Genomic DNA, 128,505 nt, shown 5'->3' with positions numbered 1-128,505 from the left:
CAGCCAAGGGAGGGTGAGTGCGTTCTCCTCGCCACCCACGTCGATCGCGGGTTTTCTCTGCCTCCCCATCCTTTCTTTCGGGGCTTTTTGAACTTCTTTGGGGCTCAACTCCACCACTTCACTCCAAACACCATAGTCTATCTGGCTGCTTTCATGTCAATGTGTGAAAATTTCTTGGGCTGTCGACCGCACTGGGGTCTTTTCAAACACATCTTCACCTGCCGCTCCCAGTCAGTCAAAAAGGCCAATCCGAGTGATGAGAGGACGCATGTGATCCAGATGTGCGGGGGCCTGGGGATCCAGATGAGGAACAAGAGTGCCTTCCCAGCAATGATCCTTCCCGACTCGGTTCGGGGCTGGCAGTCGACTTGGTTTTACTGTAAGGACCAGCCGACCCCGGGTCAGTCGACTGGACTTCCTCCCTTTTCTCTGGCTCGAGTGGAGAAGCCCTCCTCCCTGAAGGTGGTCCCAGAAGAGAAGGCGCAGGTCAAGGTGCTGGTCGAGCGGGTCGTCCAACTCGTCCGCGACGGGGTGACTGGGATGGACCTGCTGGAGGTCTTTCTCGGTCGATGCATCCAACCACTTCAGGCTCGTAATCATCCGATGTGGATGTACTCTGGACTCGAGGACTCCACTCGGATCCACCCGGAGGACGTCGGCGCGGACATCTTGGAGAAGTGCTGATGGGAATCACCAGCAACAAAGACAACCCCGGGGGTCTAGAAGGGTGATTCCATTCGACCACTCGCGCCAGCCGGAGCAGGTATGATTCTGTTTTACCAAGTATCTTTCCGATTCACTGTGTGACATCTTGTTGATGGTCGACTGAATTTCTTCTGATCGTTGTCTTTTCAGGCCCTCATTAACATGTACTTGATGCCCAATGGAGTGCAGGAGAAAGACGTCGAGGAAGGAGCGAGTGGGGGCGAGAGCGGCGAGTGGCGCTCGGATGCCGAGGAGGACGAGGAGAGCGACAAATCGACTGAAGACGAAGAGGCCGACTCGCCTCCTCGCAGGGAGAGGTGATCCAAACACGCTCACGACCCGGTGAGCACTCCGGACCTGGTGACTGCGCCGACTGGGCAGTCTTCGAAGCGTCCTAGGACGTCTTCCCCAGCGCCGATTGAGAAGGCTCCGAAGCAGCCCAAGGTTGTGCCGCCTCCAGCGCCAAAAGCACCGAAAGCCACCTCCTCCAAACTGCCAAAAGCTCTGCCCAGGATCAAAGTGACCATCCCTACCATCTCCGGGTAATCATCTGACTTGTTTTTTTTGTGTCGACTCGAACAACAGAACATAACCAACTGGGTGCGGGTCTTTGCAGTGCTGCTACATCAGGAACCTCTTCTCTCCAGTACCGAGACGAGGAGATCGAAGACGCGGTCACCTCCAACCCAGGTAAGAACTCTTATGATCTTGCTCTTGGCTACTCGGTCGATTGAATTCTAGCTGTTTACTTTAGAGTCGACTGATCTTCTCCGCAGCTCCGGCCAACGTCATCAATCTCCCAGATGACAATGAAGATGTGGCTCTTAGGCCCAGGAAGAATAAAAAGGAGACGGTTGGTAAGGCGTCTCAGCAGGGACCAACGACAACACCAACCATCTATCAATCTGAAGACGCGGGCGGGGCCTCTGTAACCTTCGCTGTACCCTTGTCGAGTGAGCGCCCCGCACCGTCGACTGTACCGGTGATTCCTTCAGTCGTCCCATCTCACGCCTCGGAGGTCCAAGCTGCTGCACCTGGGTCGTCTGCTCTCTTCTTCACCAGCTACCCCGTTCCGGACAACCAGTCGGAAGCGGCCGCGGAAGCCATCCGACAGGCTGACGTGATGATGGAGCGGATGAAGACAGTGCATGAGAATAGCCAGGCTGCCTATGACGCCAGTGCTGCTCTCTGGGCCAATGTCCAGGTAAGTAGACTTCTCGACTGCCCTTATTCTATCAGGATATGCTATCCGAAATTTTTTCTTCTATACAATCTCCCGTTGTTTGCGTCGAATCAGTGCACCCACTGGGTGTTTTGTTGTCTTTGGTAGTTGCGTTCTTCCACTCGGTCTGGGCGAGTAGGATCTGAACCGGTGGGGGCACGCTAAGTACACCCACTGGGTATAGTCCCCGAGACCGCAGTCGACTGCTAGCAGTCGACTGGGGTCTGAGTTCTACCTTCCTTTCTTTTCTTCCACTCGACTCGAGCGTACCGGTCGAGTAGGATCTGAAACGGTGGGGGCACGCTAAGTGCACCCACTAGGTGTAGTCCCCGAGAGGGCAGTCGACTGCTGGCAGTCGACTGGGGTCTGAACAGTGTTTTTTTATACGCGATCCGAGCGGACCGATCGAGTGGGGTCTGAATCAGCGGGGGCACGCCAAGTGCACCCGCTGGGTGTAGCCCCCGAGACCGCAGTCGACTGCGTGCGGTCGGCTAGGGTCTAAGCGAACTTCTTTAAGTTTTATCCACTCGGAAGTGAACAACCTTTGATCTTGTCTATTGACACGTCTTTTGCCTTCTGCAGAAGTCTTGTACTCTCATTTCCAAGTTTGTTGAACTTGAGGAGAAGCAGAGGCAACTCAACCTCGACTTGGAGTTGGCCCAGCAGAATCTGAAGAAAGCTCAAGACGAAGCTGCTGGTATGGAAGGTAATTGCCTGTCGACTGTTTTTTTTAAACATTTCTTCGAGCTCTTGTCTGATCCGATTGCTTCTTTTGCAGAGAAAATGAAGTTGGCTCTGGAGAAGAAGGACTCGGACCTCGCCGCTGCACAGAAAGAAGCCCAAGACAAAACTGCCCTCGCAGACCGGAAGCTGGCTTTAGTCGAAACACTGGAAGAGGAGGTGACCAAGCTGAAGTCCTGTCTCAACAAGTCTAACCGAGAGGTGACTCGTCTGAAGAAGGACAAAATTACTCTGAACGAAAAGCTGGAGTCTGCGGTCCACAGTAGGAATGACACGGAGGCTTATTTGAGAACTCTCGCCAAGAAGCTTTATCTTATGCTAGAAGGTATTTCTTTTAGACCGACTGTGTTGATGCTTGCGAACGGATCCTATCCGGTCGAATCACTAATTTTCGGCTGCAGAATTATGCCAAGACTTTGACGAGGAAACTGGAAAGGTTGAGACGGGTCTGGACCCTATCGCTTCTCCAGTTTGCGACGAAACTGCAATGAACATGCTCCGACTGGAGTCTCGTGTCGCCAGCGTCACAAGCTACCTCGCACGCCTGAAGGAGGCGGTCTCACGAGTCGACTCATTGCTCTAGCCAAGGGCGACGCTTCAAAATGACCTGGAATCCCTGATGGCTCGACTCAACGAGATTCCTGACCGAGTGCAGGAATGGAAGAAGTCCTCCGCCCGGTGTGGTGCTGACGTGGCGTTGTCTTTGGTGCGAGTCCACTGTAAGGAAGCCCGTGAAGACAAGCTGGCGGCGATCAAGGTCGCTAACACCAAAAAGCATGACTTCCAGTCATTCATGGAGACCTTCATCGCTGCTGCCACTCGGATCGCGGATGGGATCGACCTGGAAGAATTCGTCGAGGCTGCCAGCCCTCCTCCTGCCGAGTGAACAAACTTATGAGACTTGAATCTGCTTTAAATTTGCCTCGGAATGCCGAGTGGTTGCTGTAACCGTTAAACTCCTTCGGGCTTGATGCTCGGATACTTTTGGTTTGCTGCTTGGAACCTTAGGATTTATCCGAATTTGGTTTATTTCCGAGCAATGTTGGGGATATCGCTTATCGGGAACTTTTCGGTCGACCCATGATAAGGGGTAAATCGACAAGTTTATTGGCATATTGGCCGATTTATCGCCATATTGGCTGATTTATCGGCCGATTTATCTTATCGGCCAGACAACGATAAGCGATAAATCGGCCGATTTATCGGAATATCGGAAGATATCTTAAACAGTGTTTCCGAGTATGCTTGCGTTTTGCCTTCAAGTGAACTTTGTTCTCTGCTCGGAATAGTCTTTGCGCCGGAGACGCAGTTCTGAGATGGCGACTCCAGTCGACCTGCGCTTCGTCACCCTTGCGGATAGGGATGGAGCGCACATTGTACTTGTGGCGTAGTCCCGAAGGAGGAGGTTGCAGTCGACCTGCACCTCGTCATCCTTACGGATAGGGATGGAGCTCACGTTGTACTTGTGGCGTAGCTCCGAAGGGGAAGGTTGCAGTCGACCTGCACCTCGTCATCCTTGCGGATAGGGACGGAGCGCACGTTGTACTTGTGCCGTAGCTTCGAAGGAGAAGGTTGCAGTCGACCTGCACCTCGTCATCCTTGCGGATAGGGATATGTTTCGAACTTAGGCGAGTACTGGACTACAGCTAAGCCTCCGAGTGGGAGGGCTGCTCTCCACTTGGTAGGATTTTACAAACTTAGGCGAGTACTGGACCACAGCTAAGCCTCCGAGTGGGAGAACTTAGGCGAGTACTGGACTGCAGCTAAGCCCCCGAGTGGGAGGGCTGCTCTCCACTCGGTAGGATTTTACAAACTTAGGCGAGTACTGAACCGCAGCTAAGCCTCCGAGTGGGAGAACGGCGAGCACTGGACTGTAGCTAAGCCCCCCGAGTGGGAGGATTGCTCTCCACTCGGTAGGATTTTTTCAAACTTAGGCGAGTGCCGGACTGCAGCTAAGTCTCCGAGTGAGAGAACTTAGGCGAGTACTGGACTGCAGCTAAGCCCCCGAGTGGGAGGATTGCTCTCCACTCGGTAGGATTTCTTCAAACTTATGCGAGTGCCGGACTGCAGCTAAGTCTCCGAGTGAGAGAACTTGGGCGAGTACTGGACTGCAGCTAAGCCCCCGAGTGGGAGGATTGCTCTCCACTCGGTAGGATTTTTTCAAACTTAGGCGAGTGTCGGACTGCAGCTAAGTCTCCGAGTGAGAGAACTTAGGCAAGTACTGGACTGCAACTAAGCCCCCGAGTGGAAGGATTGCTCACCACTCGGTAGGGTTTTCTTTCGAACTTAGGCGAAACGGATTCGCAGCTAAGCCTCCCGAACGAGAGGCTTGCTCGTCACTCGGTAGGATTTTCTTTCGAACTTAGGCGAAACAGATTCGCGGCTAAGCCCACCCACTGGGGGATTTCAGAGGTAAATAAGAACAACAACAATTGTATGAGAGGACTGTAAAGCTCTTGTCTTTGGTAAACAAATTACAAAGGTGTTTCTTATTACATTTTATTCGAACGAGTGCTTAAGTATAAAAGGGGCAGAGCAGCTCCGCGTTCCAGGCTCGTGGCTTGTCCTTCTGATGCTCAACACTGTAAAGATGGTATGCTCCATTGTGGAGAACTTTGGTGACGATGAAGGGGCCTTCCCAAGCCGGGGCGAGCTTGTGTGGTTTCTGTTGATCCACTCGAAGAACCAGGTCTCCTTCTTGGAAGGCTCGACCTCTCACATTTCTGGCGTGGAATCGACGCAAGTCTTACTGATAGATGGTCGATCGGATCAAGGCCATCTCTCTTTCCTCCTCTAGGAGATCGACTGAATCTTGTCGGGCCTGCTCTGCTTCTTCTTCGGAGAAAAGCTCGACTCGGGGTGCGTTGTGGAGCAGGTCACTTGGTAGAACAGCTTCGGCTCCATAGACCAAAAAGAAAGGAGTTCGTCCAATCGACCGGTTAGGAGTTGTCCTCAAACCCCGCTGAACTGACAGAAGTTCATCGACCCAAGCGCATGCTGCGTGTTTGAGATCACGGATCAGTCGGGGTTTCAATCCTTTGAGAATTAGGCCATTGGCTCTTTCTGCTTGTCCATTCGAGTGCGGGTGAGCGACTGAAGCATAGTCGACTCGTGTGCCTTGAGAAGCGCAGAAAGCTCTAAACTCATCAGAATCGAAATTCGATCCGTTGTCAGTGATGATGCTGTGGGGGACTCCATATCTGAATGCCAATTCTCTGATAAAACTGACAGTGGTGCTGGCTTCAAGATTCTTGATAGGTTTAGCTTCGATCCATTTGGTAAACTTGTCGACTGCAACGAGCACATGAGTGAAGCCGCTCCTACCAGTTCTCAGTGGTCCAACCATATCTAGTCCCCAAACAACAAAGGGCTAGACGAGGGGAATGGTCTTCAGGGCTGATGCTGGCTTGTGAGACATGTCGGAGTAAAACTGGCAGCCTTCGCATCTGTCGACTATATCTTTCGCCATTTCATTTGCTCGTGGCCAATAGAATCCGGCTCGGTATGCTTTAGCCACGATGGCCCGAGAGGATGCATGGTGACCACAGGTCCCCGAGTTGATGTCATTGAGGATCATTCGACCTTCTTCTGGCGTTATGCATTTCTGACCGACTCCAGTCACGCTTTCCCAGAACAACTGTCCCCTTATCACAGTAAAGGCCTTGGATCGATGGACGATCTGCCGAGCCTCTTCTTCGTCTTCTGGGAGTTCTTTTCTAAGGATGTACGCAATGTACGACACTGTCTAGTCGGGTGTGATGACCAGAACCTCCATGATCAGGTCGACCACTGCTGGGACTTCGACTTCAGTCGGATCTGTGGTGCTCTTAGGTTGCGGGGGCTCTTCAGTAAAAGGATCTTCTTGGACGGTCGGTGGGTGAATATGTTCCAAACACACATTGCTGGGAATGGCTTCTCTCTTGGAACCTATCTTTGCCAAGTCATCGGCTGCTTGATTTTTCAGTCGGGGTATGTGATGGAGCTCTAACCCCTCAAACTTCTTTTCTAACTTCCTCACCGTGTTGCAGTAACCAGTCATGGCTGGGCTTCTAACGTCCCACTCCCTCATCACTTGATTGACTACCAAATCTGAGTCGCCGTAGACCATAAGGCGATGGACGCCGAGTGAGATAGCCATACACAACCCATACAGGAGTGCTTCATATTCAGCTTCATTATTGGAGGAATCAAAGTGAATCTGGAGGATATATCTGAGCTTGTCTCCTTGGGGGGATACCAGAACCACCCCAGCACCGAAACCATTCAGCATTTTGGATCCATCAAAGAACATGGTCCAGTGCTCCGAGTGAACTTGAGTCGGCAGTTGTAGTTCAATCCACTCGGCGAGGAAATCTTCTATTGCTTGGGACTTAATAGCTTTCTTTGCCTCGAACTTGATATCTAAGGGAAGAAGTTCAATCGCCATTTTGCCACTCGACCAGTTGCATCTCTGTTGTGCAGAATCTTTGACAATGGAGCGTCGCTGACGACTATAATAGAGTGATAAGAGAAATAGTGTGCAACCTTCTTCTTGGTCATGTAAATTCCATAAATAAGCTTCTGATAGTGCGGATATCTCTGCTTTGACGGAGTCAGAACTTCAGAAATATAATAAACTGGGCGCTGAACTTTGTAGGTTTTTCCCTCTTCTTCCCGCTCGATCGTAAGTACTGTACTGACGAATTGTCCAGTGGATGCTATATAAAGCAGTAAAGGCTCTTTGCTGATTGGGGCAGCAAGCACCGGCTGGGTGGAAAGCAGGGCTTTTAGCTCTGCAAATGTTGCATCAGCTTCAGGAGTCCACTCGAACTTATCTAATTTCTTCATCGGTCGGTAAAGAGGCAGTGCCTTTTCACCGAGGTGAGAAATGAATTGACTTAGGGCGGCCAAGCAACCAGTAAGCTTCTGGACATCATGCACACGCACAGGGCATTTCATTCGGAGTATAGCACCCACTTTCTCTGGGTTAGCATCGATCCCTCGTTCGGAAACAAGAAAACCGAGTAATTTTCTGCCCGGAACTCCAAACGTGCACTTTGATGGATTAAGCTTGATATCATACCCTCTAAGGTTGGCAAAGGTTTCAACAAGGTCAGTCAGTAGGTCGGAACCTTTACGTGACTTGAACACGATGTCATCCATGTATGCTTCCACATTCCGACTGATCTGAGTGAGCAGACACTTTTGAATCATCCGCATGAATGTGGCTCCATCATTCTTCAAACCGAATGGCATTGTGACATAATAGAAGCACCCAAACGGGATGATGAAAGTTGTCTTTATATCGTCGGGTCCTTACAGACGGATCTGGTGGTACCCGGAGTAGGCGTCCAAAAAGGACAAATGCTCGCACCCCGCAGTCGAGTCGACTATCTGGTCGATGCGAGGGAGAGGAAAGTGATCTTTCGGGCATGCTTGATTGATATGCTTGAAGTCAATGCACATGCGAAGTGAGTCATCCTTCTTTGGGACCATGACAACATTGGCTAACCACTCGGAGTGGTAAATCTCTCGGATAAACTCAGCTGCCAAAAGCCGAGCCACCTCTTCACCGATTGCCTTTCTCTTCTGTACGGCGGACCGTCGAAGATGTTCTTTGACTGGTTTCACTTTTGGGTCGACTCGCAAACGATGCTCAGCCAGTCCCTTGGGAACACCCGGCATGTCCGAAGGTTTCCACGCAAAGATGTCCCAGTTCTCACGGAGGAACTGGATGAGCGCTTCTTCCTATTTGGAGTCGAGTGTGGCTAAAATGTGAGTCAGAGCAGCATTGGGGTCTGTCGAGTGAATGTGAATCGACTTCGTTTCACCAGACGACTGGAATGCTGAATCTGTGGCTGACTTCTTTGCTCGCAACAAATCACTCGGATCTGCATTTTTCTGGTATTCTTACAATTCTGCCACGACCATCTGTGCATCGGCGATCTTTGAACCCTTCTGGAAGCACTCTTCTGCCTTCTTGCGATTACCAGTGATAGTGATCACCCCTTTGGGACCAGGCATCTTCAATTTGAGGTATACACAACATGGTCGAGCCATAAAACGTGCATAAGCTGGCCTGCCCAGAATGGCATGATAGGCACTCTGGAAATCCACAACTTCAAATGTCAACTTTTCTTTGCGGTAATTCTTGGAATCACCGAAAACCACGCCGAGAGCAATCCGACCGAGTGATGCAGCCTTCTTGCCTGGAATGACCCCATGGAAACTCATATTGCTTTCACTGAGTCCGGACATCGGAATGCCCATTCCCTTCAACGTCTTTGCATACAATATGTTCAGGCCACTGCCATCATCCATCAGGACCTTTGTCAGTCGAGTGCCTTCGACCACCGAGTCGACCACCAGTGCTTGCCTCCCAGGAGTGGCTATGTGTGTTGGATGATCAGACTAGTCGAATGTAATGGCAGTCTGCGACCACTTCAAATAACTGGGTGTCACAGGAGCGACCATGTTCACTTCTCTGTTGATGACTTTCAATCGACTTTTGCTCTCAACGTCAGCAAAAATCATCAGAGTGGAATTCACGTGGGGATAACCATCATCATCTTCTTCCTCATCCTCAGCCTTGTCTGCTTCCTTCTCCTTTTCCTTGGGATGTTTCTCTCGGAATTGCTGGATTAGGAGTCGACACTGCCGAGTGGTGTGCTTCGGATAAATGAAATTACCCTCTTCATCTTCTTTGGTGTGGATGTGGCACGGCAGATCCAGCACGTCATTTCCATCTTAATCTTTTACTTTCTTGGGGTTCCACGGCCCTTTGGGCTTCCCTTAAACTTGCCTTGAACCACAGCTAAGGCTTCACTAGGAGCAGCTGGCTCGGCCTTGCGCTTCTGTTTCTGACCGGAGTTTCCTCCTCCGGCTTCATGGGCGACTGTTTTGTGCTTGCCACTCCGGAGTCGTTCTTCTTCTTCACCATTGGTATACTTGGTGGAAATCTCAATCATCCGAGTCAGAGTCATATTTCCTGTCCGACCGAATTTCAGATTCAACTCCCGATACCTGACACCTTCCGTAAAGGCACAAATTGCCTGATGATCAGACACATCCTCCACTGTGTGGTGCAGGGTGATCCATCTCTGGATATAATCCCTCAAAGTTTCATTCGGTTTCTGAACACAACACTGTAATTCTGTCAATCCTGCCGGCCGTTTGCAAGTGCCCTCGAATGTTCTGACAAACACTCGGGCGAGATCTTCCCAAGTATAAATACTGCTAGGTGCCAATTGATTCAGCCATGCACTAGACGAGCCCTCCAACATCAGAGGAAGGTGTTTCATGGCCACATTGAAGGAAATATGCCCTAGAGGCAATAATAATGTTATTATTTTATTTCCTTATATCATGATAAATGTTTATTATTCATGCTAGAATTGTATTATCCGGAAACATAATACTTGTGTGAATACATAGACAAACCAAACGTCACTAGTATGCCTCTACTTGACTAGCTCGTTTATCGAAGATGGTTATGTTTCCTAACCATAGACATGTGTTGTCATTTGATTAATGGGATCACATCATTAGGAGAATGATGTGATTGACATGACCCATTCCATTAGCTTAGCACCCGATCGTTTAGTATGTTGCTATTGCTTTCTTCATGACTTATACATGTTCCTATGACTATGAGATTATGCAACTCCCGTTTACCGGAGGAACACTTTGTGTGCTACCAAACGTCACAACGTAACTGGGTGATTATAAAGGAGCTCTACAGGTGTCTCCAAAGGTGAATGTTGGGTTGGCGTATTTCGAGATTAGGATTTGTCACTCCGATTGTCGGAGAGGTATCTCTGGGCCCACCCGATAATGCACATCACATAAGCCTTGCAAGCATTACAACTAATGAGTTAGTTGCAAGATGATGTATTACGAAACAAGTAAAGTGACTTGCCAGTAACGAGATTGAACTAGGTATTGAGATACCGACGATCGAATCTCGGGCAAGTAACATACCGATGACAAAGGGAACAACGTATGTTGTTATGCGGTCTGACCGATAAAGATCTTCGTAGAATATGTAGGAGCCAATATGAGCATCCAGGTTCCGCTATTGGTTATTGACCGGAGACGTGTCTCGGTCATGTCTACATTGTTCTCGAACCCGTAGGGTCCGCACGCTTAAGGTTTCGATGACAGTTATATTATGAGTTTATGAGTTTTGATGTACCGAAGTTAGTTCGGAGTCCCGGATGTGATCACGAACATGACGAGGAGTCTCGAAATGGTCGAGATATAAAGATTGATATATTGGACGGCTATATTCGGACACCGGAAGTGTTCCGGGTGATTTCGGAGAAAACCGGAGAGCCGGAGGGTTACCGGAACCCCCCGGGAGAAGTAATGGGCCATATGGGCCTTAGTGGAGAGAGAGAGGGGCAGCCAAAGGTGGGCCGCGTGCCTCCTCCCCCCTGGTCCGAATTGGACTAGGAGAGGGGGGGGGGGCGGCGCCCCCCTTTCCTTCTCCCTCCCCACTTCTTTCCCCCTCCTAGTAGGAGTCCTACTCCTACTAGGAGGAGGACTCCTCCTTGGCGCGCCATAGAGGCCGGCCGGCCTCCTCCCCTTGATCCTTTATATACGGGGGTAGGGGCACCCCTAGACACACAAGTTGATCCACGTGATCATATTCTTAGCCGTGTGCGGTGCCCCCCTTCCACCATAATCCTCGATAATATTGTAGCGGTGCTTAGACGAAGCCCTGCGACGGTAGTACATCAAGATTGTTACCACGCCGTCGTGCTGACGGAACTCTTCCCTGACACTTTGCTGGATCGGAGTCCGGGGATCGTCATCGAGCTGAACGTGTGCTAGAACTCGGAGGTGTCGTAGTTTCGGTGCTTGATCGGTCGGGCCGTGAAGACGTACGACTACATCAACCGCGTTGTGCTAACGCTTCCGCTGTCGGTCTACAAGGGTACGTAGATCACACTCTTCCCTCGTTGCTATGCATCACCATGATCTTGTGTGTGCGTAGGAATTTTTTTGAAATTACTACGTTCCCCAGCACACTTCATCATTGCCGCCACCAATCTGGACAGCCACTCGGTAGTCTTCAAGCCAGGTGTCAGGCTTGAACTCACCTTGAACTTACTGACTCCAGTCGCCAACCTGAAGTAGGGGGGAATCACTGCAGCCCTGATGGCTCTGCTGAAGCACTCTGGACCTGAGATATGCACCCTACTGCTGGTTTGCGGATCCCTGTCATGGCCCTCTCGGTGAGCTCTGTTTCTGTCGACCAAGCCCTGAACGAGAATAGATCTCGCATCAAAGCCTGGCTCCCTGGGGTCGACTGGAATCCTTCGCCCAACGCTGTGAGGGCGCCTGTCTTCATGCTGTCGAGGCACGTACGACCCACTCCTTGGGGGAGGCGTGGGCACTCGACGACGATCATCGCGATCGACTCGGCGATCATACTGCTCACGGTTTCTGTACTGATCTCGTCGATCTCCATGTCCCTCACACCTCGGGGGCGATCTTGGGCTGTGGGCCGACTGAACTGTGTCTGCAACCACAGATCTACTATGGATCATATTCCGCGACTGAGATACGGCTGTGTTCTGTTCTCCCGCCGCTCGGAGCAAAGCTCGGATCTGCACCAAACCTCGGCCAGCTTCTGACTGGGAAGGTTGGATCGACTTTGCTATCCGTGCAGCAGCTGCTAGATTCTGGATCGGGGTTCGGTATACCTGAGTCGGAGGTGGAAAAAGCTGGCGTCGACTGGATTTGGGAGCACGTTGCCGAGCGCGATCGTCGAGTGCACGCTGGAGGTTCTCCAGTCGAGTGCGCTCAGCCAAGTTGGCCAAGCGCGCCTGCTCCAAGGCCTGGGCCTCAGGGGTTTCTCCAACTATAGGAGTGTGCAGTGCATCCATGTTCCGGTGGCGAAGATCCTCCCTCTGCTGCGAAGAGAGGGGTTCGGGGCGGTACTCTTCATGAACGCGCGACGGATCACCGTCCCCATCACCTCCGTCTTCACGGGTGAAGCCAGGAGGACCACGTGGTCCATTGACCATCAAAACCTCTGCCGCTGGGTCGCTGCTGTCGCAATCGGATGCAGTCTCTACGGAGCCAGTCGACAGATCGAACAAGCCGTAGAGAGTTTCGTCGGGCTCGATTGCCGTGACTTGAGGGGTGGCCGACTGGCGGGCCACCGCATGCCTCACCCACCGCTGAAGCCTCGACCGACCGGAACGTTTGCTCCGGCGGGCCGCAGGAAGGGGGAAAGCTGCTGGAGCCGACTGATACTGGGTCGACGGCTGCCGCAGGAGGACGCCGCGTACGCACGCGCGAAAGTGCGTCGCCCCGCGGACGGGGAGCGCGTCGACGTCGAGTGGAGCCTCCTGAAGCCAAGCGGAGTCATCGGCGATAAACATGAGCGCGCCGAGACGGATCTCGCGGCCCTCAGCCAAACCTCCGCCTGAGACCATGATGACAGGGATCGGAAAACTTGCAACTTCTCCAAAAAATCGCTAAGACACCTGCCCCATGGTGGGCGCCAACTGTCGTGGTTCTAAGCCTGACAGTAGAATAGGGGGGTAGGTATGTAGAGGCAAGATCCTAGCTATGGAGGAGTTGTACACGCGAGTTTTACGAGTTCAGGCCCTTCTCAGAGGAAGTAACAGCCCTACGTCTCGGAGCTCGGAGGCGGTCGACTGGATATATGCGTATGAATTACAAAAGGTGCGAACCTTCGTCCCAGAGGAGGGGGTGGCTTATATAGAGTGCGCCAGGACCCCAGCTCCCCTCCGTTACACAGGGTTCAATGTTCATAAAGGAGGAGCGTTACTGGTAACGTCTGGAGTAAAGTGCTATAAATGATTATTAAAGCTATGACTTAAATCCTGACCATTGCGGAGTGAGTGGCTTCACATCTTCTGGTGGTCGAGTGGTTGTTCGCATGGTCGAGTGTCTTCAAAGCTGTCGAGTGGAACATAACTTCATAGTCGAGTGGATGATGATCTCTCTTCGACTGCTTCTAGTTCTTTTAGAGATGTCCTTGGGGAGGGTATCTTGGACAGATCCATGACCCTACCCTAGGTACATAGCTTCGTCAGCGGCGGCCTAAGGAGGCGGCGGCGGCTAGGTCAGAAGCACAGCGACGTTGCTTGACGTAGGCGAGGAAGAACCCGACAGCTTGACGAGGACCTGCCCGGACAATGGCGTTCCCGCACTTAGGAAGGCGGCGTGACGCATACCACGTAAAAGTCGACGCGCGGGGACGGCGGAGCGGACCGCGCGCCGCGACGCTACGGCCCGAAGGGGCGACGCAGCGGCAGCGCGTGGGTCGGGGCGACGGCGAGGAAGACCTCAGGGCGGTTACAGGGACCGCGTGCCACGCTCGCTATGGCCCGACGGGACGACGTAGCGGCAGCGCGAGGGTCAGTGCAGCCTCGGGGATGGCCTGGAGCGGACGGCCTCGGGGCGGCGGGTGACCCCGGGCCGCGGCACTACGGCCCGAAGAGGTGACGCAGCGGCAGCGCGCGGGTTGGTGCAACCACGGGAACGACCTCAGGGTGACGGCGGGGACCACGTGCCGTGGCGCTACGGCTCGAAGAAACGACGCAGTAACGGCGCGGATCGATGCAGCCATGGAGAGAACCATAGGGCGATGGCGCTGTGACCCGACGGGACGACACAGCGACAACCCGTTGCTCGATCGATGTAGAAACGTGTAAACTTAAACGTTGATCTTCATGTATCCTGCAAAGCCCACATGAAACGAAACAGGTGCAAACAAACGCATGCACGCAATGCGTGAGCCATCATGTACACTGTGAGTCGTTGAAGCAGTGCAGGCACGCCATGTGGGCACGCGAGCGTCTGTCCACGTCCGCGCGGGACGTGAGTGCGGCCACAGGCCTCACGGCTTGCGACGACGGGCCAGCGCAGGAAGGTGCGCCCGGCTGCCGCTGAAGCGTTGGACGTGGCAGCGGCGTAGATGCTTGATGAAGATGACGACGGAGTAGACACGTGTTGTAGATCACAGACGACGGCGGACGACGCAAATTGATCGTAGACCAGAAAACCAAAAAAGAACACCGATCAATTGATCGGCGAGAGAGAAAAACCTCAATCAATGGATCAAGAAAAAGACTCTCTAAGGTAGTCGATCGACCGAATCGGCGGATGAACCCTAAGTACGGGTCGCGCAGCCCCCGATGACGATCATGAAGATCGACCGCCCCCGGGGCGGTGGTGGCTAGGGTTTTGGATCGAGATTATGCTGATACCATGTTAGAAGTGAGAGAGGGATTGATGGAATAGTTTGATGTATTGTTTGAGCCTCGTAGGCATATATATAGGAGTACATGATCATCTTGGAGTACAAGACAAGATAGAGTAATATCCTACGCTATCCCAGCTTTCCTAATACAATCAAGTTACTCAACACCGAGGGCGGCACAGAGCGGAAGCGGCGGGCGACGGCTAGAGTTTGGATCCCCATCATAAGATTATCAAAACTTTCGTCTCTCTCATGAGATCTGGAGAAGTACTCTCTCTCAATAACTACCTGTGTATCTTTATTTTTCTTGTTGTTATTGGATCTTGATGCATCCATGTACTGTTAGTGATCTGAGGAGTACTTGTTGCGGACCTTATTCAATAAAGTGTTTCTCCTTTGATTTCTACATGTTTTTTCCATGTTCTTTCCCGTATCCACCTCAAATTCGTGAGGTCAGGCAGACAAGGGTTGGGTCCTACATCGCAATGCCTTCAAGAAGAAATACACTCATGCATGTTGATGTCGCCACGTCCATCCGACGATAACAAGGATAAGAATTTTCATTCTGATTGCCGAGTGCAACCAATAAAGCCAGCATAATTAGAAAGACACAAAGCCTTCAACAAAATAACTACGCATGTTCGCCGCTGCTAAGCCCGATCAATAACGTGCAGAACACTAATTTTTACGTGGGCTTGGAACGGGTGCTGCAATCACCACCTCGATTAAGCTTTTTCACTTTATCACAGAACATATGACAGATCTAGGTGACTACTGACTAGGATTTAGATTTGATGCTCTTATAAATTCAATATCTTATTACTATCGACAAACGGACAATGTACCAGAATGGAAAAGACATACTATATTGTTTTTTAGGAATGGATGCATATATAGTACCCCTCCGTCTTAAAATAATTTATTTTGGGACCGAGGGAGTAGTAGGTATTAAGTAACTGCAGACACATAAAATTAAGTAGTAGCACTGTAGAACTATTGATTGTGTTGTAGCAACACATATACCTATAATGTATCTAGCGAACGTCGGGAGTCTTGTTTTTTTTTTTTTGGGTGTCGGGAGTCGGGAGTCTTGTTACAACTAAACAACTCGCCGCTTGATCCACATCTTGTAGCCGTGTAGCGCTCGATCCGATCTATTTCCTCCTTTTCAGAATATAAGATGTATTGATCTTTATGCAAGTAAAATTTATGTATGTTTGATTAAGATTATAGAATAAAACATTGACATCCACAGTACACAAATAAAAATAATAATTTTCATGATGGATCTAATTATACAAATTTGGTATAGTAGATATTGGTATTTTTTTTTCTAAAACCTGGTCAAACATGCACATTTTTTATCTATACCAATACTTCCCCTAATAATAAAGCAGCCATCGCTTCTGGTCGTACGTCATCGGCATTTTTACAGAAAAGCCCCCCTGTTTCTGAGAATTCAACCCGCAAACCATGTTTAAGTGAATCTGGAAAAACGATTCATTTTTACGAAACAGACCCTAGGTTTGTAACAATTCAGCCCGCGATCCTTTGTTCTATCATATCCAAACGCTTTCTTCCGAGAGCGGTGGGCCGACGCCCTTCACGGTGGCGACAGCTCCGGGTGGGCTCGTGGGCGAGCATGCTGTAGGAGGCTTCGCGGCGGCCGGCGGACGTGTCGCAACTTGCCTCCATCCCCGGCCTCTTTCGTCGTCAGCCCGCAAGATCCCCTGGTCGTAGTCGCGTCGGGAAGAGGTGGAGCGAGGCAGGGGCGGAGATGGCAGCGCCAGAGGCAGTCTGGCGCGGACGGCGGCGGCCATGGTGCTGGTCTTCGGCGGAGAGGAAGCGGAGGTCCGGCGCATGGGGCTCCCGCTCCTCTCTGTGTGCGTGTGTGAATGGCTAATTTGAGCCAGTGTTTCGTTTTTTTGCAGGGGCGGCCATGGCAGGGAGGTGGGATTGCGCTGGGCAACGGCTGGGCGCCCATTACACAGACGAGACCGGCGGCGGCCTTGCGGTGGTGCGGGCGGCGAGGACCTGCCGGATCTCCTTGGATCCGGTGGAAAATGGCGCTCGGGCGGCGGATCTAGAAGGAAAGCGACATGAGCTTGGAGCACGACAGCTGGCGGGCGCGGCACGGCGCCGGGTACAGAGCAAGATGAGCGGGAGAGAAGGGAGGACGGAGGAAGGAGATGGGATGCCGGAGGGCGAGAGAAGGGAGCGGTGAGGTGCAGCGTCCTCCTCCTCCTGCTGCTCGCCGGTGACTCACTGGCCATCGGCGTGAGGTGGGGCTCGGGTGTGCGGAGGAGTGGGGGATCGAGGGAGCTCTCCATCCTCGCGGCTGGAGGCGCGCCAGCCAGTGGAATATCTGGTGGTTGTGCCCGGCGCAACCGGTGCCTCGCTCGACTTTGTCGCCTCAGTGTCGTGCATCGGCACCGGCCTGACCGTGCTCGCCGGTCCCCGGCACCCTCCTGGTGCGGCACCGATAGGGGGGGTATTTTGTTGGGCCATCGCGGCTGCGCACTCCAGGAGTGGAGTGCATCGTCGGCTCGAAGAGGTCGCCAACAGGAGATCAGGGGCAGGGGAGGGCGGCTGTTGTGGCTCTGCGGTGGAGCACGGCCAGGAGGAGTGAACTTGGGGCGGGGCGACGCCAAGCCGCCCTCGTGGGCTGGATAGAAGAGAAGAGCAGCGAGTGGTTAGGTGGATGGAGCAGAGGAGGAGAGGAGCGGGTGGAGCAGAGGAGGAGGAAGATGGAGCCATGGATGGAGGCGGAGCGCCCGCGCTAGGTGAGGCGATGCGTGTGGATAAGGAGCGTTGAGATAGCTCCTCGATGGGGACTTGTGCTTTTTTTAATGATGAAATTGTTGCTGCTACCGACTAGAAGTTGCTGAAGTTTTATTTATATTTGATAGAGATGGATGTTGCTATGCGTGCTAACCATGCTAGGCTGCTAGCATCGGCTACAATTTTTTTTTTCCGGATAAGCACCAAATCAATTAGGAAGGATCCTGGGAATTCCTAGCTGATTGTCGCGTGCATTTACACTAGTTAAAGGTTTGTCCAAAGATTTAATTTTTTTAATAGACAAAAGCCCCTAGTTTCATGAAGAATGCGTATTTGACCTTTTAAAAATTATTTCTATAGTGTTACTCAGGTTAAGTGTCTATATATATATATATATATATATATATATATATATATATATATATATATATATATATATATATATATATATGCTCCCTCCGTTATTGTTGGTGGTTTTACCTTACTTATGACAAAAGTAGCATGTTTTTGCAAAATAAAGTATTACTTCATCAGCAAGAATTACATGCTCCCTCCGTTAATGTTGTTTATTTAATGGTTGACAAAATGATGGTTTAACTAAGTCTCGAGGGAGAAGGTAGTATTATTACTCCCTCTGTTTCAAAATAGATGACTCAACTTTAGACTAACTTTAGTACAACGTTGGGTCATCTATTTTGGGACGGAGAGAGTAGCTTTTAAGTTACACGTTTTGTGCTTATATCAAATTGTGGATCTTCTCTTGGTTGCCAACACTAACTCCCTACCTTTGCCAACAAAAAATTGAGTCCAATATGTCCAATAGAATATCACATCACTCTTTTCTTTGGAGTGCCAAGTACAAGACAACAGCGTGCCAAAATTGCAGTGTAGCAACATGGAGGGCAGAGTAGCTCAAATGTTTACCAGATGCATTACTTTATTTTCCGCAAACTCTAATTTTGGCCATTGCATGTTAATGATACACCATCTTCAGTAGTCTTTGCAAATCTAAATAAAAAGCAAAGGGAATTAATCTAGCCCACATGGATAGCAAGCAGATGCATATCGTCGTATCTCAATATTTAGATCGACTGCCACTACAATAAAAGATGATGAGCTTTCTATACATTTTCTTATGCCTTATTGTGGATCTGACATTCTATGGTTTAAGCATATGTAATATTTTTGTAGCACGTATTTGTCTCCTATAATGCTATAGTTTAAAATTCAAGCCCAGCCAGCACACGAAGAGTAGCGGTGAAGGAGAAGGAGGAAGAGAAGAAGAAAAGTAGTTTATAATGGTAAAAAGAATTTAACAATGCCACCTGAGATAGATGAGGATCTATATGATGTTTTTTTCAGAGGATCCATATAGTGTTATATCATTTAAATATGTATGCCCCGTTGCAACGTGCGGGCACCTTTACTAATATCAATATAAAAAGACTCAAATAAGCAGATCCAATTAATCTCGGTCATCAAATCATATCAATTCAACGATCTAGACTGCTTCAATGTTGAGCGCTCAACATGTTTAGCGTGCAGTTAATTTCATATCAAATATAGTGTTAATCACACAATAATACGTAAATAATATCATACTTAATATCCGCATGCACTAAATATACTTTAAAATTAACGTGTATTGTACGTATACATTGACTAGTTTCTTAAAAGACTAATACACCTTATGTTTTAAAAAGGAGGGAGTATTTCCCTTGCTGATTTTCTACCCGCTTCGCTTCTTTTTTTGTCTCGCAATGTTTCTCCCGCACAATTTTTCCGCCCCGCATCACTTCTCCCTTCTTGGTCTTTTTTCTGTCTCACACCGCTTCTCTCGTCCGGTTTTCTCTATCTTTTTTTCTGACACATGTGCTCCCTCCCTCTAGTTCTACTTGTGCTATGCTTTAGTGGAAAAATATGCCAAATTAATAAACCTCGCTCCATCACACACTTTTGCTATCAGGTGTAATGTGTGCGGTAAACCGACCTATCGCATACTATCCTCTATCGTATGCGATGCACCCCTATGCACACCGTCGATCAGAAATTGTGTTTGGGATAGGAGGTTCTAGCCGTGTGCGAGGATCCAATCTGCACTGGTGCAACTTCAACTCCTCCTCTTCGGTCTTTGATAATTAACCAACTTGCATTGGCACGTTTGACACATATAGTAAGTGTTAATTAATCTCAAACTCCTAAATTAAATAACACTGTAGAACTATAGATTGTGGTGTATTAATGTATGGATTGTATTAAGGTATGTGCTATGTGTTTGCAGTTAGAGCAACTCCAACGGGCCGACCCAAACGGACGGCGATTTCGTCCGCTTTTTGTCCGTTTGGGTCGGCCGCCCACCCGGCGTCCGTCCTATTTTTGATACGGGTCGACGGCGCGCCCAACGCGCTGACTCATATGTGCAGGCATGGCCGGCTGGCCGTCCAATTTTACATTGATTTTGCATTCAAACATATTATGAAATGAAAATGTTTAACAAGCCAAATAGTCTGGCCGCCCAAATAAATAGTATAGTTTTACAAACCAAATACAAATAAAAATATTTCACATAGTTTTGCAAACGAATAAAAGAAGATACATCTATTGGTTGCCAACATGAGTCCACATATGCTTAACCAAATCATTTTGCAGTTGTATGTAAGTTTCTCAATCACGCATATTTTCATGAAACTGAGTGAACTGCTCAAATGTTGCCGCTATTCCATGCTGAGGCACAACATTCTCACCCTGAAACTGAAAGTCTTGATTGTACAGACGTTCCGGGCGCTCGTCTTCTACGATCATATTGTGCATGATCACACAAGCAGTCATCACCTCTCATAGTTTCTGCGTGCTCCAAGTATTAGTAGGATACCGAACGATGCCTCATCGAGATTGCAAAACACCAAAGGCACGCTCGACATCCTTCCTAGCACTCTCTTGCTCTTGGGCAAATCTTTTCCTTTTTTCTCCGACAGGGTTGGCTATTGTCTTGACAATAGTGGTCCACTTAGGATAGATACCGTCACCCAAATAGTACCCTTTGTCGTAGTTGTGGCCGTTGACAGTAAAGTTCACCGGTGGGCTATTGCCTTCGGCAAGCCTAGCAAACACCGGCGAGCGCTGAAGCACGTTGATATCATTGTGTGATCCAGCCATGCCAAAGAAAGAGTGCCAGATGCAGAGATCTTGAGACGCCACGGCCTCTAGTATGACAGTGCAAGCCCTGACATGTCCCTTATACTGCCCTTGCCAAGCAGAAGGACATTTCTTCCACTCCCAGTGCATGCAGTCTATGCTGCCAAGCATCCCCGGGAAGCCCCTGCTGACATTCATCGCCAACAAAACGGGTTGTATCTTCAACTGCCGGCTCTCTCAAGTATTCAGGGCCAAACGCAGCAATCACAGCCTTACAGAACTTATACAGGGACTCTAGGCATGTAGACTCGCTCATACGGACATACTCGTCAATGAGATCACCGGGCACTCCGTATGCAAGCATTCGGATGGCGGCAGTGCATTTCTGATAAGAGGAGAAACCAATCTTGCCGACGGCATCCTCTTTGCACTCGAAGTAGTCATCATAGCCGACCACTCCCTCTCTAATACGGTTGAAAACATACCTACTCATACGGAACCGGCGGCGAAATTTGTGATGTTTGAACAACGGGTTTGTTGTATCAAAGTAGTCCTTTCAGAGAAGAAAATGCCCGCTCTCTCGGTTGCGATTCAACGCCGGAAGGTGGCCCGGAATGGGGCCATGAAACAACGGCCGCTGGCTGTTGAGGTGGTGATGGACCAACACGGCAGTCAATATCTTCTCCTCGTCGTCGGACGACAAATCGTCAGAGTCACAAAGGAAATTGTGGAAAAAGAACTTGTCGGCGGAGTCCATTTCGTACCTTGGCAAACTGTCGAACCGCTTGCGGGCGTCGATGAAGGAGACGGCCGGCGAGGGGAGTCGCGGCGCCCACAGACCAGCTAGCTGTTGGGGAACGTAGTAATAATTCAAAATTTTCTACGTATCACCAAGATCAATCTATGGAGTCATCTAGCAACGAGGGAGGAGTGGATCTATATACCCTTGTAGATCGCGCACGGAAGCGTTCAAGAGAACGGGGTTGATGGAGTCGTACTCGTCGTGATCCAAATCACCGATGATCCTAGCGCCGAACGGATGGCACCTCCGCGTTCAACACACGTACGGAGCAGCGACGTCTCCTCCTTCTTGATCCAGCAAGGGGGGAGGAGAGGTTGATGGAGATCCAACAGCACGACGGCGTGGTGGTGGAAGTAGCGGGATTCCAACAGGGCTTCGCCAAGCGCTGCGGGAGGAGGGAGATGTGTCATGGGAGGGAGAGGGAGGCACCAGGGCTTAGGTATGGTTGCCCTCCCTTCCCCCCACTATATATAGGGCCAAGGGAGAGGGGGGCGCAGCCTTGGCCCTTCCTCCAAGGAAGGGTGCGGCCAAGGGAGGAGTCCCTCCTCCCCAAGGCACCTCGGAGGTGCCTTCCCCCTTTAGGACTCTTCCTCTCCCTTGATTCTTGGCGCATGGGCCTCTTGGGGCTGGTGCCCTTGGCCCATATAGGCCAAGGCGCACCCCTACAGCCCATGTGGCCCCCCGGGGTAGGTGGCCCCACCCGGTGGACCCCCGGAACCCTTTCGGTGGTCCCGGTACAATACCGGTGACCCCGAAACTTGTCCCGATGGCCGAAATAGCACTTCCTATATATAATTCTTTACCTCCGGACCATTCCGGAACTCCTCATGACATCCGGGATCTCATCCGGGACTCCAAACAACTTTCGGGTTACCGCATACTAATATCTCTATAACCCTAGCGTCATCGAACCTTAAGTGTGTAGACCCTACGGGTTCAGGAGACATGCAGACATGACCGAGATGTTCTCCGGTCAATAACCAACAGCGGTATCTGGATACCCATGTTGGCTCCCACATGTTCCACGATGATCTCATCGGATGAACCACGATGTCAAGGACTTAATCAATCCCGTATACAATTCCCTTTGTCTAGCGGTACGATACTTGCCCGAGATTCGATCGTCGGTATCCTGATACCTTGTTCAATCTCGTTACCGGCAAGTCTCTTTACTCGTTTCGTAACACATCATCCCGTGATCAACTCCTTGATCACATTGTGCACATTATGATGATGTCCTACCGAGTGGGCCCAGAGATACCTCTCCGTTTACACGGAGTGACAAATCCCAGTCTCGATTCGTGCCAACCCAACAGACACTTTCGGAGATACCTGTAGTGTACCTTTATAGTCACCCAGTTACGTTGTGACGTTTGGCACACCCAAGTATTCCTACGGTATCCGGGAGTTGCACAATCTCATGGTCTAAGGAAATGATACTTGACATTAGAAAAGCTTTAGCATACGAACTACATGATCTTGTGCTAGGCTTAGGATTGGGTCTTTGTCCATCACATCATTCTTCTAATGATGTGATCCCGTTATCAATGACATCCAATGTCCATGGTCAGGAAACCGTAACCATCTATTGATCAACGAGCTAGTCAACTAGAGGCTTACTAGGGACATGGTGTTGTCTATGTATCCACACATGTATCTGAGTTTCCTATCAATACAATTCTAGCATGGATAATAAATGATTATCATGAACAAGGAAATACAATAATAACTAATTTATTATTGCCTCTAGGGCATATTTCCAACACTAGCTGCCCTGCCAGCGTCTGACGAGCGTACCGGTCGGATGTGGCAGGGGCGGCGAGGCGGCTTCTTGGAGACGGGCGGCTGTGCGGTGGGGGAAGCGGCGGTGGGAAGCAGTTTGCTCCCCGGCGGCAAAAACGGCGGCGGAGGACGACAGGGGGGGAGGGGGCGGCGTTGCTGGGCGGATGTGGAGGCGGCGGCAGCTGGAAGAGTCGCCGAAAAAATGGACGGCGACGTCGGCGACGGAGGAGGCGGGAGGGTTGCTTTGTTGGCCACAGGATGAGACGGGAGGCCAATGTGCCACAGACTAGTGGGCCCAAGGACAGGAGCAGACGAGCGTGTGCGCGTCCGTCGCGTGTCCGCACCGACGCAAATCAGGCTAAAAAATGAGTCGGGAATGAATCGCCCGCGGACGAAAAACGGACGCGCGTTCATTTGAGTCGGTTTTTGTGCCGCGCCGATTCAAACGGACGGTCACGAATAAAATGGGTCGTCTCATTGAAGTTGCTCTTACAGTGTGAATGAATCCAATCACAAATTGGAAGTAGTTTATCCAGAAGGGAAAATCCCACCTATACCCATATGAATTTGTGTACAAACAAGCCTAGAAGTAATATTTTGCATCCCCATTATAGCGGATGACGATTCACTCCATGCCTGGCCACGAGCGTGCCTTCCTCACGAACTCATGCCTGGCCACGAGCGTGCCTGAAAACTATCTGAGACTTGTTTGGATAAGACTTGTTTGAATAGTAACCTGAGCGTTTGACAGCATGCCTGGCCTGGAAAAGTTTGTCGTCGTCATTAGCCTGGGTAAATCCAGGCACCACCATTAGCTTGAGGCCAGGCCATCGATTTTACAAGCCTGGTGCGTGCCTGGATATGAATTAGGGTTAAAATATTCTGATGAGCCAGTGGGCTCCATAATGGTACGTGTTCTTGCTCCTATAAAATATTCCCCAATGCTTTTCCAGGTCAGGGCATCAACCAAACGACATTCCCTCAGGCCAGCCTGAACAGGCCTGGAGTAGGTGCTCGTGCTCTCAGTCTCAGGCCTGTTTCAGGCATTGACGTTTTCCAGGCACCGTGGACAGGACACAAACCAAACAGGCCCTTAAAGTTGTCAAAAGGCAGACATGTCCCAAGCACGAAGCGTTGGGGTACACGTACTAGTACTAGCTCTGAAAGAAACTAGTCGGCGGAGATTCGATTAAACAAAAGGTGCCGCTGGGCCTGCCTCTGCCCTGCACTAGGCCGTGTCCTCACGTTCCGGTGCCCTATGCGTGCGCGTGCCGACCTGCTCGGCTCCAGGGCAGTCAGGCTACAGACATTGCAGTGCACAGATCTGCACGCTCATCTTGCACAGTGTCGATGAACAGTACATTTTTAAAAGTTTTATGGCGCCACCTACGTATTCTGCAGTACAGATGGAACTGGTAAATCCATGCAACGGAGTACGGCGAAAGGGTGGAGGCTGGGAGGTTGATCTTCATCGAGGTATGAGCTTGTCCAGCCGCGCCCCTAATAGATCCTTTAGACAATTTTTTAGTGTCGGCGAGTGAAAATCGGCCCAATAACACCCCATGAGTCCGTTTTTCATCGGGTTGGGACGAAATATCAGCCGGCGCACCCGAGCCGAACCCGGCATGCTGGGGGAGCGACTCGGAGTGCCGGCACAAGCGAAAAGGGGCATGGGACCGCTCTGTCGGCGAGTTGAGACCCTTTTCCCGCCGTTTCTTCCCGCTTTCCCCTGGCTTCTCTCTCATTCTCTCCATTCCTCGCGCCAATCTCCTCCTCCTTCCCTCCTAGCCAGCCGCCATGCCGCCGAAGAAGTACATGCTCCCCCGCGCCACGACGGCTGCGACCGCCGCCGCCGTCCAGCCGAAGCAGAGGAAGCCGAGGGCGCCGCTGTCCAAGCCCCCGGGCATGTTCAACGCCGACTGGAAGGCGGAAGTTCGCTGTCAGGAGGCTGTCACCACCGACCGGTGGAACAGGGCCAACGCCAAGAAGGCCCGGGACAGCGCGGCGCTCGCGGCTGCGGCGGCGGCGGATCAGGCGGAGCGCTCGGTCGAACAAGCCGAGGCGGCTCACGTGGGGATGATGAATCCACCTGGCGGCCACGCCCAGTACGCGCCCTGGAGCCAGCCAAGCGTCGGTCCTCCGGCCGGCTTCTCGTCGTCACCGCAACCCTGGGGCTGCACGCCATCGCCGGGCTACGCCGACGGGAACGCGCACGGCGGGTTCAACCCCAACATCACCTTCCCCCATGGTCACTCGGCCCAGCGCACGACCTCGCCCGCCTTCGCCGGCGTGCAGTACCCTCCGTACACCTCACCGCCGGCCTACGCGTCCTCCCGACGCCTCCTCTCCGCCGTGGCGCGCTGCCCTTCTCACAAGCTTCCACATCGCATCTCGACGACACTGATGCGGCCGAAGCCGACATGGACGACATCATCACGACAGGCTCGGCCGCCGCCGCCGCGTCCCCCGGGTTCACTACCCAAGACGGCACGATGGACCACAACGGCGACATGGACGGCGAGCTCGAGTACGGCGAGGAGGAGCCGGAGGAGGAGGAGGATCCGGCGCCAGTTTCGGCGAGGAAACCCAAGAAGAAGAAGGGAGCCGCTAGGACCGGCGAGCCGCGCATCAAGTGGGCGTCCAAGGAGTAGGAGTGCCTCGCCGAAGCGTGGAAAGTCGTCTGCTTCGACCCGATCACCGGCACGAACCAGAGCATCGAGGCGTATTGGGAGCGCATCAAGGCCGAGTTCGACGAGCGCATGCTCGTCGACCCCTACTTCGAAGGCATCTACATGCAGCGTGGGTCGAATGCAATGGCGAACCACTGGGGGCTCATCCAATCGGCGTGCAACAAATGACATGGGATCGTCGAGGAGATCGCGGCCTGCCCGGAGAGCAGCGCCAGCATTGAGGATCAGGTATGGCACGCCGGTCTCCCACTTATTTTCGCCGTGCGCGTTCACCAACTATTTGTTCCTCGGCGCAGCTGCTGCGGATGTTTGCCATGTATCGCCAGGACAGCAGCGACCAAGACTTCAAGTACCTTCACGTCTTCAAGCGGATCGAGAAGTGCAAGAAGTTGGCCGATATCCGGCGCACCCTCGCCAAGGCCAAGGAGACCTACAAGCCGGACGCGCCGGCATCGGGCGCCCCGAAGGCAACAAAGGGACCAAGAAGGGGAAACACGCCGACTCGGCTACCGCGCGAGTGCAGGAGTCCATCGAGCATTGCCTCGCCGATGCACATGCCCGGGCCGCCCTGCATGAAGAGAAGACCGAGGCGCGGTGTGATAACCCACAAGTATAGGGGATCGCAATAGTTTTTAAGGATAGAGTATTCAACCCAAATTTATAGATTCGACACAAGGGGAGCCAAGGAATATTTGAAGATATTAGCAGCTGAGTTGTTAATTCAATCACACATGGAGATTAATTATCTGCATCAATATGATCAGTAGCAAAATAGTTTGATAGTTTTGATAGTAGTGACAGCAGCAACGGTAACAGTAACAATGATAGCAGTAATTTGTAACAAGTGTAACAGTGATGATAGCGGTAGTAACTTAGCAGAAACAATAAAGATAAATTCGTAGGCATTGGATCGATGACTTGTTGGATGATATTCGTCACGAGACAGTTATAACCTAGGGCGATATGGCACTAGCTCCAGTTCATCGATATAATGTAGGCATGCATTCCGTAAATAGTCATACGTGCTTTATTAAAAGAACTTGCATGGCATCTTTTGTCCTACCCCCCTGTGCCAGCGGGGTCCATATTGGAAACTAAGGGATATTAAGGCCTCCTTTTAATAGAGAACCAGAACAAAGCATTAACACATAGTGAATACATGAACTCCTCAAACTACGGTCATCACTGGGAGTGGGCCCGGTTGTTGTCACTCCGGGGTTACCGGATCATAACCGTAGTAGGTGACTATAACTTGCAAGATCGGATCTAAAACATGGATATAATGATGAATTCATAAACGGTTCAGATCTAAATCATGGCACCCGGGCCCAAAGTTACAAGCATTAAGCATGGCAAAGTCATAGCAACATCAATCTAAGAACATAGTGGATACTAGGGATCAGCCGTAACAAAACTAACTCGATTCCATGATGAATCTCATCCAACTCCTCACCGACCAGCGGGCCTACGAAGGAATTACTCACTCTCGGTGGAGAGCATAATGGAATTGCCGATGGAGAAGGGTTGGTGATGACGAAGAACAAAGACCCCCCTCCCCGGAGCCCCAAACGGACTCCAGATCTGCCCTCCCGAGAAAGAACAGGGCTTGGCGGCGGCTCCGTCTCGTGGATCGTGATAATTCTTTCTCCCTGATTTTTTCTAGAATAATGTGAATTTATAGTATCAGGGGGGTCATCAGCGGGGCCACCAGGTGGGTACAACCCACATGGGCGCGCCAGGAGAGGGAGGCGCGCCCTGGTGGGTTGTGCCCACCCAGGGGCCCCTCTCCGGTGGGTATTGGTTCCAGAAATTCTTATTATTGGTATAAAAAATCCTCAGAAAGTTTCGTTCCATTCTGAGAATTTTATTTCTGCACAAAAACAACACCATGGTAGTTCTGCTGAGAACAGCGTCAGTCCGGGGTTAGTTTCATTCAAATCATGCAAATTAGAGTCCAAAACAAGAGTAAAAGCGTGAGAAAAAGTAGATACGTTGGAGACGTATCAACTCCCCAAGCTTAAACCTTTGCTTGTCCTCAAGCAATTCAGTTGATAAACTGAAAGTGAGAAAGAAAAACTTTTACGTACTCTTTTGCTCTTGTTTGCATAAATGAGCTTAAACAACACACATGTTTTCAGCCAACATTATAACTAATCATGTCAACAATAACTCTTAAAGATTATAATTATTCATATCAATGACATAATCAGCTAGTGAGCAATAATAAGATATCTTAAACAACAACACGTTGTCGAAAAAACATGATATAATATGACAATAATGGTATCTCGCTAGCCCTTTCTGAGACCGCAAAACATAAATGCAGAGCACCTCCAAAGTTCAAGCAGCGACTAAACATTGTAATTCATGGTAGAAAAGATCCAGTCATGATGCATCCAACATTAGCTATACACAATGCATAAATCATGGCCGCTGTGCTCTACTCAGTTTCTGACGCTTGTTTATAGAAGGTGATGACACAACATAAAAGTAAATAGAAAGTCCCTTTGCAGAGGGAAGCAGTGATTTGCAGAGGTGTTAGAGCTCAAGTTTTAAAATAGAGATAAATGATTATTTTGAGACATGCACCCTTCTTATTCACTTCACGACCACCAGTTATCAACATCTTCCATGCTAAGCACGCTAGTGGCGGTCCCCAAGCGGAAAGTAAAGGTCTTGACTCCATTGGGAGTTTTTGTTTGATTATGTAAGAGATGAACTTTTTTTGTATTTTATAGTTTGGGACTGGGCATCCCTATCACTGCCCATTTCCTCGTGCGGTAGTGAGTGAATAGACACTCGACCTGAGGATAAATGCTTAGCACGGAAGATATCGACCACCTCCTGTCATTCCGTGAACGATCTAGGCACACAAAATAAATAATTTTTTTAGAAGTTTTTAGAGGTGACACATGCAAATTTACTTAGGACGGCAGGGTAATACCGTATATAGGTAGGTATGGTGGACTAATCTGGAATAACTTTGGGTTCAAGGTTTTTGATGTACAAGCAGAATTCCCACATAGTACAGGCAAAGGCTAGCAATTTAAGATTGGGAAGCGGCCAGCTAGAGAGCAACAACGATCATAACCAGGCATTATGCATAAGTAACATTGGACACTAGCATGAGTAGGATATGAACACCATGAACATAAATATTATAGAGGCTATGTTGGTTTTGATTCAACTACATGCATGAACATGTACCAAGTCAAGCCACTTGAACATTCAGAGGAGGATACCATATCATCATACTACATCATAATCATTTTAATGCTATGTTGATATCCAAGATAAATCATTAACTACCAGCTAATGATGCATGGCATGAGAAACTATAATCTCTAATTGTCATTGCAAACATGTTTAATCATAATGGGCTGAAGCATTGGCACTAGGTTAAACATATTTACACAGACAGGACAAGTCGAGTTCATACCAGTTTCTCTTTGCCCGGCCTGTTCATCAAATGTCATCATTATTGCCTTTCACTTGCACGACCAAATGATAGGAAAATAATAATAGTGCAAGAGTGCCATGACTAAGCTGGAATCTGCAAACATTTTATTCAACAGGAGAAGACAAGGTAAAAAGGGTTCTTATTAGTTCAACAGTTATTCATATGAGAGCCACTCAACATTTTCATCGTGGTCTTCTCCTCGGTACAACTCGAATAAAAAGAAAAGAAATTCAGAGAAACACACTGAAATATTTTTGGAGTTTTTGGTTTTCTTCAACAAGCAAATAAAAAGCAAAAACGAGAAAAACTATTTACACGGGAAAGCTCCCAACAAGCAAAAGAAGAACAAGGAAATCTTTTTGGGTTTTCTTTTTAGTACTACTACTAAGCATGCATAGAAAGTAAATTACTATAACTATTTTTTTTGTTTTTTCTAAAGTTTTTCAAACACACAAGAAGAAAGCAAGAAAATAAATGCAAGCATGGATGATACAATGAAAAAGTGTGAACACCGACAAATAGAATTGTATGTATGAATGTAAAATCGGTGGAAAACACGTACTCCCCCAAGCTTAGGCTTTTGGCCTAACTTGGTAGTCGATTAGTAGCCTGGAGGGTAGTAGTCGGCGTGGTAGCTCACGGAGGCTCTCGGGGCGGAGGCCTTAGCAGGCCGTGCCGCTAACACTACTGCGTTGTGAGCTCGGGCCTCGCTCTCAAGAACAAAATATCTTTCCTTGCTGTGATAATCAAAAAGAGTAGGCGCAGGCAAATATGTGTCCACAATATTTGATTGGTTAAACAACAAATTATAAGTGAAGTTATCAGCCCCCCCCCCCTTGAGAATCTTATGCTCCTTAAAGGCATCAAAATCTAAATAACGAGTGGGTAGGATAGGGTCAAAGGGCAAAGGTGAAACACCAAGTCCTCGTGCTAAACGTTTGGCATAAATTCCACCATAGAACCAGCCACTTCTGGCGTTATGCTGAAGTCTACGTGCAACAATCGCTCCAAGGTTGTAATTCCTTTCACCAGTGAGAGCGGTGTGAATGAGGCTCAAGTCTGGTGAACAAAGTATGCTATAGTCTTGCTTGCCTACTATGCATTTCCCATTAAATAATGCAAGGTACTGAATTGCGGGAAAGTGAATGCTCTTTATTCTTCCTTGCCTTACTCCCCTATTTTCATCGTAACAAAGGCTAGTCAAGAAGGTCTCATACTCAACCTTTACTGGCTCATCAAGCGAACCCCAAAATGGAAGTTTGCAATGGTAAGCAAAATTTTCTAGTGGAATAGTAAATGGTTCGTCATAAAGCATAAACAACACCCTAGACTCACGTGAAAAATATTTAAATCCTTTGACAAATGATTCAGTGAGAAGATGGCACTGTTCACACTTATCTGAGAGGCAGGGACCGATACCGGCATTATGAACATATTGCTCAAATTCCTCTTTGATGCCCACCTGCATCATATACTCATCACAAGGCCATAAGCATGTTTTGATGGCTGCATCTCGTGTGGAACTTTCACTTGGTTCAATGTAAGACCGGCGGGCAGAACTGTCACTAGAGGATGCCCCCGAGGATCGTCTCCTCAAAGAACTCCTTTCAAATAGGTTCATTATGTCTGCCTACAATTTTCTGAAAATAAAAGTTTTGGAGTGACAAAAATTTGTCAACAAAACCTTGTAAGATTGATAGCAACTCACTACAAAAAAATACACTTCCGTGATAATACGTGTTTGTCACAGTAGGTCGCATTTTGTGTCATGCATGTACATCCATGAAGATTTTATGACAGAATCAAGATAGTCATACCTGTGCTGTCGTAGAAGTGTTCCATGACATTACCAAAATTATCATCACGGAAGTGTCCACTTCCATGACGATAAATCCTGCGTCACAGAAGTGCTTTCGTCAAGGGTGACTGACACGTGGCATCCATCGTAACGGAACATCGTTAAGCTACCGGGTCGGGTTTTGGATCCGATAACCCATTAACAGCCCCGACCAATGGGGATTTTCCACGTGTAAAATCATCATTGGCTGGAGGAAACACGTGTCGGCTCATCGTTGGGACAGATGTCATCCACTCATTGGACAGAAGGCGCCTATGATACGTCGACACATGGCACGACCCAACAGAGGTCCATTCCTGTGAAAAGGCCGGCCCATTTGACTTGGTCAAAAGGTGGCGGGCCGGCCCATGTAAAGCCTGTTAATGGTCTGTTCGCATATAGCCCATTTACAGCCCGCTAACCCAAGGCCCGTTACGCCCTATCCGAATTAGGCCCAGTAGCGTCATCTGGGCCACCCAATATGATTCCAGCCCATTTTCACTTCTGGCCCATGTATGGCCCATGATATCTTTCAGCCCATATGAGGCCCTATGTAACTCTTGGCCTGTTAACGGCCCGTGGTGAAACTGGCCCGTAATGAATAGTGTATCACTTTACACCCATTAACGGCCCGTGGTGAAACTGGCCCGTAATGAACAATGTTATTCCGTTGGGCCGTTTCCAGCCCATGTTATCTTTCGGCCTTCTCAGAGCCCATTTATTCTTGGGCTCATTTCCAGCATTCGTTTACTTACGGCCCGTTACTGTCATTTTCTGCTTGTGGGCCAAATTCAGCCCGTGGTTACAGTCGGCCCGTTTATGGTCCGTTAATACATTGGGCCATTTTCATAGCGTCATCAAATACGGCCTATTAACAATGGCCCGTTATGGTCGGCCCATGAACGGACGATTCCAACTCTATCCTGTTTACGGCCATAACGCGGCCTGTTTGGCCCATGTTTGGCCAATCGATCATTTGGCCTGTATAAGGCCCATTGATGATACGGCCCGCAAAAGGCCCATTGTTTCTACGGCCCGTAGAAGGCCCATTGTTTCTACGGCCCGTAGAAGGCCCACTGTTTCTATGGCCAGTAGGAGGCCTAGTGTCACTACAGTAAATATTAGCCCATGGTTATTGTGGCCTAGTTTTAAAAAATAGGTTATTGCAGCCACTAGCTAACCCCGGAAAAAGAACTGCAATGACTACAAGTAAACAAATAAACAAGACAACAAGGAAATAAATAAGCAAGCAACTAACGCTAGGCTATCACGGCTATTACACATATTACATCCACTTGGCATCAAAGTTCGCCACCAGTGCAAATATAGGGAACAAAGTAGCATATCATATACACTGGTTGTCAAAGTTGGCGACCAGCGCAAATAAATGCCGCAGCAAAACAAATCCAGAACTGAAACCACTTCAGAATATCTCAAGAAACAATATCCTGGGTACCCATAATGCTGGCAAGATGCTTAGCAAGCTTATTAACTTTCTCTTGTTTGGCGCTTAAATCCTCCAGCGCTTGCTGTTGCACCAGAAAATATGCATCTGAATTCTGCAGGGACTTCCTCAGTCCTTCAGCTTCCTGTCACAGCACATCTGATCGATGTCTTTCAACTTGAAGTTGAGACTCAAGAAGACAAACTGATTCAGGCAACGAGTACGAAGAGCTTGTGCCAGCAGTAGTGGCCAGTAACTCAAACACTACATCAAGACAGGACTTTCGGGTTCCCTCACTGTCGTCAAGATAGTTTTTATCAGCCTTCTTGGAGACCAACAAGGTTGTCTCACTATCTTAAACCTTATCTGCATTACTTCCTTTACCATTGGATAACGCGGTACTGTTCTCCAATATTTTGTCCGCATTCTAAAAGAGAAACAAGCAGACACATCACATGTTTACCATGTTGTATATGAAACTCATTTTGGTAAATGAGTTCAGTAGTAAAGTGGATAGGATAACATCATGAAACAAACATATATCTATGTACCATGGTCACTTATGGTCTATATCATTCTAGTTTTTGTTGCCAAATCAAGATAGAGACACAGTTCAAATAATATTTGTTGAAGACAAAGCAGAATAGACAAAATATAAGTGTGGGTAACTATAGAGCAATAACAACACTTGTAATGTGCATGACATGAGAACATAACTATTTATTCAATTGAAACTGAAATCAACATAGAGCAGGTTACAACAGCAAACCAGTTAAGGAAACAGGTTTAAAACATACCTATTGCGCCATTGGAGTTTCAATTCCATCCTTCAAATTTGAAAATAGTTGGTATGAGTAAATATAGTAATGTAAGAGCAAAGGAGTATGAACCATAGCTACAGAACCTGACCTGAGAACAAATCTTATTCTCCTTTAAGCGTTGACTTGGGATTCGGAGTGGTGGTCCTCGTGCTTTGGGCGCTGCAGTTCCCTTACTAACTGCTCGTGTTTGGGTGCTCTGTGGTGGAGACGGTGCTGTGTCAACTGGAACTGGGTTACTATCTGCCGGGGTTGGGGTTAGAAGGGGTGTAGCTGGTTCTCTGTCCAACTGGGTAGGGGTACAATCTGCGAGAGTCTGGGTTATGTGTGGTGGATCTAGTCCTTGGGCAAGTACAACCGTGGTTCTATCTGCATCAACTGGTAGCACTATCTTTTCTGAAGACCGTGTTGTTACTCCCTTAGATACTGCCATCACGCTCTTCAATTCAAATGGCTGATAAACAACAAAAGTAATTGAAAGTATAGACATTGTATGATAGACAGGTGCAATGGATAGTGGGGAATAAAAGAGGGCATGAAATAATTCATATTTATGTTGTCTAACCAAACAGGATAGCATGACACAATTTCACATATATGATGGCTAACTAAACAGGATAGCATGACACAATTTCACATTATGATGGCTAACTAAAAAAGATGGAAAGACATAGTTCAAAATATGAGACTATGTAAACAGGATGACATGACATAACTATATAATGTGTTTATTAAATAGGTTGGCATGCCATAATTCACATACATTCACGGATAGAATGCCATAATTCAAAATATGATGATTGTAAACACTAAATAGGATGAGATGATATAACTATATGATGTCTTTATTAAATGGGTTGCCATGCCATAATTCAGATAGATGATGTGTATGTACTATGTAAACATGATGGCATGATATAATTCAAATATATGATTTATATAGTAAGCAAGTAAGCAGATGGCAATCCATATATGATGTAAAAACTAAGCAATGCAAGACAACATGCATGACATGGGTAATATAACCCTGCCAAGTTTGAGCATAGACCTCAGGGGGGAAATAGGACTGGTCATCAGTCTCTGAATCCTCCTCTGAGGAGCTCTCTGTAACCAGCAAGATGTCTGCTTTAGCAGGTAGCATTGTCTGCTCTGAATACCTTGTTTTCACTCCAGATACTTGCATCACCGCTTCAAATGGCTGATGCACAGGAAGAGTAGTTGAATATACAAACGTTGTCGACAAATGGAACACGTAATACAAAAAAATGATCGCATGATATAATTCACATACATGATGATTGGCTAAACAACATGGCATTGCATAATTCACATATATAATGCCTTTGCAACAAGATAGCATTGTATAATTCACATATATAATGTCTTGCAACAAGATGGCAATGCATAATTCACATATATGGTAATTAGACACTGAACAGGTGGCATTCACACAAAGCATGTCTAAACTAATCAAATGACATAGCAATGCGAGACACCATACGCATCATATGAGCAACATAACCCTGCCAAGTTAGAGCATACACCTCGGGGGGGGGGAGGAATAGGACTGGTCATCTGTCTCTGAATCCTCCTCTGAGGAGCTATCCGTAACCAGTGAGATATGCGCTTCGTCAGATAGCATAGTCTGCTCTGAAGACCTTGTTTTCACTCCAGAATTTGCCATCACCGTGTCAAATGGATGATGCACACGGAGAGCAGTTGAATGTACTAACATTGTTAACAAATGTAATATGTAACGAAAAAAAGGATGGCCTGATATAATTTACATATAAGATGACTGGCTAAGCAGGATGGCATTGCAAAATTCACATATATGATGCCTGGCTAAACAATATGGTGTTGCATAATTCACATAAATGATGAATAAACTAAACAGATGGCATTCGCACAAAGGATGTCTAAACTAAGCAGATGACATATTTGATGTATAAAGTAAGCAATGCAAGACACCATATGCATGATATAACCAACATCAGCATGCCAAGTTAGAGCAAACACCTCAGGGGGTAAATAGGAGTTGTCTTCTCCTTCTGAACCCCCCTCAGAACATATATCTTCCTCCCGATTACAATCTGAAATGCATGGAGGGGGGGCTGCCTTTGCGCCTACCATGGAGCGACGTCTGCATGAAATTTTATTGCCACGCAAGGCTCGTCTCTTTTGCTCTACATGTTCAGTTCCATTGTTTACAATAACTGTCATGCATAGGAATAAAACATAGTGAGATTATGTAAGGAGTGCATGCAGAAATCCAGAGTGATGGTAGCAACCTGTGGATAGACCCAAAACCAATAATAGGAGGCAGATAATGGTTTTAGTTAAAAAATACAGATAATGGCTTCTTTACCATTTGTTTCCCACCCAACATGAAACTCATAGTAGACACCGGAGATTAACTAGATAGTAGATAGATACTATTGATAGCGGCCCCGATATGTACCCCACAACCATTTAAAAACTCAAGTTTGACCATTAGTTTGGAGTTGACTCAGAGTCTAATCGGTGAATAGGATGATAAAGTAGCATGTAATATTAAGCGGTGCATAACATAAGCAGACACGAAAGAGTGCGACCTCTCTTGCGGACCCGTGTAGTCCTCGAGGTCATCTGCTCGGTTGATGATGGTAATGCAGTTTTCATGGCTGCCAGTGGCGGGGAAGAAGATCTGAGGCGGTGAAAGACAGTCTGGAGGTCGGATCCCTGCTGTGCTGGACCCTTCTCTCGTTGGAGCAGCTGAGCTGGGGTGGACGACGGCGCAGCAGGAGCGGGATGATACGTCCATTTTGCATCATGCTTTTATATCAATATTTAGTGCATTATGGGTTGTTATTACACATTATGTCACAATACTTATGCCAATTCTCTCTTATTTTACAATGTTTACATAAAGAGGGAGAATGCCGACAGCTGGGATTCTGGGCTGGAAAAGGAGAAACTATTAGAGACCTACACTGCACAGCTCCAAAAGTCCTGAAACTTCACGGAAGATGTTTTTCAAATATATAAAAAATACTCAGCGAAATAAACTCACCCGGGAGGCCACAGCCTACCCACGAGGGTGGGGGCGCGCCCTACCCCCCTGGGCGCGCCCCCTACCTCGTGGCCCCCCTGGTGGCCCTCCGGTGGCCATCTTCTGCTATATGGAGTCTCTCGATGAAAAAAAATCATAAGCCATCTTCTCGGACGAAACTCCGCCGCCACAAGGCGGAACCTTGGCGGAACCAATCTAGGGCTCTGGTGGAGCTGTTCTGCCAGGGAAACTTCCCTCTCGGAGGGGGAAATCATCGCCATCATCATCATCAACGCTCCTCTCATAGGGAGAGGACAATCTCCATCAACATCTTCATCAGCACCATCTCACCTCAAAACCCTAGTTCATTTCTTGTATCCAATTCTTGTCTCTAAGTACAGGATTGGTGCTAGTAGGTTGCTAGTAGTGTTAATTACTCCTTGTAGTTGATGCTAGTTGGTTTAATTGGTGGAAGATCATATGTTCATATCCTATATGCATATTAATACCCCTCTGATTATGAACATGTTTATGCTTTGTGAGTAGTTACTTTTGTTCCCGAGGACATGGGAGAAGTCTTGCTATTAGTAGTCATGTGAATTTGGTATTCGTTCGATATTTTGATGAGATGTATGTTGTCTTTCCTCTAGTGGTGTTATGTGAACGTCGACTATATGACACTTCACCATTATTTGGGCCTAGAGGAAGGCATTGGGAAGTAATAAGTAGATGATGGGTTGCTAGAGTGACAGAAGCTTAAACCCTAGTTTATGCGTTGCTTCGTAAGGGGCTGACTTGGATCCATATGTTTCATGCTATGGTTAGGTTTACCTTAATACTTTTGTTGTAGTTGCGGATGCTTGCAATAGAGGTTAATCATAAGTGGGATGCTTGTCCAAGTAAGGGCATCACCCAAGCACCGGTCCACCCACATACCAAATTATCAAAGTACCGAACGCGAACCATATGAACGTGATGAAACATAGCTTGACGATATTCTCATGTGTCCTCGGGGGCGCTTTACATCATATAAGAGCTTGTCCAGGCTTGTCCTTTGCTACAAAAGGATTGGGACACCTTGCTGCACTTTATTTACTTTTGTTACTTGTTGCTCATTACAAATTATCCTATCACAAAACTATCTGTTACCACTTATTTCAGTACTTGCAGAGAATACCTTGCTGGAAACCGCTTATCATTTCCTTCTGCTCCTCGTTGGGTTCGACACTCTTACTTATCGAAAGGACTACGATAGATCCCCTATATTTGTGGGTCATCAAGACTCTTTTCTGGCGCCGTTGCCGGGGAGTGAAGCGCCCTTGGTAGGTGGAATTTGGTAAGGAAAAATTTATATAGTGTGCTGAAATTTACTGTCACTTGTTACTATGGAAAGTAATCCTCTGAGGGGCTTGTTCGGGGTATCTTCACCTCGACCAGTAGAGCAAAGAGTTGCTCCTCAACCTACTGAACCTACTGAAAATGAAAATGAAAATGAAAATGCTTGCTTTGAAGTTCCTGCGGGTATGATAGGAAAACTGCTAGCTAATCCTTTTTTAGGAGATGGAACAAAACACCCTGATGAACATTTGATATATGTGGATGAAGTTTGTGGATTATTTAAGCTTGCAGGTGTACCCGTAGATGTTGTTAAGAAGAAGGTCTTCCTTTTATCTTTGAGGGGAGATGCATCGACATGGTATAGGCTATGTGATGATATGAGGTCTTGGAATTACAACGATTGAAATTGGAATTTCATCAGAAGTTTAATCCTATGCATCTTGTTTATCATGATCGCAATTATACATATAATTTTTGGCCTCGCGAAGGAGAAAGCATCGCTCAAGCTTGGGGGAGGCTTAAATCAATGTTATATTCATGCCCCAAACATGAGCTCTCAAGAGAAATGATTATTCAAATTTTTTATGCTCGGCTTTCTGGTAACAATCGTACCATGCTTGATACTTCTTGTGCTAGCTCTTTTATGATGAAGACTATTGAATTCAAATGGGATTTATTGGAAAGAATTAAACGCAACTCTGAAGATTGGGACCTCGACAATGGTAAGGAGTCAGGTATGACACCTAGTTTTGATTGTGTTAAATCTTTTATGGATACCGATATTTTTTGTAAATTTAGCACTAAATATAGACTTGACTCTGAGATAGTAGCTTCTTTCTATGAATCTTTTGCTACCTATGTTGATCTCCCCAAGGAGAAGTGGTTTAAATATCATCCTCCCCATAGAAGTAAAAGTAGTTGCACCTATTAAAGTTGAAGAAAAGACTATCACTTATAATGATCCTATTGTTCCTACTTCTTATGTTGAGAAACCACCTTTCCCTGTTAGGATAAAGGATCATGCTAAAGCTTCAACTGTAGTTCGTAAAAGCCATATTAAAACATATACACCTCCTGAGCAAGTTAAAGTTGAACCTAATATTGCTATTGTTAAAGATCTCTTGTCTCATGATATAGATGGGCATGTTATTTATTTCTGTAATGAAACTGCTAGAATTGCTAAACCCTGTGATAAAGATAAACCTAGACCTGTGGTAGGCATGCCTGTTATTTCTGTTAAAATAGGAGATCATTGTTATCATGGCTTATGTGATATGGGTGCTAGTGCTAGTGCAATACCTATTAGCCTTTATAGAGAAATTATGCATGATATTGCACCTGTTGAGTTAGACGAAATTGATGTTACAATTAAACTTGCCAATAGAGATACTATTTCACCGATGGGAATTGTTAGAGATGTTGAAGTCTTGTGTGGGAAAACTAAATATCCTGCTGATTTTCTTGTTCTTGGTTCCCCACAAGATAGCTTTTGTCCCATTATATTTGGTAGACCCTTCTTGAACACTGTTAATGCTACCATAGATTGCAAAAGAGATGTTGTTACTATCGGTTTACATGATATGACTCATGAATTTAATTTTTCTAAATTTAGTAGACAACACCGTGAAGAAGAATTACCTAGTAAAGATGAAATTATTGGTCTTGCTTCTATTGCCGTACCTCCTAGTGATCCTTTAGAACAATATTTGCTAGACCATGAAAATGACATGTTTATGAATGAAAGAAGGGAATTAGATGAAGTATTCTTTAAACATGAACCTATTCTGAAAAACAATTTACCTGTTGAAATCCTAGGGGATCCTCCTCCACCCAAGGGCGATCCCGTGTTTGAGCTTAAACCGTTACCTGATACTCTTAAATATGCTTATCTTGATGAGAAAAAGATATATCCTGTTATTATTAGTGCTAACCTTTCAGAGCATGAGGAAGAGAGATTATTGAAAACTCCGAAGAAGCACCGCGCAGCTATTGGGTATACTCTTGATGATCTTAAGGGCATCAATCCCACTCTATGTCAACATAAAATTAATTTGGAAGAAGATGCTAAACCAGTTCGTGATCATCAACGCCGACTGAATGCTAAAATGAAAGAAGTGGTAAGAAAGGAGATACTAAAGCTCCTTGAGGCAGGTATAATTTATCCCGTTGCTGATAGTCAGTGGGTAAGCCCTGTCCATTGTGTCCCTAAGAAAGGAGGTATTACTGTTGTTCCTAATGATAAAGATGAATTGATTCCTCAAAGAATTATTACAGGTTATAGGATGGTAATTGATTTCCGCAAATTAAATAAGGCTACTAAAAAGGATCATTACCCCTTACCTTTTATCGATCAAATGCTAGAAAGATTGTCCAAACATACACATTTTTGCTTTCTAGATGGTTATCTGGTTTCTCTCAAATAGCTGTGTGAGCCAAAGATCAATCAAGGACTACTTTTACATGCCCTTTTGGTACTTTTGCTTATAGACGTATGCCTTTTGGTTTATGTAATGCACCTGCTACCTTTCAAAGATGCATGATGGCTATATTTTCTAACTTTTGTGAAAAGATTTGTGAGGTTTTCATGGACGACTTTTCTGCCTATGGATCTTCTTTTGATGATTGCTTGAGCAACCTTGATCGAGTTTTGCAGAGATGTGAAGAAACTAATCTTGTCTTGAATTGGGAAAAGTGCCACTTTATGGTTAATGAAGGTATTGTCTTGGGGCATAAAGTTTCTGAAAGAGGTATTGAAGTTGATAAAGCCAAGGTTGATGCTATTGAAAAGATGCCATGTCCCAAGGACATCAAAGGTATAAGAAGTTTCCTTGGTCATGCCAGTTTTTATAGGAGGTTCATTAAGGACTTCTCAAAAATTTCTCGACCTCTGACTAATTTATTACAAAAAGATATACCATTTGTTTTTGATGATGATTGTGTAGAAGCATTTGAAATACTTAAGAAAGCATTGATCTCTGCACCTATTGTCCAGCCACCTGATTGGAATTTACCCTTTGAAATTATGTGTGATGCTAGCGATTATGTTGTAGGTGCTGTTCAAGGACAAATAGTTGATAAGAAACTAAATGTTATTCAATATGCTAGTAAAACTCTAGACAATGCTCAATGAAATTATGCTACTACTGAAAAAGAATTCTTAGCAGTTGTATTTGCTTGTGATAAGTTTAGACCTTATATTGTTGATTCTAAAGTAACTATTCACACTGATCATGCTGCTATTAAATATCTTATGGAAAAGAAAGATGCTAAACCTAGACTTATTAGATGGGTTCTCTTGCTACAAGAATTTGATTTGCATATTGTTGATAGAAAAGGAGCTGAGAACCCCGTTGCAGACAACTTGTCTAGGTTAGAAAATGTGCTGATGACCCACTACCTATTGATGATAGCTTTCCTGATAAGCAATTAAATGTCATAAATGCTTCTCATACTGCTCCATGGTATGCTGATTATGCTAATTACATTGTTGCTAAGTTTATACCACCTAATTTCACATACCAGCAAAAGAAAAAGTTCTTCTATGATTTGAGGCATTACTTTTGGGATGACCCACATCTTTATAAAGAAGGAGTGGATGGTGTTATTAGACGTTGTGTACCTGAGCATGAAGGGGAACAGATCCTACGCAAGTGTCACTCCGAAGCTTATGGAGGACACCATGCTGGAGATAGAACTGCACATAAGGTACTGCAATCTGGATTTTATTAGCCTACTCTCTTCAAGGATGCCCGTAAGTTTGTCTTATCTTGTGATGAATGACAAATAATTGGTAATATTAGTAGACATCAAGAAATGCCTATGAATTATTCACTTGTTATTGAACCATTTGATGTTTGGGGTTTTGACTATATGGGAGCCTTTCCTTCCTCTAATGGATATACACATATTTTAGTTGCTGTTGATTACGTTACTAAGTGGGTAGAAGCTATTCCAACTAGTAGTGTTGATCATAACACTTCTATTAAAATGCTTAAGGAAGTTATTTTTTCCAAGATTTGGAGTCCCTAGATATTTAATGACTGATGGTGGTTCACATTTTATTCATGGTGCTTTCCGTAAAATGCTTGCTAAACATGATGTTAATCATAGAATTGCATCTCCTTATCACCCTCAGTCTAGTGGTCATGTAGAATTGAGTAATAGAGAACTCAAATTAATTTTGCAAAAGACTGTTAATAGGTCTAGAAAGAATTGGTCCAAGAAACTTGATGATGCATTATGGGCCTATAGAACTGCATACAAAATCCTATGGGTATGTCTCCGTATAAAATGGTTTATGGAAAAGCATGTCACTTACCTCTCGAACTAGAACACAAAGCATATTGGGCTATTAAAGAACTCAATTATGATTTCAAACTTGCGGGTGAGAAGAGGTTATTTTATATTAGCTCACTTGATGAATGGAGAACCCAAGCCTACGAAAATGCCAAGTTGTTTAAAGAAAAAGTTAAAAGATGGCATGACAAAAGGATACAAAAGCGTGAGTTTAATGTAGGTGATTATGTACAGCTATAGAACTCTCGTTTAAGATTTTTTGCAGGAAAACTTCTCTCTAAATGGGAAGGTCCTTACATTATCGAGGAGGTCTACCGTTCCGGTGCCATAAAAATTAACAACTTCGAAGGCACAAATCCGAAGGTGGTGAACGGTCAAAGAATCAAACATTATATCTCAGGTAATCCCATAAATGTTGAAACCAATGTTATTGAAACCGTAACCCCGGAGGAATACATAAGGGACACTTTCCGGAACATTTCAGACTCCGAAAAGGAATAGGTATGTGGTACGGTAAGTAAACCGACTCCAAAACAGTTTTAAGGCAATATTTCTCCGTTTTGGAATATTTAGAAAAATAGAAAAATAAGCAGCAGTCCGGGAAGGACACGAGGGCTCCATGAGGGTGGAGGGCGTGCCCTACCCTACTGGGTGCGCCCCTACCTCGTGGGCACCTCTTGTGCTCTCCGGACTCCGTTTTCGTACACAATATGTATTTTGGTCGATAAAAATTCATTATATAATCTCCCGGGGGTTTTGACTCCCGTATCACGCAACTATATCCTGTTTGTGTTTCGAGCTGTTGCTGCTGCAGATTTGAGTAGGATGTCTTCGCAAGAGTCAGTCGGGGAGAGCCGGGTGTCTCATCCGGCACCGAGATCAACGACAAACAATCATGTTGACCCCTTTGTGCCAGCAACGGAGGAAGAGATGGAGGCTGATTTGAAGAGGATAAATGCCATGGAAGAGGATCAAGAAGTCACTTCCCACCTCCAAGCTGGATTCACAATGGGAGAATTGCAGAGCTCAGCTATTCCAAACTCGGTTATCCCTTCCAATGTTAGATTTCTTTCTTATGAGAATATGAAAAAGAGTGTCACTGGTTCTCCCGCAGCTATGCAGCACCCTTGGATGTAGGGAGCTTTGGCTGTTATAGGAAAACTCCGAAAGGAAATAATGGACCTCAAGAAGCAAGTCAACAAGCTTGAGGAGGAGAATCGTATCTTGAGGGGCATCATCGCCAAGAACATCACATCACCATCCCCGAAAGGAGAGACATAATCACATGGGTATGGGCACTCCACTTGGCAACTGCCAAGCTTGGGGGAGTGCCCCGGTATCTTATCACCATCACTTTTATCTTTACCGTTTTTCTTAGTTCGATCCTTTTGGTAATATCTTGATCTAGTAGAATAAAAGTTCTTAATGTGATCTAGTTGTGAGTTCTGCTTTATTATCCTTCTATGTAATCGAGTCCGTGAGCTATATAATAAAGATTAGTGTTGAGTCAAGGGCTTGATTATTTTGCCATGATTCTAAGTGAATAAAAGAAAAAGAGGAAGAAATAAAAAGAAACAAAGAGATCATGTGAATCTTATGGAGAGTAGTGAGCTCACATAGAAAGAGTATTATGAATAAAAGTTGTTGAGGGTTGACGAACACAGTTTTGGTCATCGTTGCAATTAATAGGAAGTAATAAAGAAAGAGAGGTCTTCACATATAAATATACTATCTTGGACATCTTTTATGATTGTGAGCACTCATTAAAATATGACATGCTAAAGAGTTGACATTGGACAAGGAAGACAACGTAGTGGGTTATGTTTTCTTACATCTGAGATGAATTATATTATATTGGATCTTCCAACATGATGAGCTTGCCTTTCCCCCTCATGCTAGCCAAATTCATTGCACCAAGTAGAGATACTACTTGTGCTTCCAAATACCCTTAAACCAGTCTTGCCATAAGAGTCCACCATATCTACCTATGGATTGAGCAAGATCCGTCAAGTAAGTTGTCATCGGTGCAAGCAATAAAAATTGCTCTCTAAATATGTATGGTTGATTGGTGTGGAGGAAATAAGCTTTATACGATCATGTGATATGTAAGTAATAAAAGCGACAGACTGCATAATAAAGGTCCATATCACAAGTGGCAATATAAAGTGACGTTCTTTCGCATTAAGATTTTGTGCATCCAACCATAAAAGCGCATGACAACCTCTGCTTCCCTCTGCGAAGGGCCTATCTTTTACTTTTATCTCCTACATTACATAAGAGTCATGGTGATCTTCACCCTTCCTTTTTACATTTTATCCTTTGGCAAGCAAAATATGTTGGAAAGAACCTGATATATATAGCTAATTGGACGTGGGTTTTCATAAACTATTATTGTTGACATTACCCTTGAGGTAAAAGGTTGGGAGGCAAAACTATAAACCCCTATCTTTCTCTATGTCTGATTAAAACTCCATACCCATAAGTATTGCGTGAGTGTTAGCAATTGTGAAAGACTATATGATAGTTGAGTATGTGGACTTGCAGAAAAGCTCTTATACATTGACTCTTCCCTATGTTACAATAAATTGCAATTGCTTCAATGACTGAGATTGTAGTTTGTTAGTTTTCAATGAAGTTTACAATTTATACTTGATATTGTGATTGAATTATTACTCTAGCATTAGAGATTATATGACAAAGAATTATATGAGTTGCTTTTCTAAGAATGATCATGATGCCCTCATGTCCGTATTTTATTTTTATCGACACCTCTATCTCTAAACATGTGGACATATTTTTCGATTTCAGCTTTTCGCTTGAGGACAAGCGAGGTCTAAGCTTGGGGGAGTTTTTACGTCCATTTTGCATCATGCTTTTATATCAATATTTATTGCATTATGGGCTGTTATTACACATTATGTCACAATACTTATGCCTATTCTCTCTTATTTTACAAGGTTTACATAAAGAGGGAGAATGCCGGCAGCTGGGATTCTGGGCTGGAAAAGGAGCAAATATTAGAGACCTATTCTGCACAGCTCCAAAAGTCCCGAAACTTCACGGAAGATGTTTTCCAAATATATAAAAAATACTCAGCGGAAGAAACTCACCAGGGGGGCCACACCCTTCCCACAAGGGTGGGGGCGCGCCCTAGCCCCCTGGGGCGCTCCCTACCTCGTGGGCCCCCTGGTGGCCCTCCGGTGGCCATCTTCTGCTATATGGAGTCTCTCGATGCGGAAAAAAATCATAAGCCATCTTCTCGGACGAAACTCCGCCGCCACGAGGCAGAACCTTGGCGGAACCAATCTAGGGATCTGGCGGAGCTGTTCTGCCAAGGAAACTTCCCTCCCGGAGGGGGAAATCATTGCCATCATCATCATCAACGCTCCTCTCATCAGGAGAGGGCAATCTCCATCAACATCATCATCAGCACCATCTCACCTCAAAACCCTAGTTTATCTCTTGTATCCAATTCTTGTCTCTAAGTACGGGATTGGTGCTAGTAGGTTGCTAGTAGTGTTAATTACTCCTTGTAGTTGATGCTAGTTGGTTTAATTGGTGGAAGATCATATGTTCAGATCCTATATGCATATTAATACCCCTCTGATTATGAACATGTTTATGCTTTGTGAGTAGTTACTTTTGTTCCTGAGGACATGGGAGAAGTCTTGCTATTAGTAGTCATGTGCATTTGGTATTCGTTCGATATTTTGATGAGATGTATGTTGTCTTTCCTCTAGTGGTGTTATGTGAATGTCGACTACATGACACTTCACCATTATTTGGGCCTAGAGGAAGGCATTGGGAAGTAATAAGTAGATGATGGGTTGCTAGAGTGACAGAAGCTTAAACCCTAGTTTATGCGTTGCTTCGTAAGGGGCTGATTTGGATCCATATGTTTCATGCTATGGTTAGGTTTACCTTAATACTTTTGTTGTATTTGCGGATGCTTGCAATAGAGGTTAATCATAAGTGCGATGCTTGTCCAAGTAAGGGCAGCACCCAAGCACCGGTCCACCCACATACCAAATTATCAAAGTACCGAACGCGAGTCATATGAACGTGATGAAACCTAGCTTGGCGATATTCCTATGTGTCCTCGGGAGCGCTGTACATCATATAAGAGCTTGTCTAGGCTTGTCCTTTGCTACAAAAGGATTGGGCCACCTTGCTGCACTTTATTTACTTTTGTTACTTGTTGCTCGTTACAAATTATCCTATCACAAAACTATCGGTTACCACTTATTTCAGTACTTGTAGAGAATACCTTGCTGGAAACCGCTTATCATTTCCTTTTGCTCCTCGTTGGGTTCGACACTCTTACTTATCGATAGGACTATGATAGATCCCCTATACTTGTGGGTCATCACGGGACAAACCACGCAAGGTTTTCTTTGACAACTATCTGTAAGAGAAGTAATTCTGTAAGGGCTCGTTTGAATTGGAGGATTCCAACAATGAAGGGATAGGAAATAGACAGGAATAGGATAGGAATGCACGTGCAAAACAGAGAATTTAAAAACAAAGGATTTCCGCCAATCTGGGTGTTTGATTCACAGCAATTGGAAGATCACAGGATGCAAAGAAGCATGGTGAGATTAAGTCAAACCACAAGAAAATGTACGGTTATAATGCTATTATGCTACTATCTCTTAGTCTTGTGCTTCATGAATAGGAATTTGAAAAGGAGGACAAGTGAAAATTAAAATTCCTACGTTTTTTCTTTCAAGGATACACTAAAGGAACAAATCCGTGTGCTCAGTGGACAATATATATAACAAGTGTACAACCTCTTTGGCGAAGCCATGTCGATCTCAGCATGATTGGGTTGGCCGGTGAGGATGCTTTGGCTGACTTTGCTGTCGGAGGAGGGGAAGAAGATCTTAGGCGTATGGAGATGGAGCCCGAGGTACTACTCCGCTGTGATGGAGGGTTTCGTCATTGGAGCAGCTCCGGTGAGTTGTACGACGCCGAGGCTGAAGCAGGACAAGAGAGACAACGAACAACGTTAACATGAGTGGAATTCTAATAGCATCTCCAATACATGACGTAAAATACATAACCACAAACTGCTAGATGTAAAATACATCAGCCGCTCATCTCCGAACTTAATTGTCGAAACTGAACTTAACTGTCGAAACTGAATTTTGCTGTCGAAACTGAACGCAATAGCAAGGTGAGACTACATGTCGGTCGACTGACTTTTTCATTTCTGGTCAGTCGATTTTGTAGCCGTTGGATACGACATCAAGGGCCTGCGGTTCATTTTCAACCTCCACCCCCTGAGCCGCCAGCCACCACCGGCCAAACAACAGCCCCCCGCCGCCCGCGGCCGTCGGTGCGCCGCCCCGCCCGCCCCAAAAACACTCCCCACCGCCGGTCCGCCACCGCCCCGGGCATCCCTCTAGCCCCCCCCATGCCGAGATTTTTCTCCGGCGATCCCCACGCCACCGCCCCGCCAACGCCCCGCCACCGCCGGCGACCACCACCCCCATCCTGAACCCTAAGATAGATAGTGGGGTACTTCTCCGGCGAGCCCCCTCCCCGCTGCGGCTGGTTCTTCCTTCACCCCGGCGAGCCCCCCCACCCCCTGAAAATCGATTGACCCAAAAGTCGATTCAGTCGACTGAAGTGTAGCTAAATCGGAGCAGCATCGCAAGCAAGAGCAAGAGCGAGAGCAGCAGCGCGAGCAAGAGCAATAGTAAGAGCAGACCAGGCAGGGGACCGAGAGCAAGAGTAGAGCAGCAGCGCGAGCGAGAGCTAAAGCAGCAGCAGCTCCTACTGATGTGGACGTCATCGCCGAGGGAGCGACGCCGTGGAGGAAGTGGTCGGCGATGCCGCCGTGGATGGAGACGTGCCGTGTCGGCTCGGGACCGAGCGCCGACAGCACCGTGAGATCGAATCAAGAAGAAAATGCGGTGATTAGTGTACAACCTCTTTGGTGGCGCCGATTAGGCCGCAGCTTCATCCGAGGAAATGGTGATGATGATGCTCTTCCGATGGTGCAGGTGAAGACGACGGTGTGGGATTGGAGGTGGCACGAAAGACGAGGGGAACGTCGGGGCAGCTCCTTGGAGGTGGAGGACGGGGTGGCTGAACCGGCGGGACGATGAGATCGACGACGGATCCTCATCCGGTACGGTGGATGAGGGACGTCGAGGTGTTGCTGTGGACGACGTCGTCGGGGAAGAGGCTCCGGCTGGGTGGCGGACGAAGCAGGGTGTGGGGTTTCGTCACGGGTTTTTGCGGCCTCGGTGTACGAATGGGTGGGCGGATGGGATGGCAGTGGGGAACCATTTTTTAGAGACGTGCTTGTCCGAAATGTGGGGTAAGTTACGAAAGTACCCCCACCGATTTGAGGCGGTTCTTTCGGTTCAGGGGTACCACGGGCATTTCACGTGTTGGGATTTCACAGGAGGTGGGAGTTTTCGCGCGCGTTGTAGTTTCGGAATAGCAAGGCGCGGGTTGAGATGGAGGGAGTTGTCGGAGCACAACGAGACAAAGATATATCTTAAATATTTCGGGCTAACAAGGTGCGGGTTGAAATTTCCGGACAAGCCTGACGTGTATTGTACCAAATCAATGCGCACTACAAATGTCATTCAAAACTTTGAATTCATGCTATGTTCAATTAAAATATTTCGCTACGTGTATAATGCATGCAACCTACTACTCAAATGAACGTTTTAGTGCATTCCAAACGTATATACTACCGCTTCAATATGAACTAAATTTGAATTCTTTTCTCTATTTGAATAAGATCTACAGTAACGATTGTTGTGAACTCAAAGCATTTTAATTCGTTTCTCTGTTTTAATAAGATCTACAATCATCATTATTGTCAAGTTAAACCATCGTTTGTGTATTATCTTCATAGCACACCACATGATTAGTCTCGAGTTACATATGAACTATGTGTACTATATGAACTCGAACTAGATTTTTTGAATCCACTTTATTTTGATTTCAAATCACATTACATTTCTAGCTCTAGCTAGATCTTCATAATCTAAACCATGTCTCATATGTATAATGTGTTTATCACATTATGTATGGTGCCCCGCCCCCTACGCCTACAAGTATTTAGATGTGAGTTGCAAACACCACACATTAGCACAAATTCAAATAAAATGTGAGAATGTTCGATATATAGTATTGTTTAGATTGTTCGATATTTAGTTGTAAGCTGCAAACGCCACACATTATCACAAATTCAAATAAAATGTGAGATTGTTTGATGTATAGTATGGTTTAGATTGTTCGGCATTTAGCTGTGAGTTGCAAACGCCATGCATTATCACATTATGGTATAACATGTGCACAACACGTGTATCACCGCTATATTCATGCATGCAATGTTTAAAACACTATGATCTCCTATTCAAATATATGAATCCACTTTCATATCAAATTATGATCTTTGTTAGTCTCTTACACCCACACAATCCTCTAACCTTTGTAGCTACCACTAACTTTCTCTCGTGCATGCACACTCCCTCCTCGCCCTGCCCCTCCCTCGGCATTCTATCCACTGGGCACATTCATTTTTTTCTTTAGGTCGTTCTCCCAGAGTCTCCACAACTCCTTTCCGACACGCACCGATCGATAAACCTCTCCAGCGATGCCTGCCTACAACATACACACACACCTTCAATCTCCTCCTTTATGTGTCCTCGCCTCGTGTCTCTCATATGGTCAGACACACGTGTAAACTCTCGCCCCTATTTTCATCGATCTCACAACCGCACACTCCTCCCCCTATCTAGCTAGTAGTTGGGCCTCTCGCACCACCTCCTAGCTCCATTCTCTCTGTCTATCCGTCTCGCTGGGCCTTATTTGCCTCTAACAAATGGACGTGCACCGACCGATCTCTCTCTATACATATAGCTAGCTAGGTCCTTATAACTCGTTTTTACCCACACGTCAATCGATCTACCTCATCAGTTGTGTCTCTCCCTTCCTCCGACAAACAACAATTGATCTACCGATCTAGTTAGGTTTGCTTACCAAACACATGGTTCCCCTTCATCATCCATGGATGCGTCCCGACAGATGTATCACGCACAGGCACACACATAAACACATCCCCACTCTTATCAATAACATTGCAGTTCCACCCTCAGTTTGTCTAGTAGGCCTCTCCCACCATCTTCGAGAAGCAACTCCATCACCCATCCAGCACTCTACCCCTCTCCCTCCCTCCCCTCCCTCCCTCTCTCTCTCCTCTCTCTCTGTCCCATCATATTTCCCGTCCTTCAGTTATGTATGGATGTCGACCGATCTCCCTCAAGACATAGCTGGGTCTCTCCTTCTCAACACATATACGAGTCGTTCTACCTCTATAGTTAGGCCTCTGCCTACCCCTCCCCCACCCCCTCCCCCCCACACACCAATACATCGAGCGCTCTAGTCATGTCTCCCTGCCACACACAAACTTGACATGTGCCCTCTAACGTTCCGGTAGGCCAGTCGCCCTATATCTTTGACTTGCACACACACACAATTTTGATGGCTCTCTTCATCGATCTCGCACCCACCCACTTGATCCTCTCTTCGACTCTATCGATAGCTATGACCCCTCCCTCTCTTCTCGTGGATTGCCCGACCCTCTATGTATGATATGGATAGGCCTCCATTTTACACACATTGCATGCAAAATTTTGTTTGAGATGTCATCGACACATATTACCACAAATAATTCACGAAATCAACCCCCACCCCAAAACAAAAAACACTCACGAACGCGGTTTGTATCTCTCACACACACCCACGTAGGTGGGGGACGTGCATGAAGAGAAGAGGTGCATGCACGACGCACGTGCTCCCGTCTTCCCAACCACACCCGCGCGGGTACACGGTGGAGCTCATTTCTGTACGAAAAAGGTAGCCCACATGGTAATTTGGCACCTGTACTGGTTGTCCACTTGGTGGAGGGATGATCATCTACCACGGGTGAACAAACAAATTGCGACTTGACGTGTTATGTTAAAAAAAGAGGCAAACCATGTGGGGCCTACCTTAGAGGCAAGGCTCTATACACTGGAGTACTTTTGATGTGTCCCGTCAACTCGCAGAATGAGGAGAAGCTTGCTTAGTACGCCGTCTCCCCCGTTCATAAATATAAGTCTTTGTAGAGATTTCACCATGAACCACATGCAGATGTATATAGATGCATTTTAAGTGTAGATTCATTCATTTTGTTCCGTATGTAGTGGAATCTCTACAAAGACTTATCTACTAGTAATAGCTAGCCCCCACTACTAGGAATTCTCTATCCTCTCCTTGAGCCACATCATCAAAATTGATGTAGCCATTAGATGAAGTAAATCAGTCCATAATAGCCGTCTGATCTAGACGTTGAGAGGCTCCGCACTAAGCCACATGCAAGCATGCAGAAATACCATGGCACATGCATGTGAGTGGGTTTTAAATCACATCAACATGTCTGCATGCAAGCATGCACCGGTAGCATGCATGTAAGTGAGGTTTTAAGTCCCATTAACATGTCAAAAAGAAAAATATAATCCCATTATGCAGTAGGAGTTGGCTGATCTTTTTTCCTTACGTGGGATGATCTAAATGATGATGGGAGTTTATTTAGTTTGGCTACCACATTTGTCATGCGGTTATAGAGTTTTTTTAGTTCTATGAAATCGATAATTTTGCGCAGAGAGATATACCGCTGTTCCGCAGCAATGCACGGGGACTCATCTAGTAATATTTAGGAACGGAGGGAGTACTATGTAAAGAGTTAGGTGTCGCACGGTGATAGTGTGAGGTGGGCCATGTAATCACTGAGCCTCGTGTTTTCACTGCTCTTGCATGCCTCCGCTGTAAGAATGGAGAAAATTGTAATCTAGTAGTAGTACCTCCTTTCGCCGAAAGCGTGGGACATCCAGAAGTCCTACCACCTCAGTAATAAAGACCAATGAGCCGTCAAATCACATAGACCCAACAGTAAGTTGGACGGACGAAGCAACCATCACTCTTGCGCCAGTGAGAGGTCGCGTCTGCTCTGCCCGGGCATGAATGCGGCACCGATTCTTTGGAGCGGCGCTGTCCGTTTCGGGCGGGAAGGGCGCGCGGGCGATGGAGGGGCTTTGGGTGGGCCAGGCTGGTCAGGAGCGGGCGTGGCAGCTGTCCGCATGTCCTTACCGGACACGCCCGGAAACGAGAGGATGCACCGACTCTCGCGGCTAAAATCATACACTACACAACATCTCTCTGCAGGAGTAGGTCGATCTGTCGCTCTCTCTAACACACACACACGCACGCACCTTGGTCCAGTTGCACCTTCTAACATGACTTATTACACCTAGATGGAGGGAGTAGTAAGTATACGAGATACGGTGGCACACTGACTTAAGTCGAATACAAGTGCCCAAAATTTGTGTGCATGTTATAATGAGGATTCACTTAAAATAGTACGTGAGCGAACAGAGGGATCAATTGGACAGTGTTCCCGAGCAGTAGCGAGATGTGTGAGGTAAGAAACACCGCCGGCGCTTTTAATTTTTCTTATTAATTTGTTTGTTTCACCCTCTGACTGGTGGGACCCAACGTACTACATGGAGAGAGGTAAGGTGACTAAGGCTGCTTTATTTCTGCACCACTGTGGATAGTCTTACCACCAAAGCCACATGACATGATTATGATGGAAATCCCAATGACTCCCACACACACACACACACACACAAATACGACATGCTTGTCACACGAATGCAGGAATGTATAAAAGGTTATTTCCCTCTCGTTCAACATAACGGGAGGGTTGTGTAGCTGGTTAGCCTGTTCGCTCATCAAACTTGAGGTCTCGGGTTCGATAACTACACTTGAGCATAATTTGTGCCAGGAGAATTCTTTGACTGGTCAAAATGTGTTCTAGGGTTTGCACGCTTCACTCTCTCTCTCCAGTATATATATACATGCTGGAGCCTCAGCGCTTGTAGTTGCTCTCTTCACACTCTCTCGCCCTCTCCCGCTGGAGCCTCAGCGCTTGTAGTTGATCTCTTCACACTCTCTCGCCCTCTCCAGATCTAAACAAGACTTCGTTGGCCTCTCTCTCCCCTCACTGTTGCTCAAAGAGCCCGCAGGATCCGTCCGCCGGGAAGGGAAGGAGGCTTAACGCTGTCGCCATCGGCGAGGGACTACTGGCACAGCTGTTCACTTTCCACCCAGCGGCGGCGCGGGAGGGCCTCCGACCCCTTCTTCTTCGCCGCCGTCCCGTCGCCCACCAAACCACGCCCCAAGAACCTTAAGGTATAATTTACTTACTCCACATGCATTGCTCTATCTGCATGTATACCATGAATCTAGGACGTGGTTCAAAGAGGAAAGGAGTGGGGGAAAGTAGTGGGAAAAGTTATATATAGCATGAATCTAGGACGTGGTTCAAAGAGGAAATGAAGGGGGAACGTTGTATAGCATGAATCTAGGACGTGGTTCAAAGAGGAAAGGAATGGGGGAAAGTAGTGGGGAAAGTTGTATCGCATAAATCTAGGACGTGGTTCAAAGAGGAAAGGAAGGGGCGAAAGTACTAGTTCAAAAAGGAAAGGAAGGGACAAGGCTGTAGAGTTTGAGCAGGACTAGATTTGCTGCGCTCACATAGGGAAATGTGTCTAAAGATAACAAAACTAGGACCAACACAAATATGCTCCTTGGTTGTTTGTTCTTTGTTGCAACAGACTGTGCATGACCACAGTACATCGGTAGATGCACATGGTGCTGGTGCGTCCACTTTCCCGTGCAACTCATTAGCTGTTGTTAATCTAAGGCCCTATTTGTTTAAAAACTCCCTAGTCCCTACCTGCTTGGTTCCAGGGACTAAACATGGACTAGAGGTTGTTAAATGACATGCTAAAAGACCATGTGTTACCCCTAGTAATGAACTAATAGAGACAAGGTGCGATGCGTGGCAGGGGCAACCTTTGGAAAAAGTCCCAAAAAAGACTCCCTCGGAGTCTTCTTTGTTTAGTCCCAAATGCCCACTTTTAGTCCCTAAAAGTCCCTCCTGTTTGGTTTAGATGGGACTGACATGGAGTTTTTTAGTCCTTACACCAAAATGTCCCTCTAAACAAACACCCTCTAATAATGCCGTTGGAAAATTGATGCAATGCCACAGTTAAAAGCAAATTACATGTTTAACGAATTTTATTGTTAATATAATATCTATGTTAATATTAATTAATGCCACCATTTGAGAAATGCTACTGTCTTGCTTTCTTTCCCATTTAGATAAGGTAGATGCTTCTTTTTGTTGGCTTCGGTGTCATCCACCGTTATTGACTACTAATTGTTTCCTTTGCACCTCTGTGTAAACAGAGTTATCTACTTCACCTCGCTGCCATTGTGACCTTTTGTTGCACTGCACAAAACACTTTTGTTTTAAGAGTGTTTTGTGCAGTTCAACCAAAATGTCACACCGACAATGTTGCTTGATTGCTTGATCTTAGTGGAACTGCACAAGAGGAGATCTTACTTCCTATCCGTTAAGGCGAATTTGGTTCAGATCTTCTTCTTGTGAGTTGTTTGAATTCCGCATCATGAGAGGTCAGTACTAGCCTTCTTTCACATGATTGTGCAGTGTGCTTTCATATGTTGTGCTACTTGTACGATAATGTTGCTTGATTTTAGTGAACTGCACAAATGGAGACAAGGCTTCCAATCTGTATGTGCACCGTAATATCCCATTGAGGTAAGATAAGGATATTTCACAACTGCTGGCCTATATTTTGCCACTTTCATCAGAAAATTAAGTTTAGTACTATACTTGTGCTCCCTAATTGACATGACAAATCTTACATTGAAGGCGAAGCTTGTCTGTTATTGAACCAAGTGATGAAGGGGAAGAATAAGCGGAAGAAAAACAAAAATCAACTCCCGGTGCTGTAATGAAGCATTGGAACTGTGATGACACAAGTAATGATATAGTTTTGCATCTTAATTTATTGCTATGGCTGGAACGAGCAATTGTTTTGCCACTGATTTGATGCCACTCTTAATGTAATATGTAATTATCTCTACTTGTGCAAACAGGGATCTTCTTTGAAGATACCATATATTTTAGTGGAACTGCACAAGAAGATGTTGGAAACATTAAACTAATCGAGGAGTATATAGTAAGCATGGCCACCACCGTAGATAGCAACAGATGGTTCCGGAGAAGTGCTTCATCTGTATCTCTACACAATAAGCCTCCTGACAAAGGTTGGTACTCGCCCACTGATTTCATCCATATGATTGAGCTTTGTCATCTCTATTGGTGTTGTGCTACTGTTTAGATACTGTCATGAAAAAGTGGTATTGTCCTTGAGAAGTGCTTCATCTGTGATGTTTTAAATATTTCCTTTCCTTTTTTTTGAGAAAACATGGATGCTAGCATTTAGTAGTCCTCTTGTCTTTGCACAACAGGATCATCTTCCTCTGAAGAAGAATATGGAGTACGTGAAGTGACTAGTTCCGATTATGCAAGGATGAAGAAGCCCTGTCTATCTTATCATCAGAAGGAGCAGTTGAAGGATGGTTACATTACTCCCCATAAGACCAAACTAACTTCAGCTCAGAAGGACTGACAAATCTCCATTTTTTTGCTGTGATGCGCGAGTACAATGTTGCTCTAGGATTCTTTCTGGTGAGTTCCATTTTTCTAAAAGTGTGCTCTACATGGACCATGTATGTGCCTGTCGAAACTGTCAATTCATAGTACAATTTGCTTTATACTAATCACTTTTTTGTATTTGTGCAAACAGGGGTGCTCAACTTGATTTCAATGGGAACTGCACAAAATGTTCATGAATACATCGAATCATTCATTTCCACCACAAGAAAGGATGTGCCGATAAGTTCAAGGCGTTGCAACATATAAGGGCGAAATCATACAAGCTACGCGCGAATTTGGTTGATTTTGGTGGAACTGCACAAAAAGAACAGCTAGTTTATTTAGCACGAGGTGCCATGTCAATGTCCGAACTGATGGCAAACCGTGCCCATTCCACAATCGTAGGCATTTGCTATTTTGGAATGGGACAACCTTGTCAAATTTTGCTCATTGATTTTAGCAAGACATGCATTTGATATTTTTGAATGGGACGCCCTTTGCTGTCAGCAGCGTCGATCAATTTTTTATTTATTCTTTAGTTGTGAAGTAAATATTGCCTCTGACATGTGAGTCGCTGAGATGCATAATCATCGATTGTTTTGAATGTTCTCTATGAATTACCAGGCCTGTGTGTTTGATTGCAATGTATAGAAACGCTAAAAAGCTGCTCAAACTCTTTGTACTCCTTCTGTTCCTTTTTACTTCGCACATTGTGAAAGTGCATACTTTTTTGTGTAAGATTGGTCAAAGTAGAGATACTTTGACTGTAGACAAAACTTGTATGCAGACTAGAAAGGACTAGAGGGAGTACATGTGAAACTGCTGCAAACAAGGTGATCACCCTTAGAATAATGCTAGTATGTATTGTTTTGCATCTTCATCCAATGCCAATGATACAGGAATTCAAACTAATCGAAATAAATTCATTCATACACGGTCGGATTTCATATAAACATGCCGGATTTCATTACATTTCATACATTCTTCAACTAAAAAGGGGTGTGCTGGAGGTATAATTAATTAACCGAAGCTACCCACCTGTGTCCCGCTGAGCCGAACAGAAGCTTTAGTGACTTAACTGCAGGTGCAGTTGCGTAACTGACATGTGGCCTATTGGGCCCACGTGTCAGTCAGCCAACTGCACCAGCAGTTAAGTAGAAGCAGCGTTCTTCTACAACGCAGCTCTCTGACTCCACGTCGCTGCCAAGAAGCTAACCGCCCGTCAATGGTCAACCCGCCTAGCTTGGCTGCAACCGGAGGGTAGCAGCGGTGGCCTTACTTGGACCCGAGCGGCTGCGACCTATCGTGTTCTACTCTTCCTCGTTTTTTGTGTGGCATGGCCTCGTTGGCAGCGGGGCGAGGCCTCGGCGGAGCCAGTGATGTCCTCTGTCTCGTTGCCGGCGGGCAGCGCCTCAGCGGAGCGGTGGAAATCCTCCCCCACGTTGCCGGCAGGGTGGGGCCTCGGCTGAGCCGGCGATGTCCTCTGCCTCGTTGTTGGCGGGGCTGGGCCTCGGCGGAGCCGGCGGTGTCCTCTGCCTCGTTGTTGGCATCGCGGGGCCTCGGTGGAGCAGGGCCTCGTCGACGCCAGCGGAGCGGGGACTCGTCGGAGCCGGCGGTGTCCTCTGCCTCGTTGTTGGTGCCGCGAGGCCTCGGCGGAGCAGGGCCTCGTCGACGCCAGCAGAGCGGGGACTCGCCGGAGCCGGCATTGTCCTCTGCCTCGTCCTCAGTCTCGCCAAATAGCGCCTCACCCACTTCATCGCCCTCTTTGCTAGCCTCTTTGTAGGCGGCCGTAGCCTCCGCCACCTGCATGCGGTACCGCTAGCGCTCGAGGCGGCCCTTGCGGGCGGAGCGGTACGAGTCGAGCAGCGTCTCCTGCTCTGCCCGCTCCACGGCGATCTGCTCCTCCGCCTGCAGGTGCTCCTGGAGGAGATGGTGGTTGTAGGCGGCATCGGCCTGCACCTCCCGGAACTGCTCCTCATGCATCTGCCTCACCCTGTCCATATATTGGGCACGGGCCTTGCCGATGGTCATGGTGCAATGCACCAGCGAGGATGGCGCGGAGGAGGGGGTTGGCGCCGGATCACCGACTAGCATGTTCTCCATTGGGACGTCGTCGTCCTCTGGCTGCCTGCCGGCCAGCCGGTCAGCAGCAATGGCTGCCATCTCCTTGTGGTCCGTCGTCCACTCGTCCCAAAGAGTGCTGGAGCGCGAGGAAGCCATGGTGGGCAGTAGTGGTGTGGACAGGAGAAAGGGAACCAATGCGGATGACTGCGGCTATGGCCGGCGCAGCAGTTTATATAGCAATGGTGGGCGGGCGGAGGGATGGACGTGTGGCGCCGGAGTAGCCGCCTCGGCAACCGCGTATCATTAATATGGGCGGCAGATGGATGGATGGACGACACTTGTGTCGTTTGAAGGCGGAGCAATCACCTGCACCGGGAAGCGGGGCGGGCGGCGCTGACTGTTTCGGGCGGAAAGCGCGCGCGTGCAAGGAGATGACTTTACTTGGAGGATGACAATGGGGACCCACAAGGTCCATAGCCTCACGTACGCAAGTGCCTCCTTATTATATATATATAACTATAATTTATTTTGCTTCCTCCTGGTTTCCTGACATCACGGTCCCACACCATTGTCAACCTATGTAGTACTCCCTCCTTTCCGGTTTATAGGGCTTATCTTAAAATTTTAGTTTTTCCATTTTATAAGGCTCAATTTGGTTGTTTCCCATCACATGTTCAGACTTCAAGGTGCATTAAATCATTGCATGCAAGTATTAAGAGAAAACTGACCAATGCATGCACTTTATGCATGCATGCATTGCAATTAATGCATTCGTAAACATAATTTTTTGAGGAAAACAAGAGCATTAATTGGGTGCTTTTGCAAACTACAAAAAATATTCCACCACTCATCATCTGCCTTGGTTGGTGAGATTTTTGAATTGAGCCTTATAAACCGGAAAGGAGGGGGTAGTCAATAAACGAGAGAATTGCACAAGAAGCGGCCGACAGCTGGGACCATGCAACTCGAGCAGTATTTGTGTTTTTGAGGTGTGAGCACTGCAGAGTTTTTCGATGTTTAGCCCAGATATTAATTTTTCTACTCTGAACAGCAACGAAAACATCACTGTAGGTATTAACTGGGCGGGCTGTGGCCCGTCTAGCCCAGGCCAGATATCCAACCCAAATATTATTATTTTTCAAGCTAAAAATGGCTAGCCCAGCTATACCTTTTTTTAGGAATACCCAAGCAAGGTCAAGTTGTTATTCTCCGCCCCACTTGGCTGCAAATCTTTCCAAGGAGGGATGCATTAGGCTTTACAAGAAAATGGGCTTTAAGAAATAATAAATGGGATGTAATTATAAAAACTGGGCGGTAACTATAAAAAATGCACCAAACACGTGATTACTTTATAAAATATTATTTTTGGATATTGAAAATTTTAATTTCATTAATTGTTCCGAGCGCAATGTTTCGTTGGATTTTTACGTAATATAAATTTATATTGAAGTTGTATTTAATCTGACTAGAAATTTTGGGATAAAAATATTTCGAATCCCATCAAAATGTGGGAAATTTTATTGAATTCTGTTTTGAACGGTTGGTTGAAATGGGCTGTACTTTTAACAAATTGTAAATGGGCTGCAGTAAATTCCATTAGAATTCAAAAATGGGCTACACATTCTTACAAATCTCAAATGGGCTATAAGTTCTCTGCCACACACTTCTGGCCTTACTAAGTTGATGTGTCGCCTAAAAAAACAGAGTTGACGCGTATGCAAGGCTTTGTCAACTTATAGTCAACACACGGTTCTAGCAGCAGTGGCCGTTGGATGTCCATCCAACGGATGCCGTGCTTCTTCTTTAATCTCGGATATTCTAGCTTCACCCGCCCAAAAAATGATTCCTCCCCCTGACATCTGGGGTGCACCGTTTCAGAAGCTGACCTGTGGGCCTACTAAGTTGACGTACCAAGGGCTTTGTCAACTTAGTCAATATAAATGATTTTAGCTCCAGTGACCGTACGATGTCCATCCAACGGCCGTCGTGCTTCTTCAACCTCTGGTCTTCTTGCTCCAGCCGCCCAAAGCAGCGCCGGTCGTGCCGCCTGCTCCTTCCTCCCGTGGCCGGCTGTGCTGCCGCGGAGGCCTCACCGCCCCCTACTACTCCCACCGCTGGCCAGGCCATCCCTCCACTCACCCACACCCCCTGTTATTTTGTGGCGACGGCAGCGCAGCCGAACCAGTGAACCCTCGTACTCCTCTCCGCATGTGCATCTACTGACGCGTCTTCCCCGGCTCCGCGTCGTCCCCTTCCTAGGCCTCATCATCGTCCACCGCCCTGGTGCTCTAGGCACGGCGTGGTCAACGTGGTCAAGGAACAACTTCCATCGGACGTGGACTCTACATGGAGAGGCTGACAGATGGGTCCACGGCAGCCGCAAGGAAGTGCCTCCTTATTACGCGCAAAATAATTATTCCTCCACCTGACAGCGGGGACCCACCGGACGGGCCACCGTATTTCGTGAAAAAAATGATTCGCCCCCTGACTGCTGGGACCCACGAGCTACATCTTCGCACGCAAGGAAGTGCGTCCGAAAAAAACGATTCGCCCCCGTGACTGCTGGGACCCACCAGCTACATCTATGCACGTTAGGAAGTGCGTCCGAAAAAAAACGATTTGCCCCCCGACTGCTGGGACCCACCAGCTACACCTTCGCACGCAAGGAAGTGCGTCCGGGCAAAAAAACGATTCGCCCCCTGACTGCTGGGACCCAACAGCTACACCTTCGCACGCAAGGAAGTGCGTCCGGGCAAAAAAAATACGATTTGCCCCCCTGACTGATGGGACCCACCAGCTACATCTTCGCAGGCAAGGAAGTGCCTGACAGTCGGGACCCACCTGGTCGAAGCGTACGTAGCGTTGTCATTCTGGTTGCGAACGTGTATGTACATACTGGTCGATGTAGAGGCGTGCACGTGTCATAGTAGAGGCGCGCACATAGCATGTACACGTATGTACAGTGGCCAGGGTGCAAGAAAGAAAATACGGCCACGTATGTGTACATATGGGCAGGGTCTCGAACACCTACTCGCGCATATGTACGGCCAGGGCTCGTGTACATGGCTGGGTCGGAACAGAGAAATAGCGTCGTTGTCGTGTTCATGGGGAGGCAACGGAATGCGTCGTGTTCATGGGGAGGCAACGGAATGCGTCGTGTTCATGGGGAGGCAACATAATGCGTCATGTTCATCGGGAGGCAACGGAGTGCGTCGTGTTCATCAGGAGGCAACGGAAAGCGTGGGAGCCAACCGGCTGGGTCGGACGGAATGCGTGGTCGTGTTCGTCGGGAGGGCTTGGACGGAACAGGCGATGGAAACGAGGCCTGGCGTACCGTAGAATGGAGGAAACAGACCTCGTACGGTCAAAATGGGGGTCCTGTTGATCGGGAGGGGTGTGGTGTACCGCAAAACGGAGGAAACGGACCTCCTACGGTCGAAACGGGGGTCATGTTGATCGGGAGGGGTGTGGCGTACCGCAAAACGGACGAAACGGACCTCCTACGGTCGAAACGGGGGTCCTGTTCATCGGGAGGGGTATGGCGTACCACAAAACGGGACTCCACGGGATACTGTTCATCTCCACTGTCGACCTCCTCCAGCCTCCACGGGCTACTGTCGACCTCCTCCAGCCTCCACGGGCTCCTATTCATCCAGCCTCCACCGCGCGCTACTCCACCGGCTACTGTTCAACCACCCCTCCACCGTCTACTATTCATCCAGCCCTCCACACCACGGGGTCCTGTTCAACCACCCCTCCACGGGCACCCCTCCATCGTCCATTGTTCATCTAGCCCTCCACTCCACGGGGTCCTGTTCATCCAAAGGCAACGCCACCACTCACTGTTCATCCACCCCCCCGCGCAATGCTCACTGTTCATCCAATCGATTGGCTTCAGTTAGCAGCAGTAGCGAAGGAATCGCTCGACCGGGTTCAGTTAACAGCCATCGATCGATCGCTCGGGTTCAGTAACGCGTAGCCTGCAGTGCAATCGCTTGGGTTCAGTTAGAGCCCAACACCTCGCTCGGGTTCAGTTAGAGCCAACGCCTCGCACAGACGCGCGTACGTGTATGAGAGAAACGCGCATCGCTCGGCCCCCGACCTCCCACCGTAACCGGGAACTCCCCGAAATTTTCCTCGCCCTCGCTTCTACCACGGTTTTTTCCGTCATGGACGGCCCAAAGAATGTCATGCAACTGCGTCTCCGGCCTGCCCAGGATGAAAAGCCCATTTTCTGTCATGATTTTTTGTCATAGAAGTAGGAGCCCACCACATCTATGATGATACCGGGTTTTGTCACAATTATCGTCATAGAAGTGTCATATGTATGACAGAAAAAAAAATTCGTTTGGCCCAAAATGTCACGGATGTGTCTTTTTTTGTAGTGACTACTCATAGGGATACATAGAGGCCATAGCAAGCATTCAAACTACTTAGAACACTAAGAATTCAACATGCAAGCACGTCTACAGCAGCACCAAGAGTAGCTAATTATTCAAAGTATAAACCACTAAAACAAAAACTAATTGGACAAATGGTGGAGTCACATACCAAGCAGCAATCTCTCGAAACTGTTTCGGAAATGGAGCATCGAGCAAAGAGATCGAAATTGGCAGCAAAATGAGCAAGAACACGGGAGAGAGAGCAAGGGTGATTTTTTTCTGGAGGTAGGTGGCAATGTGGGCTAAAGAGATAAGTGAGGGGCCCACGTGGGGACCACAACCCCCAGGGCGTGCCAGGGGTTGCTGGCATGCCCAGGTGGGTTGTGCCCACCTAGTGCACCCCCCTTTGGTTATTTTTGCACCAAAAATTCTTAAATATTCAGGAAAAAATCATATAAGATTTTCAGGGCATTCTGAGAACTTTTATTTTGGGTCATTTTTTATTGCACGGGAAAATCCGAAAACAGACAAAACATGGCATTTTATTTTATTTAACTAATAAAAACAGGGAATAAAAAGTAAGGACAGAAAGTAGTGCTTACTAAATTCATCAACTTCACACCGTTCAAAAATGATTCATTAATAAGGTTGATCAAGTCTTATTAACAACCACTTTTGATTAGTATGAAATCGAAGAACTTTCGTAAATCACTAAGTTACCTCAATGGGGATATGCATTTCCCCAACAATAAGCATTTCATATTTCTTTTTGACAGTAGGTAGAGGTATTTGAAAACTTCCAACAGTGATTGTGGGAGATTTTTCAATAACATTAATACCATTCACTTGGAATTGTTTCTTCAGAAAGTGCACCGTATGTTCATTACCATTGATATGAAAAGTGACCTTACTTTTATTGGAATCAATAACAGCCCCTACAATATTCAAAAAGGGTCTACCAAGGATAATTGACATGTTGTCGTCCTCGGGCATCTCAAGTATAACAATGTCAGTAAAAATAGTAGCATTAGCAACAACAACGGGCACATCCTCACAGATACCGATAGGTATGGCAGTTGATTTATCAGCCATTTGCAAAGATATTTCAGTAGGTGTGAGTTTATTCAAGTCAAGTCTTTTATATAAAGAGAAAGGCATAACACTAACACCAGCTCCTAAATCACACAAAGCAGTTTTCACATAATTCTTTTTGATAGAGCAAGGTATAGTTGGTATTCTCGGATCTCCATGTTTTTAGGTACTCCATCTTTAGAAGTATAATTAGCAAGCATAGTGGAGATTTCATCTTCCGGTATTTTTCTCTTATTAGTGATGATGTCTTTCATATACTTTGCATAAGGAGGCATTTTCAGGATATTAGTCAAGCGAGTACGCAAAAAGACTGGCCTCAACATTTCAGCAAAGCGTTCAAATTCTTCATCATCATTCTTTTTAGTTGACTTGTGTGCAAAAGACATAGGTTTTTGAACCCATGGTTCTCTTTCTTTACCATGTTTCCTAGCCACAAAGTCTCTTTTATCATATCTTTTATTTTTAGGTTGTGGGTTATCAAGATCAACAGGTGGTTCTATCTCAACATCATTATCTGGTTCTTTATCATTGGTTGGTTGAGTGTCTTCATGAACCTCATCATTACCTTTTTCATTATCATTAGGTGAGTGTTCATTACCAGATTGAGTTTTAGCATCTGATATAGAAACTTCATTTTCATTATCAGGAGGTTTCTCTATTTCAGATTCGCTAGAAGTGTGCACAGTCCTATGATTTTTCTTTTTTCTTTTTCTTCCTGGAACGACTAGGTGAACTAGTGTTAGCTCTTTGTGATCTTGTTCAATTCTTTTAGGGTGTCCCTCAGGATAAAGTGGTTCCTGAGTCATTTTACCTCCTCTAGTTGCAACTCTAACAGAAAAGTCATTCATATTATGATTCATTTCATCAAGTGATTCCCTTTGAGATTTAGCAACTTATTCTAATTGAGTTTGAACCATACGAGCATGTTTTCCAACACCTCTAACATCATTTGATATTCTAAATAACAAGTCACACAAGCGATCAATCATATCAGAATTATACTTCAATTGTTTCATAACATTTGCATTGAAGTGATCTTGTTTTCTAATGTAGTTTTCAAACTCATAAAGGCATTGACTAGGATGCATATTGTGAGGATTATCATTTTCATTAAACTTCATAAGAGAATTTACCTCTACCACCTTAGGCATTGGTGGTGTATTAAGCCCATGTATTTCTTCAATAGGAGGTAAATTTTTCACATCCTCAGCTTTAATACCTTTTCCTTCATATATTTCTTTGCCTCTTGCATATCTTCGGGACTGAGATATAATATACCCCTCTTCTTCGGAGTGGGTTTAGGCGGTGGTTCAGAAATAGTCCAATCATCATAATTTTCCAATATGTTATTCAATAATTCTTAGGCTTGGGCAAGAGTTCGTTCCCTGAAAACACAACCAGCACAACTATCTAGGAAGTTTGTAGTTTCATCAAAACAAGCAAACTATGCATCAAAAACAGAATCTTTCTTAAACAGGACAGTCTGTAGTAATCTGAACATTCACCATACTTCTGGTACTCCAAAAATTCTGAAACAATTAGGAAAAATAAACAATTTGTATAGAAATACAGTGCAAGAAGTTTCAGAACCGTTTAGCGTTCCAGTAACAAATGTAAAATTGCGCACTACAGCCAAACTTTCTGTTTTGCACCGCACAAACCAACAAGCAATGTAAATATCCTAAAGGCAAATCTTGGCACATTATTTTTATTTTAAAACTTTATAAAAGAACACAACAGAAATAAATGACTCTCCAAAACTTCCGGGTTGTCACCCTGGCAGCGCTTTCTTTAAAGCCATTAAGCTAGGCATATAGTGCTCAAGTAATGGACCCACCCGGATCCCAAGGTATATCAAAGCCAATTTTAATTAACAATGTTTTGAGATTTAGTAGTGAGCACAAAGTAGCATATATCATGTAATGACGAAGTCTAACTCTCTTCCTATGCATCAGCATGTCATAAAAGAACAATTCATGCACACATAGTAAATGCCAATGGATAGTATAAACAGTTTCTTGCAATTTTATCATATTAGAAACATGGAGAGGCGGAGATGTATTTCCTCTCTCATAATAATTGCAACTAGGAGAAGCAAGCACATGCATATTATATCTATCAAAATCATCATGTGTAGTAGTAAAACGCAACCCCATCAATATAATCCTTAATAAGGGCAAACTTCTCCGATATAGTCTAGTCGGGAGAATTCAAAAAGATAATAGGACTATCATGTGTGGGTGCAATAGCAACAATTTCATATTTAATATAAGGAACTATAGCAAGTTCATCTCCATAAGCATAATTCATATTGGCATCTTGGCCACAAGCATAGCAAGCATCACCAAAAAGGGATATTTCAAAAGAATCATCGGGATCATAACAATCATCATAGAAATCATCCTCCGGTAAGCACGAAGGGAAATCAGACAAGGTATGAGTTGAAGAGTTACTCTCATTAGAAGGTGGGTATGGGTAGCTAATCTGCTCTTCCTCCTTTTGTTCTTCGCTCTCCTCATCATCTTTTTCATCCAATGAGCCCAAAGTTTCATCAATTCCTTCTTCCATAGACTACTGCAAAATATTAGTCTCTTCTTGGACAGCAGAGGACTGCTCAATATATGGTTTAACATAGGCATTAGAAGCATAATTATCATAACAATATTTAAGTATGGAAAATTTCTCAGATTTGTAAAGAGTAGCATCATACTTTCCAATCAAAGAAGCAATTTCATAAGCACCCTTAAAAGCAACAAATTCTTCAATTTGTTGAACATCATAGTAATTATAAACACCCTTAGCATACGAAGATACGATTCCATTATCACTAAACTCACATTGGTAGGGAAGGTGTTTCTTAGGGTCTTCAGAACAACAAGTAAAACCATATATTTCACATAAATTCCAAGCATAGCATTGCAAACGATGAATTTGATCCAGTAAAAGTTTCCCTTTTTGAGATAAGCGGTGTCGCACATAACAAGCATGTTCATCTAAAGATTTGCCATCAACTAAGCTAGTTGGGGTTTCAGCATGAGCACATAGGGATCAAAGATGATCCAAGTAAAAATCTTCAGGAGTGTGATAGATTTTGAGTGGTTTTTCAACCATTGGTTCAGTAGGTACCACTATTTTTTTGGTATTTTGCGTTTCCTACCCATAACTAAAGATAGAAAACAAGAGCACAAAATAAAAACTACTTAGTGATAAAGCAAACAAGCACACACGAGAATATTCACCCCACGCTATAACTCCCCGGCAACGGCGCCAGAAAAGGTCTTGATAACCCACAAGTATATGGGATCAATTGTAGCCTCTTTTGATAAGTAAGAGTGCCGAACCCAACGAGGAGCTAAAGGTAGAATAAATATTCCCTCAAGTTCTATCAACCACCGATACAACTCTACGCACGCTTAACGTTTGCTTTACCTAGAGCATGTATGAAACTAGAAGTACTTTGTAGGTGTAACGGGATAGGTTTGCAAGAATGTAAAGAGCGCGTAAATAAAAACTAGGGGCTGTTTTAGGTAAAGAAGCAATAAAGTTAGTATAGCGAGTGTGGAAAAGTGGTGGTAGGAGTTGCGAAATTGTCCCTAAGAAATTGACTATGTTACTAGACCGATAGCAAGTTTTATGTGGGAGAGGCCACTACTAGCATGTCATCCCTGACTTGGAATTCTATGCACTTATGATTGGAACTATTAGCAAGCATCTGCAACTACTAACGTTCATTAAGGTAAAACCCAATGATGACCCACAAGTATAGGGGTCTATCGTAGTCCATTCGATAAGTAAGAGTGTCGAACCCAACGAGGAGCAGAAGGAAATGATAAGCGGTTTCTAGCAAGGTATTCTCTGCAAGTACTGAAATAAGTGGTAACAGATAGTTTTGTGATAGGATAATTTGTAACGAGCAACAAGTAACAAAAGTAAATAAAGTGCAGCAAGGTGGCCCAATCCTTTTTGTAACAAAGGACAAGCTTGGACAAACTCTTATATAGAGAAAAGCGCCCCCGAGGACACATGGGAATATTGTCAAGCTAGTTTTCATCACGCTCATATGATCCGCGTTCGGTACTTTGATAATTTGGTATGTGGGTGGACCGGTGCTTGGGTACTGCCCTTACTTGGACAAGCATCCCACTTATGATGAACCTCTATTGCAAGCATCTGCAACTACAACAAAAGTATTAAGGTAAACCTAACCATAGCATGAACCATATGGATCCAAATCAGCCCCTTACGAAGCAACACATAAACTAGGGTTTAAGCTTCTGTCACTCTAGCAACCCATCATGTACTTATTACTTCTCAATGCCCTCCTCTAGGCCCGAATAATGGTGAAGTGTCATGTAGTCGACGTTCACATAACACCACTAGAGGAGAGACACCATACATCTCATCAAAATATAGAACGAATACCAAATTCACATGACTACTAATAGCAAGACTTCTCCCATGTCCTCAGGAACAAAAGTAACTACTCACAAAGCATAAACATGTTCATAATCAGAGGGGTATTAATATGCATATAGGATCTGAACATATGATCTTCCACCAATTAAACCAACTAGCATCAACTACAAGGAGTAATTAACACTACTAGCACCAATCCCGGACTTGGAGACAAGAATTGGATACAAGAGATGAACTAGGGTTTTGAGAGGAGATGGTGCTGATGAAGATGTTGATGGAGATTACCCTCTCCCGATTAGAGGAGCGTTGGTGATGATGATGGCGATGATTTCCCCCTCCCGGAGGGAAGTTTCCCCGGTAGAACAGCTCCGCCGGAGCCCTAGATTGGTTCCGCCAAGGTTCCGCCTCATGGCGGCGGAGTTTTGTCCGAGAAGATGGCTTGTGATTTTTTTCCCATCGAAAGACTTCATATAGCAGAAGATGGCCATCGGAGGGCCACCAGAGGGCCCACGAGGTAGGGGGCGCGCCCCCACCCTTGTGGGCAGGGTGTGCCCCCCTGTTGAATTTCTTCCACTGAGTATTTTTTATATATTCTGAAAACGTCTTCCGTGAAGTTTCAGGACTTTTGGAGCTGTGCAGAATAGGTCTCTAATATTTTCTCCTTTTCCAGCCCAGAATCCCAGTTGCCGGCCTTCTCCCTCTTCATGTAAACCTTGTAAAATAAGAGAGAATATGCATAAGTATTGTGACATAATGTGTAATAACAGCCCATAATGCAATGAATATCGATATAAAAGCATGATGCAAAATGGACGTATCAACTCCCGCAAGCTTAGACCTCGCTTGTCCTCAAGCGAAAAGGCGAAATCGAAAAATATGTCCACATGTTTGGAGATAGAGGTGTCAATAAAAATAAAATACGGACATGAGGGCATCATGATCATTCTTAGAACAACAACTTATATAATTCTTGTCATATGATTTCTTATGCTAGAGTAATAATTCAATCACAATTTCAAGTATGAATCGTAAACTTCACTGAAAACTAACAAACTATAATCTCAGTCATTGGAGCAATTGCAATTTATCATAACATAGGAAAGAGTCAACATATAAGAGCTTTTCAGCAAGTCCACATACTCAACTATCATATAGTCTTTCACAATTGCTAACACTCACGCAATACTTATGGGTATGGAGTTTTAATCGGACACAGAGAAAGATAGGGGCTTATGGTTTTGCCTCCCAACGTTTTATCTCAAGGGTAATGTCAACAATAATAGTTCATGAAAACTCACATCCAATTAGCCATATATACCAGGATCTTTCCAACATACTGTGCTTGCCAAAGGATAAAATGTAAAAAGGAAGGGTGAAGATCACCATGACTCTTATGCAATGTAGGAGATAAAAGTAAAAGATAAGCCCTTCGCAGAGGGAAGCAGAGGTTGTCATGCGCTTTTATAGTTGGATGCACAAAATCTTAATGCGAAAGAACGTCACTTTATATTGCCACTTGTAATATGGACCTTTATTATGCAGTCTGTCGCTTTTATTTCTTCCATATCACACGATCGTATAAAGCTTATTTCTCCCACACTAATAAGTCATACATATTTCGGGAGCAATTTTCATTGCTTGCACCGATGACAACTTACTTAGAGGATCTTACTCAATCCATAGGTAGGTATAGTGGACTCTCATGGCAAACTAGTTTAAGGGTATTTGGAAGCACAAGTAGTATCTCTACTTGGTGCGATGAATTTGGCTAGCACGAGGGGAAAGGCAAGCTCAACCATGTTGGATGATCCATGACAATATAATTTATCTCAGATGTAAGAAAACATAACCTATTACGTTGTCTTCCTTGTCCAACGTCAACTCTTTTAGCATGTCATATTTTTAATGAGTGCTCACAAGCATAAAAGATGTCCAAGATAGTATATCTATATGTGAAGACCTCTCTTTATTTATTACTTCCTAGTAATTGCAACGATGACCAAAACTAAGTTTGTCAACCCTCAACAACTTTTATTCATCATACTTTTTCTATGTCAGCTCATTACTCTCCATAAGACTCACATGATCTCTTTGTTTCTTTTTATTTCTTTATTTTTTCTCTTATTCACTTAAGATCATGGCAAAATAATCAAGCCCTTGACTCAACACTAATCTTTATTATATAGCTCATGGACTCGATTACATAGAAGAATTATAAAGCAAAACTCACGACTAGATCATACTAAGAACTTTTATTCTACTAGATCAAGATATTATCAAAAGGATCGAACTAAGAAAAACGGTAAAGATAAAAGTGATGGTGATACGATACCGGGGCACTCCCCCAAGCTTGGTAGTTGCCATGGGGAGTGCCCATACCAGATACTCAATTCTTCTTTGTTGGTGGAGACGTTGATGATTTTGTTGATGGCGTAGGCTTGTCGTCCTTCTTCCAAGGCATAGGCTCACCATCATAGAAGGATGACCGAGTCTCCTGGAACCTCAAATCTACATCCAAACTCATCCTCTTGAATCTATATTCATACTCACAGTTTTGATTTTGCAGGTCATAGATCTGGGCTTGGAGGTGCTCGTTTTTCTCACGAAGCTTGAAGATCACCTCCCCAATGTCCTTGACGTCCAGCTTGTGGTTGTTGGTGAACTCCATGATCATGATGTGATTGGAATCGAGTCCACGCTCCACCATCTCCTGACACTTGAAAACTTCTTGCTCCAATTCCTCGAGCCTTGCCTCCGGTCTTCCGGTCTTCCTTGGTCCCTCAGCATCGCGGATGTGCAACAACCCCTCGCGCATCTCAATGGTTTGAGGGTGTTGCAGCACTTCTGCAAGGTAGGGGTTGATGACCTTCTCGAAGAACTGGTCCTTGGGGGCGCTTGAAGACGACATGATGACCTGGATCTGTTAGAAAAACAGCTCGAAACAAAAACAAGGGATTTTTGCGTGATACGGGAGTCAAAACCTCCGGGAGATTATATAATGATTTTTTACCGACCAAAATACGTGTCGTGTATGAAAACGGAGTCCGGAGAGCACATGAGGTGCCCACGAGGTAGGGGGCTGCACTCAGGAGGGTAGGGCGTGCCCTCCACCCTCGTGGAGCCCTCGTGTCCTTCCCGGACTACTACTTATTTTTCTATTTTTCTAAATATTCCAAAATGGAGAAATATTGCTTTTAAAACTATTTTGGAGTCGGTTTACTTACCGTACCACATACCTATTCCTTTTCGGAGTCTGAAACGTTTCGGAAAGTGTCCCTTATGTATTCCTCCGGGGTTACGGTTTCAATAATATTGGTTTCAACATTTATGGGATAACCTGAGATATAATGTTTGATTCTTTGACCGTTCACCACCTTCGGATTTGTGCCTTCGAAGTTGTTGATTTTTATGGCACCGGAACAATAAACCTCCTTGATAACGTAAGAAACTTCCCATTTAGAGAGAAGTTTTCCTGCAAAAAATCTTAAACGAGAGTTGTATAGCAATACATAATCACCTACATTAAACTCACACTTTTGTATTCTTTTGTCATGCCATGTTTTAACTTTTTCTTTAAACAACTTGGCATTTTCATAGGCTTGGGTTCTCCATTCATCAAGTGAGCTAATATAAAATAACCTCTTCTCACCCGCAAGTTTGAAATCATAATTGAGTTCTTTAATAGCCCAATATGCTTTGTGTTCTAGTTCGAGAGGTAAGTGACATGCTTTTCCATAAACCATTTTATACGGAGACATACCCATAGGATTTTTATATGCAGTTCTATAGGCCCATAATGCATCATCAAGTTTCTTCGACCAATTTTTTCTAGATCTATTAACAGTCTTTTGCAAAATTAATTTGAGCTCTCTATTACTCAATTCTACTTGACCACTAGACTGAGGATGATAAGGAGATGCAATTCTATGATTAACATCATATTTAGCTAGCATTTTACGGAAAGCACCATGAATAAAATGTGAACCACCATCAGTCATTAAATATCTAGGGACTCCAAATCTTTGAAAAATAACTCCTTTAAGCATTTTAATAGAAGTGTTATGATCATCACTGCTAGTTGGAATAGCTTCTACCCACTTAGTAACGTAATCAACAGCAACTAAAATATGTGTATATCCATTAGAGGAAGGAAAGGGTCCCATATAGTCAAAGCCCCAAACATCAAATGGTTCAATAACGAGTAAATAGTTCATAGGCATTTCTTGACGTCTACTAATATTACCAATTCTTTGACATTCATCACAAGATAAGACAAACTTACGGGCATCCTTGAAGAGAGTAGGCCAATAAAAACCAGATTGCAATACCTTATGTGCAGTTCTATCTCCAGCATGGTGTCCTCCATAAGCTTCGGAGTGACACTTGCGTAGGATCTGTTCCTGTTTATGCTCAGGTACACAACGTCTAATAACACCATCTACTCCTTCTTTATAAAGAAGTGGGTCATCCCAAAAGTAATGCCTCAAATCATAGAAGAACTTTTCTTTTGCTGGTATGTGAAACTAGGTGGTATAAACTTAGCAACAATGTAATTAGCATAATCAGCATACCATGGAGCAGTATGAGAAGCATTTATGACATTTAATTGCTCATCAGGAAAGCTATCGTCAATAGGAAGTGGGTCATCAAGCACATTTTCTAACCTAGACAAGTTGTCTGCAACGGGGTTCTCAGCTCCCTTTCTATCAACAATATGTAAGTCAAATTCTTGTAGCAAGAGAACCCATCTAATAAGTCTAGGTTTAGCATCTTTCTTTTCCATGAGATATTTAATAGCAGCATGATCAGTGTGAATAGTTACTTTAGAATCAACAATATAAGGTCTGAACTTATCACAAGCAAATACAACCGCTAAGAATTCTTTTTCAGTAGTAGCATAATTTCTTTGAGCATTGTCTAGGGTTTTACTAGCATATTGAATAACATTTAATTTCTTATCAACTCTTTGTCCTAGAACAACACCTACATCATAATCACTAGCATCACACATAATTTCAAAGGGTAAATTCCAATCAGGTGGCTGAACAATAGGTGCAGAGATCAATGCTTTCTTAAGTATTTCAAATGCTTCTACACAATCATCATCAAAAACAAATGGTATATCTTTTTGTAATAAATTAGTCATGTTGGGGATCGTAGCAGAAATGCAAAATTTTCCTACGTGTCACTAAGATCAATCTATGGAGAGACTAGCAACGAGAGAGAGGAGTGCATCTTCATACCCTTGAAGATCGCAATGCGGAAGCATTACAAGAACGCGGTTGGTGGAGTCGTACATGCAGCGATTCAGATCGCGGTCGATTCCGATCTAAGCGCCGAACAACGGCGCCTCCACGTTCAACACACGTACAACCCGGTGACGTCTCCCACGCCTTGATCCAGCAAGGAGAGAGGGAGAGGTTGGGGAAGACTCCGTCCAGCAGTAGCACAATGGCATGGTGATGGTGGAGGAGCGCGGTATTCCAGCAGGGCTTCGCCAAGCACTACGAGAGACGAGGAGGAAGAGGGGTAGGGCTGCACCAAGAGAGAGATCAAATCACATATATTGGGCAGCCCCATACCTCAAGTATATATAGGGGAGGGGAGGGGCTGCGCCCCATCTAGGGTTCCCTCCCCAAGGGGGGGGGGGGGGGCGGCAGCCCTAGATCCCATCTAGGGTGGCGGCTATAGGGGAGAGGGGGCGCCCTAGGGTGGGCCTTAAGGCCCATCTGGACCTATGGTTTGCCCCCTCCCACTCTCCTTGCGCCTTGGGCCTTGGTGGGGTGGGGGGGGGGCGCACCAGCTTACCTGGGACTGGTCCCTTCCCACACTTGGCCCACGCAGCCTTCTGGGGCTGGTGGCCCCACCTAGTGGATCCCCGGGACCCTCCCGGTGGTCCCGATACGTTACCTATAGCACCCGAAACTTTTCCGGTGACCAAAACGGGACTTCCCATCTATAAATCTTTACCTTCGGACCATTCCGGAACTCCTCGTGACGTCCGGTATCTCATCCGGGGCTCCGAACAACATTCAGTAACCATGTACATACTTTCCCTATAACCCTAGCATCATCGAACCTTAAGTGTGTAGACATGACCGAGACAACTCTCCGAACAATAACCAACATCGGGATCTGGATACCCATGTTGGCTCTCACATGGTCCATGATGATCTCATCGGATGAACCACGATGTCAAGGATTCAATCAATCCCGTATACAATTCCCTTTGTCTATCAGTACGATACTTGCCCGAGATTCAATCGTCGGTATCCCGATACCTCGTTCAATCTCGTTACCGGCAAGTCTCTTTACTCGTTCCGTAACACATCATCCCGTGATCAACTCCTTGGTCACATTGTGCACATTATGGTGATGTCCTACCGAGTGGGCCCAGAGATACCTCTCCGTTACATGGAGTAACAAATCCTAGTCTCGATTCGTGCCAACCCAACAGACACTTTCGGAGATACCCGCAGTGCACCTTTATAGCCACCCAGTTACGTTGTGACGTTTGGTGCACCCAAAGCATTCCTACGGTATCCGGGAGTTGCACAATCTCATGGTCTAAGGAAATGATACTTGACATTAGAAAAGCTTTAGCATACGAACTACACGATCTTGTGCTAGGCTTAGGATTGGGTCTTGTCCATCACATCATTCTCCTAATGATGTGATCCCATCATCAACGACATCCAATGTCCATGGTCAGGAAACCATAACCATCTATTGATCAACGAGCTAGTCAACTAGAGGCTAACTAGGGACATGGTGTTGTCCATGTATCCACACATGTATCTGAGTTTCCTATCAATACAATTCTAGCATGGATAATAAACGATTATCACGAACAAGGAAATATAATAATAACTAATTTATTATTGCCTCTAGGGCATATTTCCAACAGTCTCCCACTTGCACTAGAGTCAATAATCTAGTTCACATCACTATGTGATTGTAGAGAATCCAACACCCATGGGGTGTGTTCATATCTTGCTTGTGAGAGAGGTTTATCAGTCAATGGGTCTGAACCTTTCAGATCCATGTGTGCTTTAAAAATCTCTATGTCATCTTGTATATGCAGCTGCCACACGCTACTTGGGGCTATTCCAAATGACTGCTCTACTATACGAATCCGATTTACTCCTCAGAGTCATCCAGATTAGTGTCAAAGTTTGCATCGACGTAACCCTTTACAACGAACTCTTGTACCACCTCCATAATCAAGAAAATTCCTTAGTCCACTAGTTACTAAGGATAACCTTGACCATTGTCCTGTGATCCATTCCTATATCACACTTGTACCCCTTGACTGACTCATGGCTTGGCACACTTCAGGTGCGGTACACAACATAGCATACTTTAGAGCCTATGTCTAAAGCATAGGGGACGACCTTCGTCCTTTCTCTCTATTCTGCCGTGGTCAGGTCTTGAGTTTTACTCAATACTCATACCTTATAACACAGCCAAGAACTCCTTTGCCGATCTATTTTTGAACTCCTTCAAAATTTTGTCATGGTATGTGTTCGTTTGAAAGTACTATTAAGAGATTTTGATCTATCCTTATAGATCTTGATGCTCAATGTTCAAGTAGCTTAATCCAGGTTTTCTATTAAAAAACACTTTTCAAAATAACCCTTTATGCTTTCCAAAAATTCTACATCATTTCTGATCAACAATATGTTAACAACATATACTCATCAAAAATTCTATAGTGCTCCCACTCACTTCTTTGGAAATACAAGTTTCTCATAAACTTTGTATAAACCCAAAATCTTTGATCATCTCATCAAAGCGTACATTCCAATTCCGAGATGCTTACTCCAGTCCTTAGAAGGATTGCTGGAACTTTGCATACTTGTTAGCATCTTTCAGGATTGACAAAACCTTCTGGTTGTATCACATACAACCTTTCCTCAAGAAAAAACATCGAGGAAACAGTGTTTTGACATCCTATCTGCAAGATTTCATAAATAATGCAGTAACTACTAACATAATTCCAACAGACGCTTGGCATCGCTACGAGTGAGAAAGTCTCATCATAGTCAACTCCTTGAACTTGTCGGGAAACATCTTAACGACAAGTCGAGCTTTCTTAATGGTGACACTTATCATCATTGTCCGTCTTCCTTTTAAAATCCATCTGCACCCAAAAACCTTACAACCATCAAGTAGTTATTTTCAAAGTCTATACTTTGTTTTATACATGGATCCTCTCTCAGATTTTATGGCCTCGAGCCATTCGTCGGAATCCGGGCCCACCATCGCTTGTTCATAGCTCGTAGGTTCATTGTTGTCTAGCAACATGACTTCCAAGACAGGATTACATACCACTCTGAAGTAGTACACATCCTTGTTGACCTATGAGGTTTGGTAGTGACTTGATCCGAAGTTTCATGATTACTATCATAAGCTTCCACTTCAATTGGTGTAGGTGCCACAGTATCAACTTCCTGTGCCTTGCTACACACTGGTTGAAGTGACGGTTCAATAACCTCATCAAGTCTCCACCATCCTCCCACTCAATTCTTTCGAGAGAAACTTTTCCTCAAGAAAGGACCCGTTTCTAGAAACAAGCACTTGTGCTTCCGGATCTGAAATAGGAGGTAACCAACTATTTTTGGGTATTCTATGAAGATGGGTATTCTATGAAGATGCATTTATCCGCTTTGGGTTCGAGCTTATCAGCCTGAAACTTTTTCACATAAGCATCGCAGCCCCAAACCTTTAAGAAACGACAGCTTAGTTTTATCTAAACTATAGTTCATACGGTGTCGTCTCAACGGAATTGTGTGGTGCCCTATTTAAAGTGAGTGCGGTTGTCTCTAATGCCTAACCCATAAACGATAGTGGTAATTCGATAAGAGACATCATGGTATGCACCATATCCAATAGGGCACAGTTATGATGTCCGGACACACCATCACACTATGGTGGCCCAGGCGGTATTAGTTGTGAAACAATTTCCACAATGTCTTAATTGTGTGCCAAACTCGTAACTCAGATATTCATATCTATGATCATAGCATAGACATTTTATCATCTTGTGACGATGATCTTCAACTTCACTTTGAAATTACTTAAACCTTTCAATAATTCAGACTTGTGTTTCATCAAGTAAATATACTCAACATCTACTCAAATCACTGTGAAGTAAGAACATAACGATATCCACTGCGTGCCTCAACACTCATTGGACTGCACACATCAAAATGTATTACTTCCAACAAGTTGCTTTCTTGTTCCATCTTACTGAAAACGAGGTCTTTCAGTCATCTTGCCCATGTGGTATGATTTGCATGTCTCAAGTGATTCAAAATCAAGTGAGTCCAAACGATCCATCTGTATGGAGTTTCTTCATGCATATCTACCAATAGACATGGTTCGCATGTCTCAATCTTTTCAAAAACGAGTGAGTCCAAAGATCCATCAACGTGGAGCTTCTTCATGCATTTTACACCAACATGACTCAAATGGCAGTGCCACAAGTACGTGGTACTATCGTTACTATCTTATATCTTTTGGCATGAACATGTGTATCACTACGATCGAGATTCAATAAACCATTCATTTTAGGTGCAAGACCATTGAAGGTATTATTCAAATAAATAGAGTAACCATTATTCTCCTTAAATGAATAACCGTGTGGCGATAAACATAATCCAATCATGTCTATGCTCCACGCAAACACCAAATAACAATTATTTCGGTTTAACACCAATCCCGATGGTAGAGGGAGCGTGCGATGTTTGTTCACATCAACCTTGGAAACACTTCCAACATATCGTCATCTCACCTTTAGCTAGTCTCCGTAGCCTTTTATTTCGAGTTACTAGCACTTAGCAACCGAACCGGTATTTATTACCCTGGTGCTAGTAGGAGTACTAGTAAAGTACACAATAATATAATGTATATTCAAAATACTTCTGTCGACCTTGCCAGCCTTCTCATCTACCAAGTATCTAGGGTAGTTCTGCTTCAGTGACCGTTCCCCTCATTATAGAAGCACTTAGTCTCGGGTTTGGTTCAACCTTGGGTTTCTTCACTAGAGCAGCAACTGATTTGCCATCTCATGAAGTATCCCTTCTTTCCCTTGCCCTTCTTGAAACTAGTGGTTTTAGTAACCATCAACAATTGATGCTCCTACTTGATTTCTACTTTCATGGTGTCAAACATCGCGAGTTGTTCAAGGATCATCATGTCTATCCCTGATATGTTATAGTTCATCACGAAGCTCCAATAGCTTGGTGGCAGTGACTATGGAGAATCATCACTATCTCATCTGGAAGATTAACTCCCACTTGATTCAAGCGATTGCAGTACTCAGACAATCTGAGCACATGCTCAACGATTGAGTTTTTCTCCCTTAGTTTGCAGGCTTAAGAAACTTGTCAGAGGTCTCATACCTCTTGACGTGGGCACTAGTCTGAAATTCCAATTTCAGTCTTTGGAACATCTCATATGTTCTGCGATGTTTCAAAAACCGTCTTTGGTGCCACAATTCTAAACCATTAGCATTACGCACTGAACTATCACGTAGTCATCAAAACTTGTATGTCAGATGTTTCCCAACATCTACAGACAACGCTCGAGGATCAGCACACTGAGCGGTGCATTAAGGACATAATCCTTCTGTGCAGCAATGAGGACAATCCTCAGTTTACGGACCCAGTCCGCATAATTGCTACTGTCAACTCTCAACTAAATTTTCTCTAGGAACATATCTAAAACAGTAGAACTATAGCGCAAGCTATGGCATAATTTTCAAAGACCTTTTGACTATGTTCATGATAATTAAGTTCATCTAATCAAATTATTTAATGAACTCCCACTTAGATAGACATCCCTCTAGTCATCTAAGTGATACATGATCCGAGTCAACTAGGCCGTGTTCGATCATCACGTGAGACGGACTAGTCATCATCGGTGAACATCTTCATGTTGATTGTATCTTCTATACGACTCATGTTCGACCTTTCGGTCTTCCATGTTCCGAGGCCATGTCTGTACATGCTAGGCTCATCAAGTCAAACTAAGTGTATTGCGTGTGTAAATCTGGCTTACACCCGTTGTATGCGAACGTTAGAACCTATCACACCCGATCATCACGTGGTGCTTCGGAACAACGGACCTTAGCAATGGTGCACAGTTAGGGGGAACACTTTCTTGAAATTATGGCGAGGGATCATCTTATTTATGCTACCGTCATTCTAAGCAAATAAGATGTAAAACATGATAAACATCACATGCAATCAGATAGTGACATGATATGGCCAATATCATTTTGCTCCTTTTGATCTCCATTTTCGAGGCGCCATGATCATCATTGTCACCGGCATGAACCATGACCTCCATCATCATGATCTCCATCATCGTGTCTTCATGAAGTTGTCTCGCCAACTATTACTTCTACTACTATGGCTAACGGTTAGCAATAAAGTAAAGTAATTACATGACATTTATGTTGACACGCAGGTCATAAATAAATTAAGACAACTCCTATGGCTCCTGCCGGTTGTCATACTCATCAACATGCAAGTCGTGATTCCTATTACAAGAACATGATCTATTTCATACATCACATATATCATTCATCACATCCTTTTGGCCATATCACATCACACGACATATGCTGCAAAAACAAGTTAGACGTCCTCTAATTGTTGTTGCAAGTTTTTACATGGCTGTTATAGGTTTCTGGCAAGAACGTTTCTTACCTACGCCAAAACCACAACGTGATATGCCAATTTCTATTTACCCTTCATAAGGACCCTTTTCATCGAATCCGATCCAACTAAAGTGGGAGAGACAGACACCCGCTAGCCACCTTATGCAACTAGTGCATGTCAGTCGGTGGAACCAGTCTCACGTAAGCGTACTTGTAAGGTCGGTCTGGGCCGCTTCATCCCACGATGCCTACGAATCAAGATAAGACTAGTAACGGCAAGTAAATTGACAAAATCGACGCCCACAACAACTTGTGTTCTACTCGTGCATAGAAACTACGCATAGACCTAGCTCATGATGCCACTGTTGGGGATCGTAGCAGAAATTCAAAATTTTCCTACGTGTCACCAAGATCAATCTATGGAGAGACTAGCAACAAGAGAGAGGAGTGCATCTTCATACCCTTGAAGATCGCAATGCGGAAGCATTACAAGAACGCGGTTGGTGGAGTCGTACACGCAGCAATTCAAATCGCGGTCGTTTCTGATCTAAGCGCCAAACAACGGCGCCTCCGCGTTCAACACACGTACAGCCCGGTGACGTCTCCCACGCCTTGATCCAGCAAGGAGAGAGGGAGAGGTTGGGGAAGACTCCGTCCAGCAGCAGCACAACGGCATGGTGATGGTGGAGGAGCGCGGTATTCCAGCAGGGCTTCGCAAAGCACTACGAGAGACGAGGAGGGAGAGGGGTAGGGCTGCACCAAGAGAGAGATCAAATCACATATGTTGGGCAGCCCCATACCTCAAGTATATATAGGGGAGGGGAGGGGCTGCGCCCCCTCTAGGGTTCCCTCCCCAAGGGGGGGGGGGGCGGTAGCCCTAGATCCCATCTAGGGTGGCGGCTAGAGGGGAGAGGGAGAGAGGGGGGCGCCCTAGGGTGGGCCTTAAGGGCCATCTGGACCTAGGGTTTGCCCCCTCCCACTCTCCCTGCACCTTGGGCCTTGGTGGGGGCGCACCAGCCTACCTAGGACTGGTCCCCTCCCACACTTGGCCCACACAGCCTTCTGGGGCTGGTGGCCTCACCTGGTGGACCCTCAGGACCCTCCTGGTGGTCCCGGTACGTTACCGATAGCTCCCGAAACTTTTCTGGTGACCAAAACGGGACTTCCCATATATAAATCTTTACCTCCGGACCATTCCGGAACTCCTTGTGACACCCGGGATCTCATCCGGGACTCCGAACAACACTCGGTAACCACATACATACTTTCCCTATAACCCTAGCGTCATCAAACCTTAAGTGTGTAGACCCTACGGGTTCGGGAACCATGTAGACATGATCGAGACAACTCTCCAGCCAATAACCAACAGCGGGATCTGGATACCCATGTTGGCTCCCACATGTTCTACGATGATCTCATTGGATGAACCACGATGTCAAGGATTCAATCAATCCCGTATACAATTCCCTTTGTCTATCGGTATGATACTTGCCCGAGATTTGATCGTCGGTATCCCGATACCTCGTTCAATCTCGTTACCGGCAAGTCTCTTTACTTGTTCCGTAACACATCATCCCGTGATCAACTCCTTGGTCACATTGTGCACATTATGGTGATGTCCTACCGAGTGGGCCCAGAGATACCTCTCCGTTACATGGAGTGACAAATCCCAGTCTCGATTCGTGCCAACCAAACAGACACTTCTGGAGATACCCGCAGTGCACCTTTATAGCCACCCAATTATGTTGTGACATTTGGTGCACCCAAAGCATTCCTACGGTATCCGGGAGTTGCACAATCTCATGGTCTAAGGAAATGATACTTGACATTAGAAAAGCTTTAGCATACGAACTACACAATCTTGTGCTAGGCTTAGGATTGGGTCTTGTCCATCACATCATTCTCCTAATGATGTGATCCCATCATCAACGACATCCAATGTCCATGGTTAGGAAACCGTAACCATCTATTGATCAACGAGCTAGTCAACTAGAGGCTTACTAGGGACATGGCGTTGTCTATGTATCCACACATGTATCTGAGTTTCCTATCAATACAATTCTAGCATGGATAATAAACGATTATCATGAACAAGGAAAAATAATAATAACTAATTTATTATTGCCTCTAGGGCATATTTCCAACAAGTCAGAGGCCGAGAAATTTTTGAGAAGTCCTTAATGAACCTCCTATAAAATCCGGCATGACCAAGGAAACTTCTTATACCTTTGATGTCCTTGGGACATGGCATCTTTTCAATAGCATCAACCTTGGCTTTATCAACTTCAATACCTCTTTCAGAAACTTTGTGCCCCAAGACAATACCTTCATTAACCATAAAGTGGCACTTTTCCCAATTCAAGTCAAGATTAGTTTCTTCACATCTCTGCAAAACTCGATCAAGATTGCTCAAGCAATCATCAAAATAAGATCCATAGAAGGAAAAATCATCCATGAAAACCTCACAAATATTTTTACAAAAGTCAGAGAATATAGCCATCATGCATCTTTGAAAGGTAGCAGGTGCATTACATAGACCAAAAGGCATACGTCTATAAGCAAAAGTACCAAAAGGGCATGTAAAACTAGACTTTGATTGATCTTTGGCTGACATAGGTATTTGAGAGAAAACAGAATAACCATCTAGAAAGCAAAAATGTGTATGTTTAGATAATCTTTCTAGCATTTGATCGATAAAAGGTAAGGGGTAATGATCCTTTTAGTTGCCTTATTTAATTTATGGAAATCAGTTACCATCCTATAACCTATAATAATTCTATGAGGAATCAATTCATCTTTATCATTAGGAATGACGGTAATACCTCCTTTCTTAGGGACACAATGGACAGGGCTTACCCACTGACTATCAGCAACGGGATAGATTATACCTGCCTCAAGGAGCTTTAGTATTTTCTTTCTTACCACTTCTTTCATTTTAGGATTCAGCCGTCGTTGATGATCACGAACTGGTTTAGCATCTTCTTCCAAATTAATTTTATGTTGATATAAAGTGGGACTAATGCCCTTAAGATCATCAAGAGTATACCCAATAGCAGCACGGTGCTTCTTCAGAGTTTTCAATAATCTCTCTTCCTCATGCTCTGAAAGGTTAGCACTAATAATAACAGGATATATCTTTTTCTCATCAAGATAAGCATATTTAAGAGTATTAGGTATCGGTTTAAGCTCAAACACAGGATCACCCTTGGGTGGAGGAGGATCCCCTAAGATTTCAATAGGTAAATTGTTTTTCAGAATAGGTTTGATGTATACTACACAACCTTCTTCTTGTAGACGTTGTTGGGCCTCCAAGTGCAGAGGTTTGTAGGACAGTAGCAAATTGCCCTCAAGTGGATGACCTAAGGTTTATCAATCCGTAGGAGGCGTAGGATGAAGATGGTCTCTCTCAAGCAACCCTGCAACCAAATAACAAAGAGTCTCTTGTGTCCCCAACACACCCAATACAATGGTAAATTGTATAGGTGCACTAGTTAGGCGAAGAGATGGTGATACAAGTGCAATATGGATGGTAGATAAAGGTATTTGTAATCTGAAATTATAAAAACAGCAAGGTAACTAATGGTAAAAGTGAGCGTAAACGGTATTGCAATGATGGTAAACAAGGCCTAGGGTTCATACTTTCGCTAGTGTAAGTTCCCTCAATAATACTATCATAATTGGATCATAAAACTATCCCTCAACATGCAACAAAGAGTCACTCCAAAGTCACTAATAGCGGAGAACGAACGAAGAGATTATGGTAGGGTATGAAACCACCTCAAAGTTATTCTTTCCAATCAATCCGTTGGGCTATTCCTATAAGTGTCACAAACAGCCCTAGAGTTCGTACTAGAATAACACCTTAAGACACAAATCAATCAAAACCCTAATGTCACCTAGATACTCCAATGTCACCTCAAGTCTCCGTGGTATGATTATACGATATGCATCACACAATCTCAGTTCATCTATTCAACCAACACAAAGGACCTCAAAGAGTGCCCCAAAGTTCTACCGGAGAATCATGATGAAAACGTGTGCCAACCCCTATGCATAGGTTCCCAATGTCACGAAACCCGCAAATTGGTCACCTTAACATACATCAAGTGGCACGTGGTATCCCATTGTCACCACACATATCCACGGCAAGACATACATCAAGTGTTCTCAAGTCTTTAAAGACTCAATCCAATAAGATTACTTCAAAAGGGGAAACTCGATTCATTACAAGAGAGAAGAGGGGGGAAGAAACATCATAGGATCCAAATATAATAGCAAAGCTCGTGATACATCAAGATCGTATCATCTCAAGAACACGAGAGAGAGAGAGAGATCAAACACATAGCTACTGGTACATACCCTCAGCCCCGAGGGAGAACTACTCCCTCCTCGTCATGGAGAGCACCGAGATGATGAAGATGGCCACCGGAGAAGGATTGCCCCCTCCGGCAGGGTGCCAGAACGGGTCTAGATTGGTTTTCGGTGGCTACCGAGGCTTCTGGCGGCGGAACTCCCGATCTATTGTGCGTTCTGGAAGTTTTAGGTCACGTAGGTATATATGGGTGCAAGAGGTACGTCAGGGGAGCCACGGGGGCCCCACGAGGAAGGGGGGCGCGCCCTAGGGGGGGCGCCCCCACCCTCGTGAGCACCTCGTTCCTTCCTTGACGTGGGGTCCAAGTCCATCAGGTGTGTTTCCTTTCAAAAATAACTTCTCCAGTTGATTTCGTTCCGTTTTGACTCCATCTGATATTCCTTTTCTTCAAAACACTGAAATAGGTATAAAACAGCAAATCTGGGCTGGGCCTCCGGTTAATAGGTTAGTCTCGAAAGTAATATAAAAGTGGATAATAAAGCCCAATATTGCCCAAAACAGTAGATAATATAGCATGGAGCAATCAAAAATTATAGATATGTTGGAGACGTATCAAGCATCCCCAAGCTTAATTCCTGCTTGTCCTCGAGTAGGTAAATGATAAAAAGATAATTTTTTATGTGGAATGCTAGTTGGCATAATTTCAATGTAATTCTTCTTAATTGTGGCATGAATATTCAGATCCATAAGATTCAAGACAAAAGTTTAATATTGACATAGACAATAATAATACTTCAAGCATACCATCTAAGCAATTATGTTTTCTCAAAATAACATGGCCAAAGAAAGCTATCCCTACAAAATCATATAGTCTAGCTATGCTCCATCTTCACCACACAAAATATTTAAATCATGCACAACCCCGATGACAAGCCAAGCAATTGTTTCATACTTTTGATGTTCTCAAACTTTTTCAATCTTCACGCAATACATGAGCGTGAGCCATGGACATAGCATTATATGTGGAATAGAATGGTGGTTGTGGAGAAGACAAAAAGGGAGAAGATAGTCTCACATCAACTAGGCGTACCAACGGGCTATGGAGATGCCCATCAATAGATATCAATGTGAGTGAGTAGGGATTGCCATGCAACGGATGCACTAGAGCTATAAGTATACGAAAGCTCAACAAAAGAAATTAGTGGGTGTGCATCCAACTTGCTTGCTCACGAAGACCTAGGGAAATTTGAGGAAGCCCATCATTGGAATATACAAGCCAAGTTCTATAATGTAAAATTCCCACTAGTATATGAAAGTGATAACATATGGGACTCTCTATATGAAGAACATGGTGCTACTTTGAAGCACAATATATGGGACTCGCTATATCATGGTGCTACTTTGAAGCACAAGTGTGGAAAAAAGGATAGTAGCATTGTCCCTTTTTATTTTTATTTTATTTTTTTATTTTTTTATTTGGCCTTTCTTTTTTATCTGGCCTTTCTTTTTTTATTTGGCCTTTCTTTCCTTTTTTGGGACAATGCTCTATTGAATGATGATCATCACACTTCTATTTATTTACAACTCGATGATGCAACTCGATACTAGAACAAAGATGACTCTATATGAATGCCTCCGGCGGTGTACCAGGATATGCAATGAATCAAGAGTGACAAGTATGGAAGAATTATGAATGGTGGCTTTGCCACGAATACTATGTCAACTACATGATCATGCTAAGCAATATGACAATGATGAATGTGTCATGAAGAACGGTACGGTGGAAAGTTGCATGGCAATATATCTCGGAATGGCTATGGAAATGCCATAATAGGTAGGTATGGTGGCTGTTTTGAGGAAGGTAAATGGTGGGTTTATGGTACCGGCGGAAGTTGCGCGGTACTAGAGAGGCTAGCAAAGGTGGAAGGGTGAGAGTGCGTATAATCCATGAACTCAACATTAGTCATAAAGAACTCACATACTTATTGCAAAAATCTATTAGTTATCAAAGCAAAGTATTACGCACATGCTCCTAGGGGGATAGATTGGTAGGAAAAGACCATCGCTCGTCCCCGACCGCCACTCATAAGGAAGGCAATCAATAAATAAATCATGCTCCGACTTGATGTCTACTACACAACCTTCTTCTTGTAGACGTTGTTGGGACTCCAAGTGCAGAGGTTTGTAGGACAATAGCAAATTTCCCTCAAGTGGATGACCTAAGGTTTATCAATCCGTAGGAGGCGTAGGATGAAGATGGTCTCTCTCAAGCAACCCTGCAACCAAATAACAAAGAGTCTCTTGTGTCCCCAACACACCCAATACAATGGTAAATTGTATAGGTGCACTAGCTCGGTGAAGAGATGGTGATACAAGTGCAATATGGATGGTAGATAAAGGTATTTGTAATCTGAAATTATAAAAACAGCAAGGTAACTAATGGTAAAAGTGAGTGTAAACGGTATTGCAATGATGGTAAACAAGGCCTAGGGTCCATACTTTCGCTAGTGTAAGTTCCCTCAACAATAGTATCATAATTGGATCATAAAACTATCCCTCAACATGCAACAAAGAGTCACTCCAAAGTCACTAATAGCGGAGAACGAACGAAGAGATTATGGTAGGGTATGAAACCACCTCAAAGTTATTCTTTCCAATCAATCCGTTGGGCTATTCCTATAAGTGTCACAAACAGCCCTAGAGTTCGTACTAGAATAACACCTTAAGACACAAATCAATCAAAACCCTAATGTCACCTAGATACTCCAATGTCACCTCAAGTATCCGTGGGTATGATTATATGATATGCATCACACAATCTCAGTTCATCTATCCAACCAACACAAAGGACCTCAAAGAGTGCCCCAAAGTTCTACCGGAGAATCACGACGAAAATGTGTGCCAACCCCTATGCATAGGTTCCGAATGTCACGAAACCCGCAAGTTGGTCACCTTAACATACATCAAGTGGCACGTGGTATCCCATTGTCACCACAGATATCCACGGCAAGACATACATCATGTGTTCTCAAGTCTTTAAAGACTCAATCCGATAAGATTACTTCAAAAGGGGAAACTCGATTCATTACAAGAGAGAAGAGGGGGGAAGAAACATCGTAGGATCCAAATATAATAGCAAAGCTCGCGATACATCAAGATCGTATCATCTCAAGAACACGAGAGGGAGAGATCAAACACATAGCTACTGGTACATACCCTCAGCCCCGAGGGAGAACTACTCCCTTCTCGTCATGGAGAGCACTGGGATGAGGAAGATGGCCACCGGAGAAGGATTTCCCCCTCCGGCAGGGTGCCGGAACGGGTCTAGATTGGTTTTCGGTGGCTACCGAGGCTTCTGGCGGCGGAACTCCCGATCTATTGTGCGTTCTGGAAGTTTTAGGTCACTGAAAGTGCAACTATGCCCGGATGGTTTTGGTAATTCCTAACAACATATAGCTCATTGAGCTAACATTATTCCAAGATTAATATTTCAGGAAAAGCTCAATGAATGGCATGGCACGGATGAGGAAAGTGGATCCCTCAAAATTCTAAGGACAAAAAAGTTCGGCTCAAGCTTCAAGATCAAGACTCTACATTTTATATTTTAGTGATCCAAGATCACATTGAGTCTATAGGAAAAGCCAATACTATCAAGGAGGGATGAGGTGTTGCTTAATGGCTTGCTTGCTCAAAGTGCTTAGTGATATGCTCCAAAACCCTCAACTACCTTCCCACATCCACATATGACCTAAACCAAAAGTCAAACTTGGCCCCACCGATTCTTTCTATCCGGCGCCACCGAGTTTCAAATGTCATAGCCACTGCCACAAACCCTAGCAATTTGGTTTCACCGATAGGGATCTCGGTCTCACCGAGATGGGATTGTAATCTCTCTGTTTCCCTTCATAACGTTTCGGTCTTACCGAGATGAGCGATCGGTCCCACCGAGATTGCAATGTAAACTCTCTGTTTCCCTTTTGTAACATTTCGGTCTCACGGAGATGAGCGAATCGGTCCCACCGAGTTTACATGACCAACTCTCTGGTTAGCTTATTACCAAAATCGGTCCCACCGAGTTTGTGTAATCGGTCACACTGAGATTACGTTATGCCTTAACCCTAACCATATTGGTCCTACCAAGTTGCATCTCAGTCCCACCGAAAATCCTAACGATCACTAGGTTTGCTGAATCGGTCCGACCGAGTTTAACCATTCGGTCCCACCGAGTTTGGTAAATTGTGTGTAACAGTTAGATTCTGTGTGGAGGCTATATATACCCCTCCACCCACTCTTCATTAGTGGATAGATCCATGAGAACATACCTACACTTCCAATACACATTTTCTGAGAGAGAACCACCTGCACTTGTGTTGTGGTCAAGATATTCCATTCCTACCATATGAATCTTGATCTCTAGCCTTCCCCAAGTTGCTTTCCACTCAAATCTTCTTTCCACCAAAATCCAAATCCTGTGAGAGAGAGTTGAGTGTTGGGGAGACTATCATTTGAAGCACAAGAGCAAGGAGTTTATCATCAACACACCATTTGTTACTTCTTGGAGAGTGGTGTCTCCTAGATTGGTAGGTGTCACTTGGGAGCCTCCGACAAGATTGTGGAGTTGAACCAAGGAGTTTGTAAGGGCAAGGAGATTGCCTACTTCGTGAAGATCTACCGCTAGTGAGGCAAGTCCTTCGTGGGCGACGACCATGATGGAATAGACAAGGTTTCTTCTTCATGGACCCTTCGTGGGTGGAGCCCTCCCTGGACTCGCGCAACCGTTAACCTCCATGGGTTGAAGTCTCCATCAACGTGGATGTACGATAGCATCACCTATCGGAACCACGACAAAAACATCCGTGTCTCCAATTGCGTTTGAATCCTCCAAACCCTTCCCTTTACATTCTTGCAAGTTGCATGCTTTACTTTCCGCTGCTCATATACTCTTTTGCATGCTTGCTTGAATTGTGTGGAGATTGCTTGACTTGTGCTAAGATAGCTAAAATCTGCCAAGAACTAAAATTGGGAAAAGGCTAGATTTTTATTTGGTCAGGTAGTCTAATCACCCCCCTCTAGACATACTTTCGATCCTACAAGTGGTATCAGAGCTTTGGTCTCCATTTGCTTTGATTTCCATAGCTTTTGGTGCTCATAGCCTTGGTTTCACAACCTAGGAGAGTATGGCGTCTAGCGAGGGAAATTATCACCGTAGAGGTCCTTACTTTGATGGTACTAATTTTGGTAATTGGAAGCATAAGATGAAAATGCATATTCTTCGACATAACCCCGCCGTTTGGGCTATTGTGTGTGTTGGCTTCCAAGGTGAATTCTTTGATGGGAGAGAACCGAATCGTGAAGCTACCGCAGATGAGTTGAATATGCTACAATACAACGCTCAAGCTTGTGATATCCTCTTCAACGGATTGTGCCCCGAAGAATTCAACAAAATCAGCCATCTTGAGAATGCAAAGGAAATTTGGGATACTTTGATTGACATGCATGAAGGTACCGACTCCGTCAAGGAATCCAAGTTGGATGTGCTTCAAGGTTAACTTGACAAGTTCAAAATGAAGGATGGTGAAGGTGTCGCTGAAATGTACTCTAGGCTTGCTCTTATCACAAATGAGATTGCCGGCTTAGGGAGTGAAGAGATGACCGATAGATTCATCATCAAGAAGATCCTAAGAGCCTTGGATGGAAAATATGATACCGTGTGCACATTGATCCAAATGATGCCCAATTACAAAGATCTCAAGCCAACGGAAGTCATTGGAAGAATTTTTGCTAATGAGATGTCACTCAAGGATAAAGAGGAACTTCACAACAAATCAAGTGGTGCTTACAAAGCCTCATGTGAAGCCCCCACATCATCGAGTGAGAAACAAACCTTCAATGAAGAATTGAGCTTAATGGTGAAGAACTTCAACAAGTTCTACAAGAGTAGAACCAAAGAGAGAAGCTCCAAATCAAGGTCCTACAATGACAAAAGATCTTCTAGTCGAGAGCGAAACTGCTACAATTATGGAAGGCCCGGACACTATTCCAATGAGTGTACGCCCCCCTACAAGAGAAGAGAAGATTCTCCCAAGAGAAGAAGTAGAAGAGAAGAATCACTATCTAGAGAAAGAAGGAGTAGAGATGATCATTATGAACGAAGACCCTCACGGAGAAGCAAGGATTCGGAAAGAAAGGACAAGTCATCAAGGAGCTACACAAAATAAAGACATCAAGCTCATGTTGGTGAATGGGTATCCGGCTCCGATTCTGACAACCACTCCGAGAGAAGCTATCACTCCGACTCCGAATATACTCAAGATGAAGGTGTTGCCGGTCTAGCACTTGTGACAACCAACTCCTACGACATATTTGACTCACCAAATGAAGGAGTTGGAACATGCTTCATGGCTAAAGGCCCAAAGGTATCACACCCCGAGTATGTTGATTTCAATAGTGATGAAGATGACTTGTTAGGTGATGATGATTTACTTGTTGACAACTCTAGTGATGAATACTATGATGAAACGTCAATTAATCATGCTAATCAAGATAAAACGAATGACAATGATAAGGAGAAGATTGAGTCTCTAACTAAAGAACTAAACACTCTTAAGTTAGCTCATGAAACTATCTTAGGAGATCATCAAGAACTTTTAAGGACTCATGAGAAATTGCGCTTTGAAAAGCTCAATCTTGAGCAAGAGCATGAGTTCTTAAAAGCAATCAATGATGATCTTCGCAAGAAAAGTTCTTCTTGCATTGCCAAGCGTTTACTCTTATCCACTTACATGCCTCAAGTCAATTCTAGTAACAAGAACAAGAAAGATTCTTCCTCTAGTAGTAACAATAATCATGCTAAATCCAATATTGTTGCTTCTAGTAGTTCTCTTGATTCCACTAATGATTCTCTTAGCCAAGATACACTTGAGCAAGAAAATAGCTTATTGAAGGGAATTATAGAGAAAGGTGTTTACAAGAGCCTTGCCGGAAGTAAGCAATTCGAGGAAATCGTACGCTAGCAAGGAAGGCACCGGAAGAATCAAGGTGTTGGTTTTGAACGAAAGTTCAATGCCAATGGAGTTGAGTGGGAAGAAGATCAATACCCCAAGACGAAGTTTGTTCCTCAACAAGAGAAGTATGATCCTACTTCTCTCAAAGGGACACAAGCTCAAGATGATCTTCCACCACAAGACCACAAGCAAAAAGGCAAGGACAAGCTTCAAGAGGAAATTGATGCATTTGAAGAAGCTCCTAAGGCCTTGGTCAAATGGGTTCCCAAGACTACTTCAAGTTCCACTTCATCAGGTACAACTACAACACCGAGGATTCCCATCAAGATGATGTGGATCTCGAAGAAGAAGAACTAGAGAGTTCTTGAGGGTGACTCCGCCAACATACTTCACTCTTATCATCTTGGCAAGAACAAGTGCAATCAACTTCCACATCTTGCACTAGTTCAAGGAATCACAAACCCTCTTGTTGGTAAGACAAGGGACAAGGTAACCTAAAAGCTTTCATAGACATAATCTTGTGTGTGCATCACTCTATGTCTATGGATATCCTTGTTTGTTCCTTGTGGGACTAACCCGTGTAGGTATTGAAAGTGCAACTCACTCCAATGGATAGCTCCAAATGATCTACATCAACATTGAGCATCCACATCTTCAACATCTACATGAAGTCATCATCGACAAAACCCAAGGTTAGTTCATCCCTCTTAGGGGGGATCTCACATCTAGGGGGAGCTTTACTCTAAGAATTGAGCTAAAGCAACTCTAATGGTGTGAACACAACAATGCTTTATGTAAAAGTGGTAACCCCACTTGTGCTTAAACGATGAGTATGACCTATGATCAAATGTTCTCATTTGACTCCTAAGTCAATATACTCATATATAGATGACCTAGTCATCGCAAATTGTTTGATAGATGCTAGAATTGGTTGTGCATGCTTTGCCACATATTTCAATTGCCATTTTATTGTGTGAGCATGTTGATTGCATATTTTACTCATTCGAGGACATCCACTTGTTGTTTTGATTGATTGGTTTTCTTTTCTTTTGCCAAGTGGATGGACAAGAATGCCTAAGAACCCTCTCTAGCTATCTATGCTTTTCTCGTCTCAAACTCTATTCATGCTACATCACAAAATTTGATCAAGTCAGATTCGAACCACTCTGTGTGAGGAGCACTCGGAGTCCCCGATTCGTCATAGACTTAAACTTCCAAAACTTCTTTGTGTGTTTCGGTCTGACCGATTCATCCATTTCGATCATACCGAGATCACTAAGTCGATCTAGGTTTTCAATCTCGGTGCAACCGATTTGAACTTTTCAGTCACACCGAGTTGCTGTAATTGTCAACATTTATGCATCTCGATGCCACCAAGTTGTTCCACTCGGTCACACCGACAGGGTCGGGCTATATATACTCACGGGCAAAATTTTGGAAATTTCTCTGAAACCCCTTCGCCCGCGCATAGCTCGCTCTGCCTCCTGGGTCTCCGGATCGTCCTCCTCGTCGCCAGTCGCCTCCTGTCACTGGTCTCCGCCGCCGTCAACGGAATTCTTCCCCGCCGTTGCCGCCGTAGCGAGTTCATCGCCGAACTAGGGTATGGACTCAATCACAGTGCTATCCCCGTCCGATTCCTAGCACATTGTGTTCATTATGATTCTTACCACGATTGAAAATGCTTATATCCAGTCAAAACACTCCGTAAATTAGAGTTGAATCGAAAATTTAGGGTTAGGTTTCCGCCGAAACCATCTCGGACCCACCGAGTTGCAGAACTCGGTTCCACCGATTCGGCCAAGGCCATTGCACATGTGGTTCTCAGTCTGACCGAGAATTGCAAATCGGTGTGACCAAGTTCAGGACTTTGTGAAACCCTAGCAGTCTCGGTGCCACCGAACTGTGACTCGGTCTGACCGAGTTCACTAGTTTAGGTTCTAACAGCTGCTTCGGTATCACCGAGTTTGCAAATCGGTTGATCCGAAATGCTTTGTGTGGAAAACTAAAACTAAGTTTTTGACTCATTCTTTTGCAAAAACCTCTGCATTTTGTGATGCTCATCCACTCTATCTCATCTGTATCTATTCACAGGGTCTGCTGTCAGTGTTTGCAACATGTCTGACCAGAGTGACAGCCAGAACAGGTCAGAGGAGCAGGTTCACCTGAGTGAGGGTACTAGTCCCTCTAGCAGTTCAGATGATGGTAGCAGGAGCACCCCAAGCAATTTGGCAAAGGCTGCCACTAGAGCAAGCAAGAATAAAACTTTAGAGTCTGAGGATGAAGACTATGTGGCCACTGAGGATGAGGCCACATCAAAGAAGAAAGTAGTTAAGAAGGAGTACAGCTCAGCTGCAGTTAAGCCAGGGATGAAGATCAAAAGGCCAGCAGGAAGACAACCAATGTCTAAGGCCAGAGCATCCTCTCAAGCATCTTTGGAATCTCAACCCAAAGAGCCTGCTGTAGAAGGAAAGAAAAGGAAGGAAAGGGTCAAGAAGACCATGGCCAGAGTGATTGGAAAGGCTTCCATGATGGAAGAAGAAGAGGAAGAAGAGGTTGCTGCACCAGCACCCAAGGCACAGAAGCTTATGGGTGATGCTATCAGGACAGGGGCTGCATCATCAAAGCCCAAAGAAGCACCCAAAGCTGCCTCCAAGCCCAAGACTGCACCAAAGAGAAATACCAGAAACATACCAGCTGCTAAGAAGAACAAGGCCCTAGTGCCTGAGACTGTTGCTGAAGAAGAAGATGAAGAGCATGTTCTGACAAAATTGAAGCCAAAAATTCCAGACCACAATGATGCTCATCCTGTGGCTGAGAACATGAAGATCAGGAGAGACTCAGGACTGAGGAAATGGAGAGAGACAGATCCATATGCTACAAGGAGAAGGACTGCTGTTGATAACAAGTTCCACACAAAGGAACGGCAGGATTTCTATGAGACAATTTTGTTGGACAAGAACCCTATAGTGATATGAGGTGGGTCAACTGGACCTACATGAAGGAAAATGAGGAACACTATCCTGGTGTGTTTGACAGCTTCTGTGCTTGTGGAGTTGCAGACTTTGTTGGGCAGAAGCTCACAAAGTGGAATGAGGGGCTCATAATGCAATTCTACTCCACATCACACTTTCATCCAGATGGCAAGATAGTATGGATGTTTGAAGGTGCAAAGTACCAATCAACTATTGAGGAATGGGCCAATCTGATCAATGCCCCAAAGGAAAGTGAAGATGACTTGGATGTTTATGCCAAGAAAAAGATGGATCACAATTCTATGTCACAGATGTACAAGGAGATTCCTGAAGATGCCCTTGAGACTTTAAAGTTTGGGTCAGTCCATTTTCTTCTGCCAGGACTGCCAACGATCAACTGGATCCTAAGCCACACTCTTTTGCCCAAGTCAGGTGACCACAACATGATCAGAGGCCATGCAATTAACTTTCTACATATATTTGATGTGCCACAGAAGTTCAAGGTCATGAGCCTTATAGTTGAGACTATCAAGAGGACAACAACTAACCAGAAAAGAAGTTGTGGATATGCCCCACAAATCCAGGAGTTGATAAACTCAAAGATGGGCACAGACACATATTTGTTGGACAAGGAACACTTGCCTATCTACCCAGACTTCGAGGACAACCAAGTTGTGGTGAATGAAGATGAACCCTCCTCGGTGCAAGCACAAGCAAAGAAGGAGAAGGCAAAGATGGAGAAGGCTGCCAAGATGCCAACTCAAGAGGAGGCATCTGAGTACTTTTTGAAAAGCAAGCAGGACCAGCTTGGTTACTTGATAGCATCATCTCTGAGGATTGAGAAGGGGTTGGCCACCCTAACTCAAAACCAGGAGAGCCTGGAAAGAATCGTGGAACAAAAATTCTATGATTTAGATGTCAAAGTAACTGAGATTCAGTCTGTTGTGGAGTAGCTACAGGATGACATGCAAGAGAGGAAGGGCAAGACAACCACTGATGCATTTGCCAGAGTGCCTCGAGCTTAGAGATATGCTGTAGTGCCTGTTCCAGACACCAGAGCCACTTCATCTGCACCAGCTAAAGCTTCAGTGCCGCCGGCTCCAGCACCTACCCCAGCAGCTCCATCTACTTCAACTGAAGCCTTCGTCCTTGGAGTTCTCCGGACACCACCACCTGAAGACCAAGCCTGAGAGACGTTCTAGTGCTATGCATTTTCTATGAACTTTTTGGTAACTTGTTGCCAAAGGGGGAGAAAAATGTATACATCATAGGCTTCGAGAGAGAGAGAGTTTGCTTTTGTTCTCTCTTGTCTTCTTGGTTGAACTTTGTTTGTCTTTTGATTGCTTGAGATACTATGCCATTATCTGTGAGACATTGATGATCATGTGGTTGATCATAAGCTACACTTATGCTTGTTAGATGATATTATCTCACTCATCCTTATATGATCATTCACTTTGCTTGGTGATGAGTGCATGTATTTAATTCTTATCATTTTGAGCGCTCCACCAAGATGTATGTGACATGGAAGAGTAACCCATGATCCTAACTCATTGTGCATTTGCAGTCCAAAGCAAATCTTAAGATATGCACAAATTTAGGGGGAGCTCTTGCTTTTCACATACTTCTCAAAGCGACAATATCTTTCACTCATATTATCATTTGTCGAAGCTTTGATCTATATGTTGTCATCAATTACCAAAAAGGGGGAGATTGAAAGTGCAACTATCTCCGGGTGGTTTTGGTAATTCCTAACAACATATAGCTCATTGAGCTAACATTATTCCAAGATTAATATTTCAGGAAAAGCTCAATGAATGGCATGGCATGGACGAGGAAAGTGGATCCCATAAAATTCTAAGGACAAAAAAGTTTGGCTCAAGCTTCAAGATCAAGACTCTACATTTTATATTTTAGTGATCCAAGATCACATTGAGTCTATAGGAAAAGCCAATACTATCAAGGAGGGATGAGGTGTTGCTTAATGGCTTGCTTGCTCAAAGTGCTTAGTGATATGCTCCAAAACCCTCAACTACCTTCCCACATCCACATATGACCTAAACCAAAAGTCAAACTCAGCCCCACCGATTCTTTCTATCCGGCGCCACCGAGTTTCAAATGTCATAGCCACTGCCACAAACCCTAGCAATTCGGTTTCACTGATAGGGATCTCGGTCTCACCGAGATGGGATTGTAATCTCTCGGTTTCCCTTCGTAATGTTTCGGTCTTACCGAGATGAGCGATCGGTCCCACCGAGATTGCAATGTAAACTCTTTGTTTCCCTTTTGTAAAATTTCGGTCTCACCGAGATGAGCGAATCGGTCCCACCGAGTTTACGTGACCAACTCTCTGGTTAGCTTATTACCAAAATCGGTCCCACCGAGTTTGTGTAATCGGTCACACCGAGATTACGTTATGCCCTAACCCTAACCATATCGGTCCTACCGAGTTGCATCTCAGTCCCACCGAAAATCCTAACGGTCACTAGGTTTGCTGAATCGGTCCGACCGAGTTTAACCATTCGGTTCCACCGAGTTTGGTAAATTGTGTGTAATGGTTAGATTCTGTGTGGAGGCTATATATACCCCTCCACCCACTCTTCATTAGTGGAGAGATCCATCAGAACATACCTACACTTCCAAAACACATTTTCTGAGAGAGAGCCACCTACACTTGTGTTGAGGTCAAGATATTCCATTCCTACCATATGAATCTTGATCTCTAGCCTTCCCCAAGTTGCTTTCCACTCAAATCTTCTTTCCACCAAATCCAAATCCTGTGAGAGAGAGTTGAGTGTTGGGGAGACTATCATTTGAAGCACAAGAGCAAGGAGTTCATCATCAACACACCATTTGTTACTTCTTGGAGAGTGGTGTCTCCTAGATTGACTAGGTGTCACTTGGGAGCCTCCGACAAGATTGTGGAGTTGAACCAAGGAGTTTGTAAGGGCAAGGAGATCGCCTACTTCGTGAAGATCTACCGCTAGTGAGGCAAGTCCTTCGTGGGCGACGGCCATCATGGAATAGACAAGGTTGCTTCTTCGTGGACCCTTCGTGGGTGGAGCCCTCCGTGGAGTCGCGCAACCGTTACCCTCCATGGGTTGAAGTCGCCATCAACGTGGATGTACGATAGCATGACCTATCGGAACCACGACAAAAACATCCGTGTCTCCAATTGCGTTTGAATCCTCCAAACCCTTCCCTTTACATTCTTGCAAGTTGCATGCTTTACTTTCCGCTGCTCATATACTCTTTTGCATGCTTTCTTGAATTGTGTGGAGATTGCTTGACTTGTGCTAAGATAGCTAAAATCTGCCAAGAACTAAAATTGGGAAAAGGCTAGATTTTTATTTGGTCAAGTAGTCTGATCACCCCCCTCTAGACATACTTTCGATCCTACAATCATGTAGGTATATATGGGTGCAGGAGGTACATCAGGGGAACCACGGGGGCCCCACGAGGTAGGGGGGCGCGCCCTAGGGGGGGGGGGCGGCCCCCACACTCATGAGCACCTCGTTCCTTCCTTGACGTGGGGTCCAAGTCCATCATGTTTGTTTCCTTCCAAAAATAACTTCTCCAGTTGATTTCGTTCCATTTTGACTCTGTCTGATATTCCTTTTCTTCAAAACACTGAAATAGGCATAAAACATCAAATCTGGGATGGGCCTCTGGTTAATAGGTTAGTCCCGAAAGTAATATAAAAGTGGATAATAAAGCCCAATATTGCCCAAAACAGTAGATAATATAGCATGGAGCAATCAAAAATTGTAGATACATTGGAGACGTATCAAGGTTCCTGTTTAAAGAATACTTCATCTATTTCCCTTCTTTCATTCATAAACATATCATTTTCATGGTCTACCAAATAATGTTCTAAGGGATCACTAGGAGGTACGGCAATAGAAGCAAGACCAATAATTTCATCCTTACTAGGTAATTCTTCTTCACGGTGTTGTCTACTAAATTTAGAAACCGACAGTAACAACATCCCTTTTGCAATCTATGGTAGCATTAACAGTGTTTAAGAAGGGTCTACCAAATATAATGGGACAAAAGCTATCTTGTGGGGAACCAAGAACAAGAAAATCAGCAGGATATTTCGTTTTCCCGCACAAGACTTCAACATCTCTAACAATTCCCATCGGTGAAATAGCATCTCTATTGGCAAGTTTAATCGTGACATCAATATCTTCTAGTTCAGCAGGTGCAATCTCATGCATAATTTCTTTGTATAAGGAATGAGGTATTGCGCTAGCACTAGCACCCATATCACATAAGCCATGATAACAATGATCTCCTATTTTAACAGAAATAACAGGCGTGCCTACCACAGGTCTAGGTTTAACTTTAGCACAAGGTTTAGCAATTCTAGCAGTTTCATCATAGAAATAAATAACATGCCCATCAATATTATCAGACAAGAGATCTTTAACAATAGCAATATCAGGTTCAACTTTAATTTGCTTATGAGGTGTATAAGTTTTAATATTGCTTTCACGAACCGCAGTTGAAGCTTTAGCATGATCCTTTATCCTAACAGGAAAAGGTGGTTTCTCAACATAAGAAGTCAGAACAATGGGATCATTATAAGTGACAATCTTTTCTTCAACTTTAATAGGTGCAACTACTTTTACTTCTATGGGAGGATGATATTTAAACCACTTCTCCTTGGGGAGATCAACATAAGTAGCAAAAGATCCACAGAAAGAAGCTACTATCTCAGAGTCAAGTCCATATTTAGTGCTAAATTTACGGAAAACATCGATATCCATAAAAGATTTAACACAATCAAAACTAGGTGTCATACCTGACTCCTTACCTTTGTCGAGGTCCCAATCTTCAGAGTTGCGTTTAATTATTTCCAATAAATCCCATTTGAATTCAATAGTCTTCATCATAAAAGAGCCAGCACAAGAAGTATCAAGGATGGTGCGATTGCTATCAGAAAGCCAAGCATAAAAATTTTGAATAATAATTTCTCTTGAGAGCTCATGATTGGGGCATGAATATAACATTGATTTAAGCCTCCCCAAGCTTGAGAGATGCTTTCTCCTTCGTGAGGCCAAAAATTATATATATAATTGCGATCATGATGAACAAGATGCATAGGATAAAACTTCTGATGAAATTCCAATTTCAATCGTTTGTAATTCCAAGACCTCATATCATCACATAGCCTATACTATGTCGCGTCTCCCTTCAAAGATAAAGGGAAGACCTTCTTCTTAACAACATCTCCGGGTACACCTGCAAGCTTAAATAATCCTCAAACTTCATCCACATATATTAGATGCTCATTGGGATGTTTTGTTCCATCTCCTAAAAAGGGATTAGCTAGCAGTTTTCTATCATACCCGAAGGAATTTCAAAGCAGACATTTTCATCTTCAGTAGGTTCAGTAGGTTGAGGAGCAACTCTTTGCTCTACTGGTCGGGGTGAAGATACCCCGAACAAGCACCTCAGAGGATTACTTTCCATAGTAACAAATGACAGTAAATTTCAGCACACTATATAAATTTTTCCTTACCAAATTCCACCTACGAAAGGCGCTTCACTCCCCGGCAACGGTGCCAGAAAAGAGTCTTGATGACCCACAAGTATAGGTGATCTATCGTAGTCCTTTCGATAAGTAAGAGTGTCGAACCCAACGAGGAGCAGAAGGAAATGATAAGCAGTTTCCAGCAAGGTATTCTCTGCAAGTACTGAAATAAGTGGTAATAGATAGTTTTGTGATAGGATAATTTGTAACGAGCAACAAGTAACATAAATAAATAAAGTGCAGCAAGGTGGCCCAATCCTTTTTGTAGCAAAGGACAAGCCTGGACAAACTCTTATAGAGAGAAAAGCGCCCCCGAAGACACATGGGAATATCGTCAAGCTAGTTTTCATCATGCTCATACGATTCGCGTTCGGTACTTTGATAATTTGGTATGTGGGTGGACCGGTGCTTGGGTACTGCCCTTACTTGGACAAGCATCCCACTTATGATTAACCTCTATTGCAAGCATCCGCAACTACAACAAAAGTATTAAGGTAAACCTAAGCATAGCATGAAACATATGGATCCAAATCAGCCCCTTACGATGCAACGCATAAACTAGGGTTTAAGCTTCTGTCACTCTAGCAACCCATCATGTACTTATTACTTCCCAATGCCCTCCTCTAGGCCCGAATAATGGTGAAGTGTCATGTAGTCTACGTTTACATAACACCACTAGAGGAGAGACAACATACATCTCATCAAAATATAGAACGAATACCAAATTCACATGACTACTAATAGCAAGACTTCTCCCATGTCCTCAGGAACAAAAGTAACTACTCACAAAGCATAAACATGTTCATACCAGAGCGGTATTAATATGCATATAGGATCTGAACATATGATCTTCCACCAATTAAACCAACTAGCATCAACTACAAGGAGTAATTAACACTACTAGCAACTTACTAGCACCAATCCCGGATTTGGAGACAAGAATTGGATACAAGAGATGAACTAGGGTTTTGAGAGCAGATGGTGCTGATAAAGATGTTGATGGAGATTGCCCTCTCCCGATGAGAGGAGCGTTGGTGATGATGATGGCTATGATTTCCCCCTCCCGGAGGGAAGTTTTCCCGGCAGAACAGCTCCGCCGGAGCCCTAGATTGGTTCCGCCAAGGTTCCGCCTCGTGGCGGCGGAGTTTCGTCCGAGAAGATGGCTTATGATTTTTTCCCTTTGAAAGACTTCATATTGCAGAAGATGGCCACCGGAGGGCCACCAGAGGGCCCACGAGGTAGGGGGCGCGCTCAGGGGGGTAGGGCGCGCCCCCACCCTCGTGGACAGGGTGTGGCCCCCCTGGTGAATTTCTTCCGCTGAGTATTTTTTATATATTCTGAAAATGTCTTCCGTGAAGTTTCAGGACTTTTGGAGCTGTGCAGAATAGGTCTCTAATATTTGCTCCTTTTCCAGCCCAGAATCCCAGCTGCCGGCCTTCTCCTTCTTCATGTAAACCTTGTAAAATAGGAGAGAATAGGCATAAGTATTGTGACATAATGTGTAATAACAACCCATAATGCAATGAATATCGATATAAAAGCATGATGCAAAATGGACGTATCACCCAACCATAGCATTAAGATATATTGTCCCCCCTTCAATCCCGTATGCATCAATTTCTATGCTAGGTTGAAGCTTCTCTCACTCTTACCCTCCAATACATAGTCCTATCAACATACAACTAACCCCATGGTGTGATCCACGCGCGTGCTCATATGATGGGCACCAAAGGACAACAACATAACCACAAGCAAATTAAACCAATCATAGCAATTCACAGATTACCAATAGGACAACGAAAATCTACTCAGACATCATAGGATGGCAACACATCATTGGATAATAATATGAAGCATAAAGCACCATGTTCAAGTAGAGGGTACAACGGGTTGCGGGAGAGTGGACCGCTGTAGATAGACGGGGGAAGGTGATGATGATGTTGGTGAAGATGACAGAGGTGTTGGTGTAGATTGCGGTGATGATGATGGTCCCGGCGGCGTTCTGACGCCACCGAAGAGAGGGGGAGAGGGCCCCCTTCTTCTTCTTCTTCTTCTTCCTTGACCTTCTCCCTAGATTGGAGAGGGTTTACCCGTCTTGTCCATGGCCTCCATGGCGGTGGAGGGGCGAGAGGCCCTCCGAGATTGGATCCATCTCTTTGTCCTCGTGGCCCCTTCGGGCATCGTCTCGCATTGATTCTTCTTCCCGAAAATCACATATATTCCAAAAAAATCTCTGTTAGTTTTTATCCTATTTGGACTCCATCTGATATGGATTTTCTGCGAAACAAAAAACATGCAACAAATAGGAACTAGCACCGGGCACTGGATCAATATGTTAGTCCCCAAAAATAGTATAAAAAGTTGACAAAAGTATATTAAAGTTGTATAATATTGGCATGGAACAATCAAAAATTATAGATACGACGGAGACGTATCAGCATCCCCAAGCTTAATTCCTGCTCGTCCTCGAGTAGGTAAATGATAAAAAAGATAATGTTTGATGTGGAATGCTACCTAGCATAATCTTGATCATGTAATATAATCATGGCATGAATATTAAGACACGAGTGATTCAAAGCAATAGTCTACCATTTGACATTAAGACAGGAGTACTTCAAGCATAGTAATAAAGCAATCATGTCTTTTCAAAATAACATGGCCAAAGAAAGTTATCCCTACAAAATCATATGGTCTGGCTATGCTCCATCTTCAGCACACAAAGCATTCAAATCATGCACAACCCCGATGACAAGCCAAGAAATTGTTTCATACTTTTGATGTTCTCAAACCTTTTCAACTTTCACGCAATACATAAGTGTGAGCCATGGACATAGCACTATAGGTGGAATAGAATATGATGGTGGAGGTTGTGTGGAGAAGACAAAAAGGGAGAAAGTCCCACATCAACGCGGCTAATCAACACGCTATGGAGATGCCCATCAATTGATGTCAATGCGAGGAGTAGCACTACAAAAAAATACACTTCCCTGATGATACGTGTTTGTCACAGTAGGTCGCTTTTTTTTCATGCATGTACATCCATGACAAATTTATGACAGAATCAAGATAGTCATACCTGTGCTGTCGTAGAAGTGTTCCATGACATTACCAAAATTATCATCACGGAAGTGTCCACTTTCATGACGATAAATCGCGCGTCACAGAAGTGCTTTCGTCAAGGGTGACCGAAACGTGGCATCCACCGTAACAGAATGCGGTTAGGCTATCAGGTCGGGTTTTGGATCCGATAACCCGTTAACAGCCCCCGACCAATGGGGATTTTCCACGTGTAAAATCATCATTGGCTGGAGGAAACACGTGTCGGCTCATCGTCAGGACAGATGTCATCCACTCATTGGACAGAAGGCGCCTATGATACGTTGACACGTGGCACGGCCCGACAGAGGCCCATTCCTGTGAAAAGGCCGACCCGTTTGACTTGGTCAAAAGGTGGCGGGCCGGCCCATGGAAAGCCTGTTAACGGCCTGTTCACATATAGCCCATTTACAGCCCACTAACCCAAGGCCCGTTACGCCCTCTCCGAATTAGGCCCAGTAGCGTCATCTCGGCCATCCAATATGATTCCAGCCCGTTTTCACTTCTGGCCCATGTATGGCCCATGACGTATTTCGGCCCATATGAGGCCCTATGTAACTCTTGGCCTATTAACGGCCCGTGGTGAAACTGGCCCGTAATGAACAGTGTATCACTTTACACCCATTAATGGCCCGTGGTGAAACTGGCCCATAATGAACAATGTATCACTTTATACCCATTAACGGCCCGTTATTCCGTTGGGCCGTCTCCAGCCCATGTTATCTTTCGGCCTTCTCAGAGCCCATTTATTCTTGGGCTCATTTCCAGCATTTGTTTACTTACGGCCCGTTACTGTCATTTTCTGCTTGTGGGCCAAATTCAGCCCGTGGTTACAGTCGGCCCGTTTGTGGTCCGTTAATACGTTGGGCCGTTTTGTCATCAAATACGACCTATTAACGATGGCCCGTTATGGTCGGCCCATGAACGGATAATTCCAACTCTAGCCCGTTTACGGCCAGAATGCGGTCTGTTTGGCCCATGTTTGGCCAATCGATCATTCGGCCCGTATAAGGCCCATTGATGATACGGCCCACAGAAGGCCCATTGTTTCTACGGCCCGTAGAAGGCCCATTGTTTCTGCGGCCCGTAGAAGGCCCACTGTTTCTACGGCTCGTAGAAGGCCCACTGTTTATACGGCCCATAGAAGGCACACTGTTTTTATGGCCCGTAGGAGGCCCAGTGTCACTACAGTAAATATTAGACTATGGTTATTGTGGCCTAGTTTTAAAAAATAGGTTATTGCAGCCACCAGCAAACCGCAGAAAAAGAACTGCACTAACTACAAGCAAACAAATAAACAAGACAACAAGGAAATAAATAAGCAAGCAACTTAGACTAGGCTATCACGGCTATTACACATATTACATCCACTGGGCATCAAAGTTTGCCACCAGTGCAAATATAGGGAACAGAGCAGCATATAAACGCCGCAGCAAAACAAGTCCAGAACTGAAACCACTTCAGAAGAGCTCAAGAAACAATATCATGGGTACCCATAATGCTGGTAAGATGCTTAGCAAGCTTATTAAGTTTCTCTTGTTTGGCGGTTAAGTCCTCCAGCGCTTGCTGTTGCACCAGAAAGTATGCATCTGAATTCTGCAGGGACTTCCTCAGTCCTTCGGCTTCCTGTCGCATAACATCTGATCGATGTCTTTAAACTGGAAGTTGACACTCAAGAAGCCGAACTGATTCAGGCAATGAGTTCGAAGAGCTGGTGCCAGCAGTGGTAGCCAGTAACTTGAACACTACATCAAGACAGGACTTTGGGGTTGTCTCAGTGTCTTCAATATAGTTTTTATCAGCTTTCTTGGAGACCAACAGGGATGTCTCACTATCTTTAACCTTATCTGCATTACTTCCTTTACCATTGCATAACAGGCTACTCTTCTCCAATATTTTATCCGCGTTCTAAAAGAGAAACAAACAAACACATGTCAGGTTTACAATGTAGTATATGAAACTCATTTTGGTAAACCAGTTCAGTAGTAAGGTGGACATGATAACAACATGAAACAAACATATATCTATGTAGTATGGTCACTGTATGGTCTATATCATTCTAGTTTATGTTGCCAAATCAAGATAGATACAGTTCGGATCATATCTATTTAAGACAAAGCAGCATAGATAGAATATAAGTGTGGGAAACTACATAGCAATAACAACACTTGTAATGTGCATGGCATGAGAACATAACTTCTTATTCAATTGAAACTGAAATCAACATAGAGCAAGTTACAACAGCAAACAACCAAACACGTTGAAGAAACAGGTTTAAAACATACCTGTTGCGCCATTGGAGTTTCAATTGCATCCTTCAAATTTGAAATTAGTTGGTATCAGTAAATATAGTGATGCAAGAGCAAAGTAGTATGAACCATAGCTACGGAACCTGACCTGACAACAATTCTTCTTCTACTTTAAGCGTTGACTTCGGGTTCGGAGTGGTGGACCTCGTGATTTGGGCACTGCAGTTGCCTTACTAACTGCTCGTGTTTGGGTGCTTTGTGGTGGAGACGGTGCTGTGTCAATAGGAACTGGGTGTCTATCTGCTGGGGTTGGGGTTAGAAGGGGTGTAGCTGGTTCTCTGTCCAACTGGGTAGGGTTACAATCTGCATGAGTGTGGGTTATGTGTGGTGGGGCTAGTTCTTGGGCAAGTACAACCGTGGTTCTATCTGCATCGACAGGTAGCACGATCTTTTCTGAAGACCATGTTTTTACTCCCACAGATACTGCCATCACTCCCTCCAATTGAAATGGCTGATAAACAAGAAAAGTAATTGAATGTACAGACATTGTAAGATAGACAGGTGCAATGGATAGTAGGAAAACAGGGCATGGAATAATTCACATTTATGTTGTCTAAGAAAATAGAATAGCAGGACATAATTTCACATATATGATGGCTAATTAAACAGGATAGCATGACACAATTTCACATGTATAATGGCTAACTAAACATGATAGAATGACATACTTCAAAATATGATGACTATGTAAACAGGATGACATGATATAACTATACGATGTGTCTATTAAAGTGGTTGGCATGCCATAAATCACAAACATGCCGTCGATGGAAACATGATGGCATGATATAATTCACGGATAGAATGACATAATTTAAATATGATGACTATGTAAACAGGATGAGATGATATAACTATATTATGTCTTTAGAAAATGGGTTGGCATGCCATAATTCAGATACATTGTAACACCCCCAGTCTCATGCTACAGTAATCACCTGTCAATGGTGCCAGGTCACCATGCTTACTGAGCTAATTGTCACTTGATGAAAAATCAAAGTCAAATTCCAAATTCAAATTATGAGGGAAATTCAAAATTGCTCAGACATACAATCTAAAATGGTCGTCATGTGGCAAATAATCCCTAACTAATTTTGGTGGTGGAACCATTTTTTTAAAAGTGTTTAAATGTCCTTTAATAAGGAAAACAGAAAAGGTTTTTCGTTTAAAAAAGGGAAAATGCTAAAAAAGGGAAAAGACCCCCCCACACGCTGGACCGAACGGCCCAGCTGGCAGCCGCATCGGCCGGCCTACCAGGCCCAGCCGGGCCTCCTTATCACTCCCTCCCCGTAACCCTAACTCCCCCACGACCCCCACTCCCTCTGCTCGACCCCCACTCCTCCTCGTTGCCCACTCCCCTCCCTCACCCGATCCCGTCTGGATCAGGCCAGCTGCTCCGGCCCCGCCGAACACCGCCCGCACCGCCCCACCACCCTCCTCCTCGCCTCCCCCCTCTCCCAATCTGGTTGCCCCGACGCCGCGCCCGACCCGCCGTACGCCGCCGCCTCGTCCTTGTTCACCGCCGCCCGGAGCCCCACGGACGTCGCCGGAACCCCGCGCCACCCCGACCTCGTTGCCTCCTTTCCGTCACGCCGTCCCCGTCAACCTCCTCGAGCACCGCTGCCCTTGTCCCTACGCATCGCCGTGAGCTCTCCTCCTTCCCCTCTATCGTCGGCGCCGTTCACACCCCACCATACGCGCGCCGAGTCGCGCCCCGAACGCCGCGCCTGCCCGCGCTAAAGCTCGCGCGTCCCGCCCCCTGTTGCTCGTTGTTCTGCTGCCGGTGCCGCCACTAGCCACTGTCCCGCGCCATGGCCTCGCGCTCACCACCGCACCCTCCCCCGTCGGCATCCCGCCGCTCCCTGCTGCTATGCGTCGGCCAGCGCCCTTGCTGCCCTCCCATCGGCACCCCGATCCGGCGCCCCGGGGCTCTGCCCGCTGCGCTCGGGTCAGCCCCGACGGGCGCCCACGCCCGTTACCACGCACCTGCCCCGGTCGGCCTCCTGGGCCACTGCCGGGTGGGGCCCGATGCCCCTGGGCCATTGACGTAGGGGCCACACACCCGCTAAAACGAAAATAAAAGAAAATGAAAATGTAATTAGTAAATTTATTAATTAGTTAATTAATTAATTAGTAAATTGATTAAGTTAATTAATCCTGTTTAAATTACTCTAATTAATTAGTTAATTTAATTAAACAGTATTAATTAGCTAAACCCTAATTAATCTAAACAGTGTATGACATGCGGGTCCCACATGTAGTTGACCCAGTCAACTGCACAGTTGACTGCTGACGTCAGCATGATGTCATGCTGACGTCATCTTTTACTATTCTAGGTAATGTTGAAATAAATAATTAAATTCCAGAAATTAATAAAAACTTTAGAAAATCATATTAACTAAACCGTAGCTCGGTTGGAAAAACTTTGTACATGAAAGTTGCTTAGAACGACGAGACGAACCCAGATACGCAACCCGTTCGTCCGCCACACGTCCCTAGCATAGCGAACACGCAACTTTCCCCCTCCGGTTCATCTGTCCGAAAACACGAAACACCGGGGATACTTTCCCGGATGTTACCCCCCCTTCACCGGTATCACCTCCTACCGCGTTAGGTCACACCCGGTGCATCTTATTGCCATGTTATGCTTTGTGGTGCTATGTTTGCTTTATATTTACTGTTTCTTCCACCTATTCTCTCCGGTAGACCCCGAGACCGATGCTGCCCTTGTAATCGACTACGTCGACGACGACCCCCCTCCTTGCCAGAGCAACCAGGCAAGCAAACCCCCATTGAGCATTCTGATATCGCCTATTTCTTTCCCTCTCATGCTTGCATTAGGACTACTACTGCTTTCTGTATGATCCTACTCTGATGCATAGCCTTTTGTTGTTACCTGCTTTCATACCTTACCTGCTTATCCTAAACTGCTTAGTATAGGTTGGTTAGTGATCCATCAGTGACCCCCACCTTGTCCCAATTGCCTCGCTTTATGTTCGATGACTCGATCAACGTGATTGACGTCCAGGCCCCGACACCACACATCACCCCCCTAGTTGTACAACTATGCAGAGTTACCATCGAGTGCCGAGGGTGGAACCTCTTACATCACTCCTGATGAGATCTCTGCAGTGCAGCTATACGGTCGAGGTCATAGAGGGTGATTTCCTCCTTAACCACTTCCGTTACCGCTCTCTCGTGCAACCCCTCAAGTGTAAACCTCGAGGGTGGATCCTCTTACGTTCACCTTGATGATAACATCGAGTGGGATTCACCGGGGGTGATTCCTCTGGTTTTCCCCTTGGTGTTAGACACACAGTTACTATGGTTACTATGACTTTACACTGAGCCATGTTACCAAAGATGGGTCGAACCTGAGGGGTACCCGCGCGAGCTTAATAGCGAGTGATGTGGAGTCGGGTTGACCTGGAAGGTGCCCGTGAGATACTTACGAGGCGTGGCCGGACATTCTTAGCCCTTGCCGCAAGTACTCGAGACAGGGCGACGGGGTCACATCGATCGTGAGTCTCTGCTCGTTACCGCGCGTTCCTAATCCACTACGATTTGGATATTTGATCCGAGGGGCCTCTGGCCTGATAGCACTAACCATCACGTGGGCATAGTATGGGCGTTCTATGTCGTATGCATCAGCCAAAGCTTAATAGACGTCAGCGACTAATCGGCGCGCGCCGAGTTGGACTGGTAAGCTCCTGCCTTTTTAGGGAGGTAGCTAGGTCTGCTCACCGGCCGCCCTCGCAACGTGCAGGAGTTCCCGGGGAGATGGCCCATGACCCCTGGGGGCATAGGTTTAGTCTGGCGTGCTGGCCTCTCTATTAAGCCTAGGTCGGGTTGCGGCGTATTGTTTGGCCGAGGCCGGGCATGACCCAGGAAAGTGTGTCCAGCTGGAGTTAATTGAGCATGGTGGGTAAGTTGGTGCACCCCCGCAGGGAAGAAAACATCTATCGATAGCCTGTCCTACGGTAACGGACAGTTGGAGTTGTATCCCGATCGATACAACTAGAACTGGAAACTTGTTATGAGAACTGGATGGTGATGAGAATTGGAATGTGTTGACACTTGGATAGTATGGCTCTGGGATTGCTTTCTCGTAGGGAGTCGAGAAAGGATCTCTGGCCGAGGTTGATAACACTTCTACTACTTTACTTTATGCTACTCTACTCCCTCCTGTTGCTGCAAGATGGTGGTTTCCAGAGGATGCTAGTCTTCGATACGCTAGGCTTTCCCCTTCCCTTCTGGCATTCTGCAGTTTGGTCCACAGATACAACCCATTCCTTTGATACAGATGCATACTTAGTTTAGATCTGATGTAAGTCTCGCGAGTACTTTGGATGAGTACTGACGTTTGCTTTGATACTTCTTTTTCCCCATAGCCGATTGTTGCGACCAGATGACGGATCCCAGGAGCCAGACGACGCCACTGATGACTACTACTACCCGGAGGATGCCTACTACTACGTGAAGACCGCCGACGACTAGGAGTAGTTAGGAGGCTCCCAGGCAGGAGGCCTTGCCTTTTTGATCATTGTTGCTTTTGTGCTAGCCTTCTTAAGGCAAACTTGTCTAACTCATGTCTGTACTCAGATATTGTTGCTTCCGCTGACTCTTGTGTATTCGAGCTTATGTATTCGAGCCCTTGAGGCCCCTGGCTTGTAATATCAAGCTTGTATTATTTTCATTTGTGTCTAGAGTTGTGTTGTGATATCTTCCCGTGAGTCCTTAATCTCGATCGTACACATTTGCGTGTATGATTAGTGTACGGTCAAATCGAGGGCGTCACATACATGCTGTCTATGTAAACATCACAGCATGACATAATTCAAATATATGATTTATATACTAAGGAAGTGAGCAGAGGGCAATCACATATATGATGTGTCAACTAAGGAGATGGCATTCAATATTGTGTATATGATGTAAAAACTAAGCATTGCAATACAACATATGCATTATATGAGTAATATAACCCTGCCAAGTTTGAGCATACACTTCAGGGGGATAATAGGACTAGTCATCTGCCTCTGAATCCTCCTCTGAAGAGCTATCTGTAACCAGCAAGATATCTGCTTTAGCAGGTAGCATTGTCTACTCTGAAGACCTTGTTTTCACTCCATATTTCTCCATCACCAATTCAAATGGCTGATGCACAGGAAGAGCAGTTGAATATACAAACATTGTCGACAAAAGCAATGAGAAATACAAAAAAGGACGGCATGCTATAATTCACATATATGATGCTTGCCTAAACAGCATGGCATTGCATAATTCACATACATAATGCCTTGCAACAAGATAACATTGCATAATTCACATATATAATGTCTTGCAACAAGATGGCATTGCATAATTCACATATATGGTAATTAGACACTAAACTTGTGGCATTCACACAAAGCATGTCTAAACTAAGCAAATGACATAGCAATGCAAGATACCATACGCACGATATGAGCAACATAACCCTGCCAAGTTAGGGCATGCACCTCGGGGGGGGGGGGAATATGACTGGTCATCTGTCTCTGAATCCTCATCTGAGGAGCTATCGATAACCAGCAAGATATGCGCTTCGTCAGATAGCATTGTCTGCTCTGAAGACCTTGTTTCCACTCCAGATTTTTCCATGACCGTGCCAAATGGCTGATGCACAGGAAGAGTAATTGAATGTACTAAAATTGTTGACAAATTTAACACGTAATAAAAAAATGATGGCATGATATAATTCACATATAAGATGACTGGCTAACTAGGGTGGCATTGCAAAATTCACATATATGATGCCTGGCTAGACAAGATGGCATTGCATGATTCACATATACGATAAAGAAACTAAACAGATGGCATTGACACAAAGCATGTCTAAACTAAGCAGATGACATCTTTAATGTATACAGTAAGCAATGCAAGGCACCATATGCATGAAATTACCAACATTAGCATGCCAAGTTAGAGCGAAGACCTCATGGGGTAAATAGGAGTGGTCTTCTCCTTCTGAATCCCCCTCATAACAGTTATCTTCCTCTTGATTCCGATCCGAAATGGGTGGAGGGGGGCTGCCTTTGCGTCCACCATGGAACGACGTCTGCATGAAATTTTATTGCCACGCAAGGTCGTCCCTTTTGCTCTACATGATCAGTTCCATTGTGTACAATAACTGGCATGCATAGGAATAAAACATAGTGAGATTATGTAAGGAGCGCATGCACATATCCAAAGTGATGGTAGAAAACTGTGGATAGACCCAAAACCAATGATAGAAGGCAGATAATAGCTTTAGTTAAAAAATACAGATAATGGCTCCTTTAATGTTTGTTTGCACCCAACATGAAACTCACAGTAGACACCGAAGATTAACCAGATAGTAGACAGATAGTACTGATTGCTGCCCCAATATGTACCCCACAACCATTTAAAAACTCAAGTTTCGACATTAGTTTGGACCTGACTCGGAGTCTAATAGGTGAACACGACGATAATGTAGCATCTCATCATATTAAGCGACGCATAACGTAAGCAGACACGGAAGAGTGCGACCTCTCTTGCGGACCCGTGTAGTCCTCAACGTCATCTGCTCAGTTGATGATGGTAATGCAGTTGCCGTGGCTGCCGACGGCGGGGAAGAAGATCTGAGGCGGCGAAAGACAGTCTGGAGAGCGGATCCCTGTTGTGGTGAACCCTTCCGTTGTTGGAGCAGCTGAGCTGGGGTGGAACACAGTGCCGCAGGAGCAGGACAAACCACACAAGGTTTTCTTTGACACATATATGTAACAGAAGTAATTGAGTAAGGGCTTGTTTGAATTTGAGGATTCTAACAATGCAGGGATAGGAAATAGACAGGAATAGGATAGGAATGCACGTGCAAAACATAGAATTTAAAAACACAGGATTTCTGCCAATCTGGGTGTTTGATTCACAACAATTGGAAGATCACAGGATGCAAAAAAGCATGGTGAGATTAAGTCAAACCACAAGAAAATGTACGGTTATAACGCTATTATGCTACTATCTCTTAGTCTTGTGATTGATGAATAGGAATATGAAAAGGAGGAGAAGTGGAAATTAGAATTCCTACGGTTTTTCTTTCAAGGAGACACTAAAGGAACAAATCCTACAATTTTCCTTTGCTCCATTCCTTTGCACCAAATTCATGAAAAGTAGTACCATAGGAAACTTTCCAATTCCGTCGTTTTTCATTCACTTTTCCTTTCAAGCACTGGCGATTCTAGTAGGCAGGCTTGAGAAAGGAAAATCCAACACTAAAAAATATTTTTGTGCTACTTCTATTACGTTGGACCCAGGCAACTGCCATACTAGCTCAACTCCCAGGCCCATCGACAAATGCACAGCTCAAACGCGCAGAGATAAATAATGATGGTGTTCAAGAGAGTCCATCACGGATAGCTAAGTTGCCTGGTACCTCACTGCTTGTCATATAGTAGGATAAAAGAATCGTATTTCCCGTTACTACGAGTGCTCAGTGGACAATATATATAACATGTAGAGTAAAAAAGAGATGCAAGAAGTGTACAACCTCTTTGGCGAAGCCATGTCGATCTCAGCGTGATTGGGTTGGCCGGTGAGGATGCTCTGGATGACTTGGCTGTCGGAGGAGGGGAAGAAGATCTTAGGCGTCTGGAGATGGAGCCCGAGGTACTGCTCCGCTGTGATGGAGGGTTTCGTCGTTGGAGCTGCTCCGGTGAGTTGTATGATGCCGAGGCTGAAGCAGGACAAGAGAGACAACGAACAACGTTAACCTGAGTGGAATTCTAATAGCATCTCCAATACATGACGTAAAATACATAACCACAAAGTGCTAGGTGTCAAATACATCAGCCACTCATCTCTGAACTTAACTGCCGAAACTGAATTTAGCTGTCGATACTGAACTTAACTGTCAAAATTGAACTTAACTGTCGAACCTGAATTTTGCTGCCGAAACTGAATTTTGTTGTCGAAACTGAACGCACTAGCAAGGTGAGGCTACACGTCGGTCGACTGCCTTTTTCATCTCTGGTCAGTCGATTTTGCAGCCGTTGGATACGAAATCAAGGGCTTGCGGTTCATCTTCAACCTCCACCCCCTTGAGCCGGCCAAACAGCAGCCCCCCGCCGCCCGCGGCGAGCGGTGCGCTGCCCCGCCCGCCCCGAAAACACTCCCCACCGCCGGTCTGCCGCCGCCCCGGCCATTCCTCTAGGCCCCCCGTGACGAGCTTTTTCTTCGGCGATCCCCACGCCACCGCCCCGCCACCGCCGGCGACCACCGCCCCCATCCTGAACCCTAAGATTGATAGTGGGGTACCTCTCTGGCGAGCCTCCCCTCCCCGCTGTGGCTGGTTCTTCCTTCACCCCGGCGGCATCGGAGTGAAGTGTAGCTAAATCGGAGCAGCATTGCAAGCAAGAGCAAGAGCGAGAGCAGCAGCACGAGCAAGAGCAATAGCAAGAGCAGACCAGGCAGGGGACCGAGAGCAAGAGCAGAGCAGCAGCGCGAGCGAGAGCTAAAGCAGCAGCGGGTCCTACTGATGTGGACGTCGCTGCCGAGGGAGCTACGCCATGGAGGAAGTGGCCGGCGATGCCGCCGTGGATGGAGCCGCGCCGTGTCGGCTTGGGACCGAGCGCCAGCAGCACCGTGAGATCGAATCAAGAAGAAAATGCGGCGATTAGTGTACAACCTCTTTGGTGGCGCCGATTAGGCCGCAGCTTCATCTGAGGAAACGGTGATGATGATGCTCTTCCGGTGGTGCAGATGAAGACGGCGGTGTGGGAATGGAGGTGGCGCGATAGATGAGGGGAACATCGGGGCAGCTCCTTGGAGGTGGAGGACGGGGTGGCTGAACCGGCGGGACGATGAGATCGACGACGGATCCTCATCTGGTACGGTGGATGAGGGACGTCGAGGTGTTGCTGTGGACGGATTCGTCGGGGAAGAGGCTCTGGCTAGGTGGCGGACGGAGCAGGGTGTGGGGTTTCATCGTGGGTTTTCGCGGCCTCGGTGTACGAATGGGTGGGCGGATGGTATGGCAGTGGGGAACCATGGCTTAGAGACGCGCTTGTCCGAAATGTGGGGTAAGTTATGAAAGTACCCCCACCGATTTGAGGCGGTTCTTTCGGTTCAGGGGTACCACGAGCATTTTGCGTGTCGGGATTTCACAGGAGGTGGGAGTTTTCGCGCGCGTTGTAATTTCGGAATAGCAAGGCGCGGGTTGAGATGGAGGGAGTTGTTGGAGCACAACGAGACAAAGATATTTCTTAAATATTTCAGCCTAACAAGGCGCGGGTTGAAGAGGCGGGAGTTTCGCAGCATGATAGACAGAGATGCTAGCTTGCATTCTCGGCATAACAAGGCGCGGCTTGAAATTTCGGAAGAACAAGCTTAACATGTACCCAAAAAAAGACAATTTGCACCTCAACACGCACAACACACACACAAACACCATTTAGACTAGAGTAAGGTACACGTGCATTGCACGCATGAGATTTGGTACTCTTCCAAGCCTTCCGCTATTATCATCACTAGATGGCCTTAAGCCATATTTATTGTAATAAGTTCTCTTTTGAGACACTCGATGTAATAAGTGTGTGTATGAATAAATACCACATTATAGCATGCAAGCTTTGAGTCATATATGCATGATGTAGATGTTCGTTTAATTCTTATAGTTCATTTAATTCAAAATCATCTAGTTTTTATAAGAAAGCTAATCTATTTTAAGATTCATGGAATTGTGCGTCGTAAGACATAAAGTAAAAACAAATAATAGAAAATCATGTAGAAAAACATTTGGGCAATTCTGATACGGAAGATTCTAGAACAAATAAGAAGTGATTGTGTTTTGATGTTTGTGCATTATGCTTAAGTTCAACCATGGAGTCTTCTAGATTATACATGTGGCGAAATCTGGTGGAATCTAGATGATATCCAACGGCGAGTAGTGCTCAAATTTGCCATCTTTGGACCATCGGATTCGCCTCATCCAATGACCATCTTTCAAAGTTAAAGTTACCCGCACACAATATAAAAAAATATAAAATATAATATATATATAGGGGTATAGATATAGATATGTGATGCAAAAGCCGCCCATCATCTCCAATTAGAATAGTGTGTCCATGCATGGATGCGACGTGGCCAAATGATGTCTGTCATCGGTATCTCAAATTCAAATCAGTCTGACCTTGTTCAATGTGTATACATTACAACATGCTTGTTTCCAAACCACACCGTTCAGATCTCTGTTATATTCATGCATGCATGGGTTTCAAACGTCAGAATCTCTTATTCAAATATTTGAATTCAACTTTACATTGATTGTGACCTCACCTATTCAGCTATTCTTTTACACCCACACAGTAGTCTTCTCTTTATAATTCTACCACTAACTTTCTCTCGTGCATGCATGCACACACACTACCAGTCGGCATTATCCACGCACGCATGCAATCTTTTTCTTCAGGTCGGTCTCCCATGAAGGCACACACCAACACACATCCCCCTCTCCATCATATCGGGCATTCTTTATCTCTCATGCGTGCATGCGCAATGATCGATGTTCCTCTATGTATGTGTGTATATAGCTAGGTCTTTCAAAGTTTTCCACACAAACCGATCAATCGATATATCCAGTGAGGTCTCACCCTCTTTCCCACGTGCACATCGATCAATCTATGCCTCTCTATATAGGATTAACATATATAGCTAATACACCCACATTAATTATGTATCCAACGCCCCCCTCTCATCATCCATGCCTTCCGCTTCATCTCTCAGACGCATGCACAATGGCGAAGACAGGGGGCAGTAAGGGCCCTGCCCCCTCCCCCCTAACATCACTATATATCAAGGCTAATATGAATGTGATCATTAGACAATTGCTGCTAAAAATGGTTTAAGTTCATGAATTGACCCTCCTCGTAAAGGATTAGCAATGCTTGGCCCCCTAGCTCATTTATTTTTCATGGCTCCGCCACTGCGCGCATCAGCGCATGTGTTCGCCCCCTCTCTCTAAATATCGATCTTGCACCTGTGCATTCCTTCATAGTCTCCCTCCACTCGGCCCCCTCGCACCATCTTCTAGCCTCCCACCGGATTTTGCCACATGTACAATCTAGCAGACTCCATGGTTGAACTTAAGCATAATGCACAAACCTCAAAACAAAAGTGGTTCTCTTTTGTTCTAGAATCTTCCGTATCATAACTGCCCAAACTTTTTTATAGTTGAATTGCCATTGTTTTAACTTTATGCTTTACAATGCACAATTCCATGAATCATAAAATAGATTAAGGGCTTCTTTGATTCAAAGGATTCTCAAAGGAATTTTGGAGGATTCTAATCATTAGGAATTTTTCCTATCTTGGTTGTTTGATTCGTAGGATTGTAAACCAAAGGAATTTCTCCATATGATTCATTTGCACTAGATTTCATAGGAAACATCCCATCCACTCAAACCTCTTTGAAAGAATTCTGCGTTTTTTCTATGCACAATCAAACACAAGTACAATCCTGTAGGATTCAAACGACATTCCACTATAATCCCATGTTTTTCCTATTCCCGCGTTCTTAGCTTTTTTATAAAAACTAATTGATTTTGAATGAGATGAACTATAAGAATTAAACGAAGGGCTACATCAGGCATATATGACTCAGAGCTTACATGCTATAGTGTGGTATTTATTCATAATTTGGTTGCAAAATCTGATGCGTGCAATGCACGTGTACCTTACTAGTACTTCGAGTCTGTGCAAAACACATAAATTAGAATACCAATGGCACGCTACACAGTGTCTCTCTTATAGTTCATGAAGCCACGTGGCACATGTGTAGGCGTTGTCGCGACCTCCTTGCATGGATTGATCACAGTGACGTGCTGCTGGTTCCAGAAGAATGTACTCGTCCTCCCTGAGCCATACTGGCGGTACATGCACGAAGCGAAGATGTGCACGCACTCATTCCTCGCACGCATACGCAGGTACACGGGTGGACGCAATTTTGTACCAAGATCCACCTTCATCGATGGTCAATTAATGCAGCGCATGCAAATTGAGTGGACGTGAGGGTAGAAGAAAGACATTATTACTCCACTACGCGCATGCGAGTAGTTAAATCATGGGTTGCTAGTAGTACTTCCATTGGTCTCCTTCGTATTTTGTGCCAATTTTTGAGAGTAACATAATATTTACGCATTTGAGCAGTGTAGTACTTGAAATTTATGTTCCGCTAAACTCATCGGGAGCCGTTTCGGGCCTCGAAACCAAAACCATCAATTAATCTTTACCTTGTTCCCATCACATTCGAAAGCCTGCTCACACCTACTAGTAGTACGTACCAGACCTGAACGTGTTCCCACTATGCAGGTATTAGTACTAGTGCTAGTACTTAGGTTATAAAAAGGGGAACTACCTAACCGAAAATCACTCTACCTTTCCTCCTCATAAGTGCTTGTTCTTTGTCCGTCGTTGCCATGGCCGATGAGCAGAGCTTTAGGTCAAGAACTACTCGTAACAAGGGAGCGGCAACTAAGGTTGCGGAAAAAAAGAGAGGGCTTGCCGCCACGCAGAGACCTCGAAAGATCTCTCATGGGCAGGCGATGGCTCCTAGGAGCACCCTAGCCACGGAGGCGAACATGCCGAGTCGGCGGAGCTGGAGTCGTTATCCCTCGATGGCATGCCCAATCAGCTCAATAAGCAGAAGGAGTTCATCCAAGGCTTGATGAAGTTTGGGACGGTCAATGCCTAAAACTCTCTTTTAGAAGGAACTTTAGTGATAGTCTCATGGAACAATGGTTCCAGTTGGAGGAAATTGCCAAACGCATTACCTTTACTGCCGAGCGGGATGCCCTGATTTAGCAGCTAGACAATAAGGGGAAGTATTCCTCCAGCTCCCTCTATCATGTTATCAACTTTAGAGGGGTTCAACCCGTGTTTATCCCTGTTGTCTGGAAATTGAGAGTTCCCCCTAAAATTCATGTATTTCTCTGGCTTCTCTCCAAAAACAAATTGATGACTAGGGATAACCTTAGGAAGAGACACATCATCAAACCCCTTGATTGTGTTTACTGCTTGGAACAAGAGTCTTGTTCTCATCTATTTTTTGAATGTATAGTTGCTAAACATCTCTGGCCCCACATTGAGGAATATTTCTCTAGTCAGATTGGCTCATCCTTCGAATCTGTCGCCAGATTCTGGATTGCTACCAAAAAGTGCTCAGTTTTAAACACTGCTAGCTCAGCTGTCCTTTGGTGCCTCTGGAAATATAGAAATGCTATGATTTTCAGTAACACCTCCTGGATTTCCATTCCGCGGGTCTTGAGGTTGATCAGGAACATGGTGAGGAACAGGGCGATTCACTCCTCCGGATCGGACAAGGACAAGTTGATGAGCTTCATGGAAACCCTAACAAGATCCCTCCAGAAACCGTTGGCGATCACTTGTGGCTGAACAAGGCTTGACCTGCTCTGGGGCTGGACCCGTGGGCTCGTCTCAAGATCTCTGATGAAGATGATGGGCACCTGGCGCCGAAAAAGAGGGACATCCACCATGCTACGCCTTCCAGTACGGTGTCTCCGCTTGCTTACTTGTCGCCGCAGGCTGACACGGCCCCTCGGCTGAAGACCACGAAGGCTTCGCTGGACCCTCCTTGTGTCATTTGAGTGCTCTATCCGCTCTGCCTTTGGCACCGCTCGGGTGATTTGTGTTATTCAGAGAACTTGTTCATCCACCCCCCTAGTTTGTAGCTTTTCTACCTTTGCTTTCGAACTGCTCTTTGAGCTGCTGTATCAGAATATGTTATGGTTTCATTCTCAGCAATGGAACCGGGGAGATGCTCCCTGTTTTTCTAAAAAATTATTTTATATGTTATTATTTATTATTTTTATTGTCATCATATATTTAACAGATACTTACATATGTAAGAAAACAATATCCCACATCTTATTAACTTATGAAAATAATTTCTTAACAAATAAAATCCTGGATTGTTTTCGCACGAAAATCCTAGTGATTGTGTACAAAAGCTTGGTAAGATTTAAGGACGAATGTAATAATATCACTTGTTATTTAAATATATTTATAGCAAAATGCTCAGCCCCTTTTTATTTTTTATAACATTGCTGGCCCAACCCAACATTATAATTAGAATCAGCCCAGCAAAATCGTGTATTTCGAGAAAGTGCAAATGGGCTATAATTTTTTAGGAAATAAAATAAACAGGCCGCATGGACGCTACATTATTTGTTCACCCAACCCAGTGATGTCTACTACACAACCTTCTTCTTGTAGACGTTGTTGGGCCTCCAAGTGCAGAGGTTTGTAGGACAGTAGCAAATTTCCCTCAGGTGGATGACCTAAGGTTTATCAATCCGTAGGAGGCATAGGATGAAGATGGTCTCTCTCAAGCAACCCTGCAACCAAATAACAAAGAGTCTCCTGTGTCCCCAACACACCCAATACAATGGTAAATTATATAGGTGCACTAGTTCGGCGAAGAGATGATGATACAAGTGGTATATGGATGGTAGATAATAGTTTTTGTAATCTTAAAATATAAAAACAGCAAGGTAATGAATGATAAAATTGAGTGTAAACGGTATTGCAATGCTAGGAAACAAGGCCTAGGGTTCATACTTTCTCTAGTGTAAGTTCCCTCAACAATACTAACACAATTGGATCATAAAACTATCCCTCAACATGCAGCAAAGAGTCACTCCAAAGTCACTAATAGCGGAGAACGAACGAAGAGATTATGGTAGGGTACGAAACCACCTCAAAGTTATTCTTTCCAATCAATCTGTTGGGCTATTCCTATAAGTGTCACAAACAGCCCTAGAGTACGTACTAGAATAACACCTTAAGATACAAATCAACCAAAACCCTAATGTCACCTAGATACTCCAATGTCACCTCAAGTATCCGTGGGTATGATTATAGGAACAATTGTATTCGTGCCCCTAGTTGGGTCATGCTCGACTGATTTGCCCCTATTTTTTCAACAATTGTGGTTTTGCCCAGCTCACTTCACTCACCTTGTGTTTTTGCCCTTCCGGGGCGGTTCCGACCAATCACGGTTCGCCACGTGGCGACTGCTCACTGGTCGGAACCGCCCCGGAAGGGCAAAAACACAAGGCGAGTGAAGTGAGCTGGGCAAAACCGCAATTGTTGAAAAAATAGGGGCAAATCAGTCGAGCGTGACCCAACTAGGGGCACGAATACAAAAATCCCATGATTATACGATATGCATCACACAATCTCAAATTCATCTATTCAACCAACACAAAGGACCTCAAAGAGTGCCCCAAAGTTTATACCGGAGAATCACGACGAAAACGTGTGACAACCCCTATGCATAGGTTCCCAATGTCATGAAACCCGCAAGTTGGTCACCTTAACATACATCAAGTGGCACGTGGTATCCCATTGTCACCACAGATATCCACGGCAAGACATACATCAAGTGTTCTCAAATCTTTAAAGACTCAATCCGATCAGATAACTTCAAAGGGGAAACTCAGTTCATTACAAGAGAGTAGAGGGGGGAGAAAACATCATAGGATCCAAATATAATAGCAAAGCTCGTGATACATCAAGATCATATCATCTCAAGAACACGAGAGAGAGACAGAGAGAGAGAGATCAAACACATAGCTACTGGTACATACCCTCAGCACCGAGGGAGAACTACTCCCTCCTCGTCATGGAGAGCACCGGGATGATGAAGATGGCCACCGGAGAGGGTTACCCCCTCCGGCAGGGTGCCGGAACAGGGTCCCGATTGGTTTTTGGTGGCTACGGAGGTTTCTGGCGGCGGAACTCTCGATCTATCTTGTGTTCTGGAAGTTTTAGTCACGTAGGTATATATGGGTGCAGGAGGTACGTCAGGGGAGCCACGAGGGCCCCACGAGACAGGGGGCGCGCCCTAGGGGGGAGCCCCCCTCCCTCGTGATCACCTCGTTCCTTGCTTGACGTGGTGTCCAAGTCCATTAGGTGTGTTTCCTTCCAAAAATAACTTCTCCAGTTGATTTCGTTCCATTTCGACTCCGTCTGATATTCCTTTTCTTCAAAACACTGAAATAGGCATAAAACAACAAATCTGGGCTGGGCCTCCGGTTAATAGGTTAGTCCCAAAAGTAATATAAAAGTGGAAAATAAAGCCCAGTATTACCCAAAATAGTAGATAATATAGCACGGAGCAATCAAAATTATAGATACGTTGGAGACGTATCACCCAGCTAATGGCTGTAATTCAAAAAAAGAGATCAAATTGACTGTAAATTCTACCGCGCAAAAAAAGACTGTAAATTCTGAAAAAATGGGTTGAATACGTGCCACATTTTTGGAGGCTGAAATGTGGGCCAATAGGTCGAAGCCAATGCTAGTCATTGTCAATTTAGTCAACAAATTATTCTGACATGTTAGCCGTTGGATGTACATCCAACGATCGGCATCCATCTTCAATCTCTCGTCTTCTTCCTCTAGCGCCGTCGGGACCACCTCCCGCCTCCTGTTGCTAGCAGCTCTGCTTAGCACGCTTCGCTATGAAGCACTACTCCACCGTTGGCCAGGCCATCCCTCCACCCCTCCACACCTCTTGTTCTTCTCCATCGACTGCCGAACCACACCGCACTAGAACCAGTTAACCCTCGTACACCTCTCTGTCTGCGACTCTACTCCCGCACCTTCCCATCTCCGGCTCGTTGCTGTCCGGGGCCTCGCCGTTGTCCACCACTATGCATGTGCTCGGCAGGGCATGGTCAATGTGGTCAACGAACGACACCATCGGAAGTAGACTGTGCGTGGAGAGGCTGACAGCTGGGTCCACGGCCACACACAAGGAAATGCCTCCTTATTACGCGCAAAATAATGATTCCTCCACCTGACATCTGGGACCCACCGGAAGGGTCTCTGTATTTCACGAAATAAAGTGCCCCCCGCTGACATGTCGGACCCACCAGCTATCTTCGCACGCAAGGAAGTGCCTCCATATTACGCACAAAAAAATGAATATTCCCCTGCCAGCTGGAACCCAGCATAGTGGGAGGCTGACTTGTGGGCCTACCAAGTTGACGGGGACGGAGGGCTTTGTCGACTTAGTCAATATGAATGATTCTAGCTCCTGTTACCGTACGATGTTCATCCAACGGCCGTAGTGCTTCTTCAACCTCTGGTCTTCTTGCTCCAGCCGCCCAAACCAGCGCCGGTCGTGCCGCGTGCTCCTGCCTCCCGTGGCCGGCTGTGATGCCGCAGAGGCCTCACCGTCCCCTACTACTCCCACCGCTGGACAGGCCATCCCTCTACTCACCCACACCCCATGTTATTCCGCGGCGACAACAGCCTCACACCGCAGCCGAACCAGTGAACCCTCGTACTCCTCTTCGTGTGGGGATCCACTACTGTGTCTTCCCCGGCTCTGATTCGTCCCCTTCCTAGTCCTCGCCGTCGTCCACCGCCCTGGTGCTATCGGCGCGGCGTGGTCAACGGTCGACTTCCATCGGAAGAGTACTGTACGTGGAGAGGCTGACAGCTAGGTCCACGGCAGCCGCAAGGAAGAGCCTCCTTATTACGCGGAAAATAATTATTCCTCTACCTGACAGTGGGGACCCACCGGACGGACCACCAGTATTTTGCGAAAAAAATTGTTTCCCCCTGACTACTGGGACCCACCGGACAGGCCACCGTATTTCGCAAAAAAAAACATTCCCCCCGCTGTCAGCTCGGACCCACCGGAAGTGCCTCCTTATTACGCACAAAAAAATGAATACTCCCCCGGCTAGCTGGGACCCACCTTGCTGGGAGGCTGACTTGTGAGCCTACTAAGTTGACGGGGACGAAGGGCTTTGTCAACTTAGTCAATATGAACGATTCTAGCTCCAGTGACCGTACGATGTCCATCCAACGGCCGTAGTGCTTGTTCAACCTCTGGTCTTCTTGCTCCAGCCGCCCAAAGCAGCGCCGGTCGTGCCGCTTGCTCCTGCCTCCCGTGGCCGACTGTGCTGCAACAGAGGCCTCACCTCCCCCTACTATTCCCACCGCTGGCCAGGCCCTGCGGCGACGACAGCCTCATACCGCAGCCGAACCAGTGAACCCTCGTAGTCCTCTTCGCGCGGGCTTCCGCTGCCACATCGTCCCCTTCCTAGGCCTCGCCGTCGTCCACCGCCGTGGTGCTCTCCGCGCGGCATGGTCAATGTGGTCAAGGAACGACTTCCATCGGAAGAGTACTATACGTGGAGAGGTTGACAGCTGGGTCCACGGCCATAGCCCAGTTTTTTTGTGATTTGCCAAGTAAGTCGCTTTGTCAGGCCTGTTGGGCTGCAAATCTTTCAAGACGAGGAGAGCTTTTATTCGGCTGGCCGAGAAAATGGCCCATCAGTAATGAGAAATGGGTTGTACATTTTTAAAACACATCAAACCGGCAATTAGTTTCAAATATCTTTTTTTCATTTCAAGATTTTACATTACATTAATTTTTATGCGTGGAGAATTTGTTGGATTTTATATTGATATACATTTATTTTTAAAATCAGTTTGAATGTGAGTCGAAATTTCAGGATTAAAAACAGTTTGGACCGCACCGAAATATGCAAAATTTCGTATAATTTTTTAACCATTGCCACAATATGGGGTGTAATGCTAACAAAAAGAATATGGGATCCAAAAAAACCCTTAAGAATTAGCAAATGGGCCGTAAATTATTAGAAATAATGGCAGATGGGTTGTGTGCTCTTTTCCACAGATTTGAGGCTTTCCTAAAAGAAAGGTTAATGCACAAGCACTGATTGTTGGATGTCCATCCAATGGCCGTCGTGCTTCTTCAATCTCTGCTCTTCCTGCTCCAGCCGCTCAAACAAGCGCCGGCGGGACTGCCTGCTCCCGCCTCCTCACGGCCGGCTGTGCTGCCGCGCAGGCCTCACCGCCCGACCATACTCCCATCGCTGGCCTAGCCATCCCTCTACTCACCCACACCTGCTGTTATTCTTCGGTGACGGTAGACGAACCAGTAAACCCTCATACAGTCGTACTCCCCTCCGCGTGGGAAACAACTGCCGAGTCTTCCCTGCCTCCGTGTCGTCCTCTTCATAGGCCTCGCCGTCGTCCACCGCCCTGGTGCTCTCGGCACGGCGTGGTCAACGTGGTCAAGGAACGACTTCCATCGGACATGCACTGTACGTGGAGAGGCTGACAGCTGGGTCCACGGCCGCAGCAAGGAAGTGCCTCCTTATTACACGGAAAATAATGATTCCTCCGCCTGATAGCTGGGACCCACCGGACGGGCCACTGTATTTCGCAAAAAAAATGTTTTCCCCTGACTGCTGGGACCCACCAGCTACATCTTCGCACGCAAGGAAGTGCGTCCGAAAAAAACGATTCACCCCCTGACTGCTGGGACCGACCAGCTACATCTTCGCAGGCAAGGAAGTGCCTGACAGTCGGGACCCACCTGGTCGAAGCGTACGTAGCGTTGTCATTCTGGTCGCGACCGTGTACATACATACTGGCCGATGTAGAGGCGCGCACGTGTCGTAGTAGAGGCCCGCACATAGCATTTACATGTACGTACAGTGGCCAGGGTGCAAGAAATAAAATACGGCCACGTATGTGTACATACGGGCGGGGTCTCGAACGCCTACCCACGCATATGTACGGCCATGGCTCGTGTACATGGCTGGGTCAGAACGGAGAAACAACGGCGTCCTCGTGTTCATGGGGAGGCAACGGAATGCGTCGTGTTAATGGGGAGGCAACAGAATGCGTCGTGTTCATGGGGAGGCAACGGAATGCGTCGTGTTAATGGGGAGGCAACAGAATGCGTCATGTTCATGGGGAGGCAACGGAATGCGTCGTGTTCATCGGGAGGGCTTGGACGGAACAGTCAATGGAAATGAGGCCGGGCGTACCACAGAACGGAGGAAACGGCCTTGTGTTCGACCGACCATGTTCGAAATGGGATCCTGTTCATCGGGAGGGGTCTGGCGTACCACAAAACGGAGGAAACAGACTTCCTACGGTCGAAATGACGGTCCTGTTGATCGAGAGGGGTGTGGCGTACCGCAAAACGGACTCGTGTTGGAGCGCTATGGTCGAAACGGGGGTCCTGTTCATCGGGAGGGGTGTGGCGTACCGCAAAACGGGACTCCACGAGATGCTGTTCATCTCCACCGTCGACCTCCTCCAGCCTCCACGGGCTCCTGTTCATCCAGCGTCCACCGCTCGCTACTCCACTGGCTACTGTTCAACCACCCCTCCACCGTCTACTATTCATCCAGCCCTCCACACCACGGGGTCCTGTTCAACCACCCCTCCACCGTCTACTGTTCATCCAGCCCTCCACACCACGGGGTCCTGTTCAACCACCTCTCCACCGTCTACTGTTCATCCAGCCCTCCACACCACGGGGTCCTGTTCATCCACCCCTCCACGGGCACCCCTCCACCGTCTACTATTTATCCAGCCCTCCACCACACCATGGGGTCCTGTTCATCCAGAGGCAACGCCACCGCTCACTGTTCATCCAAACCCCCCTACAACACTCACTGTTCATCCCATGGATCGGCTTCAGTTAGCAGCAGTAGCGAAGGAATCGCTCGATCGGGTTCAGTTAACAGCCATCGATCGATCACTTGGATTCAGTAACGCGTAGCCTGCAGTGCAATCGCTCGGGTTCAGTTAGAGCCCAACGCCTCGCTCGGGTTCAGTTAGAGCCAATGCCTTGCACACACGCGCGTACGTGTACGAGAGAAACACGCATCGCTTGGCCCCCGACCTCCCACCATAACCGGGAACTCCCTGAAATTTTCCTCCCCCTCGCTTCTACCATGGTTTTTTCCGTCATGGACGGCCCAAAGAATGTCATGCAACTGCGTCTCCGGCCCGCCCAGGACGAAAAGCCCAATTTCTGTCATGATTTTTTTGTCATAGAAGTAGGAGCCCACCACATCTATGATGATACCGGGTTTTGTCACAATTATCGTCATAGAAGTGTCATATGTATGACAGAAAAAAATTTGTTCGACCCAAAATGTCACGGATGTGTCTTTTTTTGTAGTGTAGGGATTGCCATGCAATAGATGCACTATAGCTATAAGTGTATGTAAGCTCAAACTGAAACTAAGTGGGTGTGCATCCAACTTGCTTGCTCATGAAGACCTAGGGCACTTGAGGAAGCCCATCATTGGAATATACAAGCCAAGTTCTATAATGAAAATTCCCAATATTATATGAAAGTGATAACTCAAGAGACTCTCTATATGAAGAACATGGTGCTACTCTGAAGCACAACTGTGGTAAAAGGATAGTAACATTGTCCCTTCTCTCTTTTCTCTCAGTTTTTCCCTTTTTTCTCTTTTTCAGCTTCTTTGGCCTCTCTCTTTTGGGGGGGGGGGCTTCTTTGGCCACTTTTATTTTGATAACCTCACATGGGACAATGTTCTTATAATGATGATCATCACACTTCTATTTACTTACAACTCAATATTACAACTCGATACTAGAACAAAATATGACTCTATATGAATGCCTTCGATGGTGTACCGGATGTGCGATGATCTAGCGTAGCAATGACATCAAAAAATGGACAAGCCATGGAAACATCATGCTAGCTATCTTACGATCATGCAAAGCAATATGACAATAAATGCTTAAGTCATGTATATGAAGATGATGGAAGTTGCATGGCAATATATCTCGGAATGTCTTTGGAAATGCCATGATAGGTAGGTATGGTGGCTGTTTTGAGAAAGATATAAGGAGGCTTATGTGTGATAGAGCGTATCATATCACGGGGTTTGGATGCACCGGCGAAGTTTGCACCAACTCTCAAGGTGAGAAAGGGCAATGCACGATATTGGACGTATGAATTGCGCGATGTATTGATTCGGTGCAATGTGCACGCTATATATAAGTACAAGGTGGGGCCTCTACCTCAATCTATACAACAAACTAAAGAGGTGGGACTAGTCAATATACATGCACAAATAACATACTCAACACCCCCCCCCCGTAGTCGAGGCGGCACCGCGACTGATGCAAAGACTGGACCTGAACTCCTCAAAAGACGCCGTAGGCAAGCCCTTGGTCATGATATCTGCAAATTGTTGGGAAGTAGGGACGTGTAAAACATGAATATGGCCAAGAGCCACCTGTTCCTGAACAAAGTGAATATCCAACTCAATATGCTTGGTCCGGCGATGATGTACCGGGTTAGCTGAGAGGTAGACTGCCGAGACATTGTCGCAGTAGCCCACCGTGTCACGGTCAACAGGGCAGCAAAGCTCCTGAAGTAGATGGCGAAGCCACGAACACTCGGCGACGGTGTTGGCCACCGCACGATACTCAGCCTCAGCACTGGAACGAGAGACCATAGGCTGCCGCTTGGACGACCACGACATAAGTGAGGGTCCAAGGTAGACACAATAGACCGAAGTGGACCGACGAGTGTCAGGACGGCCCGCCCAGTCTACATATGAGTAGGCGGTGAGGGCGGTGTTGGCGGAGGCGTGAAGCATGACGCCAAGATCCATAGTGCCACAGACATAGCGGAGAATCCGCTTGACGGCAGCCCAGTGGACGTCTCGAGGAGCATGCATATGAAGACACACCTGTTGCACGGCATACTGGATCTCCGGTCGAGTTAGGGTGAGGTAATGAAGAGCACCAACGATAGACCGATAGAAAGCAGCATCCGAAGCAGGAGAACCATCCGTAGCAGAAAGCTTGGCCTTTGTATCAACAGGCGTAGTGGCGGGCTTGTAGTTAAGCATGCCGGCGCGCTCTAGGAGCTCGTGGTCGTACTTCCACTGATGAAGGAAGAAGCCATCCAGACAGTGCACCACCTCGACACCGAGGAAGTAGTGCAAAGGACCCAAGTCCTTGATGGCGAAATCAGCGCGAAGACGAGCTGTGAGCTAACTGAGGAGACCAGTCGTACATGCCGTCAGGATGATGTCGTCGACATAGAGCAGCAAGTAGGCCGTGTCGGAGCCCTAATGATAGACGGAGAGTGAGGCGTCCGAACGGGTAGAGCGAAACCCAAACTGGTGGAGAAACGCCGCGATGCGCTGGTACCACGCGCGCGGAGCCTGCTTTAGGCCGTACAAGAACCGCGAGAGCACGCACACGTGGTCGGGAAGCGCCGGGTCAACAAACACGCTGGGCTGCTGGCAGAAGACCTGCTCCTCGAGGTGACCATGGAGGAAGGCATTGGAGACGTCCATCTGCTGCACCGGCCAAGCACGGGAGACCGCAAGATGAAGAACCATGCGAATCGTGCCGGGCTTGATGACCGGAGCGAAAGTGTCGGTGAAGTCGATGCCAGCATGCTGTCTGAAGCCCTGAACGACCCAGCGCGCTTTATAGCGATCAAGAGTACCATCAGGACGGAGCTTGTGTTTGAAGACCCACTTCCCGATAATCACATTGGCGTGCCGGGGACGGGGAAAAAGCTGCCACGTCCGGTTGCGCAATAGGGCGTCAAACTCCTCTTGCATCACAGCCATCAAAAGAGCGGGTCACGAAGAGCGGCTCAGACGGAGGATGTCAATGGCGACGTCTCAGAGGTGGGCGCCGCCTGGACGTAGTCATCCGCAGCGTAGCGCGAGTTTGGGTGAAAAACGCCCGTAAGGGCGCGGGTGACCGGACCGGCCACAGGGGTCGGTGGCGCCGAGGAGGCCGGGGACGCCGAGGGGGCCGCGGGCACCGGGGAGGCCACGGGGGCCGCGGGCACCGGGGAGGCCACGGGGGCCGTGGGAGCCGG

At 45.6% G+C, this 128,505-nt stretch overlaps 1 pseudogene; it reads left to right on the top strand.

Annotated features, from left to right (window-relative positions):
- Positions 1 to 25,188: 25,188 nt before the first annotated feature.
- Positions 25,189 to 106,496, top strand: LOC147970506 (uncharacterized; annotated as a pseudogene).
- The last annotated feature ends 22,009 nt before the right edge of the window (positions 106,497 to 128,505 follow it).

Source organism: Triticum urartu, chromosome 5A, assembly GCF_056163025.1.
Source record: "Triticum urartu cultivar PI428250 chromosome 5A, HENAU_Tu73, whole genome shotgun sequence".
NCBI classification, from domain to species: domain Eukaryota; kingdom Viridiplantae; phylum Streptophyta; class Magnoliopsida; order Poales; family Poaceae; genus Triticum; species Triticum urartu.
Note: the sequence above shows the minus strand (reverse complement) of the source record. Positions and strands in the feature narration are given on the sequence as shown.